The sequence below is a fragment of the Electrophorus electricus genome, chromosome 11 (assembly GCF_013358815.1).
Source record: "Electrophorus electricus isolate fEleEle1 chromosome 11, fEleEle1.pri, whole genome shotgun sequence".
Classification (NCBI taxonomy): Eukaryota; Metazoa; Chordata; class Actinopteri; order Gymnotiformes; family Gymnotidae; genus Electrophorus; species Electrophorus electricus.
The window spans coordinates 16,335,001-16,439,226 of record NC_049545.1 but is presented as its reverse complement, the minus strand read 5'-3'; the positions used below and the strand labels follow the sequence as shown (position 1 = coordinate 16,439,226).

The following is a 104,226-nucleotide window of genomic DNA, read 5'->3' as shown; positions in this document are numbered from 1 at the left end:
TTTAGGGCGATTACAATGCTGTTTAAAAGGTAAAGAACAGAGTAGCAATGTAACGATACCAATTATAATGCATTACATTTTAGTCTAAAACACAATCTCTTGCCCTGAAACAGTGTTTAGGGCGATTACAATGCTTTGAAACTCTGTTTCAATGTGTTTGAAAGGTAAAGAACAGACTTGCAACGTAAAGATTCCATTTATAATGCATTACATTTTAGTCTAAAACACAATCTCTTGCCCTGAAACAGTGTTTAGGGCGATTACAATGCTGTTTCAATATGTTTAAAAGGTAAAGAAAAGAGTAGCAATGTAAAGATTCCATTTATAATGCATTACATTTTAGTCTAAAACACAATCTCTTGCCCTGAAACAGTGTTTAGGGCGATTACAATACTGTTTAAAAGGTAAAGAACAGAGTAGCAATGTAAAGATTCCATTTATAATGCATTACATTTTAGTATAAAACACAATCTCTTGCGCTGAAACAGTGTTTAGGGCGATTACAATACTGTTTAAAAGGTAAAGAACAGAGTAGCAATGTAAAGATTCCATTTATAATGCATTACATTTTAGTCTAAAACAAAATCTCTTGCCCTGAAACAGTGTTTAGGGCCATTACAATGCTTTGAAACGCTGTTTCAATGTGTTTGAAAGGTAAAGAACAGAGTAGCAATGTAAAGACACCATTTATAATGCATTACATTTTAGTCTAAAACACAATCTCTTGCCCTGAAACAGTGTTTAGGGCGATTACAATGCTGTTTCAATATGTTTAAAAGGTAAAGAAAAAAGAGTAGCAATGTAAAGATACCATTTATAATGAATTACATTTTAGTCTAAAACACAATCTCTTGCCCTGAAACAGTGTTTAGGGCGATTACAATGCTGTTTAAAAGATAAAGAACAGAGTAGCAATGTAAAGATACCATTTATAATGCTTTACATTTTAGTATAAAACACAATCTCTTGCCCTGAAACAGTGTTTAGGGCCATTACAATGCTGTTTCAATATGTTTAAAAGGTAAAGAAAAAAGAGTAGCAATGTAAAGATACCATTTATAATGCTTTACATTTTAGTCTAGAACACAATCTCTTGCCCTGAAACAGTGTTTAGGGCGATTACAATACTGTTTAAAAGGTAAAGAACAGAGTAGCAATGTAAAGATACCAATTATAATGCATTACATTTTGGTCTAAAACATAATCTCTTGCCCTGAAACAGTGTTTAGGGCGATTACAATGCTTTGAAACGCTGTTTCAATGTGTTTAAAAGGTAAAGAAGAGAGTTGCAATGAAAAGATTCTACTTATCATGAATGACATTTTAGTCTAAAACACAATCTCTTGCCCAGAAACAGTGTTTAGGGCGATTACAATGCTGTTTCAATGTGTTTAAAAGCTAAAGAACAGAGTAGCAATGTAAAGATTCCATTTATAATGCATTACATTTTAGTATAAAACACAATCTCTTGCCCTGAAACAGTGTTTAGGGCGATTACAATGCTGTTTTAATGTGTTTAAAAGGTAAAGAACAGAGTAGCAATATAAAGATACCATTTATAATGCATTACATTTTAGAGTAAAACACAATCTCTTGCCCTGAAACAGTGTTTAGGGCGATTAGAATGCTTTGAAACGGTGTTTCAATGTGTTTGAAAGGGAAAGAACAGTGTTGCAATGTAACGATACCAATTATAATGCATTACATTTTAGTCTTAAACAGAATCTCTTGGCCTGAAACAGTGTTTAGGGTGATTACAATGCTGTTTAAAAGGTAAAGAACGGAGTAGCAATGTAACGATACCAATTATAATGCATTACATTTTAACCTAAAACACAATCTCTTGCCCTGAAACAGTGTTTAGGGCGAATTACAATGCTTTGAAACGCTGTTTCAATGTGTTTGAAAGGTAAAGAACAGAGTAGCAATGTAAAGATACCATTTATAATGCATTACATTTTAGTCTAAAACACAATCTCTTGCCCTGAAACAGTGTTTAGGGCGATTACAATACTGTTTAAAAGGTAAAGAACAGAGTAGCAATATAAAGATACCATTTATAATGCATTACATTTTAGTATAAAACACAATCTCTTGCGCTGAAACAGTGTTTAGGGCGATTACAATACTGTTTAAAAGGTAAAGAACAGAGTAGCAATGTAAAGATACCATTTATAATGCATTACATTTTAGTCTAAAACACAATCTCTTGCCCTGAAACAGTGTTTAGGGCGATTACAATACTGTTTAAAAGGTAAAGAACAGAGTAGCAATGTAAAGATTCCATTTATAATGCATTACATTTTAGTATAAAACACAATCTCTTGCGCTGAAACAGTGTTTAGGGCGATTACAATACTGTTTAAAAGGTAAAGAACAGAGTAGCAATGTAAAGATTCCATTTATAATGCATTACATTTTAGTCTAAAACACAATCTCTTGCCCTGAAACAGTGTTTAGGGCGATTACAATACTGTTTAAAAGGTAAAGAACAGAGTAGCAATGTAAAGATTCCATTTATAATGCATTACATTTTAGTATAAAACACAATCTCTTGCGCTGAAACAGTGTTTAGGGCGATTACAATACTGTTTAAAAGGTAAAGAACAGAGTAGCAATGTAAAGATTCCATTTATAATGCATTACATTTTAGTCTAAAACACAATCTCTTGCCCTGAAACAGTGTTTAGGGCCATTACAATGCTTTGAAACGCTGTTTCAATGTGTTTGAAAGGTAAAGAACAGAGTAGCAATGTAAAGACACCATTTATAATGCATTACATTTTAGTCTAAAACACAATCTCTTGCCCTGAAACAGTGTTTAGGGCGATTACAATGCTGTTTCAATATGTTTAAAAGGTAAAGAAAAAAGAGTAGCAATGTAAAGATACCATTTATAATGAATTACATTTTAGTCTAAAACACAATCTCTTGCCCTGAAACATTGTTTAGGGCGATTACAATGCTGTTTAAAAGATAAAGAACAGAGTAGCAATGTAAAGATACCATTTATAATGTTTTACATTTTAGTATAAAACACAATCTCTTGCGCTGAAACAGTGTTTAGGGTGATTACAATACTGTTTAAAAGGTAAAGAACAGAGTAGCAATGTAAAGACACCATTTATATTGCATTACATTTTAGTCTAAAACACAATCTCTTGCCCTGAAACAGTGTTTAGGGCGATTACAATGCTTTGAAACAATGTTTCAATGTGTCTGAAAGGTAAAGAACAGAGTAGCAATGTAAAGACACCATTTATAATGCATTACATTTTAGTCTAAAACAAAATCTCTTGCCCTGAAACAGTGTTTAGGGCCATTACAATGCTTTGAAACGCTGTTTCAATGTGTTTGAAAGGTAAAGAACAGAGTAGCAATGTAAAGACACCATTTATAATGCATTACATTTTAGTCTAAAACACAATCTCTTGCCCTGAAACAGTGTTTAGGGCGATTACAATGCTGTTTCAATATGTTTAAAAGGTAAAGAAAAAAGAGTAGCAATGTAAAGATACCATTTATAATGAATTACATTTTAGTCTAAAACACAATCTCTTGCCCTGAAACATTGTTTAGGGCGATTACAATGCTGTTTAAAAGATAAAGAACAGAGTAGCAATGTAAAGATACCATTTATAATGTTTTACATTTTAGTATAAAACACAATCTCTTGCGCTGAAACAGTGTTTAGGGTGATTACAATACTGTTTAAAAGGTAAAGAACAGAGTAGCAATGTAAAGACACCATTTATATTGCATTACATTTTAGTCTAAAACACAATCTCTTGCCCTGAAACAGTGTTTAGGGCGATTACAATGCTTTGAAACAATGTTTCAATGTGTCTGAAAGGTAAAGAACAGAGTAGCAATGTAAAGACACCATTTATAATGCATTACATTTTAGTCTAAAACACAATCTCTTGCCCTGAAACAGTGTTTAGGGCGATTACAAGGCTGTTTCAATGTGTTTAAAAGGTAAAGAACAGAGAAGCAATATAAAAATTCCATTTATAATGCATTACATTTTAGTCTAAAATACAATCTCTTTCCCTGAAACAGTGTTTAGGGGAGCGATTACAATGCTTTGAAACGCTGTTTCAATATGTTTGAAAGGTAAAGAACAGAGTAGCAATGTAAAGATACCAATTATAATGCATTACATTTTAGTCTAAAACAAAATCTCTTGCCCTGAAACAGTGTTTAGGGCGATTACAATGCTTTGAAACGCTGTTTCAATGTGTTTGAAAGGTAAAGAACAGAGTAGCAATGTAAAGATTCCATTTATAATGCATTACATTTTAGTCTAAAACACAATCTCTTGCCCTGAAACAGTGTTTAGGGCGATTACAATGCTGTTTCAATATGTTTAAAAGGTAAAGAAAAAAGAGTAGCAATGTAAAGATACCATTTATAATGCTTTACATTTTAGTCTAAAACACAATCTCTTGCCCTGAAACAGTGTTTAGGGCGATTACAATACTGTTTAAAAGGTAAAGAACAGAGTAGCAATGTAAAGATACCATTTATAATGCATTACATTTTAGTCTAAAACACAATCTCTTGCCCTGAAACAGTGTTTAGGGCGATTACAATGCTTTGAAACGATGTTTCAATGTGTCTGAAAGGTAAAGAACAGAGTAGCAATGTAACGATACCAATTATAATGCATTACATTTTAGTCTAAAACACAATCTCTTGCCCTGAAACAGTGTTTAGGGCGATTACAATGCTGTTTCAATGTGTTTAAAAGGTAAAGAACAGAGAAGCAATATAAATATTCCATTTATAATGCATTACATTTTAGTCTAAAACACAATCTCTTTCCCTGAAACAGTGTTTAGGGGAGCGATTACAATGCTTTGAAACGCTGTTTCAATATGTTTGAAAGGTAAAGAACAGAGTAGCAATGTAAAGATACCAATTATAATGCATTACATTTTAGTCTAAAACAAAATCTCTTGCCCTGAAACAGTGTTTAGGGCGATTACAATGCTTTGAAACGCTGTTTCAATGTGTTTGAAAGGTAAAGCACAGAGTTGCAATGTAAAGATTCCATTTTTAATGCATTACATTTTAGACTAAAACACAATCTCTTGCCCTGAAACAGTGTTTAGGGCGTTTACAATGCTTTGAAACGCTGTTTCAATGTGTTTGAAAGGTAAAGAACAGAGTTGCAATGTGAAGATACCAAGTATAATGCATTTCATTTTGGTCTAAAACACAATCTCTTGCCCTGAAACAGTGTTTAGGGCGATTACAATGCTGTTTCAATGTGTTTAAAAGGTAAAGAACAGAGTAGCAATGTGAAGATAACAATTATAATGCATTACATTTTAGTCTAAAACACAATCTCTTGCCCTGAAACAGTGTTTAGGGCCATTACAATGCTTTGAAACGCTGTTTCAATGTGTTTGAAAGGTAAAGAACAGAGTTGCAATGTAAAGATTCCATTTATAATGCATTACATTTTACTATAAAACACAATCTCTTGCCCTGAAACAGTGCTTAGGGCGATCACAATGCTGTTTTGATGCGTTTAAAAGGTAAAGAACAGAGTAGCAATATAAAGATACCATTTATAATGCATTACATTTTAGTATAAAACACAATCTCTTGCCCTGAAACAGTGTTTAGGGCGATTACAATGCAGTTTCGATGTGTTTAAAAGGTAAAGAACAGAGTAGCAATGTAAAGATACCATTTATAATGAATTAAATTTTAGTCTAAAACACAATCTCTTGCCCTGAAACAGTATTTAGGGCGATTACAATGCTGTTTCAATGTGTTTAAAAGATAAAGAACAGAATAGCAATGTAAAGATACCATTTATAATGCATTACATTTTAGTCTAAAACACAATCTCTTGCCCTGAAACAGTATTTAGGGCGATTACAATGCTGTTTAAAAGGTAAAGAACAGAGTAGCAATGTAAAGATACCAATTATAATGCATTACATTTTAGTCTAAAACACAATCTCTTGCCCTGAAACAGTGTTTAGGGCAATTACAAGGCTGTTTCAATGTGTTTAAAAGGTAAAGAACAGAGTAGCAATGTAAAGATTCCATTTATAATGCATTACATTTTAGTCTAAAACACAATCTCTTGCCCTGAAACAGTGTTTAGGGCGATTACAATGCTTTGAAACGGTGTTTCAATGTGTTTGAAAGGTAAAGAACAGAGTTGCAATGTAACGATACCAATTATAATGCATTACATTTTAGTCTAAAACAGAATCTCTTGGCCTGAAACAGTGTTTAGGGCGATTACAATGCTGTTTAAAAGGTAAAGAACAGAGTAGCAATGTAACGATACCAATTATAATGAATTACATTTTAGTCTAAAACACAATCTCTTGCCCTGAAACAGTGTTTAGGGCGATTACAATGCTTTGAAACTCTGTTTCAATGTGTTTGAAAGGTAAAGAACAGACTTGCAACGTAAAGATTCCATTTATAATGCATTACATTTTAGTCTAAAACACAATCTCTTGCCCTGAAACAGTGTTTAGGGCGATTACAATGCTGTTTCAATATGTTTAAAAGGTAAAGAAAAGAGTAGCAATGTAAAGATTCCATTTATAATGCATTACATTTTAGTCTAAAACACAATCTCTTGCCCTGAAACAGTGTTTAGGGCGATTACAATGCTGTTTGAAAGGTAAAGAACAGAGTTGCAATGTAAAGATTCCATTTATAATGCATTACATTTTAGTATAAAACACAATCTCTTGCGCTGAAACAGTGTTTAGGGCGATTACAATACTGTTTAAAAGGTAAAGAACAGAGTAGCAATGTAAAGATACCATTTATAATGCATTACATTTTCGTATAAAACACAATCTCTTGCCCTGAAACAGTGTTTAGGGCCATTACAATGCTTTGAAACGCTGTTTCAATGTGTTTGAAAGGTAAAGAACAGAGTAGCAATGTAAAGACACCATTTATAATGCATTACAATTTAGTCTAAAACACAATCTCTTGCCCTGAAACAGTGTTTAGGGCGATTACAATACTGTTTAAAAGGTAAAGAACAGAGTAGCAATGTAAAGATACCATTTATAATGCTTTACATTTTAGTATAAAACACAATCTCTTGCCCTGAAACAGTGTTTAGGGCCATTACAATGCTGTTTCAATATGTTTAAAAGGTAAAGAAAAAAGAGTAGCAATGTAAAGATACCATTTATAATGCTTTACATTTTAGTCTAAAACACAATCTCTTGCCCTGAAACAGTGTTTAGGGCGATTACAATACTGTTTAAAAGGTAAAGAACAGAGTAGCAATGTAAAGATACCAATTATAATGCATTACATTTTGGTCTAAAACATAATCTCTTGCCCTGAAACAGTGTTTAGGGCGATTACAATGCTTTGAAACGCTGTTTCAATGTGTTTAAAAGGTAAAGAAGAGAGTTGCAATGAAAAGATTCTACTTATCATGAATGACATTTTAGTCTAAAACACAATCTCTTGCCCAGAAACAGTGTTTAGGGCGATTACAATGCTGTTTCAATGTGTTTAAAAGCTAAAGAACAGAGTAGCAATGTAAAGATTCCATTTATAATGCATTACATTTTAGTATAAAACACAATCTCTTGCCCTGAAACAGTGTTTAGGGCGATTACAATGCTGTTTTAATGTGTTTAAAAGGTAAAGAACAGAGTAGCAATATAAAGATACCATTTATAATGCATTACATTTTAGTGTAAAACACAATCTCTTGCCCTGAAACAGTGTTTAGGGCGATTAGAATGCTTTGAAACGGTGTTTCAATGTGTTTGAAAGGGAAAGAACAGTGTTGCAATGTAACGATACCAATTATAATGCATTACATTTTAGTCTTAAACAGAATCTCTTGGCCTGAAACAGTGTTTAGGGTGATTACAATGCTGTTTAAAAGGTAAAGAACAGAGTAGCAATGTAACGATACCAATTATAATGCATTACATTTTAACCTAAAACACAATCTCTTGCCCTGAAACAGTGTTTAGGGCGAATTACAATGCTTTGAAACGCTGTTTCAATGTGTTTGAAAGGTAAAGAACAGAGTAGCAATGTAAAGATACCATTTATAATGCATTACATTTTAGTCTAAAACACAATCTCTTGCCCTGAAACAGTGTTTAGGGCGATTACAATACTGTTTAAAAGGTAAAGAACAGAGTAGCAATATAAAGATACCATTTATAATGCATTACATTTTAGTATAAAACACAATCTCTTGCGCTGAAACAGTGTTTAGGGCGATTACAATACTGTTTAAAAGGTAAAGAACAGAGTAGCAATGTAAAGATACCATTTATAATGCATTACATTTTAGTCTAAAACACAATCTCTTGCCCTGAAACAGTGTTTAGGGTGATTACAATACTGTTTAAAAGGTAAAGAACAGAGTAGCAATGTAAAGATTCCATTTATAATGCATTACATTTTAGTATAAAACACAATCTCTTGCGCTGAAACAGTGTTTAGGGCGATTACAATACTGTTTAAAAGGTAAAGAACAGAGTAGCAATGTAAAGATTCCATTTATAATGCATTACATTTTAGTCTAAAACACAATCTCTTGCCCTGAAACAGTGTTTAGGGCGATTACAATACTGTTTAAAAGGTAAAGAACAGAGTAGCAATGTAAAGATTCCATTTATAATGCATTACATTTTAGTATAAAACACAATCTCTTGCGCTGAAACAGTGTTTAGGGCCATTACAATACTGTTTAAAAGGTAAAGAACAGAGTAGCAATGTAAAGATTCCATTTATAATGCATTACATTTTAGTCTAAAACAAAATCTCTTGCCCTGAAACAGTGTTTAGGGCCATTACAATGCTTTGAAACGCTGTTTCAATGTGTTTGAAAGGTAAAGAACAGAGTAGCAATGTAAAGACACCATTTATAATGCATTACATTTTAGTCTAAAACACAATCTCTTGCCCTGAAACAGTGTTTAGGGCGATTACAATGCTGTTTCAATATGTTTAAAAGGTAAAGAAAAAAGAGTAGCAATGTAAAGATACCATTTATAATGAATTACATTTTAGTCTAAAACACAATCTCTTGCCCTGAAACATTGTTTAGGGCGATTACAATGCTGTTTAAAAGATAAAGAACAGAGTAGCAATGTAAAGATACCATTTATAATGTTTTACATTTTAGTATAAAACACAATCTCTTGCGCTGAAACAGTGTTTAGTGTGATTACAATACTGTTTAAAAGATAAAGAACAGAGTAGCAATGTAAAGACACCATTTATATTGCATTACATTTTAGTCTAAAACACAATCTCTTGCCCTGAAACAGTGTTTAGGGCGATTACAATGCTTTGAAACAATGTTTCAATGTGTCTGAAAGGTAAAGAACAGAGTAGCAATGTAAAGACACCATTTATAATGCATTACATTTTAGTCTAAAACACAATCTCTTGCCCTGAAACAGTGTTTAGGGCGATTACAATGCTGTTTCAATATGTTTAAAAGGTAAAGAAAAAAGAGTAGCAATGTAAAGATACCATTTATAATGCTTTACATTTTAGTCTAAAACACAATCTCTTGCCCTGAAACAGTGTTTAGGGCGATTACAATACTGTTTAAAAGGTAAAGAACAGAGTAGCAATGTAAAGATACCATTTATAATGCATTACATTTTAGTCTAAAACACAATCTCTTGCCCTGAAACAGTGTTTAGGGCGATTACAATGCTTTGAAACGATGTTTCAATGTGTCTGAAAGGTAAAGAACAGAGTAGCAATGTAACGATACCAATTATAATGCATTACATTTTAGTCTAAAACACAATCTCTTGCCCTGAAACAGTGTTTAGGGCGATTACAATGCTGTTTCAATGTGTTTAAAAGGTATAGAACAGAGAAGCAATATAAAGATTCCATTTATAATGCATTACATTTTAGTCTAAAACACAATCTCTTTCCCTGAAACAGTGTTTAGGGGAGCGATTACAATGCTTTGAAACGCTGTTTCAATATGTTTGAAAGGTAAAGAACAGAGTAGCAATGTAAAGATACCAATTATAATGCATTACATTTTAGTCTAAAACAAAATCTCTTGCCCTGAAACAGTGTTTAGGGCGATTACAATGCTTTGAAACGCTGTTTCAATGTGTTTGAAAGGTAAAGCACAGAGTTGCAATGTAAAGATTCCATTTATAATGCATTACATTTTAGTCTAAAACACAATCTCTTGCCCTGAAACAGTGTGTAGGGCGATTACAATTCTGTTTCAATGTGTTTAAAAGGTAAAGAACAAAGTAGCAATGTATAAGTGGATTACAATGCTTGGAAACCTCCTTTCATAGATGGCAGAAATTAAATGGCAGAGCTGCAATTACTTTCATTGTGCAAACTATTTAAAACATCTTGTTTCCACTTGCATGAACTAATATTATAGAATACATTATAGAAAGTTTTCTTATCATTATTACATATTTTTTAAAAACAACTGTCTTGCACTGTAGAAGCAGATTAGAATGCTTCGAAACACTGATTCAAGGTATGGAGAAGTGAAGGAGCCGTGGTGCAATTACTTGCAAGGTACAGATTGCCAAGTTGTGATAACAGCTTGTTTTCAATCGTACACATTGTTTTCAGTTGAAATACATTAGAGATGAGACATCTGGCCTGGCACCTGGAGTCACGAGATTAGCACATTAGAGAACAACAGGGAATGGTGGGGGTATATGAACTCATGTGTGAGAGAAGTGAGAGGCTTCTCTCCCTCAGTGCATAAGGGACAGAACAAATCAAGCTCGCTCATCGGCACATCTGGGTCAAGTCCAATTGATTTTTCCTCCACACAACAGCTTTTTTCACTTGCACACATTGTTTTCACTTGAAATACATTATAGAACGTATGCAAAACATTTTGATTGAAAACACTATGACATTCACTGAAACCCTAACATGAAGATCATGTTTGGAAATACTGTTTCACTGAGTGCAGAAATTATTAACCCCCTAATTCACCAATGCGTTGCGGGCCCAAACTAGCATACTCAAATTATTGATAACATTTTATCAATTTTCTTAAAGTACAGTACATTTAACAACATATCATTTCTTAGGACTAATACAAGTACCTGCTTACCAATTATCAGCCATCTACAGGCATCCGCTCGCCAGAAATCCCACTGAAGACACCATATTTTCCATGTAAATTTAAACAATGTCCTTTTAAGTCTCCGTTTACAACATTCTTCCAGTATAAGATAATTTAATTTTCTATGACAAAATCTGAAGTTACCATCAAAGCAACTGTGTGACATGTTTAAATGGTATATAGAGTATTAGTAAAGTTGTTTAATTGCATGCTCACTTTTTGGCCTAAAAACAGGCGTTCGGTTCCTTCGTAAGCAAACCCAAAATACGCACCCTTTGGTTAACTTAAAACGGACGTTACTGACGTAAAAGTATTCCTGAATAGAGCATTAGACCGCCCTTTTCTATTTTATATTGAATTATAATGGCCATTGCAGTGACATTGTCTTGGAGTGTCTTGGAGTGAAGGGGGAAGAGGGAGGGGGGGAAGAGGGAGGGAGGGAGGGAGGGTGACGATCATTTACTTCCAGGCGTTTCCAAGTGTTTCCAGGGCAAGCTGTGTAATTGGCAGAAGTTTCCTCAAATAGAGGAGGCTTAGACAAAAACATAGACCCCTCACTTGCCTTATTTATGTATTTCCCGACTTTTTAATGACAAATGCTGCCCGCAATCATCATCTGGGGATAGATTAAAAGCTATAAGGGTATATCCAGCAGCATATTCTTGCCGATTGATGGACATAGCCTGATCTTTAAGCTGCTTTCCTGAAGCGGTGTGAGGGTGGGGTTATTGCTCACGGCAGCAACACTGGGCTTGGCTTCCCTTTGACACGTGACTCTACTTTCTTTGCATGGGAATCGAGTATCTGCTTCAAATTTATCAGAGAGCCTCACTTTTACAGAATCATTAAACAAAACATGTTTCAACTGTTTAAATAACATATCGATCAGGCTGAAATACTTTTGCAACATAAACCAGTTGATACATCCAAAGTTCATTACTGAATCTCTCCCGATATCCGCTCCAGGTTCATGACATTTACGGCCGTGAATCGCTGAGAAACAAATGTCTACCTCACCCTCGGAGATCATCTTCACCACGACGTTGTACATGCCGTAGGGAGGTCTCTGGCTTTTCCATTCAGGTTCGCTAACACCCTCGGAACACCACAGCAGTTTGTAAATTCCATTACTCTCTTTCATCATCTGTCTGGGTGAATGGCTTGTCGGGATTTGTTATACCTAAGGTGGGTGTGGTTTGAAGGGACTGTTTTAATCCCACAAATGCTTCCTCTGCCTCTGGGTCCACTCCGCCTTGGTATGAGGTCCACCTGTTGGGACTATAGCTCTCAATGGGGCTTCCAGTTGTGCATAATTAGGAATGAAGGTGCGGCAGTATGAGTACATTCCTAGGAATGAAAACAGCTGGCGTTTGGTGGTAGGCCTTGGAATGCGAGTGATGGCTGATGAACAGTCAGTGACCAATGCCTTCCCGTCTCCAGAAATCATGTGACCCAAGAATTTTACTACTGGCTGTACAAATTATAGCTTTGACCTACTGGCTCGATGGTCAGTCTCAGCCAAGTGCATGAGTAAGCGCAAGTAATCAGTTTCACACTTCTTGAGTGGCTGCAGCCAGAAGTAAATCATTGACATAGCACTGCCTTCCGAAAACTGGAGTGACGCTAGGGTGTCTCGGAGGGCGTCATTATAAATAGTGGGAGATTCACAATACCCATGACACAAGTGTGTGAACATATAAGGTTTTCCCTCGCATTGAAAGGCAAACCAATACTGGCTATCCTCATGCACTGGAACACTGAAAAAGGCGTTAGCTAGGTCCACAACGGTGAACCATTTACTATTGTCTGGTATAGATGAGAGGATTGTATGCGGGTTTGGGACATTTGGAGCTTTGTCTAACTGCAGCATTGACTGCTTGGAGGTCCTGTACAAACCTCCATTCGTTACAACCTTTTTTTTTAACAGGGAAAACTGGTGTTCGTACAGGCGAATCCGAGCATGGCACTATCACTCCTGCATCCAGGAGGTCTTTGAACACTGGTTTAATGCCTTCTATGGTTTCTGTTTTCAGGGCATACAGACGTTGCTTGGGCCTGTAATCTGACTTAGGTGTGATTTTTACAGGTGCTACCCCTTTAATCAACCCTACATCATTCTTCCCCCTTGCCCACAACACATTGGGAACCTATTTTAGGAGGGGGGACTCAGGAAGAGGAATGAAAGCCTGTTCCTGCCATCCCTCATTCTCTTTTACCACCTCTACATGTCTTGTAAACTTGAGGGTAAATTTCACCTTTTATCTTCTTGTTCCCATGCACCTCCTCTCCCTGCACATTAATTTCCCATGCACATTCCTGTTCTACTCTAACACAGGTCCCCAAATTTCCCCATTCGAGGCCTCTCAGTTTTGTGATTGACACATGAGGATGTGAGAGTGACACGGCAAAATGCTCCTTTTGGTGAGTAGGCGGGCCTTCAGATGCGCACTTCCCCTTTCCCCAGTACACATAATCAAGGCAAATTACCTCTCCTGAGAGCTCTTTGCCGAACCACTCCTTTTCATACTCATGATCGGGCCCTATGGACACATTTGTGGTACGGTGCAGGTTTTCCAATTTCATTACTTCTACCCCTTTTTGTTCACTTTGTTTGAGGATTTCTGACATCTGCACATAGTCAGGTCTGGTGGGTTCCTGTGCAATCAGCCACTGGTATGAGTACAGTGGTTCGATTTTATCAGAGTACATCTGTTGCACTGTTGAATCAATTACCTTTAGGCCCTCTGTCTGGACTCGATTACGATGCATAGGTTGCACATCAAATCTCGTCCTAACAGATTTACTGGACACATTGTGGACATTAAGAATGCGTGCTTGAAACTTTGACCCCCTTCACTTTGGCAAGGGAGAGGGTGTGAGTAATGCTCTAGGGTAGTATGTCCAGTGGCCCCTACCATAGTCAATGTTTTCCCAGATAATGGGACGTATAATTCCCTATCCTGGATCACAGATTTTGCAGTACCTGAATCCACCAGGAATGACATACGTATACCCTGCACTGTTAGGGACAGTTGTGGCAAGCAAGAGTAAAGAGGTGCAGTATACTTTAGATATGAGGGAGAGTGTGGTGCGTGTTGCTGGGAGGGTGCGATGTGCATGTGCTCTTTTCTGTATCTGTGGTTGACCCGTACCCGACTTTGCCCGTCAGTCTGCTTCCCCGTTATAGCCCCTCTCCTTCCGCGTCTTATAGTATCTTGAGAAGTGTCCTTTCTTTCCACACATGTAACATCGGTCATCTCTTTCACCATCGTCCTGCTCGTAGCCCACTCTTCCTCTTCCATGGCCTCGTCCTCGACCACAGCCTCTTTGTCCTGCGACAACTTGATACATTGTGAGAGCTGCTTGATGTGCCTCATTTTCTTTCCTCATTCGTTTTTTCTCTGATATGGTTCTCAGCTGTTTTTCACAGTGCATGGCGTACTGCTCGATAGCGCTCATGGGGGCAGTTTCCCACCCGACACATAGCTTGCATACTTCTTTCCTGATTTCGTCTAATAGACCGTTCATGAAGCTATTGCGGAGGTGGGCTTTCCAAGTTGAGACCTCAGCCGATCCCGCTGCCATCCTGTCCGGTCTTTCTATTCCACAGTGGGTAGTGTGGACTTCTATGAGTCTGCCACATTATTCTGCCACATTCTCCTCTGGACCTTGTCTGCAGCCAGCTATGATGGCAGTGTTAACTCGTATTGGGAATGCCATGGTTGCACATCCATGGCGGACTATCGAGAGCTGCCGCGTGCATGGCTGCGATGGTGTCGTCGTAAGGGCTGGGTCGTCCTGGGTAGGCTGGGGGAGAGACTTTGGAATAGGCTTGCACCACCGTCGCTGGAGTGTTTTGCTTTGGCCTCGGCCTAAGTTGCCCTGGCTCTTCACTCAGTCCCGGTGCTGCAACTCCTGTCACAGCCCCTCGTTCCTCTTCGGCTGGTGGTTGAACTGATGGGGCAGGTACTGCAGGGGCAGCTGCTACCGGTGGAGTGGGAGACATAAGTGGGCAAGAGTTTGTATCGGGGTCAATCTTGGAAACCTGCACAGACTGAAGCATCTGAAACATGCTGATAATATCCCCCTCCCTCTTTTTCCTTTCTCTCGCTTCTGCCTCCCCCATCCAACTCTCCCATGCTCCCCAATTGACTGTAATCCATCTTTTCTTTTCTACTTCCCTCAAATTATATTGTATATGTCATAGTTTATTTATCCCCATACAACCGCCCGGCGGAAACCCGCATTTACTCCATAATGTTATTTGAGCCATTACATTTGGCCCATATTTATTCTCCATGTCTGTACATAACTACAACTTCCATTTTCGAGGCTAACACCCGGATGGTGCAGCTGTTCCAGCTTTCTGTTTCTTACTTTTGTTCTTACCCATCACTGCATTAATAATAAAATCAAAATCAAAGAAATTGATAAAATGTGTTATTAACCTATTAGTGTTACAGAGTAATATTATTCTTCTCACTTTTTTTCTAAACAGAGACATCAAGCAATCAATTTCATACCAATATTGGAAAGATATTTATTACTTACTCTACATCAGTTGGCTTCAGTCATCCACACAATGTTGACACTGTTGTCCTCCATGCTAACACAATGATAACACAAACTAACACAATGATCCTCCATACTAACACAATGAGTTTATATATATATATATATATATATATATATATATATATATATATATATATATATATATATATGTATATATGTATATATATATATGTATATATGTATATATATATATGTATATATGTATATATATATATGTATATATGTATATATATATATATATATATATGTATATATATATATTTATAGATATATATATATATATTTATAGATATATATATAAACATTCCTTTGCTATATATAAACTGCAGAAAATCCTCTAGACTATATACATTTTAAGGCATAAAGATTAAAGAGAGTAATAAAAACAGACTTCACTGCTATTAACTGTATTACTCTGTGCAGTATCTGTAGTTGGTTGATACAAACAATAATGTTAAACAGATTAATTCATTGCCTTAACAAACCAATAAGCATATAGTGGTCTGTAAAGACACTTCTTAGTCACTCAAACATCCTTCAAGAACAGTGATGAGAAATACAAATGGAGGCAGGTTGATGAACTGAACCTGATCTCATTACTATACTGAGATAAAATCACAAGAAAAACTGCTCTGAATAGTTTTAAAACCAGCTTTAAGTCAGTTACCAAAAAAACTAAAGAGGATATAGAGTTCTTTTCTTACTTCTCTTTAGCACTGTTCTCAGTATTGAGTTCTCAGAGCATTTGATGTTCACACCACAAATCCTTTCAAATTCAGATCACATCTGTTTAACCCTTAATTATGGGTAGTGTATTTAATATGGAATTATTCAATACTGTAGTTATTTTCATACAATACATGAGAAAAGAACAATAACAAAACTGACAGAGAATACCACATTGCAGAACTCACATGCAGAATTGTTTCTAGTATGTTTTAGCCTTAAAAATTGTTTGTCTTCCTTTTTTTTTTACATATGCTAGTGTTGTCTGGTTTTCCTTTGAGTTCTAATTACCTGTCTTTTGTCTTGGTTATTGTTTATCTTATGTAGCCCGGTCCTGTGTATTCCCTGCTTGTCCTAGTTTCATACTTCATCGTTATTCTCTGTTAGTCTTTCCTTAGTGTTTATTTCCTTTGTTGCCTAGTTCTCACCCTCACCTTGTTAGCCTGTTATTCTTCTGTTAGTCTGTTTGGTCTTTGTTCTATTCTGTATTGTTAGTCCGTTTCTGTTATTAAGCTTATTATTTATTTATTCTATTCGATCTGACCCATTCATTATGGCTTCCCTAGTCAGTTCAGTTCCTTCTCACATCCAAGGCGTTATCACTTCACACGTGTGTTCGCTCTTCAACTCCCCGACATTATATTTTTTGCATACCAACCATCTTACTTGTACAGAAACTATGGGGAAATAAGTACTCACAGTAAAATATCATATTCTGAAGCTACCTGATTTACCCATGTCCGAAACAAGAAAAACATTTTTCCCTGACATGACTTTCATATCTGTTCATACTCATGCTGTTATTAATGTAAAATTTTGATTGGCAGTTTTAAATCTCAGAGCATTTTTGTGGAACAAGAACATTTGATTAGCTTGACAGTTTGTTGAAGTTTCACCTTCATTCGCTGATCTCCAGAACCTAGACACACAAGCAGATCAGGCACAAACATGGCATTAACATGACACTCTACTATATCAAAGAAATCAGATAAGGACATGACATTGAGTTACCTGTTAGGTATTTATCTTTAGCACGGGCCTGTTCATCAGCATCAAAATAGCAAACTGTTATAGCATACCTACACAGAGACACTAAAGCATGCTAATCAAAGGGAAATGTGTAAATATATAATGTGTAAAGCTATTTAACAATCAGATGACCAGTCTTTGTTCTAAAGAAATGGCACATTTATGAATGTACTTTATCCTGCTGTTTTTGTTAGTTTGTTCAGAGAATGACTGGGGGTTGTTAGTTTGTAAATAACCTGGTGGCATAAGCTGGCTGAACCATGACAGATGTTGTCACCCTCCAAGCTTCCATGTTCCAAGTATTCCCTGTCTTGTGTATTTTAGTTCCATTCCGTACTTTTGTTTTCTCCACCCCTTCGTTTGATTGCTCACACCTGTCCCTCGATTCTACCTTGTTCATTTCATGTATTTAAACCCTGTCTGAGTCCCTGTTTTTTTTTTTTTTTTTTTACTGTTCATTGCGTTTGTGGGGAATATATCGAATGTGTGGTTGAAAGAATTGTTTGGTTGTATGTCTGAAAGTTTTTGAAAGCCCATCTGTGTTTTGAAGCCTTTGTTTCTTAGCCTCTGATTTCTTCCTAGATTCCTTGTTTGCCTTGGTGTGTTTTTGTTTATCACGTATTCCCGTACTCTGTGTTGGCTCCATGACCCTGGACTACAGTCCAACAAGGATGCAGCAAGATAGCGAAACTCTGGGAGGCGGTTGTTCCGCTGCGACATTTGGTTTTCCACACCTGTTCCTCATTTCTAGCCTTGTTAAGTTCAAGTATTTAAACCCTGTCTGATTTCCTGTGTTTTTGCTGTTCATTGTTTGAATGCATTTATGGATGTTTGAAAGCCTGTCTGTCTTTTGAAGTCTGTGTTTGTTAGCCTATGTTAACCATTTGTTTTTCCTTACTTTTATGTGTTCTTTCCTAGTCTGTTATAGCCTGCTTCCCCTGTTTGCCTTCATGTGCTTTGGTTGGCATCACGTCTGCAGACCTGAGTGTTCCCCGTTGTCGTGGCACCCGAGTCACTTCCAGGTTTTCATCCGTCTCCATGGTTCCCTGTCTCCTCCCCTTTCATTCCAGCTGATTATCGTTTAGCCTTGATTAGTGTATCCACTTAAACCCTTTCTTTTTTGCTTCTTGTTTGTCGGTCACTTTTGGTCTCATTGTTTCGGGTTATTTCTCATTTGTTATCGCACTTTGTGTTTCTGGTGAGATCCCGTTTGTCCTAGCTCATTTATGTTTACGTTGTACTTGGTCTCTCCGTTGCCAGTTTAGTTCCTCTCTGTTTACCCTTGCCGTTCTCCTGTTTAGTTAACCTTCCCGTTTAGATCCTATGTGCTTTCTTACTGCCCTCTCCATCTCTTGCCATCCCAGTTATGTTTGTCTACTTTAGTCGGCTTACCTGTACACCATGTTTTCTCGGTGCGTTAGTTTAATTTGCCTTCACTATCCATTATTGCCAGTCTTTGTGTTAGTTTTATGCTTTTGTTGTTTCTCGTGTGTCTTCCCTTAATGTTTAGTCCCTTTTCTTATGCTCTTCCTTACCCTGGTTAGTTATCCTTTTGTTTGATCCTGGGTTTGTTCAATATTGTATTCCCCTGGTGTTTCCTTCATTAAACTCGTCATTTTATTTACATTGTCTTGTTTATCGCTTTCACTATGGCTTCCCTTACTTTGAATTCAGCCCGCTCTCAAGTCCAAGGTAGTAGTATCTCACTCGGTCACTAGTGTTTCTTGATGAATGTAACTGCTTTCTTATATAATTGTGCTTTATACAGCCTATTCAAAGGTGTGCTCTAACTATTTGGACCAAAGGGCTCAGGTGAATTGGGGTAACTAATCCCATCTGTAGTCTAAGACATCTCATAACCAAATATCACTACCTAGTTGGCTTATTCCCAGCTTTTTGATAACCCCAACAAAGCCAGACGAGTCAAGGATGCATGAGCAAACCTAGGAATAATCTTTTGCTACCCCTAACCACAAGGGGTTATAAAAAATGATGCTCAGGAATAGTCAGTTAAGGTGGTAAGTTGGAGTAAAACCAAAGCTGGTGCCAGAAAAGAGGTACTTGTAAACTTGTGAGAATTAATTTTACTCTAGTATTCAGGGATTCTCTTATTTGAGACCTAAGCAGCAGACTCCATAAAACACTCTGCTTCCCTTGTGCAGCTGTCCATGATATTTTGCAGCAAGTCCCATATGCTTTTCAGAGCATTGTGAACTTTTTATGTAGCATGGAGTACACCCCCATCCCTTTGGATCTCAACAACACTATACAGACTTTGAACACATTTTATTTACTGGTGATTTTTAATATTCTGATATGCCCACAGATCCTACTACTTATGAATTCACCATTATTACATTTTTTTTGACCTCAGGCAAAATGGAATTGGTTCTACATATAATTACATGGCCATAATTTACACATGGACATATCCCTGGTGGTAGAGTCCAAGGTGTCAAGCATACTTGATGTAGGCCCCTCAGACCATTACTGTGTTTTCTTTACATTCTGTCCTGGCGAGTCTTAAATTCCCCCCCCCCCCCCCCCCCCCCAAAAAAAAAAAACTGGCACAAAGTGCTACTATACAGACAACTTTGTGACACGGTTCTTTAACCTTTTTAGTTTGCTACCTCTTAAAAGGCCATAACTTGACAGCCTGGTAAACAGCTTTACATTAAGACTAAATAATTTTATAAATAGTATAAACACCTCTAAAAACCAAATATAGGCACAGTATTTCTATTTCTCCATGGAAAAACTCAACCTAGAGGATCTAGATTCACTGTCCTCCTATAAATTTTTAAAGCTCTCCAAACTAAACTCAATATACAAACCAGAAATGGGAAATTTACCTGCAAAGTGTAAAAACAGCAGTTATCAGGCCTCTTCTAAAGAAAAACAATCTAGACCCTGCTAACATCAATAATTAGAGGCCTATATCTAACATCCCATTTCTAAGAAAGATTAGAAATGCAGCAGTGCTGCATTTGACACAGTAGAACATTATATCCTGTTAAACCACCTGAGAGACGGGTTTGGCCAAACTGGTACTGTACTAAACTGTTTCAGTCATATCTAACCAGTTGTGAGTACTATGTCAGCACTAGTTCTAGAACAGCATCTTCATAACAGAGCTAAGGTCAGGAATATGCTCATATGTACTAATACTGAAAAACTACTCCATGTATTTGCAGCTTCACTTCTGGATTACTGCACACAGGTCTCCCTAAGAATTCCATCTCAAGCCTACAGAAGGTTCACAATGCAATGGACACAGTACTAGCACGAACTAAGATGAGAGATCACATTATACCTATCCTTAAAGAGTTTCACATACATAATTTATTGTGTCATATAGAATTAACTTTAAAATATATTCATGGTCTTGTGTCGCTATATCTTAGCAGTATGATCATGAGGCATGCACCACCAAGGATGCTTACATCAGCTGACAAAAACATGCTGATTGTCTCCCAGATGACCTGTGGGCCCTTTGCCATTTAAACACTTTCATGAGGAAAGTTAAAACTTTTCGATTTTGAAAGCCTTTAATTAAGATGCTCTGGGCTAAGTTAAGACGGATAGCCTCTCAGGGACTGAGATATGACTGGGTTGCTATAGCTGTTTGTAGCTGTTTGTGACTGTGAGAACACTGTTATCCTCTCATGGATTGAGAGAAGACTAGTATCCTATCAGGGATTGAGAGAAGATTGTGTTGTTAGGACTGTTTCAGGTTCAAGTCTGATATCCTCTCAAGGATTGAGAGATGACTGTTTTTGCAAAAGTTATTTGTAATGATGCACAGATTGATATCCTCTCGGTGATTGAGCGAAGACTGGATCCTCTCAGGGATCTAGAAAAGACTATGCAATAGGCTCTGGGTTATACGTTAGCTTCTTGATGGGTGGAAATTTATTCTACTTGGCTTCTACTGTCAAATTAATTTTCCATTTTAAACAGTACTCACTCTCCAATGTCTCTTTTAATATCATACTGTATTCTTTTTAACTCTTTAAATTATTTAATCTATTTTCTTCTTCTTTTAATTATAAATCTTTATTTATTTTATTTTATATTATTCATTCTATTAATTCCCTTAATTTTTCATTTAATTAAATTCTTTATTAATTAATTTTATTTCTTTTCATTGTGACTTCTATGTAAAGCACTTTGAAACTGTGTTTAAGAAAGTACTATATAAATAAAGTTTATTATTATTATAAGTTTATTATAAAGTGACTGACAGGAGGCTCTCCTTGGATTCTGAGAAGCCCTGTTAAAGGGCCAGCTCATTGTATTATATTTGAATATCTATATATGGTTCAGTACTCATTTGGGTTGTCAATGGCACCAGGAAAGTCCTTGGAATTATGCACGGTTGTTCTGAACCATGGATTGCACTGAATAAACTCCTTGAGGACAACTTCCTGAGCCGGAATGAGAAGCACTGCCTCTGCAAATTAGGCCTGTTCTTCAATCTATAGACAATACTTGAGTTTCAAAGTCTATAGCCATTGTTACTATAATTACTCTGCTCAACTCAACAGTTTTCGTATCATTCTGGTCAACTCGACGGTATTCGTTAGTTTCTGTTAATTCCACCATTGTTCGAGCTATAGAGTTAGACCTGCCTCCCCCTTTCTTGCATAGGTATACAACATTAACTCCCTGCTGTGAACTTCTAAGGCATTTTTCGCCATTTTAATTTACTTAATGATAGTAGCTTCTTGGGTATTGTGTGTTAGTTCAAGCTAGATGTGCAGCTTCTGTTTTTTTTTGTCTTAATTTTTCATCTTTTTTTGTCTGCTTTCCTTTATATCATTCTTGTTTCTAATAACCTGCTTGGGAATTTCAGATACCTGAGCCAAGTCTTTTATTTCATGTGCCCTTTGCCTTATAATGTTAAAATATTTGATATTGATTAATCAATAATCTTCACATTTATTTATTAATTTGGTTATTGTGGCAAGTATATTTTAAGCAATGATATCAGGTCACTGCTGTGATGGAAAATATAATTTGATCATGTATTATCGTGTGATTCGTATGTAAAGATTCATATATAATCATGTTAATCCTTTCATTATATAATCCTATATGAATAGTTTAGTCTGCACACTCTGTCTCTGTATATTGTGTGAACAAAACGACTGTGGGAATGTTGCCTTATGACCTGCATGTGTCGTGACCTGCAAGTGTTGTAAAGAGGGATTAGGCTTATTTTATCTTGTAAACTGTGTCTGTCCTGGCGAGTGCTCTGGTACTGCAGGAATGCTCATCGCGATAAGGAGCAGGGATACAGAGCACCCCTCTTTGGGGGTGAAGTTTAGGTATAAGGAGCAGAGCCAGTCTACCCCTTTAGAGCTTTTGCTTCAGAGCATTAGTTCTCACACAGCTGTGTTTTGTATGTTCTATTTTCTTTATTAAATTACTCTTTTAATCATGTCTGACTTGCTGTTTATTCAAATTTCCACCACAGAAATTGGCGTTGTCGGCAGGATCAGTGAGCGGCACCACGCGGAGCAGCGATGACTGAACTTCGAGGACGCTCCTCAGAGAGAATTTCTCGGCTGAGCTGGAGAAAGAGGGAAACCACAAGAATACGGGAAAGTACCTAACCAGGGAGTGACGTCCCGCTTGACTCCGGTGGTGTGCTCCGCCTGATCTAACGAACTGAAAGTAAGTGGTGGAAATAGTAAACCAATCTTTAAAAGTACAAATATAGAAATCCGCCAGAGTTTGCCTGGGGGTGTGCCTGTGTGTACAGCATAGTAGAGGAATACTAGGGCTGACCGAAGGAATCTGGGACTCCAATAGCCTAAAAGAGTTAGGCACACTATGTAGACGTACAAGTGTAAGGGAAAATAGGCCCGGGCCGGACAGGACGCCCCATAGAGAAAGGGGGAAGCTCTGTAAACCAGCACGAATTACTGGAGCGGAACTAAATTAAAGCAATGTTAGAGACGTGATTAACAGGAAAAAAAAAAAAAAAAAAAAAAAAAAAGGGGGAGAGAGTCACCCGTACCCATATTATTCATATTATTTGGTCATATTACAATCACATTTGTGATTACCTACACCCTTACCTACAAAAAAAAAAAAAAAAAAAGGGTAAAGGGCAAAGTAAGGAATATGAATTTAGCAAAGACAAGTTTTCTAGTAGCCTGTTCTTTCAAATGAGTAAAGATTATGGGGAACATGTAAATAAACATGTCCCGTTCTGGATTAAATACTATGGGTTTGATGTATCGGGGACCTTGAGTGTTGCATATTTACTTAAATTGGTTGAAAGAGTAAAGGTTAAACCAAGGGAGGCTTATAAGAAAGCACGGAGATATTTTGACAAGAACAGTGAAGATATGCTGGAAAAGGCAAAAATGTGGTTAGACGAGGCTGAAAAAAGACAGAAAAAGCAGCAGGTAGGGCATAGAAAAGGAAATAATGAAGTGTCTCAGTGTGTTTCCTTAGCTGATCCTGACCTCGATGCCGCCCCGCCGAGAGCCCCCCAGCTGATTCAACAGCCACAAGCATCAGGAAACCCACCTCTGTCTTCCAGGCCTACATCAATGAGGTCCTACGGGTGTTTTTGGGGAGATCTGTTGTCGCTTATATCGATGATATCCTGATCTACTCCCCCTCCTGGGACCAACATGTGCATGACGTAAGGGCTGTCCTTGGCACCTTCCTGTAGAACCACCTCTACTACAAACTGGAAAAGTGTGAGTTCCACTGCAGAGAGGTGAGTTTCCTAGGTTATGTCATCTGCGAGGGCAGTGTACGCATGCAACCAGGCAAGGTGGAGGTAGTAACGAGCTGGCCTAGACCCCAGAATCGTAGGGAGTTACAACGTTTCCTAGGGTTCGCTAACTTCTACCGCCGATTCATTGATTCCTTTAGCACGCTAGCTAAACCACTCACAGACCTGTTGCGTGGGCACTCCAAGAGGATCAGATGGAACCCAGAGACAGAAAGATCCTTTGCAGAGCTGAAAGCTGCCTTCTCCACTGCTCCAGACCCAAGTGAGCCATTTGTGGTAGAGTTAGATGCATCAAATGTGGGAGTGGGTGCGGTGCTGTCCCAACACAAGGGAGCAGCAGGGCAATTGAAGCCCATTGCGTACATCTCTAAGAAGCTAAGCCCTGCAGAGAGGAACTATGGCGTGGGAGATTGCGAACTCCTCACCATGAAATTGGCGTTCGAGGAGCGGAGGCACTGGCTGGATGGAGCAAAGCACCCCTTTTTGGTCATTACAGACCATAAAAACCTGGTATACCTTCAGACCGCCAAAAGGCTCAATTCAAGGCAAGCCCGGTGGTCGCTCTTCTTCACGAGGTTTGCATTCCGTGTGACCTACTGAGCAGGTGCGAAAAATGTGAGGGCGGATGCCCTCTCGCATCAACACCATGCAGAAGTCCAATCCACCAGTCTAGAGCCGGTTCTGTCATGCAGCTGTTTCCTGGCCACATTAAGATAGCTGCAGCAAACCCACACCTGCACTGCCCACCTGACCGTCTCTTTGTGCCTCTCCATCAACAGCAAGCCCTGATCGCTTGGGCACACACCTCTGTGGGGACAGGTCACCCAGGGGCAACTCGTACCACACAGCTCCTAAGCATTTGCTACTGCTGGCCTGCCATGAACCGGGAAGTCATCAGGTATGTGGCATCTTGCACGGTATGTGCCCGCAGTAAGACACCTCGCACACCGCCTGTAGGGAAGCTACTGCCACTACCCACTTCTCCTCTGCCCTGGTCCCACCTCGCTATAGACTTTGTTACTGACCTACCTGTTTCAGAAGGCAACACGGTAGTTTTGGTGATTGTGGACCGGTTCTCAAAAATGGTGAGATTCCTGTCGCTGAAAGACCTACCCACTGCCTGGGAAATGGCGGAACTGCTCTTCCACCAGGTCTTCCGAGTGTTTAGACAGCCAGAAGACATTGCATCAGACAGGGGACCGCAATTCATGTCAAAGGTGTGGAAGGAATTGCTGGGGAAACTGAATATCAGTCAGCCTAACATCTGGCTACCACCCTCAAGCCAATAGGCAGGTAGAACGGGCGAACAAAGAACTGGGTAAATTTCTGAGGTCTTTGTCAAGACCAGCCCGAGACCTGGAGTACTTACCTCCCCTGGGCAGAGTATGTCCAGAATTTCCTATGTCATGAAGCAAAGGGTTTAAAACCTTTTGAGTGTGTCCTAGGTTTATCCGTGGAATCCGTGGAATTTTGAGTGTGTCCTCTATCGATGGAATCTGCCCACGTCGGATCAGCCAGCAGTGGAAGAGTGGTGTCGGCGCAGTGAGCAGGTACGAGGCCGCGAGGTACGAGGGTCCATACACTGTCACGTGGCATATTAACGAGGTTATCTACCACGTGGGCCTCCCAGCTGGGCTTCTCAGGATTTCCATGTGTTGGCACTGAAGGCGGTGGTGGAGGGTCCTCTTTCAGAGGAGTTCAGTCCTTCGGGTGCCCCGCCTCCTCCAGTGCGGGTGGAGGGGGGTTTGGAATATAAGGTAAAGACCTTGCTAGACTCTAGGTGGTGAGGAGCACGGATGCACTACCTTGTGGACTGGGAGGGGCATGGGCCAGAGGAGCGGTGCTGGATACCGGCTTCCCAGATCTTGGACCCCGACCATATCGCCTCCTTGCACAGGCTACATCCTCTGAAGCTGGCAGGGTCTTGACTACTGATTGCTTTCACCTGTTCCACATTCACTCCCTGCTATATTTCAACTCACAGCTCCCAGGTGAAAGAGCTGCACATTAGTGGTCCTACTACGTCAAGTCAAGCAACGTATAATCATTTGTCTAGAGGAAGGCTAGCTCCTCTGTATTTTGTGTTTGAGATTACAGTGTCCTCCGGTGTGGCTATAAGCTCTGGTTGAGGTCCTCTACCCAACATCCAGGAATCCAAGATGCTGCTTGGAATGTCACCAATAGGGAGCCCTCAGGAGTAGCCATGGATAGAGCAGCATATTTCCTATCTGTGAGTGCCTGCTCTTTGCTGTTCTAATAGCTCGACCTTGAGTGCTCCCCATGAGCAGTCCTGTGGTGGTTGAGACAGTCACCGTCCTGTGGTGGTCGGTTATTCTGGGATGGCCCGAGTGTTGCAGGGCAAGGAGAAGGATGCACAGACCTCTCTAGATGTAGACGGGCATTTTATTTTATTTTTTTTTATGATACGAACGGTAATGACAACAGGTACAAGAACTTATGTTACATGCCAACAACTAACATGAACATGAACTTGAACAATGACCGATGCCATGGTACAACACACAGGAGTTTAAATACAAACATAGATGAAACAAAGAACAAGGTGCAGGTGTGTGTTAACAAGGGGGTGCAACAAACATTGAACCCAGTCAACAGTAAACTCCCACTTCACTCTCACGGCTTACATATTTTGCCAATTTTTTCACATGTGATTTATTTATTTATATATATAACTTTTGTAAAAGTTTTCATATATCCACAAAAATGGTGTCAAATCATTCACAAAAGTCATGAAAACTTCATTCGATTTTGATGAAACTTCACAGCTTCACATGTTCTGACATGTTCTGAATCAATGTGCTATAATAAGCTAGAAAGTTCTATCTCAGGTGTAATGATAATGTTAAACAGTGAAATGGAGCTGATTAATCAGGGTTTGGGGCTATCTTATATCATTATAGTCTAGCTGTTTTTTGTGTTCTGCAACTTATCCTCTAAATCATTTTCTGTGGCTGACCACTTATCCAATTTAACAGCAGAATCAAGAAAGTGTGCCCTTAAAAAGAGACCTTAGAGAGGTTTCAAAACAGAGGTTTGGGGACAGAATTGGGCCATTTAGCATCTTGCTTAATGCTTTTCACTTCACTATTCACCATGGTATACACTTTCTGCACTGCTGCTTTCTGTGCTCTTGTCTGATCGTTCTTTTTTTCTATTTACTTCTTCACATGCTCTATTGAGGGACAGCTTGATGTTGTTCCACTGGGTCTCAATGTCTTACCGGCTTTAACTCTGCTCCTTTCCTCACCAGGTCTACAGGTCCACTGCCATTTTTGTGGGGTGTGGGATTTGCATCTGTTTATGTGTTAGGTAGTTAGTGTGGTCCTCTGTATGTTTCTTTTTGTTAGGATAATTTAGTGTGTATTTTCTTTCATAACTGTAGGTCTCATTTGTTGTTTTGCTCTAGGTCACTCCTGAAGCTAATTGCACATGTTTGTTTATTTGTAAATAATTACTGTATTATAAACTAATACACTGAAAAAGATTACTCTTTGTGTTTCCATTTTTTAGCAGTTACATTATCCATCTGTTACCATCATCCCTTTACCTTGTTATGGCCTTATAGCCTAGAAGGGGTCGTAACAGGTCAGATACAATATCAGCACTTCTCTTGACTCGGACATCCATCAATAATCTTCTGACCTTCCTGTATAGTTGTGGTGGTAAAATGAGAGCACATGAAACACAGACAGCTTTATGCATTGAGTAGTAAAAAGTAAAAGTTTATTGAATTCTGTCCCCTATATAACAGAGTAAGAGAACTGACCCGCAGTCTGGTCCCCCTCCCCTTATACACAGATCAGAAGAAAAAGAAAAAAATGAAAATGACGCCTACAGAGTATCTGCTAATTCATGTTTTGGTTAGCCTGAGCGCTGAAGGCTTCTTCTATCTCTATGGTTAGAACAGTATGTGAGCAGCTGGTGTCCCTGACTCACACGCTTATCTGCAGACTGTTATGCTGTGACTAGAGAAACATAAAGCAAAGTAAAATAAAGCAAAGTAAACTTACACAAAATTAAGCAAAGTAAATTTCCACGACAATAGTCTATCTGCTCACATGGTCTGGAGAAACCCGTGATGCCAGATGGATCTCCTTATATGGTAAAACACTTATGTGGTAAATCACATAGCTGTTCAGGGTGCAGATGCCACCAAACAGTTTTCGTTCATGTTCCTGAGGTTTCCCCATCACACTTTCATATCCAGTGTTATCTGTTTCCATAACTCAGCCTGCTCAGCTTGTCTGTCACCTTGCTCAAAATGGTCTGCAATTCATTGTAGATGTGCGTTTTAATGCCTTCACTGCTTTTGTTGATTGGAACATGGCTGTAGCAAGAGTTTGGCCCCACACACAGCCTTGTCAGTTGGGCTTGGGACCATCATTGGTAGAGTTCATGTTTGAATTTTGACTGAAATTTTACACATAAGTATGACAGCATGGACACAATAACAAATAGCATTTTTCAGAAAATCACTAAAAATGAAAGACTTGACATTTGAACACATTAAAGGTTATGCATAAAAGTCACGCTACATAGACATGGTAATAAGTATTTTTTAAGCACTAATCAGCAAACTGTTCCAAAACACTGAAGGTTGTCATAGTTACCTAGGGGTGTATGATTTCCTACACCTAAAGTTTTTAAAGACATATTTAACAACAATAATAACAATAACAACAATAAGAAGAATAAATACAGCCGCAAATGGTAATGCTGGGTCCAAGCACATTCTTGAAAGTCTGACATGAAGCAATGTGAGCACAGAAACCACCCTCCATGAACACATGATATTCTGACTTTGTTCACTTTTACTGAAGATGCTGTGAAGTAGGTGGTTGAGGTTAGGTGACAATGAAATAAATGGTTCTGATGAACTGGAAATTTGAATGAGGTGCTTGCAAAGACAAATGTATAGACATAGACATATATACATATAGATTGGGAAATCCCCTGCCCTCCATCCCATCATTTAAGGATTTAAACTGTGTAAAATTGCACTTAAGTATTCAAACACAAGGTCTGTCATAAAACACAAGGCCTGTGAGTAAATGCAAAGCAGGTAATTGTGCACTGTAGAGCCTCCTGCTATAAGTGTCCCACATTTTGTAGGTAACACCAGTCTATCATTACATGTATGTCTGTAAACTTCATTGTTGATGTGAACTACTTTTCCTGACTCTTGCCCATTTAATTATGAAAACACTAGGCTTAAGATTATAAGCAAAATAGGTCATTCTTCACTCCAGAGCCTCCCAGTAACAGATTTGCTTCAAAATTTGCATCTTTGCTCAGAATAGGAGTGTGGGTTTCCAATTTGGCCAAAATCAGACAAATTATGTTATCGTTTCAGTGATATGACTCAGAAAAGTGATACTGGTACCCATTTGTTCAATGTATTGCAGGCAAATACAGTCAAAAAGTCAACAATGTTTTGATAATCATTTAGTTTTAGACTCTAAAGATTATTTCAAGACCTGAATTGATGTGATTGAATGAAAATCCTAGGACTAGTTTGAAAAGTGCAAATTTTATACAATTAATGAATGTGACGAAACTAAACATTTTTGAATAGCACTTGCAATTGCAAATATGTTATGACTATTGCAAGGCATCATTTGACTCCAGTTGTATGTTCCTAATGAAAATATGTAGGAGATATACTTTTTTCTTGGAATAGCGCCCGATATTGGCCAAATGTTTTGAAACTTTACAGAATCACAAAGAATCCAGATTTGTCCATATTAATTAAGTTTTATCATGACTGGTCAACGTTAAGCCTATCAATTACCTTTCTGAAAGCTGATTGGCCAATGGTGATTGCAAGCTGCAAGTGTCAGTTTGATCTGATGTTGGGATGCTGAGATAGTTTTCTGGGGCTTATAGTGCCCCCTATTGACCTACACTCACCAAAATGAATAGGGCACCCCAGCATTAGGGAGCTAAACTGTCTATGAAATTAAATAAAAGTTGAATGAAGCCTTCATGAGTTATAGCATTTAATGCAAAATATGCGCTTAACCGGAAAAGTCATTTTGCATATGGCGGCCATATTGCTTTGAAATGTCAAAATGTTACTGATAATTATTGAGGGTCGGTCACTACTGAATATTTTGACCCCAAGGCTGTGGTAATGGGTGAAAACCTAGGACTAGTTTGCAAAAGTATGTTTAGCAAAAATTAGCAAAAATTTTAATTGCGCAGAAATAAGTGTTTCTTGAGTCTTTTTTATTTGTCTTAAGCCAAGGAATTCATTGGAAGTGGAATTTTGTTTCTAGGCCTTACGGTGTGCAACTTCTGCACTGGAACGCGTTTGGGTGCGTCATAGTGCCACCTATAGTCCGATCAGCCTTGTGTCATGTGCCTGAGTAGCGGGAGGGACTACTACCTATTGACCAAGTTTCATGTCTGCATAATTTGGTTTAAGGGAGAAGAAGAAGGAATGTCAAGAATGTCAAGTGGTGTACGTTTTAGGCAGTTTGACTTGCTCCAAATTCCCCATGCACCAAACAAATGCAGTATGTATCATAAGAGCAAATATTTACTACCCTCCTGCTACGAATGTATCCCAGATGTAAGCATTAAAACTGCGAGACGCTTTCACTATAGTATAAACACAAGCAGTGTCTACTAGGTAATGTTGCGCATCAGTAAAATACTTCAGGCAAATGTAAGTGCATGGGAGAAAAGCTGTTTTCTCGCATTCTGAGTGCATTCGATTCTGTAATGAAAACAGTAGTTTGTTGTTCATTTCTGCTTGCTTTTCGTGAGACTCATGAAGCACAAAATACAACTTTAAATTAAAAATATCGCAGCTGGCAACGCTTTATGAACAGACAGGAATAATATCTTCTGCGAGAAGTAGTGTTCCCTCTTCAAAAGGTCAAACTAGTTACAGGCTACGCACTTGCGCACAGTATGTAATACGTCACCAAAGTGTGTAATTCTGTACACTTAGCGTAAGTGTGAACGAATGAGAAAGGGCTTTGGTTAAATTCGTCGTATATATTACGGGTTTTGAAGGCAAAGGAAAATAGCTAGTTAGATACTAACCCGTCCACCATACTTTGGTAATTGCTGTTCATTCTGAATTAATAAGTATAATTAATTTGTGTATTTATGTGCAGCTATTACAACAAACATATGTTTATAATAGTTAGCTTCGTATGTGAATGGAGTCTTGAACCAGTACCTCCTAGCCAGGTAGCTAAGCTAGCTAGCTAACATTTTTTTCTCCAATCGTGGGTGTAACAACAAGGCACAAATACTTGAACCCCAGATTTAAAGGCATTGCAAAATATTTTCTCCAAGGGAAATGAGTAAAAGAGAAGGTAACATGAGCTTTTTATTTTTTCAGTAATGTTGATAGCTAACGCTAGATAGCTTGGTTACTAGTAAAGCTGAAGTTGAGATCATAGCTAAAGCACTCGGCAAATATTATTGAAATGGAGCTAGCTAACTTGAAATTTCTTTCAGGTGATGGGGGCGGCAGAAAACGGAAGACAGAGTCAGTACAGAAAACAGATTATTCTATAAATACGTCTTCTCTTCTGATTGCCGCATTCAAAGGTAAAGCCCATCTTTTAGTACAGCACAAGCGGTACTTGAAAGATAGCTAGGATAATCACGTTAGCAAGTCTGTCAAATCTAATGTGACAGCTTCGTTAGACAGGGACACTGCTGATTATCTGTTAATATGTAATATCTACGTGGATCTCGATTTCTGTGTGGTTGCGTAGCAGTAGCTACCCCACAGTTTCCAGATACGAACAAAGCCCCAGACGTCACTAATTATCCTAGGGCCAATTCAGTCTTTAGCTCATCTCGTTGGCGTATTTAAGATACTAGTTTTGGCACTAAATAATATAGGTAAAAGTGAATATGCATATTATATTGTTCTCTACACTTAATATACACTTGCTGGTAATCTGTATAAAGGGTTGTGCATTGCTAGATTAGATATTGCATTTTGTTTGCAATAAATGTGATGCTGTTTTTTGCAAAAGTATTTTTAATAAAAGGACTGGTACAGATAGAAATTATAATTGTTATAAAATATGTAAAACATTATTGTAATTGTAATGTTTTAATATTATGGTACCTGAATCTTGAGTACATTTTAAAAAGCTGCACAAGTCATGGTAAAAAAAAAGAAGGGATCTGCTTTGGAAAGCTCTGAAATAATTTAATTCCTTTATCCATACAATATACAAATAGTAAATGCACCTGCTCTAGCTCATTCTGGCCTTGTCAGCTTGTCACTAACAGTAAGGTGTGACTCACGGGTTTTATTTTTCCATCTTTTTTCTAGCTATTTCTCTGTAAGTAAGAAGCTATATCACCCTCTGCTGCAGAGATCTTGTTATTCAGTTTACTGTTTTCTTTTTGCTGACAGTGTTTCAACAAGAACTCGACACCAAACATGACAAATATGAGCGCCTGGTCAAATTGAGTCGAGACATCACGATTGAGAGCAAAAGAACAATATTCTTGCTGCACAGAGTGACAAGGTAGGACATGGTAAGATTACAGTGTATGGAAATGTCATTAGAGATGCACCCTGAATACCCCTCTGCCCTATCCCCACTGAATCAGTTAAGTTAATCAGAATGCCATTTTAAGAAAACCATGTTAATATAAAGTTAGATCCAAATTGCTGAGCTGAAGTTGTTTTACCCTAGAAGTTTTGTCTGTCACTTTGGATGTAACATTATTTGGGAAACGGTTTTGCCTATGGCTGCGTAATATATCCATGTTAGTCATTATCATGGTATATAGCTGATATCTAGAAGGTAATGCATAACATGTAAGTGTTTTTTTTTTTTTAGTTAGAACAGTGCTATCCATCCACTTTGAGTTATAACATGTGACAGAACTTTCTGATTCTGAACTGAGACTCAATTTAGATGATGATTATGATGATGCTGATATTCCTGGTTACTTTCTGATTCTAGCATTGATTTTGATATGTATCTTGTCCATAGCATTAACCGTGAATGTGAACCTGTTCTTGGAGGGGAACAAATGTATAAATTTGTTTGTAACTGAATGACAGTAAGAGTAAGAATCTTGTACTGGACTGAACAACAGTGTACCCAATGTGGAAGAGGTGTTGAATGAGGCAGATGTCAAACTGGATGCTGTGAGGCAGAAGGTTGGTCAAATAGCTGAGGAGCTCAGAGGAGAAGATCTCTACCAGTTCCACAAAGCATTCACATCAGGTTAGTCACATCACAGAAACACCAGAATGTAGAATCATGACCTCATGACACAAATTTGTCTGTGGTTGTACCACATAACCAAGTTATTTGCTTTATGTTTTCATATAGAACTTTAAACAACTGTGTACTTGTTATTTTGCTTGTTTGCACTTTCACAAAGTGAAAAATCTATAAAAACTCAAATGATGAAAAGTGCAGACATGGAAATATTGTACACCCATCAGCTACTTCATTACAAATAATTATAACCATTCTTTAGGTCTGTTGTGATCATACACAATCTTTCATTTTTCTGTATATAGGAGTTCTACTGGCTGGATATGTTCAGCCAACTCAGCAGTGACATTAATACATGCCTATATTCTATAATTGTATGCTTATAAAATGCACAAATATGTGTGCCTAATAAAGTGGCCAGTGAGTAGATATTGCAATATCTCTAACTTAACTGCCTTATTTAACATTTCACATATTGTTGAAATGCATTCAAATGTTGCTGGCATTCCTCTTCAAATTAAATTACTACACATATATTACTGTAACTGCTGATTTACTGCATGACAAGTATTGTAGTATGCTGTGTGTCAGTGCCCTTGTGTCTGGCTTTTATGTACAGTTATGTGCAAAAATAATAGCAGTCGAACATCACTGTGTTTAATTGCTGATTTTTGCAGAAAAGATAATACAACATGGGGGAAAAAAATCATGACAAGGTGTAGCCGAGTAATGGGCAACCAACAGAATCAACAGTCTTGACATGCACGCTGCTAATTGGGTGTAATTGATTCATTTAATGAGTCTGACTCAGGTTTGAGCTTAGGTGTTGAGCTACAACTTTTTCTAGGATCTTGGAAATAAATGCAAAGTTTGAGATCGGTCTGTACTTTGACACATGACAGCTGAGGTTAGATTTTTTTTGATAAGTGGTCTGATTTACTGCTAATTTTAATTATTTGGGTATGTAGCCTATGTTCAAGGAGGAGTTTATTAAATTTAGTAAAGGATCAATTACTTCAGGTAGAATTTCCTTAAGAAAGTGTGTTGTCAGTAAATCTAGTAAGCAAGTGGAAGATTTTGAGCGTAAGATCAGAGGTGAACGTTCAGGCTCTTGGATAGGACTAAGGGGTTCTAGAGTCTTTTTTTGGTTTGGTTCTTCTGTTCTCCAAGTAGCTGCTTTCTGCATTACTAAATCATCATCTGGCACATCTTCATATATGCCCTGCTGCACATAATCCTGCATAGCTTTATATGAAGTATAGAGTGTCACATTTGTCTTTAATGTTCACACTAATCTTTCAAGCCTTCATTTTGTAATTCTAAAGTGGTTTAGTAGAGCTGGCCTCTTGTGTTGCCATGATAACTCACCTTGGTATCATCTGTTTACATAGATTACAGTCTTATCAAAGTCTTGGAGAGTCTCAATTTCTTCTGGGATTTCTTTATACTTATAACAATGCCCAGTGACTCTAGCTCCCAGAATGCATGCAACTGTTTTAGAGATTTGAGATTATTTGAGATTCCTTATTTAGAATGAAGTGCATACATGTGGCTTGCAACATATTAGACAATTAAACTGGGCCCTGCACAGTCCAGCCAAAAGTACACTGTACAATTATTAGGCAAGAGACATAAGATGAAACATCTGGGCCAAGACTGATTTTTCAAAGGCAGATTTTTCAAAGGTTTTGTGGACTGATGAGATGAGAGTAACTCTTGATTGACCAGATTGATGGGCCCATGGCTGGATCAGTAACGGGCACAGAGCTCCACTTCGACTCAGATGCCAGCAAATTGGAGGTGGGGTCCTGCTATGGGCTGGTATTATTGAAGATGGGCTAGTTGGACCTTTTCAGATTGAAGATGGACTCAAAATCAACCCCCAAACCTACTGCCAGTTTTTTGAAGACACTTTCCTAAAACTGGTACAGGAAAAAGTCTGCATATTTCAAGAAGACCATGATTTCTGTGCAGGACAATGCTCCATCACATGCATCGAAGTACTCCACTACGTGGCTAGCCAGTAAAGCCTTAAAGATGAAAGAATCGTGACATGGCCCCCTTCCTCGACTGGCCTAAACCCTATTGAGAACTTGTGGGCCGTTCTTAAACGGGAAATTTACAGTGGCGGAAACCAGCACAGCTGTTTGAACAGTGTGTGTGTGTATGTATGTGTGTGTGTGTATGTGTGTGTGTGTGTATGTGTGTGTGTGTGTATGTGTGTGTGTGTGTGTGCGTATGTATATGTGTGTGTGTGTGTGTGTGTGTGTGTATATATGTGTGTGTGTGTGTATGTATGTGTATGTATGTGTGTATTCAAAATTGTAGTAAAGTACACCGAGATTCCAGAGAAACAGAATGTTTTGGACAGTGGTCCTTGATCATCTGTGTAAGCAGAATGCTTCTGAATTTGTAGTAGGAAGAGCCAGTTTATGTATGAAAAAGTAGATGTTTAAATCATAACATTCGTTACATGGGGTTCTAAAGTTCCCAGTGTAGATGGGTTCTCTGAGTACAGCAGTAGTCTGACCTCTGCCTGAAATCAACAAATTTAGCATGCCTCAGGATCAACTCCTGGAGTGGTAGCTTGTCTACACCATATCGATCCTCCTTGAGAAAGGTTATGGCTTCTAAATCGAATATCTTCACATCCTAAGGTGTATTCTTTCCTGCCTCCAGGAGAGTTCTCAGTGCATTCAATGTAGAAAACCCAACATTCAACATTTCATCTGCAAGAAGGATTGTTATATTCTACATTTTGTAAGGTTATTACACAAAATCCCTCCCCCCCCTAAAAAAATCGTGTTGTTTTTTTTTGTTTAGTTTAGTTTATTTATTTATTTATTTATTTGAAGCACCTTGTGATTTGGAACTCGTGATTAGCAAGCAGTAAATTATCCACTAGATGGTGCTACTCAGGGCAGATACAAAAGGAGTACTATGCCACTGTGGTGTTTCGCCTCACCTTGTCTTTACACAACATAATTGTGCTTGCGTTCATCAAGTGATTTTCCTGAAATTATAATTTAGTATGTGATGCAAAATTAATATTAAATATATTACTAACAAAAAAATAACAGTTAAAGCCACAGGTTTGTGTTCAGGCACTCTGAAGGTTACAAATGTTCATCAAAAATTTAGTGTAGTGAGCAATGGATGGATGAAAAGGAACAAAACACCTAATGGATGGTTTGCCCTTATTTATGTAGTTGATATCAAAAACATTGTGGCTTGTAAGGTCTATGGCATCAGAAATCTTGGATCAGACATTCTTGATGAATGGCACTATTTTTATTTTTTTATTTTTTGTCATACCTGATCATGTCGTAAGTATATGGAGGGCTCTTGTCTCTGCTGGACTTTGTTTATAGTAGTGAACGTTGGTAGTACTAATAAATCATAAACAAATATATTTATTTATGCTGGCCTTAGTTGTCATTACTAACTGACAATTTCAAGTTTAAAAACCTAATTGAAAAATCTACAAGTGAAAAAACGACAATAACACGTTTGCTAGTCTTAACTACAATAACACGTTTACTAGTTTGCGAGTCGTAAGCTGATTCAGCACACAGTAGGTTTAGATTACTTGTCACAAATTTAGTATTTTGAGACACTAATATCCTCACAATTCACAGACTCTAGTGAGGTTTGGGAGAAAAATGTACATAGGACATTTTTGTTTACCACAGGGTACGACAGATCGATTTTCCAAAAATTTCATTAATTTTTCTTATTGACACAAAAGCATTAGACACAGACTACCTAATATGGGCACAGGCGCATGGTGCCAATGACACAATGATGACACTTTTTCATAAATTTGATTGTTTATTAAATAAGGTCAGTAAGTGAAATGTAAGGAACCTTACTCCTTAATTCAGTATAGCAGGGCACTTTCTTTATACATAGATACAAGTTCAAGTATAGATAGATTTTATGTGCCTACACCTTTCCATACATGACACTTGATGCCTGTTAATGCTCCTTCACTTATTGAAAATCATGATTAGGTGATGTTATAGGATAATCATACTATTGTAAAAATAAATCTCTCTCTTTCTCTGTAAGGGGTTCAGGAATATGTAGAGGCTGTGTCCTTCCATCATTTCATCAAACATCGCACTCTGATCAGTTTAGAGGAGATCAATGCACGCCTTGTATTCATGAGACATGAGAAGATGGACACAAAGGTTGGTGACTCTTAATGGAAATAAAAGAGACAGGAGAGTGTGGTGTGCAATTGTCTTAGAATTGAATAAGGATTTTACAGATGTTTTAATGTTAATGCTTACTAGTTTTTCTTAGGATTTGAAAGCTATTCAATAAAACTATTTGCTGCTATTTCTTTTCACCTTAAAAATATGTTTTGATGTAAACATAGCTTATGCATTATCACTCTATTTGAAAGTAGCCTCTCTACATTTTCATATGTGTTCTGGATCGCACTTAAAACTCCATTTGTTCCCTCTATTTTAAGATACTACAGTGGCTGTCTACAATGGCTGCTGACATTATTCTATGTAAATAATTGCATGAAGGCTAAAATAGCTTAAAACATATTACACATCTTGATTTCTCTTTACCCTTAAGGGTTTTTATGTATTCTCTTTTGTTTATCCTGATGGTTTTAACTTAGAGACTATTTTACATTGTTGTACTAACTGATGTCTTTTCAAATTAAGCTATGCCTGCAAATGCTTCACCTATTTACTTTGTTTCAAGTGAAATATCTATGCTCTGCCTATATTGTTTGCTCTTGAAATGTGGCTCTTGTTTTACGAAATACAAGAAAATATATTTTATTATTCAGATTTTCATTGTTTAACTTCTTTGCAGGTAGGTGCTGAGGTTTTGTGGCCAGGCACCTGTGTCTTGACCTTCCAGGTCACACACACTGATTATCTGCTGGGTGTGGCAGATCTGACGGGTGAGCTGATGCGTATGTGCATCAGCAGTGTCGGAAATGGTGATATGGACACGCCCTTTGAGCTTAGCAACTTCTTGCGGGAGATTCACGATGGGTTCTCTTATATTGGTAACACAGGTCCATATGAAGTGTCCAAAAAGCTTCATACTCTCCGACAGAGTCTTAGCAAGGTTGAAGATGCTTGCTATACACTTAAAGTGCGTGGTTCAGAGATCCCCAAACACATGCTTGCTGATGTTTTCTCCAGCAGGACAGCACTGATGGACCAAGATGAAGGAGTGCCTTAAAGAAGTTAAGGTAGTTAGGCATTTGCTTTTCAAATATGCATATGGATTTTCTTGTTTTGTTTTTTGTTTTGAGATTGCTCTGACATGAATGTGTTTAGGTCTCTTCAAGCATTGTTTACTTTAAAGTTCCTTAACTGTAGCATGAATTTATTCTGAATTGCTTCTTTCTTGTGTCCTACCAATGCATAATCAGCTTTTCTCTGCTTACCAACTCCGCTGTCCCACTATGCCTCAAAGTTGGAAGTAATTTACCACAATTTTTTTTGAAAGTGGTTTCAAATATGTTAATAAACTGTACTTGGTTATTAGCTGGTGTCTTGCTTATGTCACTTTCAGTTGCTTTGAAAATGGCATTGTTACCAACATGACAGAAGTCCTTTGTCACTTTCTTGTATTATCATGGTCAGTTAATCACAGGCCTACCTCTTTGTTGTCAGAACACATGCAAACTTATTTGCAGTAAATGTCTATTCCAACTCCATGTTTGTTCCAACAGCTGTTTATCTACACAGTTAACAGTTAATCTGATCTTTTGTGCACTGGTTTTGGCCCATCTTGCCAATGCTCTGGTGCAGTGTATGCAACCATAGTTAATCTTGCGCTATAATAAAGTTGGATTTTGAATAATGTGCTTGTATGTGCACATGTATGTGATCAGTAATCAGTGCAGCATAAGCCCATGAAATCATGAATAAGCCCCCAAACGGATCTTTTCTGTTTGTCCTATGTGCTTATTTGTATGGATGTGTTTAGCAATAAATAATTTCTGCACAAATAAAATATTGTCACTATTTAAATTTAGCATTTGATAGAATAGGCCAATTGGAAACAATTAGATGAGCTACTTCTTATTTACTATGTTAATATATATCACTATTTTAATTTCTTTTATACAATTACAAAGCACATTTAAAAACAACAGTTGACTAAAGTGCTGTACAGTCAAATTTGGCAAAAACGTAAGTAGAGCAATAATACACAAAGACCAGTTTAAACTACATACAAGAAAAATAGAAGAAAATAACACAATAAAACAAAGGTTGTAATAAAAGAAGGAGCAGCTCTCATGTAAAAGCTCATTCCAGAGTTTGGGACCTATCATTGCAAAAGCTCGATCACCACTATGCTTTATCCTTGACTTGGGAATGACCAGCAGGAGATGGTCAGTGGATCTGAATGACATGGGGAGTTAATAGATGAGAATGATGTGTTGAAGCTAGGTCATTCAAAGATTTATAAGCAAATAATAAAACCTTGAATTTACAATGCATAGGAAGCCAATATGGGGAAATATGCTCATGCTTGTGAGTTCCTGTCAGAAGACAAGCTTCAGAATTCTGGACAACCGTACACATCAGACAGAGACCTGACTAATGCCAACATAAAGGACATTACACATTAATCCTTAAAAACTCATTAAATGATAAAAAGGGCTTAATCTTAGATAAAAGCCTCGGTTTGACCTCTTTAAAAAGGCTGTAGGACAAGCAAATTCATATGACTAGTGAATTCTTTTAAAAGAGAGAAACATGCTTAAACTGATTCAAAACAGCAGCTCTGCTATCTTGTGTTGCATCATAATAAGGGGGTGAAATGAGAACTCAGCAAAAAAATGTAAGAACATTTCAGAAGTATCCAAGGAGACCTTAAGACAGGTCATATTAAGGACAACATTCATATTATTAAAAGAAGTTAATACAACAAAAAAACGATATCAGAAAAATAAACAAAAAAAGTCTTCAGATTTAACAATTTTCTGATACCTACACCAGCTGTACTTTAAAATACAGCTTGTCTTTTTTACCCATTTGTGTTCAGCTCTCTTACATTCTCGTATGGCTGCACAAGTAACATAGTTCAGCCAAAATTCAGATTTAGGTTTAGAACGCATGACTCTAAATGAGGCAACAAGGTCCATAATATTTTGGCAGGTGAAAACTCATGAGATTAATTCCACAGTTAAAACAAAGGGAAGGCCATTACTGAGTCTCAACAACCACATTAAAAGCAGCAGTAACATGCAGCAGTGGAGGGATTCAGCATATGACCTCAGCAGGCTGGGGCACACGTTTTAATAATATGACATGGAAAAGAGACTTCAAACATGATCAGAAAAGGCTGAATCACATATGTTAAAACTAATAAACCACATGATAACAAAAGGTGTAGCATGCGTCTATGCTTTTGTGTATGATCAGACACACTGTACAAGATTTTAAAAATCAATATGATTTAAAAAGTCTTTGATCAGTGGCTTGGTGCAACAGCAAACATGAATATTAAAATTTCAATACATCTCAGCATATAGTACTGGATGAAACTGATTCCATTAAAACACATTCAGTTCAAAGCTAGAATAAAAATCCAATGACAATTGCTTACAATTGAAACTTTTCTTAAAAACATCCAGTAGAGCATGGGGTTTTAAATATGTGCAGTCCAGTGGTAAAAGTATTTCTATAAAACAATAAACGTAATTAGTGTTGATTAGTAATAAATATTGACTTCAGCAAATGTTTTATCATGTCCAGTGACTAACAATTATAACGGTACGCTCCCCTTCCCACTTGTCACGTGGTACGGCCCGTGACGTGCATGTGGAGTCGTCATTGTTGACGCTTTTCATCAGGACTGCCCCTTCTTTGTTGCCAACACATCTGCATCTTGTCCCTTGTCCAACACACCTGCATCTTGTTATTCGTTTCATCTATGTATATATTTAAACCCCTGTGTGCGTGTGTGTAGTTCAATGTCGGTCATCGTCCTGTTCATGGTCCTCGTGTTTGTTTAATGTGAGTGCCGTAAGCTGTATTGTTTCGTCGTGTGTAGTAAATGTCTGTCTTCATCAAGAGCCGTTTGGGCGTCCTGCTGCTGCGGCACGGGGGCTGTCACCTATTTTCATGTAGTCATATGATCTTAGTTTCAGTATATAGGTTTTAATACAATACATTAACTGACTTAGAAGACCGTGCATGATGAGAATGTGTTTGTGTTTACAGTGTACAAAGCTGTGCTGTGTTATTTGAAACGTCAAAGATGACTACTAACGAGTTCTCAGACTTCACTCAAAGCGGCATTTGTCAGAGCTGTCATGAATCTTATTTGGTGCCAACAGACCCATGATTTGTTTCGCAGAAACAGGCTGTAGCAAGTGGCTTGTTCTAGTTTGTGGCATTTAAATACCAGCAAAGATTCAGAAGTCGACCTCTTTATACACCAAAACCGTGTGTCTGTCTTTGATAAGTTTCTTATTCTTTTAAACATAAAAATCTATTTTTAGTGCCGTGTGAAAAAAAAAAAACCTCAATAATCCATTTTCTTAAACGCCTGTGTGCTAGGACGTCACACATTAACGTTGTGTAAAATTAGTAACTTCGACTGATTTCTGTTCATTGTAGTTTTATATATTAATTTCTGTTCACTGTAGTTATATCTATTAGAGCACTAGCCACTAGGTGGAGGAGAGCTTCGTGGAACCGGGAGTCAAATTCCAGCCCACGAAAGAGGAACTCTACAACATGACAAAACAGACCAAATTGCGGCGATTTCTTGTCTCTCTCTATCCCAATCAACAATTTACTTTTATATTTTATTATCTACGTGTCTTATTAATGTACTAGTTTCATTAGAGGACAAAATACTGGCATTATGATTTTTCATGTTCGTAACGGTCGTCTGGGCCCCGGAATTCAGCTATCGACAGTTCAGCGCGAGGTTGTTGACTTCATTTTTTTCCCCTCCAGTCACTGAGATTTATCTTACTTGGAGGAAGTGGAATACAAATGGCATAACCGTAAAACTTTTGAGCGGACAATAAATGTTTTATTTATTTATGTTTTAAGATACCAAACAGGCTTTATCTGTGGTTACTTTGTCGTGTTAACACTTGACGAGTTAAGAACGTTTATTTTTTTCATAGAAGAAACTGAAAAATGTAGTTGTTCCGAAAACGTCTTGAACTTCCCTATGTTGTGGAGGGCATGAGGAAACTTTTGAACACTGTCTGAAATATGAATGAACTATGCTTTTAGTATTTTACCGCTGCTGTTTAAAATAAACAAATGATGTTCGCTGGAATGGTCATATTGGATAGCAACTCAACACACAACGCTGACGGCGATTTTAAATGTGGCCGCAACTCAACAGTCAGAGAAGGTGAGTGGTTGTTATATCTATTATTAATGTAATATTGTCATTGATATGCCTCCCACTTAATGACTTGATGAAACCCATCATCGTTAAGCCTTAAATGTGGAATGTGTAGAAGATTCGCATGCATTTTTGTTATCAAAATTTACATTTGTTGTATGAATGCCATGATTCAAAATGTCCACATAAGTCTCATCCTGAACATCTAAGATTGTTCACTGAACAGCCACAAACAGGCCTACCATATAGTTAGTTCTAAACCTCATCTAACACACCGATCTGACTTGTTTAGATTTTAAGGTCTGGATTAGGTGTTTTAGATTAGAGAACAGATGTCTGCTGGAAAGATGTCCAGAATGAAAATGGATGACATTTAATACAAATTGGAGATATGTAGATATGTATAATATTTGATATTAAATATTAGTTTTATGCAAGCCTGTATTTTTTAATTACAGCTCTATGAATATATGTTTGTAAATCACAGGAAGGACAGAGAACAATATGCATCACACAATATGCAAAATTCAATTTTAGTTCTTATGTTAGATTTTCCAGATAATCTATTCCTTTGCTCTAGGTTTAAAACTCCCTAGTCCATATTCATTTTATAACTAACCTACCATTTTGAATAATCATCATGCAGTGTGAAGTTTTAGATGATTTGTGTTTGCATTGTGAGAGGAAGTGTGTTTTGATCTTTAGAGAAAGTGCCATGGAAGAATTTGCAGGAACTACACTGAGGTTTTTTGCCGTGTAGAAATGCAGCATTATACATCTGTATTGCTTTTCCTCCTAGAGTGTCTCACAACAGTATTTAAATAATATTTTGATGATTTCAACAATGTGTGTATTTGGCTCAATGACTATTGGACTTATCTCCATGAGTTTTAACGTGCCAAATTTACAATAGAAGTAAATGTAGACTTTCAGGTCTAAAACACTTCTATTAATGTATAGAACATTCAGACATAATGCTAGGAATATTTACAAAAGAAAGGTAAATTCACAAAGGAAACATATTCTGCTTGTGAAACATGACTATCAGAGCCTCCATTATTTATTTTTATTTTTTGGGATCTCAACTTTTTTAACCAGTACTAGTACTAGGGACATTTGGTGGTGCTGACGCTGACCCTTAAAAATTCTTTATCATTTCCTATAGCGCAGCTAATAATGAAACACTGTTTCAAGTTACAGCAGCACTGGTTACCATGGCCATGCTTTTAATAAGACAGGGAGACACAATATTCTTTAGTAATCCAGAGAATAGTTTGACAGGCAGCTACAGAAGGGTGAATTCACAACAAGCCATGCATTATAAGATTTTAACACTAACTGCTGTGGAAGCAGGAAACTGCCAGATGGATTGTGCAGTAAATCACACATATGGTGAGAGTGAAATGATAAGACATCTTAAATGATATCACATTAAGGTGCTTTTACAAGGTGGGTGGTTGTCAGTTTACCTGTCAGGGTTCATGATATGTCACTTGTAGAATTTCATAATTACAGGTGTTTTGAATGGATAAGAACTCCTTTGAAGGATTTATTGGCATGTAAATGCTCTATATTTATATAAATGCACTTTATTTATATAGTGCTTTTTACAACAGCTATTGTCACAAAGCAGCTTTACACATATTCAAATCTAAGCCCCCAGTGAGCAAGCCAAAGGTGACGGTGGCAAGGAAAAACTCAGAGCTTGAGGAAGAAACCTTGAGAGGAACCAAGACTTGGTGGTGGGGGTGGGGGGGGGGGGTTCTAGGACCCTTAAATTAATGAAATGCCACTGCTAAACTAATTACATGACTTTGTAGTTTATGATAGGTGGATAAGGCAGTTTTTAAAATGGGAGGATTAGAAGAGTGAGATACAGTAACACAGGATTTGTAACACAGTAACTATCACTTGCTCTTATTAATTATTTTTGGAGAAAGTTTGGTTAAGAGCAAGCAAATCAAGCAATCAGATATAATGCAAGTGAGTAGCAAAGTAATCTCAAGAACAATCTCCTTTCTTCTACCACCAGTTAAGATGAAATTTGTTGTTGTAATTAAGTTCTATTATTTTCTCTTCAACAGGTGGATGTGTCATGGCAACAGAGGTAGACAATCAGGAGGCTGGGGTATATAGAAGGACAATCAGGAGGCTGGGGTATATGAGGGCAAAGGTGGACTGTGCTATGGGCTTGACTGGCAGGGATCTCAGAGATCTCCACATACAATCTGGAGCTCAGGTGTCCTGTCCTTTCACTGGTCAGATTGCTGAAGATAAAACTTTTATATTATCCAGCAATCAAGATCAACATGAAGAATGCTCTGAGGGAGATGGTCCGGAACTTGCATACCAGAATATCTATAGTCTTCTCCAGGGTGGTGACGGTCAGACAAAACCTAGCTATAAGCAAAGATCTCCCAGTGCTGTAGACTATTCGAAGAGTATTCAACCAGGTTATACTTTCAACTCCAGCTTTAGCTTCATTCAGCAGTCACTGAACATGAATATCATTTTGGATGCACACATGAATAAATGTCCTTTTCTAGTTGCAAATACAGAACCATCATTGCATGATTCAATGCCTGTTCATGCATATGGAAAAGACATTCTATCAGTAGGACAATTGCCTTTTTCTGTTACTGTTTCTGGTCAATCAGACAAGTCGCAGAAGAGCTTTTTGAATGGTGAGATTCCTGGGGTAGGACAGAATGTGCCTAGTCACAGTGGCGACAGGCATGTTTATTTGTCTGTAACATCTGACTTCCAAGACAACATGCCAGACTCAGACTTGGAGTACTTGGACACAGAGGTCACCTCCTCATTCTCAGTGAACTATTCAGATTCTACCTCTGCCTCATCAGTGACCTCTGGTTATGGGAGTACCACATCCTTTTTGGACCAGAACTGGAATGACATGCTGAAGAAGTATGAGGAAGGCCTGCAAAATTGCCTTCATGAAAATGGCATCAAGTCCAAGGTTAGTAATAGCCTTATTTACAGTGCTCAGCACTGATTATAGAGACTCTTCCTGAAAGATTGGAAAAAAGCGTGGAGGTTAAGTCATCATTGGAATATCATTTTCTTTCTAGATTGAATTAATGATGTTAAAAATTCAGATGCTTCAACAGAAGTCTGCTTTGGATGATGATTATAAAACAGGTGAGATTTCTGGATGTATGTAATATAAAATCTTAAGCACAATTTCATTATCTTTTGTAGACATTTTACTTGAGCTGGTTTGAAAGCTAAGTTGAGAACAGCATAAGATGTTGGACATAGAAATCAGATACCAAATTAACCAGTTTAAAGCTTTGTTGACTGTTTGATATCTGTAGCAGTAATGCTGGAAATGATAACAGCTGTGTTTTATTTCCTAATCTTTGCTTATCCTTTGAGGCTATTAGACAGATGCACAATCACTTGATTGTAACCTTAAAGTTCAGGCAGCTTTAGTTTTTGAAATATTATAGTACCAGGTGTGGTACTTGTGAGACTGAAGTAGTGTACAAATGTTATGGTTACATAAGGCATTGTGATTTGTAGCTGCTGTAACTTGGAGATCATCGCCCACTGGCCAATGTTTATGAATTAAATACTGACTCTAGTATTAGGATTATTTTGATACAGTATATATTTTGTAAGTGATATTAACATTTGTTCAGTTATGAGTTAGCTTCAATGGTGAGGTCTGGGGAGGGGGGGGAAGGGGGGGAGGGAATTTACCCCTTTCTTTGATTCACAGCATGAGGACATCCAGTGTGTGATGATAAATCACTGCTGTTGATCATTTTGTTTTTTGTTTTGAAATATTCAGATTTTAACTGAAACCTTTCCAAAACTTCAGCTATCCCACATGCATTTCAGTTTAATTAAGTATTATTCTGGAGAGTGGTAATTTCTTGACTTGTAATTGGAAGGTTGCTGGTTCAGGCCCCACCACTGCCAAGTTGTCACTGTTGGGTCTCTGAGCAAGACCCTTAACCCTCAATTGCTCAACTTGTACTCAATCATAATTGCAAGTTTCTAAAATAATAGAAGTAAGGGAAGAAGGAGTGATGGAGCACAGAATGTGACAGCAACTGGGTTCAGCCAAAAAGCCTTGAATTTTAACACAATCTAACACAAAGTAAGTAAATTCAGAGCCTACCTTAACCAAACAGAGGATAGTCCAATAGAAACTTTTTTTTTCTTTTTTTTTTTTACTTTAGTTCCTCCCACACTCCTTGGTGCATTGGGCAACAAGCGCTCTCCAACGGGTCCTATCAGCTGCAGCATCTCTGGCTTCGTCCAATGAGCGTATGTCAATAGTTTTTAGGTCGGCGATGAAGGTTGATCTCCAGGTGGTTTTGGGTCGACCTTGCTTTCACTTTCCTCCTGTCGGTGTCCAGTGTACAGCTGCCTTTGAGATGCGTTTGTCTGGAAGATGTAGGAGATGACCAGCGAGGCGCATTCTGCGTTCGGTGACGATTTCTTCCAGCTTCCGCAATCCACTCCATTGAAGAACTTCCTCATTGGTAATTCTGTCCTTATATGAGAGACCCAATATTCGGCGGAGGCACCGTTGATGGAAAACGTTTAGTTTCTGGGCGATCCTCTTTGTGTTTCTCCAGGTTTCACTGGCGTAAATGGCGGTTGGGATGTCGATCGTGGAGTACAGACGCATTTTGATTCCTGTATTGATTGTTGTTGAGCACCAGATGCAGCATAGACGCTGGAACACACCCGCCGCCTTTCCGATCCTACATCGAACGTCCGCTTCTGAGCCACCGTCATTATTGGATACTATGCTGCCGAGATATGTGAACTCGTCGATGTCCTCCACGGTTTGCTGCCCAATAGTTATCTGCACCTTGGTTTGACGATTCACCCGCATGACCTTGGTTTTGTCTGTGTTAATGCGCAAGCCAACCTTTTCCGCTTCGCCCTCAAGGCATGTTGTCATGGATTGCAGAGCCGGTTTTGTATTCGCTAGCAAGGCAATGTCATCTGCGAAATCGAGATCAGTGATATGAGATCCATTTGTCCAAAGGATTCCAATCACTGGGCTCATCACCTTTTTCATGACGTAGTCGACTGTGAGCAAAAAGAGAATTGGCGACAGGATACATCCTTGCTTGACTCCGGTTTCGATGTTGAAGAAGTCTGTGTAGCCATCGTCTGTCCTGACGCAGCAGCTAGAGCTGATATATAGGTTCTGGAAGACGTTGACAAACTGTTGTGGAATGCCATAGGCTCGTAAGATTTTCCACAAGGAGCCCCTGTGGACGCTATCAAAAGCCTTTTTGAAGTCGATAAAGTTGATGAGCAGGGGGCGCTGGAATTCGATGCACTGTTCAATGATATTACGAAGCGTGTAAATCTGCTCACTGCATGATCAGGCCGCTCTGAATCCGGCTTGCTCTTCCTGGAGAATTTCGTCCACTGCTTGTTGTAGGCGCCGTAATAGAACGCTGCAGAAGACTTTCCCAGGAACCGAGAGGAGTGTAATGCCCCGCCAATTGTTGCAGTCAGCGGTATTGCCTTTCTTGGGGAGTTTAACGATTACTCCTTTCCTCCAGTCACTTGGGATGCTCTGATCTTGCCAGCACTTGTTGAACAGCACTGTGAGGGTGTTTGCAATTGCGTCTCCACCGTGCTTTAGCATTTCCGGTGCTATCTCGTTTAGGCCGGGTGCTTTGTTGGCTTTGAGTGTTCAAATAGCCACCTTAGTTTCCTCGATAGTGATTAGATCAAGATTAACTACCAGGTCTGGAGGTGGCGATGTGGCGCCAAAGTCATAGGTGTTGGCAGGGGTGGGCTGGTTCAAGGTTTCCTTGAAGTGTTCTATCCAGCACGCGTCTTGTTCTTCTCTGGTGAGCAGAAACACCCCGTCCTTGTTTTTGATGGGTGCACTTGAGTTGCTCCATGCCCCAGTCAACTCTCGTACAATGCGGTACAGCGTCTTATTGTCATTCTTGCTAGCCGCCTCGTGCTTCGGCTCCTTTGCATTCCAACCATGCCGCCTTGTCAGATTTGCAGCTTCGTTTGACTGCCCTATCCAGTTGCCAATATTGCTCTGCTGTGGTTTCCTTGTCAGGGTCAGCTTTTGTCTGTTCGCGTCGGCATTTTGCGATTTTTCCTTTCGTCAATCAGGCTCCAAGTTGGGTCCCGTATCCAACATTCTTTCTGTGTCCCGCATCAGCGACCCACAGTTTCCTTTACCGTTTCTATGACTGCTTGTTTGAATGCCATCCAGTATTCGTTGATGTCGCCTGCATCTTGGAGTAGCTCGAACCGATTTCTCAACTCCAGTTGGTATTGTTTGACCGCGGCAGGTTCTTTCAGCTTCTCCACAGCATAAGGACGTTGGCGTTGCTTTTGTTCCCTCCGTTTGAGCCGTAACCGAATTGAGGATCGTACGAGATAATGGTCTGATCCAACATACGCTCCGCGATAGGCTCTGACGTCCAACAGTGCTGAACGCCATCGCCGAGAGATACAGATAGTCAATTTCATTCTATGTGGCTCCATCCGGCAATCGCCAGGTTTTCTTATGGATGTTTGTGTCGGAAGTATGTGTTACCAATGCAAAAATTGTTCATATTGCTAAAGGATAGAAGTCGTTCACCATTATCGTTGGTCTGTCGCCCCGAACTGTGTGGACCAATGATGTTTTCTAAGCCATGACGGTTGTCGGTAATTTGCGCATTGAAATCACCGATAAGAAGTTTAACGTTATGGGTCGGGATTTCATCAATGGTGTCTTGTAGCAGTCCGTAGAACGTATCCTTCTGATCGTCATCGGAGTCTTCGGTTGGAACGTATACTTGGATGATGGAAGTTTTAGCGTGTCTTGATTGAAATCGTGCCATGATGATGCTATCGTTGACAGGTTTCCATTCAAGCAGTGCACATGATGCCTTTTTACTAAGCACCAATCCGACACCATGAATATGGTGCTCCTCATGTCCTGAATACAGGAATGACTTGCCATCACTTACGATCTTTCCCGATCCAGTCCAACGCATTTCGGAGACGCCCAATATGTCAAGATTGTAATTGTCAAATTCATGTAGAAGCTGGGCGAGTTTCCCACCTTCACAGAGAGTTCTAACGTTCCAGGTGCCTAATTTGGAAATCATTTTTGCATTGAAGGTTCCGGTCTGCATTGGGCGTTGGACACCCTCGCGGATTTGCTCCAGCACCGTCATCAAGTTAGAGCCAGGTCCTCTTTGCTGATGGGATCGTTTAGAATATTCACTTGTTGTTTCCGTAGCGGTAGAAGTTTTTACAGGGCCTGGTTGCTGCCCCGGCGCCTAACCCTCCTCCTTTCACATCCGGCGCTTGGGAACCGGCAATGGCGGAGTTGTCCAATAGAAAAACCAAAGCATATTAAAATCTGATGTTAGTCATCCTAATTTATCAGTTCAGTAAATGTTGTCTGCCCCCCAATTCACACCTAGGGCCAAGCCAAAACTACACCTGTAGCAAGTAATTACATATAACAGCAAACCAGTTCAGACAAGAAGCTTTGAATATAACAGAATCTAAGGCAAAAGTAAGTAAACTCTGAGCTCATCTTAATCAGTCAGAGGATCGTCTTAGAGGAAAAACTAAAGCACATTAAAATCTGAAGCAAGAGTTGTCCCAATTTCACAGTTCAGTAAGTGCTGTGTCTGCCACCCAATTCACAGTTGGCACGTAGTTAATAATATTTCAATGTGCACTCTACAGGTTATTACTGAATAGATATCACAAGTCAAAATGTTTTGAATGGTAATTTCCAGTGGTGAGCCATCAGGGCTCCAAGGCTATCTCAGTGACTATGAGCATTACCCTTGGCTCACAGCCTCTGAGCAGCACTGCAAATTGTATTGCTGGGAATTGGATGAATATTTGGAGCCACACTGGGTTTCCACACAGGCAGCAGCAAAACAACAAAGCACGGCCCGACACTTACAAGCACTTAAAAGCAACCTGAGTTGGTCTACAGCACAGTGAACAAGTGCACAGGGAAATGGAGCCCCACAACAAAAAGGTGAAGGAAAAATAGGGAAACATTGGAAAGACTGATAGAATGTGCCATATATTTGAGTAAACAGCAGAGGTGGGTAGTAATGCACTACATTTACTACGTTCCATTTACTTAAGTAACTTTTTTAACAAAATTTACTTTTAAGAGTGGTTTTAAAAGAGGCTACTTTAATACTCTTACTCTAGTAAATTTGCGAAGTCAAAAATGTACTTATACTCCATTATATTCATCAATGTTCCTTCTGTTACATTTTAAAATGATTTTTACATTTTGTACGTTTTGCCACAACTTGTCCAGTGTGGGATGGTTGGTGAAATCCCTAAGGATGATCACTGAGTGAAATCTCTAAAGATGCTCACTGAGGGCCACAACTTTACTTCAGTAAAGTAGAAAACTGGACAGTACACCGACATAATGAAGAGAGAACAGGCACATTTTATGGCATGGGACTCAAATGGCATTTATGAATAGTAGCTCACAATATATCCTTTTCATTAAGGCTCACATATGTGTGTGAAATCGGTGCGCTCTCATGGTATGCATTATTAATATGAAAGTAAAACATGGTCCGATATGAATTATATTCGAATAAAAAATGTCTAGCTAGCTATGTAGCTATAAACTACAAGCAGCAGAAAAATTAATACAGCAGCTCATGGCAAGCAGGAATGCATGCCCCATATTGAGGCGTATTTTCAAGATTATAAAGGTTTCAAGGTTAGCTAGACAACAAAGGATATGTAGCTAGCCAGCCAATCTGGCTAATCAGTTACCTAATTTTAATGTAAATATAATGTCTAGTAAAATGTCTGTTACCCTGGGCAAGAGCTCAGAATATTCACAGAAATTGTACTAATCACAAAGTATCTAAACTAATCACAAACTCCAATGTGATCCTTGTGATTTATATGCACAAACTGCAAAAATTATTACAAACTTTCCCAAATTTTGTCTACCTGGCAAAGTATATTTTCCATGCCAGTTTCAAACAAAAATCATCTGGCAGCACTGCCATTAATACATGACCTTCTATTAATTCTAATAATTCACCTTAAATTTGTAGAAGTTAAAATATGACTTTACAACAGTATGAAATGTGACATGTCTGGTTTGATGATGTTAGTTATTTCTTAATGATTTAATACAGTTTAAAGAAAATTGCCATGGGCCTTACATGGCCTTTAAACTGCTTAGTAGCTACGTCATAAAAAAATTCTGTGACAGAAGAGAGCCATATCAAAAGGCAAAGTATTTTCACCTCAGTGAGAGAGAAAGAAGCCTAAATACCTCCTTATGTTCAGTGCTTACCACTTGGTATGGAAGGCTAAGTTGTGGTCCTATGTGATGAAGTGTTATAGTAGCATTTGCCTTCTAAAATCCATTAAATCTGCCATTTTTTTAAGAAACTTGAAGCATGGAATTAACCAATTTTTCTTGTGAATTTAATATGGCCCTAAATATAGTTAAATCTAAATACTATTTACATTAGAATTCCTGATGTGCTGCCATTTCTGGAATGTCAAACAAAAGGAACATTTCAGTTAAACAAGTTCCCAATATGCCACACAGTAATGATGAATGCTAACAGATTTCGCAGGTTTTCCCACTTGCCCACTAGCAAATTCCTTGCGTGCATCAGTAAAGAAGTGAGTTCAGTTAACTTTTCTGACATTAGTACAGGTCTCCAAGTTTGTAAAACTACAAAAGTTGGTCACTAGACTTTATGAAAGCCAAATTAATCTCACAACATTTCTTATTCAGGCATTCTTTGCTTCAATTTACAGCTAAATCCTTTAGCTAGCTAGGTTCTCTTTTACTTAGCAGGCCACTGCATCACTGATAATGCACATAAGATAGCTATGCTAGCTAAATAGCTCTTGAAACTATTGGGTACTCAGTCTCCAACCTTAGCTTTAGCTAGTATCTCAGCCACTAGATAGCTAGCCTCCAGTGCCATGTCTGACACTTTTGCAACAATTCATCATGACTTGTTCTTGTTTAGTGTTTTGACTTTTCTAATGAATAAAATACTCTGTACCCTTGCTGGTTATTGATGGATGATTTGTTGTTAAATACCTTGTAAGTTTGCTCAGAACCACTGCTTGGATTAACAGTTTCATACCAAATGTCAGGCATATAGAGGCAATATATAGGCAAAGCTCTTAAATGGGCTACTTTTGGTATGGAACAGTTTTCACATAATGCCTTATCACTTATCACGACTTTCTATAATGGAGTTTAATGAGGAGATAGTCATGGAATTAGCCTGGAAAGATGAGGGGCTCTTGGACCAGATTATAGCACTGTCTATCCAACTGGATAATATGCTATGGGAACGCAATAGGACACGTAAACTTCGCAATATGCTTCGCCATCCCATACAGTATGAAGTCAACAATGCTGAACCTATGCAATGTGACTCTTACCCCAGAAGAGAAACAAAAGATGATGCCGAGAGGGACGTTGCATGGACTGCAGAGTGGCTGGACACATGATTAGAGAATGCCCAGCTGTCCCATGCAGAAACAAGGCACTAACGTCAGAACAGTGTTTGGAGACTACCTCACATGCTAAGGTGGTGAGTCTCCCCCCAAGGCGTTTGATAACCAAGTCATTCCTGATTCCGGTTATTCTACACTGTCGATGATCTTTGTCTGTTTCATTTTTTGTCTGTCAATTATCATTGTCTCTGACTCTGGAGCCGAGGGAAATTTGATGTGCTGTACATTAGCCAAAGATCTACAGATTCCCCTTGAAACACTCCATCAACCTCTTACAATTTTTGCCCTGGATGGGGATCCTGTGGGAGGGGGTTCTATATACCAGAGAACCAATCCCATCAAACTACATACCAGTGCACTCCATCATGAAACCACCACTTTCCTGGTTTTAGATTCCTTAGAGTTCTCCATCATTTTAGGTCTTCCATGGTTAGAGAAGCATGATCCCTGCATCTCTTGGCACAATAAGGAGTTGTTAACCTGGTCTCCCTTCTGTCACCAACATTGTTTGCAGTTCCCCACCATAGCAATCCACTTCACTACTGTGAAAAGCCTGAACTGCTCAACATAGACCTGTATTCCACCTGAATACAAGGACCTGAGAGAAGTGTTCAGCGAACAAAGAGCCATGCACCTGCCACCTCACCACTGATGTGATTTTTCCATTGATCTCATAGTGGAAGCACCAATGCCTAAAGCACATATTTACCCACTGTGGAATCTTACATCAAAGGCATTAGCCCAGGGCTTCATCCAACCCTACACCTCTCCTGTGGCTTCAGGATTCTTCTTTGTGAAGAAGGATGGCAGGCTCCATCCCTGCATAGATTATAGGGGGCTCAGTCAGATATGTAAGAAGTACATATATCCTCTACCCTTAATCGCAGCTGCATTGGAAGAGCCAAGCTGTTTACTAAACTCAACTTAAGGAGTGCCTATAAACTAATGTGTATTAGAGAAGAGGATGAGTTGAAGATGGCATTCATGACCACTAGAGGGTACTATGCTTTTTGGCCTCACTATAGGACCTACGGTAATAGCTAACATAGATGACATATTGATTTAGTCACCTGACTACACTGCACATGTGAAACATATCTTCCTGGTCCTCAAAACTACTGTCCAGGAACACTCAATGCTAAAGCTGATGCTTTATGTCGTGTTTTCCAGGACGATGAGTCTACATATACCTCCCAAATGAACAAACTACCACTGGAAGTTATGTACTGAGGAATTGCGTACCAGGCAGCTCATCACAAATTGGTATGGTTGGGAATCAGTAACCCAGGAGGTACACCGGTTCGCTTCTTCTTGTTCCTCCTGTTCACAGTGTAAAACACCCAAGACCCTGCCAGCAAGTAAACTGATGCCCTTACCAGTAAAGGAACACCGATGGTATCACATCACCATAGACTTCATGGGTCTACCTCCTGAGGAGTATACTGTTATTCTTACAATCACTGGTCAGTTCTCCAATGGAGTCAAGTTTGTCCCTTTCACGACCATACCTAGAGCCTTCCAAACGTCCGAGGCGTTGTTCAACAATATATTACATTATTATGGGATCCCAGAAGACATCCTTTCTGATAGAGGGCCCCAATTCACTTAATATGTTGGGTCAGCCTTTTTTAAACGTATAGGTATGTCCATTTGCTTAACCTTTGGGTACCATGCACAATCTAATGCATATTTTGTTTCAACAATCCTATGGACTGGTCCTCTTTTTTATTTAGGGTATAGATGGCCCAAAACTCACTGATCAGTTCTGCCACAGATTTGATTCCTTCTAAGATGTCAGCCACCTATGGACTGTCAGCCTCTCAGATGTTCCTGAAGTGGATGACTGGATGCAGAGGAGCGAAAAGGTCTGGGAGTAGCTCATAGAAGGAGTTCTTCAATTAAGACCAAAATACAAAGGTCTATTCAAGGTACTTAAAAGATTGTATGATGTGACATACAAGCTGGACCTCCCCGTTTTAAAGGTCATTCCATCGGTCTCTGCTAAAGCCTGTAATTTCAGGTCCTTTGAACTGTCCTCCTGGATGACACACCACCAGTGCCCATGAACTTAACGGGCTCAGATGTGTGTGTGTGTGTTGTGGCAACTGCTGGATTCAAGGAGATGTGAGGTTGTTCTCCAGTATCTGGTGGACTGGGAGGGGTTTGGACCAGAGGAGCAAAGTTGGGTACCAACTTCTGGCATTTTTGACAACTTCTGGCATAGCCACACCCTGGGCATGGCCAAGTCAGCTCTTGGTGAGGTTCCAGTGGTTCACGCTCCAGCTCGCAATGTGGAGTACACAAGTTGGGCATCCTTGTACTGTGACTGGCCAGTCTTTGAGTAGGGGGTACAGTCATGCAGCCCGTCAGATCCCCCATGAACTACACACCCCAGATTCCTCCGAGGAGATCCTCATCCCTGGAATATTAAGTACCTGCACCTGATACTCATATGCATAGCCTATTAATACACTTTGTACTCTCTTACTTATTGCATACTATTGCCAACTAGTTCTAGTGTATACAAAGTGTTATTTTTGTTTTGTGACCATTGCTTGTGTTTTGTTCTACCTTGCATTTTTGCCTTGTCTTGGATATTCCTGTTTGCTCCTGTTATATTGCCCATGCCTACCATTCAACTTTGGATTGGATTTGCCCTTTTGGATTTGTTTGCCTAGACTGTATCAATAAACAGTTAAACAATAAACAGATAAACAGTTGTCGTCAAATCCACGGTCATCTGACTTGTCTTGCAGCATGACAGAAACCTCACAACAATAAGTGTCATCGTACTTTTCTTTGTCTTGCTGCTGGCCTCTACCTTTGCTGCTAAGATACCACTGTATAATGAAGCTCAGATTCAGAGTTATCTTTCTTTTCAAAAACCTTGCTAGTTGGTGTGCCTCATACAACACTTAACATTATGCATCACGTGGTAATTAGCCAGTTCTGACAATCTTTCAGACATACAGAGGACTGATGGTAAGCAGTAGACCAAATCATAAGAAGAGGGGAATACAATCCTTCAAAACCTAAAAATGAATTTTTAGCATCTATAATTGGCACAAGTTCATTCAATGCATATTACTATATATTATTTAAAATTATATAGTTCTGTTTACAGTGATTATACTGGGAGGACAACTCCATCTTTTCCCAGGAAGGGGGAGGGGGGCATGTGCCCCTAGGTGGGAAAGTATCTCCACCCAAACCCTGTACAGCATCTCTCTTAATGCAAACACAACAAAAAAAAAAAAGAATGTGTTCTCTTAAATATTAGTGATCTATAATTATCTATAGTCAGTAAACGCATGCATTCATTTCCATCAACTACATTCTGGAACTCATTTCTTCATCACAAATAATATCTTAGTAACTGAGCTGGCAAAATATCTAGTTAGCAGGCTAACTAACTGACCTTATATGAAGCATCTTAACCATAGCTTCCATATTCAGTCCTTCAGGATGAGATATTTAACAATTGCTTGCTATTTTTCTTTTAGTTAATTACAGGATATTATTCAAGTTATTTAATGCAACATGTCCAACATGTGCAGACATGACCAACTGACAAAGTTAGAACCAGTGCGACCACTAGAAAAGTTAGACTGGACACCTTAACATTACAACTTGGTATCATGTGATGATACACCCCTTTTCTCAAAAAGTGTTTCAAGTAGATGACCTAATGTGACATTTAGACATTTATTGGCCAAAGTATATTGTGTCTCTGTGGAATATGTGGACTGGATACCAGCATAATTCCATTCCTAATGGAATGCTGGATGAAGCTGAAATATTAGTGTAGAATGGCTATCATCAGTTTTTTCTGTTTAATATATTTTAAAAAATACTGCACACAAAACAAAACTGTTTTAACTGTTGACTGTTTCAACTATGTATGCATTTTCAGCTGTGCACTTTGGTTCGATGCTGGAGGAGCTGAAGGAAGATGTTGAAGATGACTTTCTAAAGCTTGGCTTGCCCTCCCAACATCCCAACGTTACATTCTTTCTAGAGCGGCTTAGGATGACAATTCATAATGCCCTCCAAAGGACTAACTCAGAATGCAGGTCTGTGAGAAAATATACATACCTAATACCCTTTTGGCTAAAGTAGAGAACAGTCAAACAGGTCTAAAGTGTAAATATTTCCTCTAAAACTGGATCTCTTATACCTTTGAACTTAACTTTTCTCACAAACAGATACAAATAAAAATACATCCTACATCAAATCTGCATTACATTTGTTTGTAGTGGGTTACCACAGTGAAGACCAGTGTGGTGTATATAGAAATAGCATTCAAACAGGAAGGAAGTCAGGAGGGCCTACACTTACATTGGAATGTTAGAGAAAACATCTCCAAACAACACCATGTCCTGTTCTATTGTGTCTGTGTTATGTTTCCCCTGGCTCAGTGAACTAACTAGACTAAGCTCTCAGAGGTAAACTAACATTCATTCTTGCAGTGAAATGCCTGTAAGCAGATCAGGTCAAAATCATCTACTTAAAAAAAATAAATAATTGTGCAGCAATTTTCAATAATTTCACATGTGGAATCTGCACTCTATTACAGACTACAATGATAGAAAGTATAGCAGTTTCTCCCTCATTACCTGATGAGAGAAGGACTTACTATGCTAGATTTGAGTCAGACAATATCCATCATGGTATGTGACTACCTGTGGCTCAAGACAATCCCTCACTGTCCATATCCAATCCTGATGTAATAAGATGTTTCAAAGCACAAATAAGGCTCCTGCTTCTTAGAGCTTGTGCTCTCCAATTAGCAAAGGTATTTTCCAACGTATTCAACTTTTCCCTAAGTCTCCCAGAAATCTATAGTTGCTTCAATTTTCCCATCGCATAAGAAACCATAAATCACCACACTGAATGACTACTGACCTGTTGCACTATCAACCATTCTGCAATGTCTGGAGTAGTTATTCAAATGTTCATCTTCACCTGCCACCTGGGACTCTCCCCAATTTGCTTACTTCTCAGACAGATCAACAAACACACAGCATTCTATTTCATTGACACTGCAATGTATTCTTTCACATCTTTACTGGAAAAACATGTGAGAAAGGTGTTCATTAATTTCAGCTCAGCATTCAACACCATAAACACGCCAAGCTCAACTGGAAAATCAAAGAAATAGACCTAAATTACCTTTCTGACGAGTAGTCCCCAGGTGGTGAAGATAGGAAAAAGCACCCTGAACACAGATGCACCCCAGAATGTGTGCTTATTTCCCTCTTTAAACACACATGACTGCATTGCAACATATAGTTCGAACATAATCTTCAAGTTTACGTCAAGTTTGCATTGTATGCCTCAATAATAGCAGAGATGAGAGGAGATCAAAACACTGTAAGAGTGGGGCAGCGACAACAATCTCCATCAATCTCCACCTTATTGTGAGCAAAACATTAATAATGCAAAACTTGGTGCATAGTTATAGTATCTCAACCTGAGAAGGCCTATAAAGTGCAAATCAGCCTCTGGCCTGTTACAGTGGTCTTTCAGGTGAAAACAAAGCTAAACTAATGTACTGTTTTGTTAACTCTTGTTTTGTTTAGAATAGAAGAACAAAAATTATGTAACAATGCCACACACTTAAAGATTGACAACATTCACATAACATGTCTGTTTCTGCCAGAAATCTCGCATGTTATTTATACCACATTAGGAAAAAAACAATGTTTAGATCAGTCACCACCAAACTGTGTTAACAGCAACTTGTTGAAGCCTTCCAGAAGTCTGAGTCAATCTCATTAAATGTTACTGGAATCCAGTGCCATACATTAACAGGAGATACAATGCATGCACCTCTTGTAGTCATATGAAAATGAAATATATTATAGTAGCACAGTACAGTTCTTAATTTTATTACCTTCACCAAAAACTCAGAAAGTCACCAACTTTTCATATTAGATGCAAAGTTCAAGTATTACTATTTGAAACGCTACGACTTGTCTTTAAAATGTGGCAAAGGGACAAACTGTTTTTTTAAAATCTACACAAATCTGACCTCCAGATACCAAAAATGTCAGAAAAATGCACAATGTTCATTCTAAACTTTGTATACATATAGCATTTCACTCACTTAGTCCAATTCTAACTAATCTTTATATCCTTGTAATCAGGCAGATTCATTCCTAATTACACCACAACAATTTCATATGAATTCATTAAATCATTACTAAAATTCACATATGTGTTCACAACATATTGATGAAGCCCTCCACTTAGTCTAGGTGGTTTGAATCAATCCAATTAATACAGCATATATTAATGTACTCAGTACAGGCTGTAAGATGTTAAAGAAACTGTAGAAAGTTCGTCAAATAAACTGGTTCATGGGCACATCCCAGTAGCAGCAAGAGAAACAGAAGTTGTCCACATTTCACAATAGATGCAGTAAGCCATCTATTGTCTTATATTGTCTTATATTTAAAATGTTGCAAAGTAACAGTAACTGCAAATCTGAGCCTCACTTACTTGAACATCAGCAAAAATGGTCAATGCCTAGTTCAGTTTAATTTGACCTATGTGTTTTGTGCATTAAACTAGACTTCACATATACATACCATTCACTCAATTAATCCAGTCACCACTAATCTTCACACACTAGTAATCATATATAATCATAACGCTTAGTTTAATCACCAATCTTTTTTTTACAATCATGTTCACAACTTGTTGATACTGCTATTCAATGTAACACTTGCAAGGTATGCTATTCTTGCAGTTATATGTTCAGTTCATGCTATTAGAGCAGCATAGTACAGTTACTAGTTTTTCACCACCACCAAAAATTCACAATGCCACCAGCAACCTCCCATGGTAGGTGGTTTCACTGTGCTTCACACCAGACTTGAAAACATGATGAAGGACTCCATTTGGGGCTTTGACCCTGCAATCAATTCTGCCATTAATTTACCCTGAGCATCACTACAAGCATTTCAGTCTAGAAAGTCTCTGACATGCTGTGCATATGATAAATAAAAAACTTTGACTTTCATCTGACCAATAAACATGCCACACAAATATTGCTTCTGTACACTAGTTATATATTAAATATTCATTTGTGAGACAATATTAAAGTCCACCTTATCCAAACAGGCAAAATAAGGAATCTACAGATTGTCACATGCTTATGAGTGCTCTGGGAACACAGCAGTCACGAGAGCAGCTGATACAGGAGAAAGAGCAGATTCAGGTGTGTCTAAAAGTGTCTTTAAACTGCAATAAATGTGTCTAAATGTAATTAATGAAATGTAATCAATGTCTGTGTTATTTCTCGTCCATTTATATAGGCATGTGTATCTTGCCTATATATTTAATTTGGTCTTGTTTGCTGTGGTCTGCTGCGTTTGCCACAGAAGCAGATGATGGAGCTGCAGCACATGTTAGGAGAACTGCAGAAACAGAGGCTGGCTCTGGGGGAGCAGCTAAACCAGGATGACCTTAGGCTGGAGAAGGAAGTCGAGGAGCGAGTGCTGAGAAGCTACAGCCCAACTCAGTTGCACCTGATTGGTCGAGTATTAGAGGACTTGATCACGTCTCAGCACCGTGACCAGATCTCTCTATCTCCATCTCAGTCTATTACCAGGTAATGTGGTAAATAAACAATTTTAATCATTTTAGGCCCACTCATTTAAAGTCCTATGTTTGTGCAATCAATTGCATTTTTTATAGTTTTCCATTGTGCATATTGGCCCAGCAGTGTTTCAGATTACTTGGTCAATTTTCTCACTGCTCCTGCAAATGAATTCCACTAGGGGTCCCACTGATTAGCTTTGACAAGTAGATTATATTTGACAGGTAGTCAAATGTTTTGTTTTTGAGTGCTCATATGGTGTCTTACAATCTGAAAATGAATAATCAAATCTCTGCACATAAGTTTCATAGATTTTCCAATTCCCATGTAAGAAATTGTAAGTAATGTATTGCAATGTAAGATTTACCTTATATCTCAGTGTAATTTAATCTATAGTCATGACCAAAGGTTTTGAGACTTACACAAACTTTTGTTTTCACAAAGTTTACTACCTCAAAGGTTTGCCTAATGAATAAGAAATGGTATCAAAACATCTTCCAAGAGCAAGACGGGTCAACACTGTAAATACTGAGTCTTTGCTTAAACTGCATGTATTTGTCAATAAAAAGGTTTTTTTTTAATTATGAAATGCTTATAATTGTACTTCACTATATCATATAAACATCTGACAAATTGATCTAAAAATGACTGAGGCAGTAAACTTTGTGAAAACAAAAATTTGTGTCAGTCTCAAAACCTTTGGCCATGACTATAATAACTAATTTTTACCTTCTCTTGAACATCATCGATCAAAAACAGTTAAATCAGATGGAGAGTGCTACTGGTTCACATCTATTTGGCAAAATGGCTATTGTTCCATTTTTAACCAGCAAGTGGTGCCCTTTCCACAGCATTCAGTATCTGATACAAATGTATTTAAAAAAAACACACTACAAGGACCCATTCTACTTAAAATTCACTGGTGACAAAATAAAGCATCATTTTAAAACTGCCTTTCTAATGATGGTTTAATGAGACCCTTGGATTTAAAACCATTAACTACCATGAAAGGCACAAAGATTAGCTTTCTGAATTGGTAGAGTTAAATACTGTTGGCATTTCCCAGAAAAGTCCATGTGTTATGGGCCTATTATAACATGTAAATCTATTCTATTTACTTGCCTGACACATTCGTTTACTTTTATCCTTTAATTCTAAAGTCTTCAGGAGCAGAAGCAAGACCTGGGTTTATCCAATAAAGAGGCAGCATCCAAAGTAAGCCATCATCACAGTTTCACTTCTCTTGTGCAGTGTTTATCTCAGCCAACAATACAATTCAGGGATGATGCATTTTTTAATACGTAACAAAACATTGTGATTTGATGCGTTACGATGCAATCTAGAGCAGTTTTTATCATTTGTTTAATGCAGATATTCATTTTACATTATAAATTAAACTAAGCCAATTCTATCAAAGTGCCACTGCTTACCTTCCAATGGATATATTTCATAAATTAATCTCTACAATTACTGTTATTTTATGGCATGGGAAAAATGGTTCATTTCAGACATGTAATTATGTTGATTTTCCAATAGACACATTTGGACACGAAAGACTTATTGTATGAAAAAAAAAATATTTTGACCTTATAAACTGTCTCACTGTCTCACACACCCATAGATAGTTACATCACTCAGGGAGAAATATGAAAAATAGCTATTATAAACAATATAATATTATAATTAAGCCATTTTGTAATTAGCTTTAGTCAACTTATTCATAACTTTACAATTGGGCCAGCGACAGATTCATGGTACTTTTAGATTGATCCAGGATAATTGGAAAGATGTACTTGCATCTTTAACATCTTTACTGGTTCTAACAAAAGCCAGTTTTCGATATGTATCAGAATTCACATATAGGTGTACGAATTATATATATATATATATATATATATATATATATATATATATATATATATATATATATATATATATATATATATATATATATATATGCACAGTGAGGAGTGACTAGTTTCTAGTGCAGAAATTAGAAATTTGTTAATAAATTGACAAAAAAACTTTGAGGGTATTAGATGTAGTCATGTAATGCTTTGCTTTCAGAAACTCTTTTATTTCTATTTTTTAAGCCTGTTAATTTTTTACCACTTAATGACAGCATGACATTATTATTTTATCATGACAATGACATTAATGACACATTTTGGATCATGGCTTTTTTATTTCATTTAGCTCATACATTTCTATTTTAATATTATGCTCTTTAATACAAGAAAGCAATACAATAGTCTGCCTTTATTTGTCTAATTGAGAGTAATAGGTGACAAATAGTATAGATATTGGAGTGTTGTATGTACATATGTTCACTAGCTTCTTATTAGAAACACTTCGTGGATGTGCAGTTAAGGTCTCAAACCCATGTGTTATGATGCACAGTTTGTGTTTGTCATCATCTAGACCATCATCAATTTTCAGTTTCTGCTATTGACTGGATATTTTTAATATATAAAAATCCCAGGAACACTCCTGTGTCTGATAAACTTGTACGATCTCAAGCATCCACAACCATTTCATTACCATGGCTGTGTTATTACTGCATTAGTTATTAGTCTGCCACCCAAATAATATACTGTACATTCTGCAGTACTATACTGTACATTCTGCAGATGGGTCACAATCTAATGGAATTCCTTTAAAATGAGCTTATAAAATTGGTGAATGTAATAGTGGCCAGTGAGTGTGAAAACAAGATGGGTGTTTCTTGTAAAGTGGCTGGTGAGTCTATATTCTTGGCATACTCATTCATGTTTTTTTAATTGATATAAATGCATTCCAGTGTGAAACTTGATGGTGGTGTCTGGAGTGCTGCTGTGTTTTCTCCATATATTTCGCAGGTCATCATGTCTCATAGTCAACACTTCTGGCAGGTGGGACTTCCCATGGGATTTGGCAGCAATGTGAGCTGCTTCCCTTGTGCAAAAGCTATGGAAAGTTTTAGCTATCAGTGCCTTAGGCTTTCTCCCTCAAAGTGTGTATGTATGTGCTTGTGTGTGATAAGATGAATTTTCTTGTGCTAATGTAGAGAGTCATAGCTGTAGTTGAAGTTTGAGCATTTGAGCCTCAGAGTGAAAATGCAGTGTAAACCACCTTCAGCAATGTCATTATCATCCATACAGCCTGCCTGATTCTCACATTTTCTGTGGTTATTATTCTGTGGTTATTTAATTTAATACACTTTTAGATATGCTAAAAGTATAAACACCAAATTTAGCAACACACCATCTACAAGAATTATCATCTGCTAACAAATATAGGATTAAGAGTACATGATTAAATTCTAACTGTGCTGTTAGATGTTAAGCATGGTGTGATCTTAGATCTCAAGAACATCTTGAAACTTCAAATAAATGTTTGTTTCCTGAGCTTTGAAGATAGAGAAAATTCTAGAAAAATCTAGAAATTGGGAAACATCACAAGCAAACTGACCTGAAAGAGAAACATCTTGAGAAAAAAACAGTTAAAAAGCACTTGAATCTGGAAGTGCTGACCCCTCAGTCAAGTTTCAAGTTAGTAAAATGTATCATGCTGGTAAAAACTCTTCTGACATTTTGTATGGATTTCACTTTTGAATCATAAGCAACAACAAAAGCACATTAACATACCAAGCAATAAGAAAATGTTGCTGGTTCTGAAGTTTATTTATAACATTTATATGTGAAGAAGCATTTATAACACAGCACTATAATACAGTCAGTGGGAGATAATGAACGTGTGACTGAGGAGGCCTGGATTGGATTAGTGCTGCGTGTTAAGTGGTACCTGGATTGGATTGGATTGAAGTGTCAATTGTGCTTTATGTTGTCTTTTTGAATGATAAAAAATTGGAATACACCATATCCATTGAGCATTTCTAAAGGTTCTGTTGTTAAAGTGATCGAGTGATACGCTGGACCCTATGACTACAGACCTAATATGTCTTCCCATTAAAATTAAATACATTTCTTTAAGATACAGCCCATTTATTATTTTGAGAGCAATTATTGATGTGTTGCATTTTCTCTTTCTTGCCCAGATGGTGAAGAGCCAGAGGTTAAGTGATAGTCTACAGTCAAAAGTTTGTGAGAATGAGACCCAATTGCTAGACCAGCATGAGGCCAAGCTAGCAACCATTTCAGGTACACCCAAGTACTTCGCTACTGTCTCATGTATCTGTCTGTGGCATTTGTGTAATATGCCACATTAGTCTTCTCTATCTAATTGGATGTCATTTATTCTTGCTGGAGGAGGGAATGACTTCAGCAGTGCAGAAGAGGTGAAGGCAGAGATGAAGTCTTTATATAGGGAAAGGGAATGCTTGGACAGCCTTTCAAAGAGGATGCTTGCACTGAGCACAGCAAGCAACCAGAACCTGGTCTGCGTGAAGGAGCAGCAAAGCCAACTAAAGGAGGAACAGCAGAAGAACTTTGCCCAGCATGGTGAGAGATATCCTTTTGGTAGACACTTTTAATGGTCTTAGTTTTTCAGCCGTTTCATAACACGGTAAAGTGAATACATCTGGGGTGCTACCACTATTCTTGGAGATTTACCAGCCTGCAGCATTAGCAATGCAACTGAATGATAAATGACAAGGGGAATATTACATTTACATTTACAGCATTTGGTAGACACTCTTCTTATCCAGAGTGACTTACAAAAGTGCTTTGTCATTTACTCATAGAAAACATCCTAGCCAGGACTGTAAGTTAGAGTCCAAGATACCAATGAACAAGAATGCTGTTGAAATACAGGGATCAATGCTGATACCTTGAGGTACAAAATACATAATATCTATCTCAGGCAACAATCAGTGCAATAAACAATACTTTATAATAATGATCACAGTTTCAGTTAGTTAGAGTTTCATTCATAGGAGCAGGATCAGTGGTCATTTAAATATTCCATAAATAGATGGATCTTCAGTCTGCATATAAGGACTGCAAGGGACCAGTGCTGCTGCATTCTGGACAAGTTCTAGAGGTCTGATGTCTCTTAGAGGAAGACCAGCAAGTAGTGAGTTGCAGTACTCCAGCTTTGAGATTACAAGAGATGGCGAAAGTACCTGGGCAGCTTCCTGTGAAAGAAAGGGCAGAATCCTTCATATGTTACAAAGAAAAAATCTGGAAGACCAGGTCAGATTTGAAATTTGAAAACAACAACTGGTTGTCCAAAGTTATGTCCAGGCTACGACCAGCTTCAGATGGTGTTACCATGGAATTCTCAAAGGAAACTGTGAGCTTATGGGAAGGGTTGGGAGTTGCTGGGATGTAACAGAAGCTCAGTTTTACTGGGGCTAAGCTTCAAGTGTTGGGCTGTCATCCCTGACGCAATGTCAGTCAAGCATGCTGACATATGTCTGGAAACATATGTGTAATAGAATGTTGTGGTTTACTGTCTCAAAAGCTGCTGAAAAGTCCAGAAAAATCAAGACAGATGACAGTTTGGCAGCTTTAGCAGCATGAAATTTCTCTGTCACTGCAAAGAGGGCTGTTTCTGTTGAATGTGCCGGTTTGTAACCAGACTGATGGGGATAATGGAGCTGGTTCTGGGTGAGGAAAAGAGAGAATTGATTGTAAACTGCTTGTTTGAGCGCTTTTGGGAGGAAAGAGAGAAGTGATATTGCTCTGCAATTGGTTATGTTGGAGCCATCAAGCATGGGCTTCTTGAGGATTAGTACCTCCTGGTTTTGAATGTAGTTGGTAATTGTCCAGAGGATAAGGAGTTGTTGATGATGACAGAAATGAAAGGAAGCAGATATGTTGAGATAATTTGGAACAGAGTGGAAGGAATGGGATCCAGCAGACATGTAGTCGGATTGCTGGAAGTCAGGAGTTAAAGAATTTCACCTGAGAGAGGAGAAAAAGAAGCCAGAGAGTTGTATATAGGGGAAGGAACACTGGTTGGAAGAGTGAGAACAAAGGAAAAGGACCAGCGGATTTCTGCAACCTTCTCAAAGAAGGTGATGACATCCTCAAAAGTAAGAGATGAGCTGGGAGGGGGAGTATTAAGTAGAGAAGAAAATTAATTGATTCATTGATCACAGAACAACAAACCATTATTATATTTTCATTATTATAGCTATATTTATTATTTCAGATCTTTCGCACATAACAGTTACTAAAGAGTCTAATTTCTTTGATAATTTTGAGTTTACCTATGTAGCAAGATGTCACGGTTAGTCCCTCCCAGCTTCCATGTTCCATGATTTCCCTGTCTTGTGTGTTTTGGTTCCATTCCATAGGTTCATTTTCTCTGCCCCTTGTTTGGTTTTGCACACCTGTTCCTCATTTCTAGTCTTGATGAAGTTAATGTATTTTTGTATGTTTTATATGTTCATGTATGTATGTTTCTGAAAAGTAGGTACTTTTCTCACTATATCCTTGTACTGAAGCTCAGTACATATATTGTCATGTGATTTCATGTGGTCCAGTTAAATGGTATTCTGATAATCTAAGTGCCAGATGAGAATTTTCCTGGCCTCAGCGGCTGCCCTCAGCCCATAAAGAAGCTGGTGATCCACTAGCAGGTGGAAGCAAGCACACTGAGAGTTAATTGTGGAGCAGTTCTGGGATGATAGTATAGAATGTTGAGCTGATGTTCAAAAACAGGATTCTGGCATAAGTCCTTGGTTGTTCAAGGTGTTCAAGGATGACGTGTAGTTCCAAGTTCTCCTCAGACCTGTTGGCACAATATGCAAACTGCAGTGGGTCCAACAGGGAATTGCGGTATCTGTCAGGTGTGCTAAATCCAGTCTCTCAAAGACTTTCATGACAAAATACATCAGGGCAATGGTCTGTAGTCATTTAATCCTGTGTTGGTTGTTTTTGGGGGGGTCTGGGTGTTGTTGTGGAGAAATTTAAAGCAGGCAGGTACTTCACTCAGCTCTATTGACCTGTTGAAGATCTGTGTGAAGACAGGAGCAGACATGAGGGTGAAACACCATCTGGACCTGGAGCATTCTTAACCTTTTTTCCCTGAAAGAGAGCATCAAGGGAAGCCACTAAACATAAATTGAACAAAGTGGTATGACAAAGGTGACTCTACAATCTGGAAATGTTGTCTTTCATAATCCTTTAATAAGGAAGAAAGAAATGGGCTTTTGTACATAAAAATGAAAAAAGAAATGAGCAGTTGTATTTAAAAATGCTCAGAAAATTAAATTATTATAATAATTATATAACTCAGTAACTACAATCCCCTGCTGGTGTAGAGACTCAGTAGAATAGGGCCAAGAGGCTAAATCTCATTCAGAGAATGCTTATGTAAAGCACCAGCATTTTATCCCTGATAAAGATGTTTGTTGTTGGGTATGAATGAATCCAGTACTAGTCTTGCCTAGAAGGGATGAGTAAACCATCATGCTTAGTTTAACATGCAAAAAGAAATTGCGAGGTGGGCCTGTTTCCAGTGGGAGACAGTGAGCAAATTATTAGGTATGCTCCCATGTTATGCATTAGGTGAATATGATGTGGTAGTCAACTTAATGAATAAGTCACATGAAACAGCCATTTGTTCTAAAGTACAGTGAATTTATTATCACATTAAATTGACAATATACAATCCCACTGTTGTCAGATCATCATTTTGAGCAGGGTGGCTCCTTGTAAGATCAGCTTAGATTGTAAGTTTTGGATTTTTTGGAACTTGGAAATAGCACATATTTAAATTATTTTTAATTCATGAGCCACTGAGCAACCTCACAAAGGAAAGCAAAACCATTAACTACATCTGCATCTGCCAGATGAATGATCACTTTTCTGAGTAGAACTGAGGAAAAAAAGCTTAAAATCTTAACAATGTATTAGATGTGTACCACTGCAACTTTACAGATACACTGCTATTTAAACAATTTTATTGCTTAATATGTCGGTTACATATAATACCTGTGACAAGGAGTAAGGCAAAAAAGGATGCAAATGTGTAGGCAAAGGGAACTGTGGAAAAAACAATTCAATAAAATGGGTTTAAACATCTTTAGCCATAAAACAGCAACATTTGAATCACATGAATTTTACATGTCAAATCTAAAGTGTTACAAAATTTGTATATTGGTTAGCCAGGCATAAATTGGCATCTTATTGATTTGTAATTTATTCCCTTAAACACTCTTACCAATCCAAATGTTCATTTCAAACCATAGTTGGTTAATCATCATTACATTTACCTGACACTTTTATCCAAAGCAACATACAAGTATGAGTGAATACAACTTGAGGGTTAAGGGCCTTAAGCAGGGGCCCAACAGTGGCAACTTGGCAGTGGTGGGGCTTGAACCTTCTGATTACAAGCCAAGTACCTTTACCACTGAGTTACCACTGCCAAACTAATCTTAATGTAAGTCTTAATTCCATACTTGTCTGTGCAGACAAGTGCTACTGAGTATTGACTATTCACTGAGAAGCTGAGAAGTACATCTTTAAAAAAACTCTCCACTCTTCTTCCTCCGAGTGGTCTTTTTAATTCAAGCTTACATCCTCTACCAGAACACTGGAAGTTTGAGGGTTCTATGTAGTTCCCAGGACTGCACTCTTCTGGAGAGAGATCTCGGGTGTTGTTTCTGGGCTCTGCTGGAGCCATTCTCCCAGTTTGGTTGTCAGAACCCATAGTGTTCTGATTATTACTGGAACCACTGTTGCCATCACCTTTGACCTCTTTTCCAGCTCCTTTCTCTGCACTTGGTATTTCTTAAACTTTTCATATTATTTGTTCCTGATGTTTCTATCATTTTGGATTGGAATCTATCAGTACAGCACTCTTCTGCTTCCACCCCTAATATGTCCAGTTGGTTAGCCATTAACATTTTGTCTGTCATTCATGTATATATGACTACCATGGACAATACAGTTGCCTTCACCCTCCACATCTATATATCACAACTATCTAATTTCTGTCCACTCTCATCTTGTATTTTTTACAGTAGCCCAATTTTCATCTGATTGCCCTGGTCCTCTTGTATCTGACACAGACCTCGCTTCAAAGTCAATATGACTTTCTTATTCTGAACTCTCATAGTCTCATTGAACTCTCAATGTGGTAGGTGGGCAATATTAAGGTCCTTGCCTAAAGGACCACACTAGAGACGCCCTGGTCAGGATTCGAACCCCCAACCACCTGTGAAGGGTGAACTACAGTACAACTACATTACAATTAATTAACTGCAGTACACTGCAGTTACTCCTTGGGTAGGGATGTTCTCCCCAGTCTATAAGGTTTTCCCAGTCATCTATCTCCAATCGTCTGTAGGTATTAATTGTGTTTTAATGTGTCTATGGGCTTTATCATACTAAAAGGCAGCTTTGTGCAAGTCAAAATATGAGGGACGTTGTCACGTTGTGGCCCCGCCCCCTCCTCAAACATCTTGGTGTGTGTGTTCGTCTGTGTTGCCAAGCCCGCTTGTGTCTTCTACCTGTTCTGTGTTATGTGTAATCGTCTTGGGTGTATATATGTCTCATGTGTCGTACGTGTGTTGGTGTTTGAGATGTGCATAGCGTTTGAGCTTTGTTGTATGTTTTGCATGTTTGCAAAAATAAAAGTGTGTTTCATCGTGCCTCGTCCCTGCATCCTGCTTATCCTCGCAACATCACAGACGTTGGAACAAAATTGTGGAGTTCTAGCCATTTTTTCAAAATATCAGTACTTTTTTGGAAAACACTTTTATACAATAAACATACATTTTTATTAATAATGTTTAATATTAAAAATGAAAGTTTATTGAATATTGAACATTTGGTATTAGCATTAGTGTTTTACATACTAATAAACACATACTGTGCAAATAAATAGTTTGTAATTTAAATATAATATTTTATACAGAAATTAATATTGCAGTTCCTTGATGAGAAAAAAATGAAAACTGTGTTTTGTCTAAGATATTGCTCTCCAGATATATTGTTGTGGATATTGGTGGATGTGGATGTTATTGTCAGATAAAGGACAATCATATAATATGCAGTGGATCATTGTGCTATATATGAAATATTTTGTATGTATGTTTTTCTTCCATACAGAACAGAATTTGAAAGAGAATACTGTTAAGTACAGTGAACTTCTAGAGGACATACTTCATAGGTAAGAGCTTCACAGAATTGTCTCTCTCTCCTTCTCACACAGTTACCACATCTTTTAGGTTTATTGTTCAACATTTTATGCTACTTTTTTCTGTGTCCACCCACTCTCCTGTTACCTCTCTTGTTGATTCATGAGTCTTAAAATTAATTTTAAGAACACGTTATCTATTTGCTTTATATATTTTGCCTTATATATTTTATATAATATAAATATTATATATGACAAAGTATATTATATACCTATATCATTCACTAATATTTGACATTAGAATGTTTGTAATACATAAGTATCTTATAATAATACTGGTGATGTGATGGTGCTCCAAAAGCTGCAGTTCTGGTAAATCACTAAAATGTTTCACAAAAATACTAAGGAGGACATGACACATTGTGTCATCTTTAAGTGTCAGACAAAGCCTAGCCATAACTTTGACCTGCTCTCCTGCTTGTCTCAAAAACTGAGTGGGCAACTCAGGGTACCAGTAACTGCCATTTCGATTAGGATATCTAAGAATGTGAATGCAACACAAACTGCTATAATTTAATGTGGTGTTATTGCAGCACTCCTCCACAGAAATGTAACATTCATTATGTTTCAATGAAAGACCATGGGCAGCCATCTGGAGGGAGGATTTGGCATATGGTTCCCTTTTCACTCAGTTTGCATAGCTACTGTTTAAAAGCCTAAAGCTCTGTCTGTTGCCAAGGTGATCACTGTACGAGTTGAAGGAGGGTGCTGCGTGGCTGTGGAAAGCTCGTTTTTCATTCTCCCGCTTGCTCCCCTTCATTTTTAGCCATGGCCATTGTTCTCGCAGTTATTCACCATGGAAACATGGCTGAGCTGACTTGAATTGAGGTGAGCATTAGTCTTTAGCATCAGCAAAGTACTGTACCAAAACCCATTTTTTTAAATGTTGTGAATATCTTCCTATGATATTTTCTTATGAAAATAATGTAGAAATGTAACATTTATAGATATAGACAAAGCCTAGTTACAGGATTAATCATATATTGATTAAACTTTTTTTTCCTGCAGCAATGACAAATACTGAAAGGCAATAATGCTTTTAACTGATATTTGTTCTTACTACCCTGAAAATTGTCTTTTTACTGTTTTTTAACAGTAAAAACACTGGGGCATTAAAAACACTGCCCCCACCCCCCATCCCCACCCAGTGTTAGGTCTAGTGAGTTTCCACTGTTATAGTTGTACTTTTTGCCCTGCCAAATTCACAAGGTTTGGCCAACAAATTGACATTTTTCTGACGTAATAATTTTTATGAATATCTTTTGCAACTGCAATCCATGTGTCATATCATTAACATTGGTGGTTATCTCCCTGTTTCTGTGTGTCAATAACAAGAAACGCAAGAAAATGTTATTCATCACCATCCTTAATCTTTAATGCATGACAGCTTTAGACATGGTTGATGAGTTACCCGTCTATCACAAAATAGCATATGTCTAAGGGAATTCAGTGATATTTCAGAGCAGTTTTCTTTTGTTTACAGATAACATTCATCTATCTGTTTTTGTGTGAAGGTGCTTATTTCACATATAGGGCTTTTCTGCACAAAGGTTGCAGCTATGCCCACTTTTGCTGGTTTTGCCTGCCTAAAGGCCTGTGATTGTTTATTTGGAGTGGCATAGATCTCTGTAAATGGTAATAATACTGCAGGATAATTTTCACCTTTTGTACCCTGATGAGTATAAAAAATTAACTCAGAGGAGTTGGAAAGAGTGAAGTGATACTGGATGAATATTCTTTCTCAGGACATCTGTGAGTCTCATATGAACTTGTTGCAATACATTGATTCCAGAACACACAAATGCTCATCCTTGTATTATAACTCCAGAGTGATCTAGTAATCACTGGTGCTGACATGGTAAATTTTGCAAGTAATCATGATTTTATATATATATATATATATATATATATATATATATATATATATATATATATATATATATATATATATATATATATATATATATAATTTTTTTTTTTCCCCAGAATATATGATACATTTGTGGTGTGTTTCAGTTCTTAACTGAATGGTGGTATTTAATATTTGAATACCAGATGGATAGGCTACCATCATAAAATACTTTCCACACAAATAAATATATAGAGGAAAAAAAAACATAAAAAACAAGGCAATAACAAATACTTTCAGCAGTTGATGTGGTTAGTCTATGAATCAGACGGAAGTCAAAAGAACTGTAATAATGTAACGCGTGGAGGCTTGGCAGGATGCAAAGACAAGCCATGTAACACACAATGACGTTTATTGGTGACAACAAGGACAATGTAGCACTTAGGCTAACATGAGGTCAAACACTGACAGTTTGACATGAGGTCAAATATCCACAGTTAAAAAAGAGATTATATACACTCGGGGGGGGGGGAGGGATGGCCATACGAATGAAGACACACACACACACACACACACACACACACACACACACACACACACACACACACACACACACACACACACACACACACACAGGGAGACGTCTGGGAGGAGGGGCCGTACCATAACAAATAAAAAGCTTAGGCTGATTAGTTAATTGTCCTCCTTCCCTTATGTCAGTCAATTCCTTTATAAAAAATACACTAAAATGGAAAATAAAATACAGTAAAATCTTAGAGAGCTGTTTAAATATTACAACCTAAATTGAGTTGCAAGTCTGTGGTCTGGTGGAGTGCTGCAAATGGGGAATGTGCTGTCATTCATTGCAGTAGATGATTCCTCTGATGACAGTAGATGATTCATCTGATGATCATTGCAGTAGATGATTCCTCTCTGCCCTTGACACCTTGACACCATGTTTCTCCATAGAAATCAAATAACATACCAAAGTAGATCATGCCATCTTCATAGTCAAATGTCATTAGTGCACATTTTATTTTCTTATGAAGTGCAGGTTTTATTTCCTTATGAAGCAAGCCAAGTAACAGTTATACATATGAAACTCAGGTTCTTCCTACTGTAGACATCTCCTCCCTTTAAACATTGCTTGAAGAGTTGCAGATCCTGGCATATAGGTTGGGGCTGTGTGAGATCCCCTTGTGACAATGTGTGTCCTCTGACTGTAACACAAAGCTTGTGCTCAGCTCAGCTGTTCCCCTTTGCATTGAGTTCCTAAAAAAGGCTGATTTGAAACAGCATAATGACTGTTTGTCATTTGTTGTTTTTCTTGTGAATATTTCCAGAAGAAGGAAGTGTTACTTTTATCTGTCCTGTCATTTTGCTTTTATCTGTCTTGTCACTGAAATACCACATATATGTCTAGTATATGGTGAATACATTTTGTATAATCTTGTTGATCTACTCTTAAGTCGACAAACCTATGCCATTTTGTCATCAACAAAAGCTACAATGCAAGGGAGTCAAGCAAAGTCAGTTTGTCAAATTGGAAAAAAAAGGAGAGGTTTGTCAAGTCAGTTTTATTTTTGTAGCGCTCCCAAATTTATGGATTTTGTCACAAAAGCAAGGTTTCAGAAATCCTGGTCTAGACCCTTAATCTGCAATCTGGGGAAAAACCCCTTGGGGCCACCAGAGAAAGAAGCTTTATGATGATCCAAGTCTAGTAAATATAGTCCATCATCCTCTGTGTGGTTTGTGGAGCTTAACTTGGTATCTAAATCCTGATTATTGTGTTGCACTTGTGTTGCAGTAACTAGAAGAATCAGTCATTTGTGTTGTTTGATTTGATGAGCCATACTTGACTTTAAATTAACTAGTTTTTTGCAAGTCCCTTGGTTTGTTCAAATAAACACTTTGCCTGGTCACTGTGCCTATCTCCCCACAGAAGTAGAAATACTGGACTGGAGCACATTTGGAAGGCTGACCTGGAGACATGCCAACTTCTTCCACAAGGTTGTGAGCTACATGCCCTGAGCTGTTCTAAAACTGAGGATCACCTCCCTACTCCAGCACCACGTCACAAAGCTCTGCCATTCGCCAAGTCTAAAGCAGTGTGTGCCATGCTCACTGCTCTGGGAGAATTCTGTAGTCCTGAAGTGAACCTGCAACAATCTGAATTCACTAAGGTCAATTATATGTATCTCATTTTGTTTCACTGACATACAACGTACTGGATATTTCAGTCAGTAACCTCACCTCTCCATTAATCTAGGGATTGATTCATGACAAATCCTGGGATTCATGGTTGTAGGTAGTAGGTTTTACTGATGACTCTTCAGAGAGTTGGTTGATTTGAGAAATAGTTTATGTATTTTTATTTAACAAGATTTATGATCCTTTTAAGATCTTCTCCAAGGAACAATGACCTCTGAAATGTCTATTTATAGAGACCAACTTCTTAAAATAAACTGGAATGTTTATTCTTTATAATTACTTTCTTTTTTCTTTGGTCTTTCCTGTACTCCCTTTTCCATTACTACTTTCTTTTTGCTGCCTTAAAGCACCTCTCTCTAAATCTCCCTCTAACACGACTTATTTAAACCTTGATCAGTTAACCTGCTTCTTTGTTCCTTAATACATACTGTGTATTCTCTTTATCTATTCTTTATTTTCTTTGTTTTATGAAGACTGGCTACTCCTCCTAAACCTCATCCACTCTCTTCCAGGATAGAGAAGGTGAGATGAGGTGTTTTTTCCCCCACTACCTTCCCATTCACATCACTTTCACTAATCTGTTACCTGTTTAACTTATGTTAAAAAAAAATTATATATATATATATATATATATATATATATATATATATATATATATATATATATATATATATATATAGTAGTCTAGTCTTCCACTATGTGTGCCCCATAGTCAGCTATAGTTCGACTAATATGTCTGCTGCCAATCGGTAATTATTTTCTACTTCAAAGTTTCAAATATACCTTGAATACAGTCACACTGAAGAGGTCTGGGTTAATGATTATTATTATTATTAGACCCTTTCAATTATGCTTATGCATGCATAATAGAGTTTAGTAATTTATGAGGTTTGTTGTTTAGGTTATTTTTCTTTTAAAGTCAGCAGCTTTTCTCTCTGTGTCTATATACAGTTGGAGGTTATATACCTGGTATGTATACAGTTGGAGGTTATATACCTCCAATTGCTTGTCCTAAAAAAAGGCACGTCTGTGACCCCAGGTTCAGGGTTTTGTTTTGTTTTTTGAGGACAAGCAGTTGAAGGTATATAACCTCAAACTGTATATATACCAGGTAATAAACCTACAACTATATATAACCTCTAACCTCAAAATAAAAGAAAGAAAAAGGAAAAGATAAACCAGAATAACAAAGGTATATACTTTGTAATTTATATACTTCTTTTTTGTTCTATGGTTATATACTTTGTTATTCTGGGTTATCTGGTTTGTCTTCTTTGGTTCTTTTTTGTTCTGGGGTCACAGAAGCTGCTCTCATTGTGAAAGGGCAGTGTCTGTCTGGATCTTATTTATTTCTGCTTATAAATGCAGTTAGCTCGTTACTTGCAGTCTGTCTAAGAATAGAGTTGGCAAGGCCAGTGTAAACTAAACAGTCATCAATCATGATCTATTTACTTGCAATGCTGTGTCTAAATTTCACATGTAAGGAAAATAAAATTTCAGATTATTGAATTCTAATGATTTAATGCCAGTGTATTATACAGCACCCAGTCAATATATAAGCCAAATCATCTGTTCTCTACAAATTCTAGTTTTTTGGCATGTTTAATGCATCGTGCATGACTCTTGCATTCACAAACATGTCAGAATTACTCAGTATATTGTGTTGTATCATTTCTTAGACCATCAGTGCTTGATTCGGGCTTGAGAATTGCAGACTATTACATATGCTTTTGTGTGTGTGTGTGTGTGTGTGTGTACCATTGGGGGGCAGTCTTGTTTCTGAACAGAACAATCCACAAGGAATGTTCAGCAGTGGGGTGAGGAAATTAAACCATTAGAATTGAATAATCTGAAATTTTATTTTACTTACATGTGAAATATAGACACAGCATTGCAAGTAAATAGATCATGACTGATGACTGTTTATTTGCTAAGTATTGCTTGGAAACAGGGTTACCTGTGCAACATCTTTTCGGTTCCCATGCCAAATTATGTTTTATTAATAATCACAAATCAGTACTATGTAGCTGGAAGAGAATGTCTATTTTAGGGATTTGTAAAGCAAATGTGGACACATGAATTTTGGATAACAATAGAGAAAAGAGGAATAAAAATGATTGGAAAGGAGATATCTAATCTCTTTTTGTCCCTAATGACTTTAATTCAATGATTTCCTTTTCACTGCTTTCCACCTGCCTGCCATAATCACACAAAGGAAACCAATGCATGTCCTTTTCCTCTCCTCTTTCCCACACATTGTCTTGTTCCTTCTACATCCTGAGTCATTTTCCTCACAGCAACCATCATCTTATCTAAAATAGAAAAGAATTTGCAGAAAAGATTCCTGTTAATGGATATGTTTTTCTATAAAATACATTAGTCTCCACCTTTTAGTACAGCATCGTATGGTGCCAAATAATAGATTTAACAAAAAATACTATTTTATAGACAATTTAAATTAGCACAGTTAGCCCAGTGAGAATGGGGTGTAAGCTGACAGGCCATTCCTGTCCATTTCAGTTAGGAATCAAGGTCATGCGGCCTTGAAATGTGCAACTACAGTTTCCCTACTGTTTTTGTTTTGTACCTCACTGCTTTTAAAACAGGTTTATCTGCACAGTATTTTGCAGAGATGAGTTCTGTTCCCTCACTTATGTCCCAGTGGGCCCCATCTTTATTCCAAGGTGTTGTATTTTTATTTGTTCATGCTGTGATATGACTGGCTATAAAGTACACGATGATGTGCTGTGGAGGTCTAAGAATAGAGCTCAAACACCAATACTGAGCAGAAATAATTGAGTATGGGAGGGACAGAGTCAAAGAGGTGGTTTACGTGAGTGTGAAACAGATACGCACCTTGTGATTTTGACTATGTATTTTATGTATGTAAATATGTATGAAACTGCTGAAAGTCTAAAATGCAGTAAATCTCCAGGTGCTGGAATTGGGATGTAGTCATTTTCCACTTATGTCTTTCTTCTCTTCATTCATCTATTTGCTTGAGTAATTAGTGCACTCGGAGCTGCTGAGGGGTCTGGTGTTACAACAGACACAGCAAAAGCGAAGGTGGCAATAGGAAGTGACAGACCTGACATGTAATTTTGTCCAGTGCCCCTTAACCAGCTTTCAAGTCTAAGTAGCCAACAAAAGGATTTTAAGGCCTGAAGTATACAGATAAGCATACTTTCTCACCATATCATAAGACAGTACCTATTTATAACATTTAGAGTTTAATTGTTACAGATATTATTAAAATTCATTAGGACTTTAATGACTCAGTCCTGAGTCAAAAGTCATAAAGAGACTTAACGATCATATGTTTATGATCTGCTGGTACTGTTGTTGTTGACATTGTTGTTGTTTTGTTTTAGGATCTATGCAGTGAGGGAATGGACCTGACAGAACATTGTAAGTTCATCAGTAAAAGGCTGCTGTCTTTGGAAGAGCATCTACAAGCTGCCATGCATAACTATGATCAAGATCTCACTATTATCCTCAAACTGCAGTCTCTCTCTGTGTGTGCGTGTGTGTGTGTGTGTGTGTGTGTGTGTGTGTGTGTGTGTATATCTGTGTATACATATTTGTTTTAATGATATTCTATTACCTGCAGGGTTTCAGGTAGACACAAATTAGAAATAACCTTATGTCCATGATGACAATATTATTTTAGACTTCTAGGAAAAATAAGAGATCAAAAATAGGAGAATAGAAAAACACATGACTCATTTCTGCAACATCAGTATTTATATGAGAAAATATCAGCAGAAAAAACTAATTTCAGTGTCAGCCTGATATGGTCATTAGAGGCCCCGCTGTAACATCCCATCAAAACAGCCCAGAGTAGAGATATGGGCATCATTTCATAGCATGTACCCCATTCTGGGTGGAAAAAATGATGAGCTCAGGAGCATTTAGAGAAATTACTCTTGAGAAGCTAAATCCATTCTTCATCTTTATAAGAGAATCTACATGTAAGGAAAATAACTGTTTTAATAATGAGAAAACATGTTAAGAAAGATTAACAGGTTGGTCTGCCAGTAATTATCACATGAGACAGAAAGAAGGAGATAAGAGAAAGGTAATGGTAGATTGCACCATCTAAATGTCTTATCTAAAGGTCTCTCCTGCATACCAGGAAACAGTTCACATTAGACTGACTCAAATGGCTACTGTATCATGCATAAGACATTAGATTTATTTGCTGCAATGACCAGCCATCTGATCAGATTACACAGGAATACATTCATGACATGCAAATAAATGTGAAATAGGTTTTGTGGAAAAAATAGTAACACTGATTTAGACACTTATGTCTAAAAAAGTGGTCCATATGGTATTTTAGAGTCGGACTTTATGGTCCCAATGCATGTCCTTGCTTGAAGGTTTTCACAGCCTGTGGTGTGACTGGTTAACCAGAACATTGCTTCAGTCTACATGAGCAACACATTGACCTTGCAAAGTAGTACAGTTGAAATGAGGGACTTTTGCCACTTGAAGTGACTCAGTTGCAGCTGTATTAATATACAGCTAAAAACATACATTTGTATAGCAAGAAATCTTATCTTTTACTGGGCATTTTAGTGTTTTAAGGAAGAATCTCAGAGTTTGAAATGATAACATTTAAATGATAACATTTTAGCTGACTAAGAGTGACTAAGATTCTTACCAAGGAAGTATGTACTCCTTTCTTGATTACAGAAGCTATTTAATAAGATTGAGGTAGAGCAGTCCAAAAAACAAAAACTGCATTTGGCATAGTAGTAAACAGATAATATAATAGATTCTTGCCAAAGAAACTGACGTTTGTCTGTGCCAGAGGGGGATCTCATTAATCCCTCTTTATAATTCATGATGCACTCTTTAATGGCTGGTTAATTATGAATGAGGACAATCTGGGGACATTTGGAGAGGAAACGAGCCTCATCAATTCCCATCTGCTGCTAGAGGTATACCTTTGAATCACCATTTAAGCTGGGCAGTCTCTTCAAAAGTTAAACAATTTAGCACTGTTGAGAGGGGTCCATTGCATTCCTCAGAGAGGTTGTGAATTATTTAGGCTGCACTACTTGGTTTGAAAGGAGACCATCAGAACCTTTGAGTCATGAGAAATGGTGGCCTAGCATGATGATATATTTGAGGAATTGAGGATGATCAAATTGAGGACCTTCGTACAGCCTGGTAATTCTGGTATGTAATTATAGTTGAGGTACACTGGCGTGCTTTTTGAGCTGAATAGTAATGGGAATGAGAGAACATCTGCATGAAGTCTGCCTGTGTGACAATGTGTTCCCCTTAACTCATGCACCATCCTTAGAAAAGGAAGTACAGGAGGTAAAGACCACTCTACAAAAGATGTTATCTCAACTCAAGGAAAATAATGAAGATGAAGAGGTGGAACAGCTTGATGAAGAACACTTTCATGACATACAGGATAGGGAGGGAGTAAAAGCAGAGGAAGGTTGTTACTTAAGTGACAGCTGGGAGATTTAAAAAGATGTTCAAGTTAAAAGCTATATTTTCCTTTTAATTATAACGTTTGCTAAATAAATGCTACAAAAAACAGTTGGCATTATACCTACGGAATTTACACACAATGCATGCTAAATGGTTCCTATTCATTTTCATTTATAACATCATAAATGTAAGTTTATATCTTGTGTGTGTTCACATAATGGAAGTGTGATGTGGCCTAGATCTTTTCTTAAAATTAACAATGTGTGTTTTGGAAATAATTCTAATGTCTATTAGTAATTTTGAATCTTTTGAAAAATTAATTTCATATTTACACATTCTATGTATTTTATTACACAGATCAAGAAAATGTAAAGGTTTTTTTTGCTTAATAAACTAAAATAAATGGACCTTATAGTATATTTTAAGCTGAAATCAAATTTGTTTTTAGAATTGTCCTATCACATATGGTTTTAAAGTGATTACAATTTTACAATTTTCTATTATTTATAAATAAGGCTGTTATACATTTAAAATATGTACAAATTAAAATGTACAATGTATGATTTTTGCCTATATTTGGTCTCAGGAACATCCAGCTTCAGTGTCCAGCAGTAGTCTGCCAACACCATTGGGGATCCACTTTCCTTGGTACATATGAATATAAAAAATAAAAACTATGGGTGATGGAATAATTCTGAATCAAAGCAATTAATTCTAAAGCAAAATCATGTTATATATTTTTTTCTTTTTTAACAAAATTTTATGTTACTACTAAACTGCATGCCCTTCAGATCACCCTTTGTGGGGCTTGTGTTTGAGCTTGAATATGAATTCAGTACTATGAGCATGTTGACATTTTCAGTGTTTTTCCAAGCTATCGAAGACCAGTAAGACCAGAGGAGATAAAAGATATACAGTCAAATATGTAGCTGTCAAAAAAGTTTTTTAGAAACTCGACAACGTTCAAAAAGGTTCAAGACAATTCCAAGCCCTAAATATAATGGCACTCTCTTCCTTTGTGTTCATAAATTTACCTTCGTATTATAGGTCTCTGAAGCTCCACAGTTTGATTTGAAAAATATGGTACTTTTGAATTGTAAGATGATATTCCATCAGACTGGTAGGTGAATGTCAGGTACTTTTGTAAGGCAGCCCCCTTAAAGAGTTGTGTTTGGTTTTAATATATCTTTACAAGGATTTTTAATAATATTTAGTGTGGTTAATATGAAAGTGTTGGTTTTTGTTTTTTTGTTTTTTTTACTATTTGCATTCTGGCCACCGAGTTTGATATACATATTAGATATACAGATTTTCTGTCTATTAGAAACTTTTCATTTAAAACATTTATAGCTCCTTTTAACAAAATACAATTAATGAAAGTGCATTGGAAATAACCACTGAGAATGTTTTCATGATTACTATTGTGTCTTTCCTGTGTTTTGAACCCTCGTTTAATAGTTTTTACTTCCAGTAAATTTATGTCTACAAAAGAAGTACAAACTTAGTGGCCTCTCATATTTTAAATATTATTTTGACTATAAATGTTTTTCATTAGCATCCTAATGATAGTAAATAAAATAATGTGAATGAACACAAAAGTCTATGTTCTAGATGACGTATATAAACTTCTGGCTGCATGCAGGGATAATAAAAATCAACTAGCTCTTCAGCTATGAAAAATGTGTTTAATATTTTAAATATAACAATAATTATTAATACAGTTAATAGTTATCTACATATTTTAATACATTACACTGTAATCTTTTTTTTGTGTGTGTGTGTGTGTGTGTGTGTGTGTGTGTGTGTGTGTGTGTGTGTGTGTGTCAGATGATGTTTCTCCCGCTGAAGCTCTGCATGGGCTAACTTGCACCTGTGTTCACACAGATTGCTGGAGCTCACTGAAGTACTTTTCTAATGGTACACAATAATTAACCCATGCCCAAAAAAGAAACCATTACAGTAACACAGACCCATTACCTTGACATCTGTAATCATGAAATCCTTTGAGACACTAGTACTAGTGTAGGAGTGTAAGATTTAAGCTTAGATTTTAGTTGTTAATAATTAATTTGTTAGTCATTTATTTAAGTAGGGCAGTAACTTAGTAACACTTTCACCAAGGGACTGTTTAGAGCCGTTTGGTGAGAAATAAAAGAAATTCCACCTCACTCATGTAACCTGACTATTGTATCCTTTCCTTTGAAGGAACTGGAACTGCCTATAGCGAACTGTACACTACAACCTAGGGTTACACTAACACAGCTGAGAGATATCACCCTCCCCTTTGTTCCATGGATGATGTAGTGAACATGAGACTTCACCTAATCCTTCAACACCTTGGACAACTAAGGACAGGCTGCTAGTGCTAGTGTTAGTAACACTTTCACCAAGGGTTACACTAAGTTACTACTCAAGTATTTCCCTCTCTTCCCATGTACTCTCTATTGGGACCCCCCTGGAACCATATTTCATAGGAACCAAATTACCAAGAATAGCCTAAAAATGTTCTAATATACATCCTGTCTTACTACAATTTACCCTACTTAAATAAATGACTAACAAAATGAATAAATTAACTATAACAACTCAAATCTAGGCTTAAATCTTACTCATACACTAGTACCAGTCTCTCAAAGGATATCATGATTACAGACATCAAGGTAATAGGTCTGTGGTACTGTGATGCTTTCTTTTTTATGGTATTATTGTGGACCAATAGAAAAGTACTACAGTGAGCTCCAGCAATGTGTGTGAACACAGGTGCAAGTTGGTCCACACAGAGCTTCAGAGTGAGAAACACCATCTGAACCTGCAGCTTTCTTGACCTTGTGTCTCTGGAAGAATTGGAGTACATCTTCAATGCAGGCTGAATGGCATGTCTGTCAGAGCTGAGAAAGGCAATGCTGATGCCTGTGCTGTAGTCTGAATAGGGCATGAATTTGTGTTTGAGAGGTGAATGATGCTCTTTCAAATCTGCTATAATGTGTATTCAACTATTAGCCAGCTGACAACTCACCGTTGTCTTGTGAGATGGCTTCTTGTATCTGGTGATATCCTACAGGCTTTTCCACACAGGTGATTGGCTGACAGCATGTTGCTCAGCTTTCTGGAGTAACTCTTCTTGGCTGCTTTTCTCTCTTTGTATTCTGTGTCTGGTTGTACCGAGTTGTCTCCACTTCTGTATGCCTCCTCTTTTGACTGCAACAATCTGAGTTTGTCTGTGAACCAGTGTTTGTCAATGTTGTATTGGATTTGAGTCTTTGTCAGAAAGCAAGCATCCTCATAAAAGCGTATATATGATGTGAATGTTTTAGTTAATTTATCCAAGCTGTTTGTTGCATATTCAAACACACTCTGATCAGTACATTCCAAACAGGCTTGTAGTTCACCTTTTGCCTCATTTGAACATATGTTCAAAATAATGACCTCAGGTTTAGCAGATTTAAGCTTCTGCCTATAGGTTGGAAATAGATGAATTAGGCAATAATGAGTGAGGCCCAGGTCTGCACAGGGAACAGAGCCGTATGCATTCTTCAAAACTGTGGAAGTGGTCCATTGTGTTACAGTTCCTTGTGGGACAGGAAACATTTTGGGCAGTTGTGAATGAGATTAGCTCTGTATTAGTTCCCCAAAACAATGAAGACAGAGTCTGGAAGTTTGTGGTTCATGGTGATTATCTGTTCCGCTGCTTCGCAACTTTCATGATAAGTCCATGGCGTGAACCCCTCCATAGAGATGAAAACTAGAGAGTTAGAGTGTATACTCTGGGATGAACTTGCAGCAGAGAGAGAAAAGTTCTTATTTGTCCTGCTTAGCAGTAGCAGCTTTTAGATAATGAGAGAATGGAGATTAAGTTACTGAGAAAGCTGGTGTTTAACTAATACACCCACGTGCTTCCCCCATCTGCACTGCACCCCCATCTGTGTCTGCTGTACAGAGTACCTGCCCCACTGACAATAATGTCCAAAATATGCTAGAAGGTAGGGAATCAGGAGTAAAGCTTGTTGTCATAGATATTTAACAAAATTGTATTATTAATTAAAGATATGTCATGATATTGTATGTATGTGTGACATTTTTAACATTATTCCACTTTTTGTATATTCTGTTTTAAGATTTAACCTCTGATTTTTCTTCCCACTTTACTGGCCTGTGATTGGCCAGTGTCACAATAGTTGATATGGGAGAGTGGGGGTATACCACCCCACCTTCCCTGAGAGCATGGCCAATTTGCTCTCTCAGCTTCCCTGTCATGGATAGCTGTGGCATCATTGGGGATTGAACTCATGAGAGGGCAAACATACACCACTTGGGAGCCTCATGATTCCACATTGAAGATGAAGATGCATATATGCAGGCATTTAGATAAAAACATAATTCAAAATAAAGGTATCACAAGAATGGTTGAATCTACTCCAAATCCCTATGTGAATCAACTTAATTATCAGGATCGTATGTTATACGAGCAAGCTCACACTATCAACAGGAGAAATTCTCCCAGATGCATTCAGAATAGTAGATTCAGCATCTATGATCATACCTGCATCAGAATCAAATACATGAAGTCCCCTTGCTTATATTGTTTGATCTTAATGCAGCAGTTGACACCTTAGAGCAACATTTTACTAGATAGACACAAAAATGTTGGGATCAGGGCCATAGCCTTTCCTGGTATAAATCTTACTTAGCTGATTTTGTGAACATAAATTAAAACATTACAGCATACACCAATGTTAGTTTTGGTGTCCCACGATAACCAGTTCTAGGGCCCCTGTTTTTTTCTTTATATATGTTACCTCTATGTGAAATTATATGTAAACACTGTGCTAGATTCCACTACTGTGCTGATGACCCTCAGTTATATATCTCAGACAAACCAGAGAACAAATATCAGCTTAATATTTTGAAATATGTGAAAAACACATTAGACACTAGATGTTGAGAAATGTTCTGTCACTTAATTATTGACAAAACAGAAGTGCTTCTATTAAGTCCATAGGCATCCAGGAGTACACTCACTTTGATGTCACTATTTACTCATATGATATTTATTTTTTTAAAGTTGTGGGGAAAAAAAGAATAATATTGTACTTTGTAAACATGACAACAAAGTATGCAGAATGTTATTCATATTTCTAAAAACCTGCCCAAAAATTAGTTTTGGACAAAATGCCTAAATCAAGATGTTCTGTAACATCCACAGATGACATTATACTCTGTTAGTTAAGAAAAAATGTGCTTCATAAAATAATTAGGACCATATATAGGTGTCTTTGATCTAGTTCAGGTTAATTAAAAACAAAACCTTTTCCCACAGACCTCAACCTCAATCTAAAATCTGGATTTTTCGATTCTTACAGTTACGTTACTCTGGGCCAACCACAAATTGCTTTTTTGTGTTACTGGAATGATGTATTGACACTGCATCCAAACACTTCTTTTTAATTATAGGATTATAGCTTTATTATAGTTTGCCTATAATCCTTCCAATAGCTTGTATATAAATACTTCAGACAGTTAATTGCATCAAACATACCTCATATAAGCGATTATTTAATTTTTTTAAGTTTTGGCTTGTTATTCTTAAACAGAATCCTTTCTCTGTCACATTCTGTTTTGAGTCAGTTTGTGCTGGCTGGGAGGAAGTTACTATACCACAGAGCTGCTGGCATTTTGTGTACAGTCTGTGGCTTTTCAAAGTCACTGTGACTCCATCTTCCCAGGAGACAAACTGAAAGCAGATCCTTTGCGAAGTAGACAGGAAGAAGAATTGAAAAACAGTCTTTTAGCTATTCCATGGAGGCAGTCTCTCCCGAGACCCTGAGGTTATTCGACTTGAATGATGGCACCTATTTCAATAATAGCTCCTATTACAACAGACATTCCATGCCACAGACATTCAGTTTACTTCTTTCATGATCTTATTTTTCAGTCTGAATTTCATATTAAAGCTGACTTCCAATTTGATGTTGTCCCACCAATAAGTCAGTGATTCATTTCAGCTGATCAATTTGTATTAATAGGTTTGCCAGCCAGTGTTTACCAGAGAAAAATTGGTTCCAATCCTGAGCCTTGGTCCCTCTTAAGATGTTTTGTTTTTTTTTGCCATTGTCCCATTACAATTGTTCATTAGGGGCATGGACCCAGATTCTCTATAAAGTTGATTTCTCTGTTGCTTTAGAAATCAAAGTGCTATTTGTTTGAATTTAAATTTCAATATATAGGAGTTGCAGTCGTAACATTTGAAAATTCTGCCTTGATTACAATGAATTACTACTGCCTAAAAATCAAATCATTCTTCGCTGCAAGAATGAAAAACATGATGAAATTATAGCTATCTACAAATATCTACAAACATGTGCACTTGATCTGTCACGGAACGCTCTCCCACCCCCACGAGTAATGTGGTACGGCCTGCCGCATGCAGGGGTGTGTGTGTGTGTGTGTTTACATTTGTTTGTAGCCACACCCTCCGTTATGGCACACACCTGCATGGGGTTTTGATGTTAAGTGTTTGTCTGTCTATTTAAACCCCTGCCTGTGTGTGTCTTATCATTGGTCATTGTTTCTGTTATTGGTATCGTTAGGGTTAGAATTATTGTGTGTCTAGCCTGTGTTGTTACAGTCATTAGCATTAAGTGTGTTGATGTTCAGTGTTGTGCGAGTGCCACCATTGTCTTTTATGTTCTATGTTATTAAATGTTTCACAAAGTCGAGGGAGTCTGTGCGTTCTGTTCAGTGTCCTGCGGCACTCGGACAAATATCACATGATCTAGTCAACAAAACTCTTTAGGTATCATGGACAGCATTTCCACTGTGCCTAACAGTGTGCTAACTTTAATAAATAACTGTATTCCTATTTGAACTAATCACAGAATTGAAACCATTAATGTAATATTTAAGTAATTGACTAAGGATCTTTTTACAGAAAATAAATAATTAAACAAAGATACTAATATATTTAATAATGAATGAGAAGCAAGCAGGGGTTAATACTATGCAAATGACATTGTATTAATTGGTTCCCACTAGTTTTCATTCATGGTAGGCCATGATAGCATTTCTGTGTGGTCAGAGCACATCTCTGGAAACCCAAATCTACATTTTGGAGCATCTATAATTAGTATCCATTTTCAAATGCAGCATCATCATTTAGCCATTCTGTGACGTGAGGAGGCTAAGCAGGAGGCAGGGATGAGTCATGTTAAACACAAAACAAACACCATGCAGCACACCGGCTAGCGGTAGATCAAATACCAACAAGCCCACAAGACCTCATATACACGTACGATAAATGACAGAACTAGGAAGAGGTGTAATACATGGGGGGAGGGGGGCGTGGCCATACACACGAACACACACACACACACACACACACACACACACAGGGAGACATCTAGGAAGAGGGGGCCATACCGTGACAGAGCCCCTCCCCAACAGCATGACTGCCAGTGCGCCAGCTTATCAGACTACAGCCACCAGACCAACGCCAAGCGGCAAGGCTGGAGGACTGAATGACCCGACACAGGTCAGCGCGAGCAGGACTGAGGGGAGAAAGACAGGAACTAAGACAATGACAGACAAAGGGACGGACACAAAAGGAGACAAAGTGATTGACACAGTAAGTGAGACAGGGATAGGCACAGTATTAGGGACAGGTACATGAACCAGACTACATAAAAGACTCGTTAAACAGCCTGGGGAAGACGGCAGGAGCACCAGCCAGTCCTCCTGTCGTTGGATGGTTTGGAATTCGCCCAGCCTGGTGGGGATCATCCTTAGTCAGCTCGGGTGGCGGCGGCTGCTCAGGCTTTGGTGCACGTGTGTCAGGAAGCACACCAGCTGATTTGTTCATTTCACAGGTGGCAACTGGTGGCGCTGATTTTTTCCCTCTATGAGGCTTAGGCATAGGCGCATGAGCTCTGGGGCTGCGTGCCTTAGGGGAGGGAGTGTCTTCATCAGACAACAATGACACCTCTCTGTGAGCCACACAGGGTAGCCTGCTTGCTCCAGAGTGGCACGTGCTGGGCAGTGCCTTGGGTGGTACCTTGGGTGCCAGAGGCTCTTTGCCCTGTGAAGGGCATTTGCACCCTTTCATCCCCTTCCTTTTTTTCTATCAGTTTCTATCAGTCTGTGTTTCTGTGACAACTAGGAGGCTAAGCAGAATGCGGGGACGAGTCGTGAGAAACAGGATGATATATTTATTGAAAACACAAACTAAAGACCACGTAGCACACCAGTTAGAGGTAGATGAAACTGACAAGCCTGCAACATTACAGAACTAGGAACAGATGTAATAAATGGGCGGGCATCTAGAAAGAGGGGGGCTATACCGTGACAAGCGCTACACCAGCCAGAAATATATTAATAAAATAAGTTCTTCACTGGTAAATATCATAAAAATCTTAAGAACACAAAGAAAAAAAAGACGACTTGTATTAATCTACCAAAGATCTTGTAAATTATGGACACAGGCCAATTAGTGGTTACTTTGACTAAATTGAGATCACTGATTACGCTGTGCCTGATATCTCTGCATATTAGATGTCTAACACAGCTTTAGCTTGTAACGCTTTTCTCATACTGACTGTTACGTGCCAGGTGTACACGTTTGTGTTTTTTGTATTGGTTGCTTATACTTGTTACAGGTAAACCAATAAAAAGCCAGTACAATCCTCATACCCAGAAAATCTGTGGATAAGTGGCATGGAATAAATTAGATGGACGTTGCCACTGAGGCTCTTGTTTTTATGTTGGTTGGCCTATAAGGCCATTGGAAGGCTCCAACTGCCTACTACATGAAACCAGATACACAGAAGGTCCCAATTGTGCCTGCGTTGGAGGAAATTCATGACCGTGGCATGTGTTATATTGGAGGGTTCCTTTACATAATTTGTAAATTAGGGTAATGGTTAATGGAAACATGAAAAATTATATTGTACATGGTAATGATTCAAATGCTTTCAGTGAATGAAAATGTTTGCTTGTAGATAATTGACAGACTCTTGGACATAAATAACAGCCACAATCCTCATGGTAAACAATTCAAAGCTCCTCTGTCTAACTACATTGTATTGGACTGAGAGGGTAGAATTCTTGTTGAGAGGCAAGGAATACTTCTGTAAGGTGGGGTAGAACCCAGGTCAGGACATTGACAGCCTACTGGGTGAACAACAACACTCTAATGACGGGTCCGTGTGCAGAACAATTAGATCATGGAACAGGTAAAACAAGAAAAATAAATAACTAAAAGGGGAGTTGAACCCCAGCCACTTTGTTGGAAGGCAAACAAACACCCACTAGACTATGGCAGCTATAACTACCTGTCTGTATGCTGCCCTTCAGAGAAATGGAGGACGACAAAACTAGAGGAAAAACTAACCACCACACCGAGCATGGGAAAAGGTAGAACCAAGGATGCCACGAGAAGAATGGCAGCCCCTATGCCCTGGGGAAAACCAAACTAAACTTCCCAAATAAAACCAGAAAACAGGGAGGAACTGTAATGGCTAAGGGTAGCCTTGGGAGAAAGACAGATTTGAAGGAGAAAACTGGAGAGTGGAGGGGATGTGTAAAAACACAGACATCCTCGCAGCGCAGAACTAAAGTGTAGCACAAGGGGGAAAACTGGAGAGGGGAGGGGACATGTAAAAACACAGACACCCTTGCAGCGTAGACGTGAGGTGTGGCACAAGGGCTCACAGACCTCAATACCCGAAGTTACCAGCTAGGAGCTTGGCTCAGAACTTTGGCAAAAACCCAGCGCTAAGTGACTGTGTCACTGGGCTTATATGGGCCTAGCCCAGCTGTTGGGCGTTAAGCCTGATTAGTGGTGGGCCTGACTCGAGGCCTCCCTCTGGTGGCTGGAGAGGGCCTCGGCCTGGCACCGACACTTACAACTTCATCAGTTTGGTGATGCAAGAATTCACACCACAGATGATATGATGCTGTCATATCACCTCTCTTTTATCACTCAAGTTTGTTGAATGAAGGCACCACAGTGCTGATGTTCCAGGTTGCCCTCATGCCTGTGGTTCCTTCTTGCTCTATCCTATGATAGAGCAAGCTATGATACCATAACTAGATCTGCCAGAGTCCATCTTTGCACATTATAGTTCCCTAATTTACACACCTTGTACCTGGACATGCTTAATAATCTATTCTCACTTTCTGCCAGGGTGCACCTACCCCTGATGGCATGATGTTGCTGAGCCTCAACCCGTCTCAGCTGCCGTGGCTCCTCCCACACTCCTGCTGTAGCCCACCACACCTCCACCCTAGCCAACTACTTCTCCATTGCCCTTGATGGATGTTCTCTATGGGATGGGTTTCTGACACGCACACTATCAAGACAAGACTAGGACATCTAGAAAATTGGATTAGACAATAATGACTAATTTTTTCGTTGGATTATTTATTTTTCACTTAAAATTGTTACTATTGTGGTGACCATTATCTACCAAGTTTGAGTTTGGTTCCTCTCAAGATTTTTTTCTCAAGCTCTAGGAAGTTTTTCCTTGCCACTGTTGCCCTTAGCTTGCTCACTGGGGGCATGGACTTGGACATTTGTTAAGCCGATTTGTGACATCTGTTGTAAAAAAGCACTATATGAATAAATTTGATTTGATTTGACACCCATTCACTGATAAAAGGTATTTTAAAATTGTGATGTTTCTGTTTGTATGATGAGTTCTTACGTTCATGACATCATAAGTTCATATTATGCATTGTTTTCTTGTTCTGATCATTTTGCAGTCTACAGTTTTGTTTCTGCTGGAATTCTGCTATGTTCAGTGTTTTTCAGTTCATTCAGGTGTCAAAATGGTATATATGGGACTGTTCATATTTTCAAGCTTTTCCACATCCATTCTAATATTATTTCTAACTGCTTTAATGTCCTAGTATAAAATAATTTATTTAAAAGACCTTAACCCTGACATTGATTTTTGCAGTAATTTTGCTGTATACACTTAGATGCACATTTTGAGTTTTTAAAAATTGGAAAAACAACCCATCTGCATTACAGTTCCAGGACATTTTCTGCCATCTCATGGTCCAGTGTGGTGTATCTCCAAGCACTTCAGGCAACGTAGCAGCACAAGATGTCCCTATCTGCTGTTGAGATGTCCTCTTCTCTAGCAGTAGAAGAAACTGAAGAGCTTTCATTCCCTTTGCCAATATCTATTCAGGCCAAGCAAGGAAGAGATACACATAAGAAGTAGAAGCCAAGAGAATAAACAGGATGTTCTTCGATGAGCCATCCAAAGTGTACCCTCAGTGGCAGGGAAACAGCATAACAACAGATACACCAAAGCTGAATCTGAAAAAGCTGGACTGAACAATAGTGGAGAGGCATATGGGAGAAGGAGGCATCAAACATCAACAATGTCCAGTGTTTAGAGAACCTGAGAGCAATCTCCCTGAACAGGATCCAGTAACCAAATGAACCAGCTGCTAATGGATGGAACCTACCTTGAATGGTTAACTGAAGGCTGGACAGTCCTGATCCTGAAGGACCCCCAGAAATGGGCAATTTCATCCAACTACCAGCCAATAACTTGCATTTGTACAACATGGAAGCTCCTGTCAGGCATCATTGCTACTAAGATACGTAGACACATGGCTCAGAGCATGAGCGGGGCCAGAAGGGCATTGTAAAGAAGACCAGAGGAGCCAAGCACCAGCTGCTGGTGAATAAAACAGTCACTTGAGAGCATAAGACCTGACAGACCAACCTGTAAATGCACTGGAATTATTGAGCATGTATAACATCAACAGGACTCCAAGAACCTTCATCAAGAACTCAATGGGGCTGTAGACAACCCTAGATGCCAACTTCAAGCCAATAGCACAAGTTACCAAGAAGATGCCTTGGCCCCACTGCTGTTCTGCATAGGCCTGAACCCTCTCAGCAAGAGTGGCTACAAATACTGGCATGGAATGGAATAACAATCAGCCAACAATCATTCTGTAGATGGATGACATCAAACTGTATGCCAGAAGTGAATGAGACATCGACTCAATAATCCATCTCACTAGGATATAAAGCAATGACACTGGAATGTCATTCGGACTGCATAAGTGTGAATGTATGGCAACAAGGAGAGGGAAGGTGGCTAGACCAGAGGGGATCACACTACCAGAGTGTAATGTAACAGATGTTGAGGATGGCTTCAAGTACCGTTGAATCAGCCAAATACCTACAAAGAGTGAGGAAAGTCCTGAGAAGTCAGCAGAATGGGAAAAACAAGATCCAAGCTATCAACACCTATGCCCTGCCAGTCATCAGGTACCCTGCTGGCATAATGAACTGGCCTAAGGAGGAGATACAAGCCACTGACATCAAGACAAGGAAACTCCTCACAATGCCTGAAGGGTTTCATCCTAAATCTATCACTCTGAGACTACTATAAGCAGAAGGAGGAGGGCCAAGGAGTACTGAGCATCAGAGCCACTATCTAGGATGAAACAACCAAGATCCCAGAATACACCAAGATTATGGCTCCAAGTGACAAAGTGCTTAGTTAGTAACTCAGACAGCAGAAACCCGAGCAGGATGGAAATGAGAGAACCATCATGGGAAGAAAAACCCCTGCACAGTATGTAACACCGGCAGCTAGTGGAAGTGGCTGATGCCTACCAATGGCTGGAAAAGGATGGACTGAAAGACAGCACATGTGGGTGGTGGTGGGTGCGCGTCATTTTGCTCTGGCGTTTGTGATGATGAGGGAACACAGTCCATTGTAGGTGAGCTGGTGTTGTGGGCCATCTTTGTGGAGCTGTGTTGGTGGCACTGTGACAGGGAGGATGTGTCAGTGGTTCCTTCTGTATGTTCTTCAGTTGGACTGAATGGCATATGAACACAGCTCCTCGCATAACTTTGTCACCATTCCAAGCTGGTCATGTCCTTTAAGGGTTTGCATGTGACCCACTTGACCTGTAGTTAGGGGCAATAGTGGGTGGCTTGACTTATCACAGTGACGTTTCAAAGTGAGCTTTTTGTTGAGATGTTGCGCACTGACTTGTTGGGTGATCTTGGGGACAGGCTCTAGGAGTCTGGTACTCACTGGAATGGCTCTGTGTGTCTGGTGTGACATCAGGCGCTTAGCAGGATACCCTAGTGTTGGATCATGGGGGATATTCCTGAGGTTTAGAAGATTGAGAAAGACATCAGTACCGTCTCTTTGTGATTTCTCTATGAGTTGTTTTGCGCTATGGACTGCCCTTTTTGCAAGACCATTTGACTGGGGAAACTCAGGACTGCTGGTGATGTGGACAAATTCCCATTGTTCAGCAAAACCTTTGAAATGTTGACTGGTGTAAAGGGTGTGGGGCATACTGTGGACTGAGAAATGTCTTTTCAGTTTAGAGATGATCGTAGATGATGTCATGTTGTGGAGAAGGTCAATTTCGAACTAACCACAGTATGTGTTGATGAGCACTTGGTAGCGTTTCCCATGCCATTCAAAGACGTCTGCAGCCACTGTGACTCGGAATGGGGTGGAGGTGGAGGTGGAAAGGCTCATTTTGTTGGTAGGACTTGCTGCTATTGCATATTGTGCATGAGTGTAAATTCTCCGTGATGTCTTTTGACATTGTTGGCCAGAAGACGACACTCCTAGTCCTGCGTTTGGTCGCTTCGATACCTGGGTGTCCCCTGTGTACAGTGTAGATGTACTCTTTGTGCAGGGATTGGGGAGTGACTGCTTTATGGCCTTTCATTATGATGCCGTCCACCACTGTGAGTTCATCCCTGTATGGGAAGAAAGGACTAACAGCTGATAGAAGTTGGTGTTCTCTGATAGGCCATTCCCATTGAATAACTGAACTGAGGGCTTATAGTGTGTCAGCCTTTGTTGTGTGCTTTCTAAGCTCCTCGAGATGAGCTGTGGAGCTCTAACTCACTGACATGTCTTCGAAAGCATCATCCTCGGCAGGACTTGACAGGGTTTGCATATTTGGAGGTCTTGAAAGTGTATCTACTAGATTAATATACTTGCCCTTTTTGTACACCAGATTGAAGTCATAGCTCTGTAGCTTGAGCAGCATCCTCTGAAGACAAGCAGGGGCTGCGTGAATGGGCTTCTTTATGATCATCACTGAAGGAAGGTGGTCTGTCTCAACAATTGTTGGTTTGCCATATATGTAGTCTCTGAATTTTGACGACAGCCAGGAGTTCCTTTTCTATTTGAGCATACCGTGTCTCTTTGTCTGTGAAAACACATGATGCAAATGCTACTGGTCTGCCATTTTGCAAACATGCAGCTCCGAGTCCGTGGCATGACGCATCGCACGTGAGTGTGACTGGTGGACTGGATAGGCATGCCTTGAGGCAGTTGAATGCCTCCTGATGGTGCTGGAACCACGACCATGCAGTCTAGTTTCCGTAGGGGCACTGCAATGTCACTGAAATTTGGTATACAGTGGTGTGAAAAAGTGTTAGCCCCCCTCCTGATATTATTTGCATGTTTGTCACACTTAAATGTTTCAGATCATTAAGTAAATTTAAAGATTAGACAAATATGACACAAGTAAACATAAAATGCAGTTTTTAAATGAAAGTTTTTATTAATAAAAAAAATCCAAACCTACATGGCCCTGTGTGAAAACATGATTGCCCCCTAAACCTAATAACTTGTTGGGCCACCTTTAGCAGCAACAACTGCAATCAAGCATTTGCGATAACTGGCAATGAATCTTTTACAGCGCTGTGGAGGAATCTTGGCCTACTTATCTTTGCAGAATTGTTGTAATTCAGCCATATTGGAGGGTTTTCGAGCATGAACTGCCTTTTCAAGGTCATGCCACAGCATCTCAATCGGATTCAGGTGAGGACATTGACTAGGCCACTCCAAAATCTTCATTTTGTTTTTCTTAAGCCATTCAGAGGTGGACTTGCTGGTGTGTTTTGGATCATTGTCCTGCTTCAGAACCCAAGTGCGCTTCAGCTTGAGGTCATGAACAGATAGCCGGACATTCTCCTTCAGGATTTTTTGGTAGACAGCAGAATTCATGGTTCCATTTACCACAGCAGATCTTCCAGGTCCTGAAACAGCAAAACAGCTCAGACCATCACACTACCACCACCATATTTTACTGTTGGTATGATGTTCCTTTTCTGAAATGCTGTGTTACTTTTACACCAGATGTAATGGGACATACACCTTCCAAAAGGTTCGATTTTTGTCTCATCAGTCCACAGAGTATTTTCCCTAAAGTCTTGGGGATCATCAAGATGTTTTCTTGCAAAACTGAGAATCACTTTTTCACACAGGGCCATGTAGTTTTGGATTTTTTCCCCTTAATAATAAAAGCCTTCATTTAAAAACTGCATTTTGTGTTTACTTGTTATCTTTGTATAATATTTCAATTTATTTGATGATCTGAAACATTTAAATGTGGCAAACATGCAAAAAAATATCAGGAAGGGAGCAAACACTTTTTCACACCACTGTATATGCCTAGGAAGCATTGTAGTGACATGATGTCTGTGGGGACTGGCAGGTTGACAATTGCTGCAGTTTTGGAAGGATCATCTTTTAAACCGTCACTTGTAAAGATGTGGCCTACATAGCTTACTTCGTCCAGACAAAACTTGAATTATCTGGATTCAACTTGAGGTTCACTTCTCTTACATGATTGAGTACTTTCCTCAAGTTAGCATCATGTTCAGCTATTCCTCTGCCTCCGCTGATGATGTCATTGACAATTACTGAGCATGGCTGGCCCACAAACAGATGTTCCATGGAGTGCTGAAACACTTCACTAGCTGAAACACTTCACTTCGCAGAAACCTGTAGTTCTCAAACGGAGTACTAAATGTGGTTAACATTGAAGTCTTCTTGTCTAGATGGATCTGCCAGAAGGAGTTCTTAGCATATAGGACACAAAATACTGTTGCTCCTGCCATCTTGGCTGCTCCTTCTTCAACACTACGCATAGGGTGATGGGGTCTCTTCAGTGCTGTATTGAGGTCTTTTGGATTTATGCAGAGTCTAATTTTCTGGTTGCCCTTTTTATGTGCTGCCACCATTGAGGAGACCCAGTCTGTAGGCTCGGTGACTGGAGTTATGACACCAATACTCCACAAGCATTCTAGTTCCGCTTTGACTCTATCTTGCATCGCAATGAGGATGTGATAGACTGGTCGGATTACAGGCTGTATACTGGGGTCTACTGTCATGGAGTATGTGACTGGGAGTTCTCCAAGCTCATCACTAAATAGGTCTTTATATTGGGTGAAAATGTGTTTGTTAAAATCTGTGTTGCTGTCCATAGTGACCTGATGGACTGCAATGAAAACCTAGTATTGGTTGCACTTCTCTATCAAATATGAAGAAAGGCAGAGAATGGTACTGCATGTTTAAGCAGTCTGACAGCATGACCATGCCATTGATCTTAACCGTGGTGCCTCCATAAGCTACAAGGCTGGCTGTTTCCTTTGCTTTAGCAATTGTTTGCCGTTAGTTATATGTTTACCGGTTATACGCTTACTTAGTTTTACCATGCAAACTCCAAATAGACCATTGACATCTATAGATTTTAATTAACAACCTTGAGAGAGAACATGTGACCCCCCCCCCCCCCCCCCCCCCCAGTCATGTCTTACATGTTAATATATCTGGACACAGGCAGACTCCTTCATGCTGATTGGTCCAGCCTCTTAGCGGACAAAACAGGACGTTTATTCAAAGGATCTACAGAAAGTAAAGGTGTTTATTTCATTGTTGTTCAACTAAAAATGTGTTTAAGGTGATAAGCAGTAGTTGGACATGCTTAATATATCAAACTTATTTATTCTTGAAAATGCGTTGCATGATACCTTAGAAACATTTTGCCTAAGGAGAGCAGTGGAATTTCTGGAAGCAGCAAGTTCTCAGATGAAAAACAAAAATAAATTATGCAAAACAATTTATTAAATGTAAAATGATATGTTATAGTTTTACAAATACTGCTTTCTGGAGGGTTCTGTTTGTGATATAGTGAAAACAGAATAGGATTAAGTAAGTGAGCGACTGATGCACAGAACCCATGTAATTAAGGAGGGGGGAACACCGTTGGTTATGAGCATGTGTATTTAAGCGCGACGAACTGAGTAGTATAAGAATAGCATAGGATAAAAGTGCTGGTGGATGGCGTTTGGATAGTGTTCTAGTCCGCGTGAATGGGCACAGGAAAATAGCAGTGTTGAAGCGGTAAGTGATCTGGGGCTGGTATGGAGCTGTATTTGTTTTATATGCAACTTAGGAGCAGGTTGTGTCCTGAATGAAAGGAGGGTGGTGGGAAAAGTAAAAACATTTTAAGCAGGTAAGCGCAATTTAGTAAATATGGAATATGATGGTTTAAGGTGATATGATGTTTAAATATGATGTGTTTCAGTGTTTAGTTTTGTGCTTAATTTGTAATGATATGGGATAATCTGTTGTGTATTTTGTGTGCAGGGGGCTGAGTCACGTATTTGTTCCCGCTATGAGTGTTTCCTGACTCTATATGATGTAGGGTTTTATTGGGTGTGGTGTGGAAACATTTTAGTTATCATAAATTGATGAAGTAATTTATGCACATGTGTGATGACTACGTTAAATTTCAGAGAAGTCCTTTGTGCCTAAACTCCTTAACTGAAGTTGCAGCAATTTTGGAAAGTAGTGACAAAGGTCAGAGAGCTTTGGAGCCTGAGGGGTTTGCTTCCTTTAACGAAGAGATTGATAGATACATTAATCTTCTTATTTTTGAAATGTTATTTTGCAATATCTTTATAATGGTGGATTTAGGCACAATATCTGGTGCTAAATGCTGCTTCTTTGCAAAATTCATGAAGTTGATATCTAATACACATGACTTTTGTTTGTGTGTGTGTGTGTGTGTGTGTGTGTGTGTGTGTGTGTGTGTGTGTATATATATATATATATATAGATATATATATATATATATATATATATATATATATATATATATATATATATATATATATATATATATACATATATTCACTGCTTTTGTGAACCAAACACTTTGGTAAAGGTATGTTATCACATGAAATTTCTAAAATTGGACATCATCTGTTCAGCATTATGGGCATATCATTTATTTTTGTAGTGCTCTAGGTCAAATGGTACCTCATTAGGAAGAGAGCTGAGATTGGTCTGAACATTATGATATGAAATATATAGCTATCATGCTATAAGTAAGAACCTTTAAAGTGAATTTAAGAAAATATGCAAAAATGCCCTTAGGCTTCGGGGGTTTGACATATTTTTTTATTAAAAGTTATGAAAGCTGAGACTTTATTAAAACTCATATAAGCTATCTGAACTGCCTGCACTGATTTTTCAGCAGTCACCTGGTTCAATAGCAACCATGTAGCAATTACTTTGAAATTGCTTAAGATACACAATTATTCAAAAATATTCTTCAGTAAATGCCCTTTTCTAGTTTTTATTTCTTTTTGCTGTGACTAGGGTGAGCACCTTGTAAACGAAGGGGAGCAGACAAACCACCGCACTGTACCAAGAGTTAACAAGGGATGTTAACTCTTTCTGCTGTGACTGAGTATTGTAGAGTGAATATTTTTAGTCTCTCACCTAAAATTGATCAACATCTCACTAGTTTTATCATAGTTAATCTTTAGCAATGAATCCTCATACCACTGCACAAACTCATCCATTATCGAACCATGACTGTTCTCACTGTCTCACATGACTGAGTCATCTGCATACTTTAAAATATACCTGACCTTACACAGACTCCAACAGTCATTTGTATATAAAATAAACAAAAGAGGGAACAAAAGCAACTATGCTCTACATGTAGTAGTAGTAATAAAAATATGTTTAATTTATATAACGCCTTTCACAGACTCAAGGACGCTTTACAATGACAAAAATGTAGAGGAAAAAAAAGACAATAATTGACACAATCAACACATTAACAAATACGAATAGGAAGAGAAGTTATGAGAAATGTTGAGAAAATAATTATATTTTAAGTTGGAATTTAAAAGAGGAAAGTGAAGAGCAGAGATGGAGAGATTGAGGTAAAATGTTCCATAATTTGGGGGCCATGACATTAAACTATTTTCCTCCTACAGAGACTAATCTAAACTTGGGGATGGAAAGGAGACCTGCATTAGAAGAACGAAGTGTACGTGTAGGGCAGTAAGAGTGTAGGAGTTCAGCTTGGTAGGGAGGTACAAGAGCTTTGCATGTAAGGAGGAGGATTTTAAACTGAATGTATGCAGGGATGGGGAGCCAGTGTAACTGATGTAGAATAGGGGTGATGTGGGCTGATTTTCTTATATGAAAGAGGATTCTTCCGGTTGAGGTTTGGACAATTTGAAGTGAGCGGATGGTTTTGTTAGGGATTCCAATGAAGGGAGAGTTACAGTAGTCAAGATGGGAAGTGACAAAGGTGTGAACCAGGGTCTCAGCATCTTGTTTGGAGAGCATGGGCCAAAGCCTAGCAATATTACAGAGGTCCAAAATCGCATTTTTGACTAGTGATTTGACGTGGGGTTCAAAAGAAAGTGAGGAGTCAAAGTGCACCAAGGTTCTTAACCGTGGGTGAGGAACTGCTCAAGACACTGTCCAGATTTAATTTAAAATGAGAGAAATTAGAGATTTTGGACTTGGGGCAATGAGTAGAAATTCTGTTTTATCAGAGGTTTGTTTTAAAAAGTTATTTTCATCCACTACTTGAGATCTTGGATACAAGAGAGTAAAACAGGAAGTAGTAGGGTAGTGTTAGCCTTGGTGTCATCCACATAACAGTGGAAATGAAGACCATGCCTCTGATTAATCTGACCAAGGGGTAGCATATAGATAATGAACAGGAGAGGGCCAAGGACAGATCCCTGGGGAACATCTTGAGTGATGGTAGCAGTGTGTGATTTGTGTTTACCTAAAACAACAAAATGTGTTCTATTTGATGTATATGATGAAAACCCTTTAAGAACCGTATTAGTAAAATGCCAATGGTTGAGAGGCGGGCAATGAGTATGTTATGATTAATTGTGTCAAATGCAGAACTTAAATCTAGAAGGAGGAGAATACTCAGGTCACCAGAACCAGTAGAAAGAAGATCACTGAACATGTAAGAGGGCTGTCTTAATGCTGTGCATGGGATGGAAACCAGATTGGAAAGGTTCAAATAGAGTCTGTGTATTTAAGAGACTGTGTATTTGAGAGGCTTTCTAATACCTTGGCTAAAAGGGGAGGTTGGAAAGGGCTGGTAACTATCAAGAAGTGCAGCATTTAGTCCAGGTTTTTTAAGAATGGAAGTGAGAGCTGAGGTTTTGTGAGCTGAAGGAACACAACCTGATAAGGGATGCATTAATGAGATGACAGATGGGAGCAGAAATAGCAGAACAACACTTCTTAAGAAGAGTAGTGGGGGCAGGATCAAGTTGGCATGTAGAGGAATTAGATTTTGTTATAATCTCAGAGATTAGGGAATGTTGGGTGAGTGAGAAGGCAGAAAATTGTTCAGCAGCAGGAGTGAGGAGGGTGTCCCCATAAATGGATGTAGGGAGACCAGAGGGAAAATCCTGGTTAATCTTGCTTATTTTTTCATTAAATAATCTAGGAAAACCTTCACATTGTTCAACAGTACCAGATGGAGAAGATGGAGGCTGAAGGACTTTATTAATGGTGGAAAAGAGTGTTTTAGGCTTATGTCCAAGACCATTGATAACAGAAAAAATACAACGTGAATGGGCATTATTTAAAGATGACCTATAATTAAGCATATGGTCAGAATAGGTTGCTTTATGAACAATGATACCAGTTCTCTTATAGAGGCCCTCAGGGTGTCGACCTTAGATTTTCAAGGCACATAACTCAGAGGGAATCTGCCTGGACTTCAGAGGTGCTACCTGTTCAAGTAGGTCAGAGATGGAAATGTGTGTTTATATATATCTATATAATCTCAATCTCATCAGGAGAGGATAGTTTTGAAACAGACATCAGGGGAGAGGAGTAGAGGTGAGCAGAGAAAGTGAGAAGGTCAACAGCTTTGATATTATGGAAAGAGATGAGAAATTTAGTACATGGCCGAGTGACAGATGCTAGCAGTAGCTTCAATAAGTTTATGATCGGAGATACCAAATAGCAATCCAGTAACAGATGTAATATCTAAACCAGAGGACCAGCTCTAATGTAAAGAGGATTAGCTCTAATGTGTAACTATGAGAGTGGGTAGGAAACTTGAGTCAGAGAAAAAAAAAAATCAAGCACAGATCAACTGATATTAAAGTCCCCTAGCACAACCTTCGCTGAACACATTGCAATGGCCAGAGAAGTTTACTGAATTCTGACAAAGTCTGAGGATGTTCTGGGTGGTCGGTAGATTAACAAAAACTGTAATGGTAAGGAAATGGTTAGCTTCAACACCAAATATTCAAATGAGGTTACTTCATGAAAGGTACAGGCAGAAACAGAGTGTTATTATAGACAGCAGCCTTTTCCCAGAGATGTGGGCTTAGCCAAATATTTATGGCCCCTGGGTATTAGTAAATTGAGATGTAAGTACTCCTCAGGTTGCTGCCAAGTGTCAGTAAGAAAAAATAAATCAAATTTGTTTTGAACAATGAGATCGTGGCATATGGATGCTTTATCCATGAGAGAGCGATAGTTGAGCAATGCAAAGTTAAGTTTTAGTCCTAGTGTTTTCCCAAGAGGGCTGGGAAACCGTCAGAGAACAGTCATATAACTTTATGCTTATTTCTATTTGTCAAAAATATCAATAATCCACCTACCAAGCTAGTCCAGTGAACAATTATCCACCAACCATTCTGCCAACAGATGTGGCTTGATGATATTAAGATCTGATGAAAATTGATAAATAGCACTAGTACTTTGTTGTGGCCTTCCAAATGTTTGTCTAAACATTTCTGAAGCAACTTTCACCCCCCCCTTTTTGCCCTGTAAGCAAACTGCAGTGGATCTAAGTAGTTCTTAGTCTATGCTGCTATCTCTTACCTAATCAATTTCTCAAATGCTTTCATCACTAAAGATGTCAAGGCAACTGGACAATCACCAGGATTTTCAGGCCATTTCACCTTTGCCAGTAGGATTATTGTGGATTAATTCCATAGTCTATGCACACACTGTAGAGAAATGTACTTCTTTAAAACGGCATGGACTCTTCTTTGGTGTAATGGGTGTAGAGAAGAAGAATGGGTGTAGACCCATTACACCAAAAACACTTGACCTCCTCTGAATGTTCTTTTCTGTTCCTCTACTCTCCCTCTGAAATCATGCTCCTCAAATCTTAAATAAAACTTGTTAAATCATGTCAACTCAATATTATAATTTCCTTCCTCCCAATTCAATTTGTTTTCCTCTTTTACTGTCACCTCTAGCCTCAAATTCAAACCCTTCCAAATTATATTTACAGCATTTAGCTGACACTTTTAACTAAAGCTACTTACAATTCTGACTGAACACAACTTGAGCAACTAAGGGTTAAGGGCCTTGCTTAGAGGTCCAATAGTGGAACTTGTTTATGCTGGGGCTTGAACTGGCAACCTTGTGATTACTAGTGAAGTACCTTAACCATTGAACTACCACTGCCATATTATTGCATGTGTGCATACCCCCCTGCCCGCCCGCATTTAAAAGCTAAATAGTATAATCTTTAATAAGTATTTTAGGGAATACTGTTTTACTGGATTGATAGTTTCTTCACAAAAAGACACAGTCAGTTCTATGAGTAAGATTTTTGCATGAATCCTTCTCTGATTAAACCAACATCTCCATTTTATCCGCAAGCGTCTGAATTTCTCTGTAACATCACACACATGCTTGGTCAGTAGGTATTAGTCCCTCCCACTACTTAGGTGCACAGTGCCAGCCCGATCGGTCTATAGCTGGACTATGGCGCACCCAAACACATTCCAGTCCATATCTCACACAACATAAAGCATAGAAACAAAGTTCCACTTCCAGTGAATTCCTTGGCTCAAGCCAAACAAAAAAGCCTCAAGGACCACTTAGCTCTGCCCACTTACATTTTTTGTTAATTTGCATAATATACAAAACCTATTTTTGCAAACTAGTCCTAGGTTTTGCACCCGGTCACTGCTGTCTTGGTGTCAAAATACTCAGTAGAGTCCAAACTCAGTAATTATCAAAAACATTTTGACATTTCAAAAATAATATGGCTGCCATATGCAAATGAACCCTTCCGGTTATAAACCCCAGAAAACTATCTCAGCATCCCAACATCAGATCAAGCCGAATCTTTGCATCCTGCATCCTTTCACATTCATATACAAGCATAATTAAGGATAAACTGATGTCAAATTTTGATCAATCAGCTTTCAGAAGGCATTTGACAGGCTTACCATTGACAAATCATGATGAAACTTCATCCTTACATATCAGTTTCATTTATCTGTGATTCTGTAAAGTTTCAAAACATTTGGCCATTTGGTGCTATTCCAGAAAATCTAGTATTTCTCCTACATATTTTCAGATACAGTCCTAAGAAATTTTCATTTGCAAGTGCTTTTCAAAAATGTTTAGTTTTGTCACATTTTTTAATTGTATAAAACTTACACTTTTCAAACTGGTCCTAGAATTTTCATTCACATCAAATTAAGCTCCTCAATCAAATTTCCAGTTCATCAAAACACTTTATTTCATTGTCACCTAACTTCACCCACCTTTTTCATGGCATCTTCTTGAAATA

At 38.3% G+C, this 104,226-nt stretch overlaps 2 protein-coding genes across 4 annotated transcripts; both read left to right on the top strand.

Moving 5' to 3' along the window:
• Positions 1 to 31,157: 31,157 nt before the first annotated feature.
• On the top strand, positions 31,158 to 38,967 carry tsnax (translin-associated factor X). Its single transcript, XM_027028277.2, has 6 exons — positions 31,158 to 31,555; positions 31,701 to 31,793; positions 32,620 to 32,734; positions 33,315 to 33,445; positions 37,514 to 37,635; positions 38,282 to 38,967. The coding sequence occupies exons 1-6, from the start codon at positions 31,540 to 31,542 to the stop codon at positions 38,657 to 38,659; spliced, it is 855 nt and encodes a 284-aa protein (XP_026884078.1). The 5' UTR covers positions 31,158 to 31,539; the 3' UTR covers positions 38,660 to 38,967.
• Positions 38,968 to 42,098: 3,131 nt separating this feature from the next.
• Positions 42,099 to 80,923, top strand: disc1 (DISC1 scaffold protein). Of its 3 annotated transcripts, XM_027027132.2 has the most exons (14): positions 42,100 to 42,814; positions 44,893 to 45,785; positions 45,898 to 45,967; positions 57,237 to 57,396; positions 60,452 to 60,548; positions 60,712 to 60,941; positions 62,090 to 62,144; positions 63,788 to 63,850; positions 64,966 to 65,068; positions 65,177 to 65,368; positions 70,937 to 70,997; positions 74,816 to 75,056; positions 78,456 to 78,573; positions 80,399 to 80,923. In XM_027027132.2, the coding sequence occupies exons 1-14, from the start codon at positions 42,721 to 42,723 to the stop codon at positions 80,572 to 80,574; spliced, it is 2,553 nt and encodes an 850-aa protein (XP_026882933.2). In that variant the 5' UTR covers positions 42,100 to 42,720; the 3' UTR covers positions 80,575 to 80,923. The 3 variants fall into 3 exon arrangements, 2 of the variants coding, with proteins under 2 accessions (XP_026882943.2, XP_026882933.2); XR_004776653.1 differs by lacking the exon at positions 80,399 to 80,923 and having other exon boundaries at positions 42,099 to 42,814; positions 74,816 to 75,606; positions 78,456 to 78,542; XM_027027142.2 differs by lacking the exons at positions 78,456 to 78,573; positions 80,399 to 80,923 and adding an exon at positions 71,791 to 71,852 and having other exon boundaries at positions 42,099 to 42,814; positions 74,816 to 74,901.
• Positions 80,924 to 104,226: the final 23,303 nt, after the last annotated feature.

What these genes read in the sequence shown, in the direction of transcription:
- tsnax (XM_027028277.2), top strand. An exon ending in TTGCTGCACAGAGTGACAAG is followed by an intron (nt 32,735 to 33,314) that starts GTAGGACATGGT and finishes ACTGAACAACAG; the next exon opens with TGTACCCAATGTGGAAGAGG. An exon ending in ATGAGAAGATGGACACAAAG is followed by an intron (nt 37,636 to 38,281) that starts GTTGGTGACTCT and finishes ACTTCTTTGCAG; the next exon opens with GTAGGTGCTGAGGTTTTGTG.
- disc1 (XM_027027132.2), top strand. Translation starts at nt 42,721, where the DNA reads ATGATGTTCGCTGGAATGGTCATATTGGATAGCAACTCAACACACAAC. An exon ending in AGGACTAACTCAGAATGCAG is followed by an intron (nt 57,397 to 60,451) that starts GTCTGTGAGAAA and finishes TTATCCAAACAG; the next exon opens with GCAAAATAAGGAATCTACAG. An exon ending in CCATGGGATTTGGCAGCAAT is followed by an intron (nt 63,851 to 64,965) that starts GTGAGCTGCTTC and finishes TTTCTTGCCCAG; the next exon opens with ATGGTGAAGAGCCAGAGGTT.